Source organism: Amphiura filiformis, chromosome 10 (assembly GCF_039555335.1).
Source record: "Amphiura filiformis chromosome 10, Afil_fr2py, whole genome shotgun sequence".
Taxonomy (NCBI): Eukaryota; Metazoa; Echinodermata; class Ophiuroidea; order Amphilepidida; family Amphiuridae; genus Amphiura; species Amphiura filiformis.
In genome coordinates, this window is record NC_092637.1 from 20,726,043 (window position 1) to 20,847,938 (window position 121,896).

Consider the following 121,896-nt stretch of genomic DNA (forward strand, 5'->3'; position numbering starts at 1 on the left):
GTAGATCTAAATATAGAGCTATTAAGGAGTCGTCCTTGTGACGCTAACTGATGACTGATAAAATATTTGATCTATTTCCAAATTCAAATTAGAAGGAAAATGAATGTAAATTTGTAAATTGAACTGATTTATCGAAAAAAAAGTATATTGTAACGGCTTATAACAAACGTAAAGCAAACATAATTCACTCGATTACATGAGAAAGCGAAACTGAGAGTTTTGACTTGTCTATTCACTTCAATAATATCCACACAATCTCGCTCAATGAACTACTGTATGGACCATTTTATATGAATACTGGTTTTCTCAATGCCTTCTTGGACCATTAAACTGCCCACAAAATTATCCGAACACCGAAAACAAAAGCAATATCTTAAAGACACAAAACCTAATTTACCAAATAATGAGGAGGTTAATACATGTAGATGCACGGATAATTTCGTTCTGCGTATTTTGGTACCTCATTTGCCACGATAGGACTTTATTTTCCAAAATACCAATTTGAATAAAAACAAAAGAGACCATTTCAAAAGTGACAAAATCTATACAGAATTTTCTCTCAAACACGTGTACTATGAGAACAACGACTGAGTGTTGATCTTTCTGACTATAATGAGCCCGTTAGAATATCCGATAAAAATCACCTACAAGGAGGAATAGCCCAAATAGTCAGGTAAAACTTGATTGTGAGGTACATTTGGGTATGACCGACAGTTTTTGCTTTTATGGTGATACGTGAGGTGTAGAATAAGAATCTAGCAGCCTGCCCCAATATGGATACCCTCTACTGTAAAATATTACCGTTATTTCACGACACTTTACCGTAAAATTTGCGGTTATTTACCGTAAAATTGAATTACTATTTCACTGAAATAGGCATATTAGTACCGTTAGATTGTATTTGTTTATTATTTTGTGTGTGTTAAAGTGTTGCATCTTCTAATTAAAAAAAAAAGTAATAGCTGTATTGTCCTGAGAGATTGTGTTTAAATGTTATTTCGTATAATGCGCAGCGTTTAGTTACGACAACAACTGTAATTTTAACAGTAGAATGTTGGCAACCCAGTTGTCAGGTATTTTACCGTAAAATTTACATGCTTTCTATCGTATTTTATACAGTTTTGTATCAGCCAAGCAGACTGGGTGATTTCCGACCAATATTTATTAATATATTGCATGGTATGTGTAGGAAAAATACCAGAATGAAGCCCAAATTTGTCTCAAATATACGTGTGAGTTTGACATTTTCATAAATGGACTGTAATAGTAATGGTAGCACACAGCCTTTTGTAAATGTCAGCGCTGAACGCATGGTACCATGTATTGTCAATGGCATTGCCGGGCCTTATTTATTTTTGCATGTAATATGAAGATAACATTTGTTTAGCAAGATACGGCTTTCGAAATGAGTGGATACGTGCAGTTAGCCTAACCGATAAAGTGTCTGATTTGTACGTAGTCAATTCACCACGCACAGTGTCTCGGAGATGTCCTCGGACTTTTTGTAATGGCAAATGATTTGTTGGACTGAATAATAAGTTATTGGATAAAAATGAAACATGTTGGTAACACACTAAAATGTTGCAAAATGTGGATTGGAATCCAGCTATGCAATGCGCTAACCTTTTTCTCCCACATATTTGGATGTATCCATCTTCGTCCATGACACCTAAGTCACTGGAAAATAGATATTTAATATGAATTATAAAAAATAATTAGCCATCAGTCGGGAGAAGATGAATACGGACTTATCTTGGATCTGCTAGATAATATATAGTGAGTCCAGTTGACTTGCTATTTTAGTTGCATTGATAGTAAATGATATTAATCGTTATATTAACTCAGCATACAGAAGAATAACGTATTTACTTTTAGAATTTTATGAGGAAAATGATAATTCTTTACATGTAAGGTAGATGTAAAAGTAGATTAATTAAAAGTAATATGATTGTATTTAATGTAATTTCAGAGCTATTGCAGTGTGCGGCATTTACAGTGCCGTCTAATATATGTTCTCTAATTTAAGGGGGTACTACACCCCTGGCCAATTTTGTGCCCTTTTTGCATTTTTCTCAAAAATTATACCGCATTGGTGACAGGTAAGATAATGTCTATTATAGGGGCAAGGACTGCAACTACTGTACTGAAAATTCAGCAACTCAGGGCAAGTAGTTATTGATTTATTGATCAAATATTGGTCATTTTTGACTGTAACTCCACAACTGTTGTCTGTGCTGAAATAAAATTTCCAGTGCAGTACCCAGCAAACACAAAACGTTTCCAAAACGTTTTGAATTGGTTTTTATTTGGTTTTGGTTTTTTAAAACGTTAAATACACGTTTCCAAAACGTTTTGATAAACATCGAGTTATCTGATGGCAGAATAGTTCGACCAAAACGTTATAAAAACGTTCTAATAATGTAGACCCATTGTAGACAAAATACTCACGAAAAAAGCAAATAAAATCACAATGTTCATAGATCGTTCCATTCGACTGGATTTCCACTATATAACCAATTAGCTGGATATTAAATAATTATTTAATATTTATTATAAGGGGTGGTGCAATAATTATGTGTACCCCCGGGGTGAATTCTCAAAATGGTCTGCCAAAAATCGCTTGCCCCCCTTTGGCCGTGCCAAAAATCTTTGCCCCCCCTTTCGACGTGCCAAAAACCTTTGCCCCCCTGTTGACGTGCCAAAAATCTTTGCCCCCCCTTACACATGCATGATTTTGGGGAACCCGAATTTAAAACCTTAAATTGTCTTAACATATAATGCGAGCGCAGCGAGCAGGAAATTTTGCATATTTGAACGTGTTCGTAGCGTTTTCCTACACCTTTTTAGGGCATAATATAGAAACGGTGCCCAAAATATCTGTGCCAAAAATTGCTTGCCCCCCCCCTTTCGACCTGCCAAAAATCGCTTGACCCCCCTTTCGACCTGCCAAAAAATGCTTGCCCCCCCCCCTTTTGGCCTGCCAAAAAATCTTTGCCCCCCCCTAAAATTCACCCCCCGGGGTACACATAATTATTGCACCACCCCTATAAAGTAGGCTATCGAATCAACAAGAGACTTGCATTTTATTTTTCTGTAATTTATTTAGGCCTACTGTATGTTATTTGCATGAATGATGACAGATATGAATATAAAACGTAAGCAAATTAAAGTAAAAAGTACCGGTAAATTTACATTGCTTTATTTTATAAATCAACTTTCAAAAGATGTAACCATGGTAACGCACGGTCTCGATTTCGTAAAATAATGAACCGGCGGTTAGTGTCGGTCCCAGACGGCTTGTGCTCCTCGTTACTCAAGGAGCACAAGCCGGCTGGGACTAAGACTACCCACCGGTTAGTGCGGTTTGTGTGTTTCGAAATACTAGTAACAAATTGTAACCGTTTTGACCATGCATCAACGGATATATCTGTGAATCTCAATTGCTGACTGTTTACGGTGGAATTTAATAGGCCTAGCTAACCTTTAATCATGTTTATAGATCAAAAGATAAACGTGTATAGGCCTTTGATTTTGTAGACAAGTTGCAGCTATGTTTTGGGCGAAACATTTGCGTTTTAATGGAATTACTGACATATGATTTTAGTCTGCACTGATGGCGAGCAATGGTGACTACTACACAGTACTATAGTACTAGTATCCTTGATCTCAGTGACCTTATACTTGACTAGCCTATACGTGGTTACTGCTCAACTACTATATATTAGCTGTTCAAATTTGATTCTGGTGTGGAGAAAGCGATACAATTCTACATGTATTTTTGTTGTATTTAATGATAAGTGTTCCAGCTCCAAGAGTAAAGTATAACAGCATTAGGTCTACTCATTTAGGTAAGTTTTCATTTTCAGTTTTAATTGAGGCCCTTTTATTTCTTAATTCTGTAAATTTTAATAGCATGACATGGTATAAATGTGCCATTTGTTTCTGATTATAATAAATAATATAATTATAGATAGCGCATCTATTAAATAAATAAATTTACCCAAATATGGTTTAGTTTTAATTCACATGTTCAGTTCAGTTCAGTGAGTTGTAGAATTGATTTTTTCCAAGTGTAAGGATACTTTTATAATTTTAGCGCAGAATACATTTACATTAATGTATTTTAATATCACATTTAATATCCTAGCTAAGGTTGGCTTTCATATTTTGGTTATCCGAATCATGCTGCCAGCTGCCGGCAAGAATAATCGATGCAACAGGACTGGACTGGGACGCTGAACATGTCTTGATGTCGAAGACATTGGGGACATGGAGTTATACATTATCTCATGGTGTACATCTTTTACTTTCATGGTTAATGTATTTCTTCATGGTTTCATGTCTTATATACTACACAAGAGATCGAAGTGTTAACGTCATAACCATGATAACTTGGACTACCAAAGTGATGCGGTTTATTAGCATTTGGAAAACGGTCTGATAACGTTTTCAAAACGTGTCATGCAAACGTTATTGAAACGTATTTAGAACTACGTTTTAAAAACGCAATATTGAAACGGTTTTTAAACAAAAGTGAAACGTAATATTAACGTGAAAAAACGTAATCAAAACGTTTCATGCAAACGTTATTGAAACGTATTCAAAACTCCACACATTTACGTTTTTAAAACGCAATATTGAAACGTTTCTTAAACCAAAGTGAAACGATTTTTTAACGTTTTAAAAACGTATTTTGGCTAGCTGGGTAGTTGTAGTCCTTGCCCCTATAATATACATATCTTACTTGTCACTAATGCACTATAATTTTTGAGAAAAATGCAAAAATAGGCACAAAATTGGGCAGGGGTGTAGTACCCCTTAAAATAATTAGTTGTGGAAGGATTTTCACAGAAACACGACTAGCTATTCGTCACTATGCAAAGTTTACGACGATGAATTTAAATTTAAAACGATTAAATGGACGAGGTCACAGTTTAGTAGATTATCACTGTGTATTGTTGCTTATTATTGTGTTAAAGGTATATAGAGAAATGCTTATAATACACACTGTGATATAATGAGTACACTATAATAATGCTGCAATTGCCCCTGGAATAATTTCCAAACAATATACAATTATGTATTTTGCAATCTATTATTAGAGATTACATAAATACCAAAAAACATTATTATAAGATATGCGTATTTTACCCGGTATGAATCCAGCCATTATTGTCTTTCATTTCTCTTGTTTTCTCCTCATCGCCCATATAGTATTGAAAAGCAGAAAATGTTCGGATGTGGAGCTCCCCATTTGTGTTAACAGGTACAATACATCCACAGTCATCAACATTTTTTGCCTAACAGAAATAAAACAACATATTCAGAGACATAAATTAATATTGAACATAATAAGACTTTTTGAAACTTACCACCGCACTATAAAACTCACTAAATGGGGCCATTTTAGCTTCAAGCCAGTTTTGTTTTTCTTAAATCATATTTTACACCTATATCATAGCTGCCACTTGGTAGCGTGGAAATGATTAGGGTCAGGATTATTTGAAGACCTGAGCGCAAGAAGACCGTAAGTCTATATTTGCCATTTTGAGATATGATGGTTTAAACTTTTTAAATAAGATAATTTGGAAACAAAAAAAAGCCATAATATTGATACTTCTCAGGTACATGGGTATTCGCTACTTGCACGGTTCCGCCATTATGCACTATGTGCGGGAGAGCCTCGAACTGGCAGCATACATGAATGGGAATTGAACTAGTCATAACGTTCTGTGTAAGGTTACATAATTCTTCCTTTCATGTATGCTGCCAGTTCGAGGCTCTCCCCGCACATAGTGCATAATGGCGGAACCGTGCAAGTAGCGAATATGCAAGAGGAATCATTATATATAGTTAGGTGAAAAAGTTCAATTTGGTGACCACTCTCTGGCTAGTAAGGTTTGACGATTGATTCGACTTCTATGGACCATTTAGAAAAAAAAATAGCCACCATGTCCCTCGCGAAAATCCCGGAATAGAGGCCAAAATCCAAAATGGCCGCCGCCACCATTTTGAAAAGTTAAGTTTTGAACCAGAGCACCAATAATCATGCACAAAGACACTTTCTCGGATATGTCGAGTACAAGGATTCCGATTCTGACATTAGTTTGACATTACGGCATCATTTTCACCCAGAAATCCAAGATGGTGGCCGGCACCATCTTGAAAAATTTAGTTTTGAACAAGAGGACCTAAAATCGTGTACAAAGACACTTTTTTTTATAAGTCGACCACAAGGATTTCAAATTTATCATTACTTTGACATTACGAACTCATATTTACCCAGAAATCCAAGATCCGGCGCCATCTTGAAAAAAAAGAAGTTTTGAACCAGATTACCTAAAATCGTGTACAAATATACTTTTTCCGGTAAGTCGACCCCAAGAAATCCGAATCTGACATTAATTTGACGTTATAACATAATTTTGCCCAAAATCCAAGATGGCCCCTATTTGGTAGAGCGTAAATGTGATTTTTGAATGAGAGCAGAAGCATAAGTGTGTCATTTCCGCCTTATCTGGGGTTCATGTCCCTTATATGGGGTTTAAGACGAGCAATTTGTTTGTTGAAATTTGACCTCAGTTGACCTTTAACCTGAAGTGACCCCCATTAACCGAGCTCAAAATGTATGATAAATTATATATTTTCGTAATCGTTGTGACGAGACGAGTAATTTGACATGTCTCTTGACGACATTGGACAATTGTTCATTTTGACCCCTCTTGACCCTTCACATGACCCCTATGGGGAGGGGGCCAAATGTAAAAAAATATAACTTCAAACCCACCTGTAACTCAAATTTGTCAAAAGTGGCCTTAGTCTTCTTGCGCTCAGGTCTTCATTTGCCATAATAATTTTATCCGGTCCTTACCTCTACTCCACCTATAGGATACATCGCTACTGCGTTTTGCTTCTCCACTGGGTCGAAAGGATGACTTATGAGTGTCTCCAAAGTTTCTGTCATGCCAAATGTGAGCTAATTATAAAGAAACCGAACAAGTAAATTAATACAAATATTAAGAATTATTTAGTATCAGAGTTTTGTATTTAACGTGATAGCTGTTTTAGGCACCACGTTCAATTTGGTCCTATATAGAACCATCGTTCCCTGGAGATATAATAAGTTGTATCAAGCATAATAATTAAGAGTTGCATACTGTTATTATTTTGCATTTAAATAAAAAACAAATGCACTGTACAAATATTCAGGGTACGATCAAAAGTGTCATCGGTACCTATTCGGGTACCGATAGCGCTATAGGACCAAAAAAATGCTGTGCCGGTCGATAACGAATAACGTGATACTTACAACTACATTCTTGCAGATTTTCTTCACATTTTGCCTCATTTCGAACGGAATAACACTACCGCCGATATTCACTGAAATTAGGATGCATAACGACTGTTAAACGTAAGGGCGTGATAAAAAGTTCCAAATGAACATTAATTAAACTCACACTTCACTTAATTAGCAAATGCTGTTTTTTCAACTTACGTATGTCTAAACTGGAAAAATCATAGTCTCTTAAATTGGGCACATTCAATAGATCGTGAACATGATGGATATGAAAGACTGCCATTGTAACTCTGCAAAGATAATGATAAAAATAACCCCATAAAGTCAGTGCATTACAAAAAAAAACAGTTTTCACACAGATTTGGATGGAATATTTTTTACACTCCAAAAACCCTATCATTTTGGTAAATAGCTCAAGAAATGCGTACATAAAGCTTAAAGTACACAAGGACACAATGTTTGTCTTTGCTCTTGCTCTTGCGCTCCAAAACCAGTGAATCTATTGTGACCTCATTTTGCGTCGCCAGATCGAACGCTTGCTCCGTGCCCTTTACCAGAAATAGGCATGAGGCCAAATAATGAGACGAGATCGCGACTAAGAGTAGGGATGACCAATGAACCATCAACTTGATTAGAACACTCCCATAGACATGCAGGGAGCTCAACTGTGCACTGCTTGCACAGACATTTCTAAATTGAGCTCATTCTTTTATTTTTCATTATTTTTCTGTAAAAATAGGAGATGTTAATGCCAATTATGTTTTGTAACTATCCTGCAAATTACAGCATCATAACTTATTTGGTTTTTCTGTAAGTGTGAGTCAAAATTGGTCCATCGCCACAGTGCGCTTAATTGCCAGTGGCCCAGTGCAGCACTGCTCAGAATGGCACAAAATATTCAGATGAATAAGATCAGGTGAACACCTTGACCTACTGAGCTGTAATTTGGCAGAGTTGTTGTTATTACCTCTATCATACCCTCTATAAAAGGAAAAAAAAAACCGGACAAGTAGATCTCGAGTTAAAAATTAAATCACCAGCTTCCCTTTGGAGTTTCCAAACACCTTTCGAATCATGTTAAATAGACACCTTTCTGAACATAAATGTGAAGTTTCATGCTCATTTGTTGTATTATTCACCTGATCTCAACCCTAAACATTTTCTTATATTTATACCATCTGCACTGACTTGCTGCTATACACGCACAGGAGCTGTACTTTTAAAATACGCGCCTAATCAATAATGAGTCTTTCACTCCATTGTTAAAGTACTGTGCTCCCTGCATAGCATATGGAGTGACCGGGCCCTGGAGTGTGATGGTTTTGTAGCACATGACAGTATTCATTCAAGCCTATCAAGGTCAGTTATTAGCCACTTGCTGAATGGCTGGGCATTATCAGCTATCAATGAGATACCTTATGCTGCTGCCAATCACAATAGAGGTTAAACATTTTGTTAAAACCCCAGAAGTGATATCAGGACAAAGCTGTGCATGTTGGTACTTGATTGTTTGGATTCCTATGTTGAAAATCCCTTGTAGTACATTAGTATTTTTCTTATGTGTACATGTAGTGTATATTGTTGTGGAAAAAAGTTCACCAGGACTTTTGATTTTGTGCCACTTTGGCCATTATGGATGATTTTTGGCAAATGTTTTCTAAAAGCATGATTTCAGTGCCTCGGTTTGAAGAAATACTTCATGCTATTGACTAGTAAAGTGCCATTTCATAAGAAACCCTTTGATACTTTCACAATATGCTTGTTTCATGTTTGCATATATATATTAAAATAAAGAAATATAAGAAGGCAAATATATGCTTATACCAATTTTGCTCACATTGCTATATTTAGACTTTGTCAATTTATTTCGTTCCAATGACCGGTCAGAATGGGAAACTTTGAAAATTCATAATTCGAAAAGTTTTTGACCGATTTTGACCATTTAACCACCAAAATACTTCTGTTGATGAGTTCTTTCCAGAAAACAATCTTTTGTAGCAAAAGGGGCAACATGAAATTATGATGGTCATCCCTACTAAGAGGTCCGAATAGTGAAGAAATCTGGGCATGATATGTTAAAAATTACTTGGATTTGGTAAGTGTCTGTTAATTGTCAAAACAGGAGGATAATCCGCTTCCTGACGCTGGGTGCAGTGAAGTTTATGCGTATTTCTTGAGTGGTACCAGTATCACTGTTAATATCATCTGAATGAATTTCTGTAATGCACAGGGCAAAGAAATAATAAGATTATATCCTTTATGAGAACGACAGATTCAATTTGGCTACGCGGAATGTAAAAGAAAATATGATCTGGGGTCCATTTCACTAAAAGTTTAACCCTTCGTAACTCAGGTAACCGTTTGGAAAGTTACGAATACCCAATAACAGACTTAACTTTATGAAGGGTGACTGTACTAAATCCCTATTACTTACGATATGTTTAGTGAAATGGAACTTGCTATACATTCTGGTTAATGTTGAGAATAAAAATCCAATATTGGTTACATTTGAGACAGCCATGCTTTTCATTGAACATCAATGTTGATGGTACCCATCATTATTTGTTCAGGTCTGATAGGTATAGACCTGTGCAATGAAATACCAAGCGTGTTTTCTAATATCGTTTCTTTGGATCTCCAGTTATTTCTGTAATAATGTAAAATGATGCTGAAGTATTATCATATCTCGCATGGCGGCCAAGCAAACATCTAAAAAAAGTAACTAACCCACTTAAGGTTACACAAAGAGACGTATAAAAAACGTATAAAAGACGTATAAAGTTGTTCTCTAAAACAGCGTTTTCTCAGTAATCAAATATCGCAGCGAGTGAAATGTTGGTGCATTGGATGTAGCTTAACATTTTTGTGTGTGTTATATAGAAATTATTAGAATAAATTTGAAAATCCTTCGTTTAAAGCATTTTTATCCACCATGTTTACAAGATCAAAAACACGTTCCATGAGGTTTTTTTCAAATGTGCGCTCCGTATAAATCCACACCGAGGGATTGTTTTCTTCTTTTTCGTATTGTATTACAAATCGATCAAAGAAATAATGTTGCCATGGGGAAGAACCAAATACAGTACCGATTAAATTTTAAAAGCCCGTTTTGGGGGGAAATTTTGGAGAATTTGCTTGAGAAAAAGCTGGTTTGTAAAATTATCGATATCTTGATTACGAGACGTTAATTTAGACATCTGAATACCTACATTATTTCTCAACATTCTGCCAATTGCTATTCCATTTGATTTTCACTCCAAATTGAAGCTAGTTTTGCAAAAAACGAGGTTTTCCTCCATCAGTTCGTTCAAAATTTCGACGCCGACATGCGTGTTTATTCTAAGAGCCATAATGCGGACGCGATTGTAATCATGTAATTGCATCCAATTACAGTTAAATCATCTGCTTTGAGAACAGTGAATGTCGTAAGCTGATCTATGGCCGAGTGGATAGAGCGTTGGACTGGGAATCTAATATGAACTATTTTTGTGGGTTCGAGTCTCCGTGTGGCTGAATTTCCTTTTTTTTCTCTTTCCTCATTTTTACTTCCTTTCTTTCCTCTTTTCTTTCTCCCTTTCTTTTTCTTTTCTTTTTTTTTCATTTCTTTCTTTCTTTCTTTCTTTTTCGTTCATTTTCTTTCTCTCTCTTTCTTTCTCTTTTTCACTATTTCTTTATTCTTTCTTGCTCCTTTCTTTTTAGTTTTATTTGATTGATTGATTCGCTGAGTGCAGTGAATCGTGATTGATTGTTTTTCACTTTATATAATTCAGAAATTTGTAGGCCTGCTAAGTCTGTCTTGTTGATTTTCATCCCAAATTCGATTTACAAATAATTGCTTTTTGATATTGTTGTTGTTGCCTACCCTTACATTGTAATCAGGGAATAGCAGCATTGATTTCATCAAAGATATCAAGGCTATAAATTCAAAATGCCCCCAATCAATTTTAAAATTTATAAAATCCTTGTGAAAATTGCCGGGCACGAGCTAAGCCAAGTTTCATAGCCTTTTCATGTCTTGACCGTGGATCAATATTCTATTGTAAGTAGGCCTACGTCCCGGTACGCTTGTTCATTTTCTGCATGGCTGTTTCTGTTATGAACTTACGCCCCTCTGAAATCAAGCGCATGAAAAACTCTCGGCTAACCTTAAATAATGGCCATTATTCAAAAACAGGCTATTGTTACAAATCTGTAAAACGCGTACGATAGCCCAGAAAACAATAAAACACCGGCCAATTTAATGTAGTGAATTCCAGATTTGAAAGTTGCACTTACAACAATATAAAAACACTCAGATATCATTACACAGATTTCCTTCCATTATACTGAATACAAATCAATATAATTAACTTTTTTTTCAAATCTTGGGTTACAATGATTTAAATGTACAATGTGACGTTGACGTGAAAATTTAGTGAATTGCTACAATTAATGAGGTGTTATACAATCGCCCGTTTTTGAATAATGGCCATTATTTAAGGGGTTGGTTACTTTTTGAGATGTTTATATCAAAAGTTCCATTGTGGCATTAAACCTTTGTGAATCTTATTGTTAAGTACCTTTCATCCTGTATAGCTTTAGCCATAGTCTCTGCGTTGAATTTAGGGAAAACGACAGAAGTAAGTCCTAATGCAAGTGGTGCATACATTCCGAATGAAAACGATACAAAAGAAAATGCATCTCCGAATCTGGCTGATTTCTGTAAAATAAAATATGAATGTTATATTTTGATAGTAGGAGTCAAGTCGTGCGGGAATCATTGAATTCAACCTTGATTGACCACCTTCAACACAGGTATATAGACTTTATGAAATCACGATGTTGACCGTGAATTACCCAGGCATTTCGGATGATCATTACGATGGTTTACATATCAGAGATGCTTCCAACACCCGTATCTTCATGCAGATATGTGTACTATAGTGCCATGTTTCCCGTGCGCACGTGTACTATCAACTTTATATTTTATGTAGACAAAAGGAGCTTAATTCACCTTACTTCCAAGAAATGTTTACCAACCCCATCCCCCATGTCAAAAAGAAATCTACGCCACTTTTTCAAAGGTAAGTATTGCAGATAGTTTTACGGGCCTGAATTCCTTCCAGTAAATCTAATCGTGACTCAACAGCACTTTACACATAATCACAGACTCACGATTCATATCGTCGTGATCACAGCAATCTGATAATCTCCTACAGATTTTACCAAATTCTGTTACTCTCTACCCATAACTAAACGAAAATAAACTAAATGAAAGGATCTATACCATCACCAACACTGTGCCTCTTATCAACTCTGTCAAATCACGACAACTAAGATTCCAGGAAGATGAATCATGCAGAAGATATGCTCTATATACACCCCATAACATGGTAAAAGAAGGCCTGGAAGGTAACAACAGCCTACTTGTCTTATGTGCAAAACCTGATGGGGGACCTCGACAAATTTGTACTGCCAGATGCCATTACCACTTTGGCTTCAAACCGTAGTACATGGAGAAACTTTGTAGTTGCCTGCTTCGCAGCCGAATGAAATGAGTGAATTAACTAAACGGACGGTTTCTGTACATTTTAACCTGAAATAGCGAGGTGAGATCAAAGAAACCCCATATGCAATTTTGGCTCTTTAATTAACGTGGGCCTCTAAGGAGGCCCTAATGTCGTAAGACGACTTTATGTCCAAATTGCCCTATTGATCTATCGACAAAAAACGAATTCCATTTATGTATCTTATAAGATCGTGCATTACATGTCCTGATTCCACACATTACAATTTTAAATATACAACAAACATTATAATACAGACATTAAGTGTGGAATATTTCTGCTCGAGGTGTCAAGATCCTAATGAAAGGGGTCTGCATAAACCGCACTGGTTAATTATTTATTGGGGTGTGTCTGGAGTTGGTGTCAAATAATGTTTGATTATGGTCCTCATTATGTAGCGAATTAGCTAAAAATTATGATTTTAAAGGCCCTTTCAGTGATCCAAGTGAATGTAAAAAAAAAATTGTTAATAAATTACCTAAAAGTGAAGGATAAGTCATTAAATTGTCATTAGGTATTTTTGACATGAAACAAAATTTAGAAAAATGGCAGTATTGTTAAAGTGGAGGGCCCATTCAAATACATGTGGCTAATTTATGTACTATATATCAGTATATAAATTTCATGTAAATGCCTTATTTTGTCTTAAACACACAGCTTTCGGCTGAAGCACTAGCAGGCTATATGTTAGCACATCTATAAAAATTAAAGGTACACTAAATCTGAATTTTGATGATTGTTTACGATTGTCCGGATGAGCAAAACACTGAATGAGCATTTAAGGATTTTGAATTTAAGTTTCAAGCGGGGGGGGGGGGCTGAATTTCTGAACATTGTTATGATATCATCATATCTATTGAAGTTTGAGGTTATAATATTATGTACTTAACGTAAATACCAATAAGTGTTGATCAGAACATAAATGCTCTTGCAATGTACCAGTTTTGAATGTGGGGGGAGCTTTTAAAAAGTTGGCTCTTAAAAGTGGTATGGGGGAGAGCGGGGAGTGTTCGCCCTAGGGGTAGGTTCGCCCACCCCTTGTTTCTCAGCACTACGGCTATCGGGGAATTTGGTGATGGCAAAATTAGGTGACAAAGGTCATTATAAACTTCTCATATTAGCTACGTGATATGTAGGGACGTGTTCATCGAACTGCAGCCAAAACAAAAAAAATACACAAAAACGTAACTTTTTCTTGCATTAATAATGTTGTATTATCATTGATACATTAATACAGATGGTTTTAATGGAAATCTGTATTGGGAACATATGGGATTTGTCAAAGATTAAATGCAGTTATAAACTCCTTATTCGATTTGTATTTTGCATACCCTTAAGAAAATACAAAAATGTGCACAAGGGGCGCGTTCGCCCTTTTGAGGATGGGGCATGTTCGCCCTATATCTTCCCCGGGCGGACTTGCCCCAAACTGGAGGGCGGACCTGCCCCATCCGCGTATTATGCAAAATATTGATAATTATACCATTAAACAAGGTAAAACAACTGAAAAGCATGTTTTTTTAAAGTTATGTGGTATCAGTATTGCTCATACCACCGTTTATTTCCTAATCCATTATCTCCCCGAAGTTGTAAACATGATACGTTTAAACTCACTTTGGACCCCTACATTTTACCCTGACCCGACCCCTGCAACAAATTTAGTGACTCCCCAGAAGAGAATGAATGCCCTGTATACCCTTGCTAAATGTTTGCATTGAATATGTTATTGTTATGCAATGTTTAAACCTTGTTTGGGGATTAGGGTGAGCTTACCCCACCATATGGGCGAACCTGCCCCAATATGGGGCAAGTTCGCCACTTTGCAAAACTTTTTTGTTTGCTCTATCCTGTTGCTATTGTAAACCCTATAGTTCTGGGATTGTGGCCGAATATATCTAAGACATAGGGCTTTCACATGGGCTAATCAGGTCATCCCTAACCTTAAATTTGACATCGCTAGGCTGGTCAGAAAAAAATAGGGCGAACACTCCCCGCTCTCCCCTGCACTCGCTCGAAAAGTTTGAATCGCTTTCTTAGGGCAAGTGTTATAAACTCACTGTACACAAATAAACAGGTCAGGACAACCAGGAATCCGCGCAGTTGTTTTAGTAACGTAAGTTTAACGCCAGCGGGGACATTCAAACTCTCTGAGTACGTATAGCCATATTTTAAGCTCCGTCCTATTAAAAAAATGGTACATTGCAAGTGCATTTCAGCTTTGACGCATGCCGACTGTTTACGAAAAAAAAAGCCAAATGCACTAAATTATGAGCACCATAATGTAAACTCACGGAAAGCACATTTCCGACCCACCACAATTAATATTTAGCCCGTGTGGTGTATTCATACCCCTTCCAGACTCTTGGCACTTCATGAAGAAATATTCACAAACTTAATGTCAAGTCTGTAATAATGGGTACTATTAAAAGGTTAATTAAAAAAAGTCATCTTATAAGATCGTAGATTATTGGTTTCACAATTTAACCGGTAATCTGTATTACAGAGGGCCACCGAAGTAAAAGTGAGCACGATAAAAGTGGCAACAATGTGTACAGATATATGTATTAAAAGTACAATATACCACATTATGAGCATAGAATATACAAAACATAATTTATGTTGAGATTGCGGTTCTCGGTAATACAGAATTCTGACACCTCTGGGAAAGTGATATATGCACAACGAAAAGCCTAAAACTATACAAAATTTTAATGAGATCGATCCTTACCAAATCATAAAGCAAACTCTCATCTTCACGCCCGAAGCAAATATTCCCCACGCTGTTCAACAACGCATGTGAAGACATAACGGTCGCTTTTGGCATTCCAGTACTACCCTGAAATAATTTGTTTCAACATTGATCCAAACAATGATTAACAAAGTCACAATATTAAAAATTAGCTATTTATTCGCTCATGAATTCGCCGTAGAAGTGAAGATGCAACTAGTTTAATTTAATACCATAGCAATATGTAATGCGATCAAGCAAAATCAGTCGGAACTCGGAATTAGTAAATTTTCAGTTTCTTATAGGATAGTAACAAACATTTGCAAAGTTGCATTTTGCATAAAACTCCATTGCAATCAGTTCTAAAGATATGAGCAGTTAAAGAGTTTCCAAAACAATAGAAAACAAAAAGACATATTTTCTTTGTTTGGCTATATCTCAAAATCAATATTGCCGAGTTCCAACTGATTTTGCTTGATCGCATCACATATGTTTAAACAATATTTGAATATATCGCCCTGCACTATGAGCAGGTTGCACTTATCACCTGTGGAGTGGGGTAGTCTTCTCATACACTAGTAGAAATTTGCAATGAGAATTCTTTCAAAACGATGAGAATTGGACAAAAGTATGAGAATTTTAAATTTTCTCATTATTATATAAAATTTTCTCATTCAAATGAATGAGAAATACCAATTAACGTGTCAACCACCTGTCATATTGTTTTAAATAAGAAAATTAACCACTTGTGACAGGTTGTTGACACGGTAATTAATACTTCTCATTCATTTGGATAAGAACATTTTATATAAATGAGAAAATTTTAAATTCTCATACTTTTATACAATTCTCATCGTTTTCAATGAATTCTCATTTTAAATTTTCCACTAGTGATAGCACACCGGCTATGTTTCAGCGACATTCAAAACCTATCCCAAACACGATTAAAACAGGAACAATTCTAAAGACATACCATAAGGGAATCATACGTGCATCTATTATGCTAAAAAGGTGTTTTCATTATTATTATTTTTTACGACGAACGTCTGTCTACATGTAAGTAATTTGCCTTCATTCAGTATTATTTAACAATAAAACAATTAAAACCAAGAGAATTGCTGAATTTACATTGAGCAAGTACTGTGAGCGATGCAAATGCACTGTACACATGGTACATATTATATAACGACCCAAAATTAAAACAAAAATATTAGTACCAATTTAGACCCACAACAGAGTACTTTAATTTAACATAAAGATTCGCATAAATAGGCATATGATCCCTGGACATAACAACTGTCAGTAACAGAAGTGGATAAGTGCAATAGCTGCCCTGTGAGCATTTGGCGATTTGCACACTGTATATTGTACTCGTTTACACATTGCTGATACACATGGCAGCTATTCGCCGTAGAAGTGATGATGTAACAGTATTTTACTACCTTAGGAATAGGTGAAAACAATTTTAGAATATATCGCCCTGCACAAGTACATTCACGCGGTAGCTCTCCATTGACCCATAGATGTCAAAGAACAAGGGTAAATATACCTGGTTCGTAATTCTATAAAATATTCATATCATGCTGATCCCTCTCACCTGTAAGATTAGAATCGTTGAATAGAGCGGTTTTGTATTCAATCTATGACTGCATAAACACAAGTGATGATTTCAGCCAGCCGGTATAGCAGGACGATATATGTGAGTGGACACTACGAATGGGCCGTCAACTCGGCAAATTGTATTCTGAGTTACAGTGTAAAATATGCGTGAAGGTCGTATTCATAGGTATCTCCATTCGGTGCGACAAGTATCTCATCAAAGACTGTTTAAACCAATCAATAATCCTATTTGGTTTTGGCTGATTCGTGGTGTCCAGTCACATATTCAAAAATCGGGTTCAATTGCTATGGTAATCAATCCTGTTACATCATCACTGCTACGGCGAATTACACTTACCCAATTAGAATTTTAAGTACCAGCGGACCCTTAATTCTTGCTGGAACTTTCAGAGGGAGCTCTCTATTTGAACGTGTGTGACATTAGGCATAATCTCGTACAAATAATAGTTTTATTAAATAAAATACTTACGGATGTAAACGTTACACAGCATGGTTCATCCATATCAAGAGACATGCAGATTTTATTCACGTTGTCCATATCAGCCTCACTACCAAGCATCATGAATTCATCGTAGCTATATACACACCTAATAAAAACAGATGTAAAACTTCACTTTACAACGCTGTCATACGTTGATACTGCATGTAAATATAATTTGTGAACTTTTGCAATTTCACCTATAAAATATAGAATAGTTGTCTTACTTTCTCCGTGAAATCTGTCCTGAAACGGTACCACTGATGATGAAGAACTCAATATCTGGAAAACTATTGAAATATAGAAAAATTTGTTAATTCCTCATACATTATCATCCAATATAAAAAGACGTTACGAAATGTTAAATGAAATAAAAGATACAAGGTGGTAAAAATTATGTACGTTTTTATATGAAAAATAGGCCTGAGCATCTGAATAAGATTTGATATAGTTTCTGTGTTTGTTAGATTAGTGATAATGGTGTAAAATGTTTCAAACGTAACTCACTTAAATGTTTTTAGCTTTCATACGAAAAATCATTCTGTACCGTGCATGCACAGATCACTGACAGTGACGCAATCAATCGATCAGCATTTGGAAAATCGTTGACCCAATGACGTCATCGCTGCATTTTCATTGATAAAATTTAGAATCGTTCAAAAGCATAACTTCTCAACTGCAAATATTTAATTTGTTTATCTATGAATGGCAATGTCTATATGTATTGCCTACTCGAATGAAAGTAATATTTTGCCAGACTATTTGTCCTTCTTTCCTCGGTCTTTTAAGGTTAATTTGCATAATAGGCTCATCACACATCACTGGGGGTGCCGCAGGTACAGGACATTTGCTGGTATGAGAGCCCATATCAAAATATAATAGGTATCGGGATAGTATTAGTTATTAGGTGAAGCGGAGGTATGGTACGGGAAATTATCGTGCGCGAAGTGTCATACTGGGTGAAGCCGAAGGCTGAACCCAGTATGACACTGAGCGCACGATAATTTCCCGTACCATACCGACGCTGAACTTAATAACGAATTTATCATACCACTAAGTCATTCTAAATTTGGAAATAATTACGTTTTTAAACATTTTAATTGCTGCTAAATAGGAAAACTTTGCAAAAAATAGATGACTGTTCCGCGAATTACAGATTGCGTGCATTTTACGCGCCCGGTTTACGCGAGTCGCCTTTATACGCGTACCTCGCCGTACACGCGTATCGGGCTTGCGAAGTACGCTCTTACTGACTAGATATAAAGCGTAAAATACGCACTCACTGACTAGATACGAAAATATATCAGGTTAGCGGTGTTCTTTGATATTTCCCTTAGTGGTATGATAATATCTGATACTAATACCGGAATAGTACCCGCTACCTAGTGGGATATTAGTATCGGTATAGTATCCGGATATGTTTCACATGCAAATTTTTTGTCCATATATGGACATATAGTAGCGGGATAGTATCCGATACTGTTACTGGGAGACACTGATAAATAGTATTGGAATAGTGTCCGATACTAGTATCGGGATAGTACCTGATATAACTAGTATCGGGATAGTGTCTGATACTATTTGTTTCGCATGTAAATTGTTTTGCCCAAATATGGTCATAGAGATATGTCCAGAGATTTACATGGTATATGGACAAGGTCACTGGAAAATTTCAAATGATTATAGTTGTACATACATTAAATGTGAAATGTGTAGCAATTGATTATTGTACATACATGCAGCATTGAAATTTGTGGCAAAAAGCAATTGAAAATGTACACTATGAATGCTCAATTGCATGCTAAAACATATAATATACACATTCACATTTTAATATTGCATGCATTGAGCACCATTTTGTCTTGGGTGCAGAATTCAACATACTCCGTGGTTTGATATAGCCTACATTGTACGATGTTCTTAAGCTTATACTAAATTTAGATAAATTATAAAGTTCTGTTCAAAAACTGTCACCCAATACAACCATACCTGTATTGTGAAGCCCAGAAATAGAACACACTGTACATTCCTTGTACAACAGTATATATTATCCTTTGAATCAGAGGAACTCATTCCTTGCCTGTATAGCAATTTGGCTCCAACCGATATGGCAGTTATTCTAATTAGTCATGTGACATGGATTGGCGCCAGCTGAAAGCGGTACTATTCCGATACTATATAGTATCAGATACTAGTATCGGAATAGTATCGAATAGTACCACTATACCGATACTAGTATCCAACTAGTATCTGCTAGCAGATACTTTCGGATAGCTCCAGAATACCTACCGGATACTATCCCGTATAGTAGCCGCAACTATACCGATACCTTTTCTTTTTGCTATGGGAGTTTATCCCATAGACTCAGATGGTAGGTGGAAGATGGGGGTCAGCAAATTTTGTTCATATTTTGTGAATCAAACATGTGTCCATGAGTATTTACAGTGGAGGTATTAAAAAATTTTGAGGACCCCCCACTGGGAGATACTGGCCCCCCCCCCCTCAAATTGACCCCCATGATTGCCTTCTCAGACACAAAAACTTTGAAATAAGCACCAACTTTTGACTAGAGCCACGTAATAACGCGCATCTGCAAACATTTTATTTATACTTCACAGTAATTATACACATTTTGTCTCGACATAACAATTAAAAATTCTTTGGACAACATTTGGGTTGTTCCATTTTCAGAGAGGGGTGTAATGGCCTTTTCAGCAATTGTATAAATGTGAAAAATCCTAATTTTGAAGCCAAGTTTGCAAGATGATTATGAGAGTTCCTCAATATTTTTGTCAAAGTTATTTACTTGTTGGATAAAGTAGATATAGGTTAAACAATTGAGCAAATAAAAATCATGGAGACTTTTTCCGTTTTAAAATGAGCACATCTTACTTTATGCTCTTTTTCAGAAAAGTGCAAAATTGCAATATTTTCATGCTAAACTCAGGTTCGGTGATTTTCCAAGCTTGAAAATGAAATTCGATGAAAAGGGAGCCTATAAGAAGTAAACAACATCAACAACACTATAACATAATAAATTGGGGCCTAAATTGTGTTAAATAAATGCTTAGGGAGTGTTCAGAAATACTAAGGTGGGGGGGGGGGGGCTGGACAAATATTTTTTTCATGTCGAAATTTTTTAACCCCCCCTCTTCGCGAACCCAAAACTTTTTTGACCCCCTCTTAATGAACCTAAAACTTTTTTGACCCCCCCCCTCATATAGGTTCAAAACTATTTTCACCCCCCCATCATAATGTACCATTCTACTAATTCAATTCTACTACCATTCAAATACTAAAATTTGTATTCAAGTGCAATGAAATTGTACGCATGTCATTGATATAAAATATGTCGAATTGTGGAAATATGTGTTAGTAGTACACTAACATTTTTGCCATTTGGAAACTAAACGAATGAAATTTGATGTAAAAGTGGATTACATACGCGCGAAGCGCGCAAAAATTTGTACGTTGGGGGGCTAAAATGGCCAAATATGAGCTTAATTTGCTCAGAAACACACATATACAAGCGTCAACATTGGGGGGATGATTGAATGTGCCATCCCCCCGGATCTACGCCTATGTTTACTGGGACTTTTTGTTGCGGCGAAGCGCGCAAAAACAAAGACTTTTTTAGCCCAAAATACAGGGTCGTAGCCAGTTTTGTTCGGGGGGTGAATAAAATTTCGGGGGCACAGACGAGAAAATAAATTGCAGTTGCAAATACATATACAGGTTTTGTTTTTTAGAGAGACTGTACATGTATTTGAGCTTCAAAAAAGGCTTTATTGGGACAAACGCGTGCAAAAATTGTGTATTTCGCCCATGATGGGATGAAAATACCTTTATTGTGACAATGTGCGCACACAGCGTGCAAACATTTTGTATTTTACACTATTTTGGCCCATGATCGGGTTGAATTTATATGGAAAAGGGTCGATGTCCTTGCTCCTTTTCTTTGCCCTCAGATTTTCTCTTTCATTTTGCAATTGCCCTATTTGGGGCCAAAACATGGTGCTTTTCGATGTGCATGTCAATTATTGCTTTATTTTTTCTTCTTTAAGGATTTTTAGGGGATGTCCCCCCATGGAAAAAAGGGGGGAGGACGTGTACCCCGGTTCTCCAAGCTTCTTCCGCCTATAATTGTAATGCAACATGATTTAGTTATATATCAGTGATAATAAATGAATAATCTGTACTACATGAAACATTGTAAAAATTGTCAACACTAAAGAAGAGCCAAGATAAAGCAGCTTTTAGTGATTAAAAGAGCTGACCAGAAAGAACTGACACAAACCTCAAAAATAAGTTATAGACGACAATTTTTAAGACTGGATCAAATGTATTTTTGTTCTGGTATAATATGGGACTATTTGCACGCGCAGCGCGCGAAAATTTTTTACACCCCCCCCCCCCTCTACGTGCCGAAAAACTTTTTAACCCCCCTGTTCATACACCCAAAACTTTTTCAACCCCCCCTATTCAGAACTCCTAAATTGTTTTGACCCCCTACATATTTTCCAGCCCCCCCACCAGAGTATTTCTGAACACTCCCTTAGACCAGGACTATTCCATAATTAGTTGGGGGGGTCAGTACCAAACTTCCGATGTGTTGATTTAAAAATTATTTCCTATATCACTATGTAGTGAAAAACAAAGACAATAATATATTGGAACACTACATTGATCAAGTAGGGGTGTTATTGTGTTAAACATAAAAATGCTTATCTATGATTTACCAATCATGCTCTGATATTAATGGATTTTGGGGTTTGTATTGTTTTTTTGGGGTCATTTTGATGGTCAATAAACTAGTATACTGCTCTCTTTCATCTAAGTCACCTCTGTCTATTAAGGGGGCGCAGACCACCAAATAACCTCTCCATCATAGTGAAAAGCATGTAACAATCAACATTTTTAAGCGACAATTCTACCACACATGACAATATTTTTCATTTTTTACGTTATCTTTAGCTGTGTTAAATAAAGCCTAATTTTTCACTTAACCTTCAATTTTGTCTATCTTTACAGGTTCAGATTTTAATAACAAATGTTAGAAATTGATGGTGCTATTTCAACACCGAAACTAGCATTAAATCTGGCTCTGTTAGCAGTTATTCGGAGAGGGCCTACTTTTCTTGTGAAATCGAATTCGCCATTGCCATGGCAACTGCCTTCTCTTTGAAATCTCCTAATACATGTATCTAAAAATTAAAGAATCCATGTATTATCAATAATATGCTTATAAAGTGTAATACAAACTTTTTTAAGGTTAGCCGAGAGTTTTTCATGCGCTTGATTTCAGAGGGCGTAAGTTCATAACAGAAACAGCCATGCAGAAAATGAACAAGCGTACCGGGACGTAGGCCTACTTACAATAGAATATCGATCCACGGTCAAGACAGGAAAAGGCTATGAAACTTGGCTTAGCTCGTGCCCGGAGCTCGGATGCCGGGGGGTGGCACAAGCCATTTTCGGCAATTTTCACAAGGATTTTATAAATTTTAAAATTGATTGGGGGCACTTCGTCAAGCTACGCCCTGGAAAATGTGTTGATTTTGAATTTATAGCCTTGATATCTTTGATGAAATCAATGCTGATATTCCCCTGCTTACAATGTAAGGGTAGGCAACAACAACAATATCAAAAAGCAATTATTTGTAAATCAAATTTGGGATGAAAATCAACAAGACAGACTTAGCAGGCCTACAAAGTGAAAAACAATCAATCACGATTCACTGCACTCAGCGAATCAATCAAATAAAACTAAAAAGAAAGGAGCAAGAAAGAATAAAGAAATAGTGAAAAAGAGAAAGAAAGAGAGAGAAAGAAAATGAACGAAAAAGAAAGAAAGAAAGAAATGAAAGAAATGAAAAAAAGAAATGATAAAAGAAAGGGAGAAAGAAAAGAGGAAAGAAAGGAAGTAAAAATGAGAAAAGAGAAAAAGAAAAGAAAATTCAGCCACACGGAGACTCGAACCCACAAAAATAGTTCATATCAGATTCCCAGTCCAACGCTCTATCCACTCGGCCACAGATCAACTTACACAAATTGACTGTTCTCAAAGCGGATGATATAACTATAATTGGATGCAATTACATATGATTACAATCGCGTCCGCATTATGGCTCTTAGAATAAACACGCATGTCGGCGCTGAAATTTTGAACGAACTGATGGAGGAAAACCTCGTTTTTGCAAAACTAGCTTCAATTTGGAGTGAAAATCAAATGGAATAGCAATTGGCAGAATGTTGAGAAATAATGTAGGTATTCAGATGTCTAAATTAACGTCTCGTAATCAAGATATCGATAATTTCACAAACCAGCTTTTTTCTCAAGCAAATTCTCCAAAATTTTCCCCAAAACGGGCTTTTAAAATTTAATCGGTACTGTATTTGGTTCTTCCCCATGGCAACATTATTTCTTTGATCGATTTGTAATACAATACGAAAAAGAAGAAGAAAACAATCGCTCGGTGTGGATTTATACGGAGCGCACATTTGAAAAAAACCTCATGGAACGTGTTTTTGATCTTGTGAACATGGTGGGTAAAAATGCTTTAAACGAAGGATTTTAAAATTTATTCTAATAATTTGTATATAACACACACAAAAATGTTAAGCTACATCCAATGCACCAACATTTCACTCGCTGCGATATTTGATTACTGAGAAAACTCTGTTTTAGAGAAAAACTTTATACGTCTTTTATACGTTTTTTATACGTCTCTTTGTGTAACCTTAATGCAACAAATTGCTCAAAATGAAGTAAATGGGTCAATTTGGGGTAAAACTGCCCAAAATTCAAAGATCATAGATTATTAATGGCAACTGCCTTCCCTTTGAAATCTCCTAATACATGTAGCTTAAAATTAAAGAATCCATGTAGGCCTATATACTTATAAAGTGTAATACAAATTGCTCAAATGAAGAAAATGGGTCAATTAGGGGTCAAACTGCCCAAAATTCAAAGGTCATAGGTCACAGAAAAATGTTGTTGCTGTAATCTGGGACGAAGGAGGCAACAATTGGGTTTTACCGTGATGATAATGGGGACGAAAACGCGGGGCAAAACCTTCGAGTGGATCACCTGATGCGCATTTGTACCGATACCGGAGATGAAATTTAGCAGCGACCATTCGGCACTGATAATATCTAGGACACTATCATGCAGCAGATAGAGATTTTGCCTGTGACAGTTATCAGTTTCCGTAGCAACATAGCAACTAGCCATTTATATTTTGGCAAAACGGGTTCCTTGGGCGTGGTATCACAAGGGCCGGCGGACCGAGCGGCGATGGCGGGCGAACGTTTTTGGCCAATGGAAGACCAGTGAGATCTACAAAGTTTAGATTGGGCAAATAACCAGGGTACAACACACTGATTTACATATATTTTAACTAGGGATTTACTTTAAAGAAGAATAATTGAGACTGCACACATCTATTTAACTTTCGTGAACTCTATTCATAATAAACCAACACAAACAATGTAATGATGGAGAGAAATGGGTGGGCCTGCTAGCTGTTGGACTCTTAAAAGTGATACCAAAAATCAATAATGTAATTTAGAAAGAGGCCAGGGACACAAAAAAAATAAACAACGAAAAAATATGCACAGTCCATAAAGGGATGATACAAAAAACCTTGCGCAATCACGGTGGAAGATCATCAGGGACACATAAAAATATGCATAAAAATATATCTGTCAAAAATGTGCACCAATAATAAGGGATGATACCAAAAATCCTTGCGCAATCAGGGACACATAAAAAATATATCTGTCAAAAATGTGTACCGGCAATAAGGGATGATACCAAAAATCCTAAGCGCCAATCAAGGCGGAAGATCATCAGGGACACATAAAAAATATATCTGTCAAAAATGTGTACCGGCAATAAGGGATGATACCAAAAATCCTTGCGCAATCAGGGACACATAAAAAATATATCTGTCAAAAATGTGTACCGGCAATAAGGGATGATACCAAAAATCCTAGTGCAATCAAGGTGGAAGGTCATTAGCAGGGACACATAAAAAATATAGTAAATAAATACACAATTGTATGATGAGTCAGCACAACAACACAATATTGGCAATACCAATAGTCATTCAGATGTGTAACAATATGTATGTAAGCAATCGCGAAAGGGGCACCTATTCATGATCATGATCATTTTAATATTCATATTGTCACTACTTCACTTTGACTTGTGTATGCAAATTTAGCACTGATCAGTTTATGTCACTTTTATTTCCCATGTATGCATTCTTAGCGATCGCGATAGGCCTATTATTTATTCTTTATTGACTGAATTCAGTTTTATACTCGATGATTGATTCCGAGGATTGATTCTGCAATGCTAGCTAAGCGTTATCGACGATTTTTAAATGTCCCACACTCACTCCATAAGAAAAACTCGTATCACAAGCTGCAGACATAGAAGATTATTACGGCCGTAAGCTTTCCCTGGAATCATCCCATGCAGGCTATATTATATCATCGTCCTCCCTACCATGTAAAAGGCTAAATTAATTCTGAATTACCGCTGTTTTGGCTCCTCGATACAATCCAAATCACAGAAAAATCAGATCTTTTCATAACAATATCCAAACGTAAACACATCGTGGTTCAGAGAGGTCAGAGGTCGCCTAATTGGTGACGGCTGCGTTTAGTACTGAGTACTGAATACGGGCGCATACCATTAAATCTGTCCAAGGGCATACCTCTTAATTCAGTTTAGAGGGGTTATGGTAGAAATATGATTTTACTACACAACCCCCTCCTCTCTGAAGCGCTGTCCTCAGCGCCTAATGAAAATATATGTGGCTCATGTGTTGTCTCTAGTCTCCATCCGCATACAAGAGTACATTGTCTGCATCCGCATACAAGAGTACATTGTTCGGGACATTATCCAATAAGTGGCACAAAACAAATATTCTCCAATCGCACACAATAAGAGTAATTTCAGTAGCCATGGCAACCGCTCTCTTCCGTATAAGTTCTGAACAATGGCATAACAACTTGTTTCACTATGCATCTGTTATACATGTAAGAGTATGTCCACTGGATATCATTCAGATCCAATTAATGTTAATAGCATAGCATAGAGAACATGTAATTAATTGTTGCTGTCTATTTACAGTGTGTGTCCGATGGATATTTCACAGCATAGAGTACATGTACATTGTATCTGCTTATTTTTAAGTGTGTGTCCAATGGATATTATCCATCAACTTAATGTTCACAGCACAGAGTATGTGTACATTATAACTGCTAGTCTTTAAGTGTGTCCAATGGATATTATCAATCAGCTTAATGTTCACAGCATAGAATACATTCATGTGCATGTGCATTGTAACTGCTGTTTCTTTGATTGAGCCAACATTACATTTAAGAATAATCAATACATAAAGTGTTAAATTGAATGGATAAGAATGAATGAATGAATGAATAAATGAATGAATGAATGAGTGAATGAATGAATGAATGAATGAATGAATGAATGAATGAATGAAGCAATCAATGAATTAATGAATGAACAATAAATGCTAAGCATAGTGAGTAAATATCAACACTAGGTATATATCACACAAGAATTATCCAAAGTGGATAACTTTTTAAGTATAAACACAATGCCATGAAAAACCCAAAAGCTTGATATATTGTCAAGAGTTAAGACAAGAGTTACTCATTTTGCAGCACGAGTCATACACATCCACCTGTATGGTGCACACAAAAATATTTCACCTGCAAATGGAACAAATGGTTAGTGTTACTCATAGTCAACAACAATTTGTGATTGGTTATGCACAATAAAAATATTTCACCTGCAAATGGAACAAATGGTTAGTGTTACTCATAGTCAACAACAATTTGTGATTGGTTATGCACAATATCCTCCATACATCATGTATTTAGGGTCCAATAACATGCAGCGCTCATACATTTACTACCGGTACCTAAAAAGGACTTTAAAGGGCATAATTTTGGACTGTGATGTGTGCAGCAGAATTTATATGAATCAGACATGACCAAAATAATACAAGAGAAAAATTTAACCAACCATGGGGATAGCAAGAATAGACATGCCAAAACTGTGTGTTGTACTCCAGTTAGTTAGCCCAATGTTCACGATCGTTCAATGCTCAACTGGTATCCAGTATTCAGAGTTCTACAAAATCACATCAGGTGTATGTAGCAGTTTATACATTTAGTCACACAATATGGCTCAAAGTTCTGTTGTAAAAGTTCATGTAGTTCACATCAACAGACTTGTTCACTTCAGAATAGTTCTTCCATTGCTTCACTTTGTAGTAGATCTCAAATATCTATACATTTCCTTCAGACAGTAAATATACAGACTGTGTGCCTTGAATCAGTAATTCAGTTCCTGACAATATTTCATATCCAATACTTCTCCACACATATTGATTATCTTCTCTCTCCACTGGATCACATGTACCCTACACAACTGTACTGCTCCCAATCATGATTAGTTTCTCCAACACAAATAATAATCTTCTGAATTACTTTCACACTCCTTCTGTTCAGATATCATAATTCTGAACTATGATTAGGTCTCCATAAACTCCCACAAAACACCATATTGTCTGTCTCCCCTAGATTAACTGTTTCACTCAGGTCTCATTATTCTGAATGAACATGTAGTGGCACTTTAAATCTGCAATACTGTCACTTCTTCTTGCTGTATTTCTTACACTGGCAGTGAAAAACATTTCTTTATAATTTGAAGCACTTGTCCATTGGCTAATGTATTTCACCAGTGTTTTGTAGAACTTGAGTCGGCGATCTGGATGGAGCGAATTGGTCACAACATGACTTCTGCAGCACCGGCCCGGAAAGACACCAGCCTACAAGTGAAGCCGAAACTTCACCGATCCAACCAGTTTTAGCATGTCATGTGCAACCAATCGTTCAGGGTGCTAACGGAATCTGACAGGCTTTTGTCTATTCTGTCTACGAGGATATCGCATCGGGTTGTCCTTCTTGGTTGGATCCATTTGTCGCTGATTTTCAGTCGAATCTGCAACCGTTGGGTGCCCTGGTTGGCTGCTTATTGTGAGGATCTTCATCATCCTGATGACTTGGTTTATCTCTTGTGGGCTTCTTTACATGTATGCTGTCACTGGCTGGCTGATTTACATGCAGGTTGTCACTAGTTGGTTTCTTGTCACTGGCTGGCTTCTTTACATGTAAGTTGTCACTGGTTGGCTGATTTACATGCAAGTTGTCACTGGTTGGCTGATTTGCATGTAAGTTGTCACTGGTTGGCTGATTTACATGTAAGTTGTCACTGGTTGGCTGATTTACATGCAAGTTGTCACTGGTTGGCTGATTTGCATGTAAGTTGTCACTGGTTGGCTGATTTACATGTAAGTTGTCTCTGGTTGGCTGATTTACATGTAAGTTGTCACTGGTTGGCTGATTTACATGTAAGTTGTCACTGGTTGGCTGATTTACATTTAAGTTGTCACTGGTTGGCTGATTTACATGTAAGTTGTCACTGGTTGGCTGATTTACATGTAAGTTGTCACTGGTTGCTGATTTACATGTAAGTTGTCACTGGTTGGCTGATTTACATGTAAGTTGTCACTGGTTGCTGATTTACATGTAAGTTGTCACTGGTTGGCTGATTTACATGTAAGTTGTCACTGGTTGGCTGATTTACATGTAAGTTAATGTCTGTACTGGTTGGCTGTGATACATGGAAGTTGTCACTAGCTGGCTTCTTTGTTCTGACACTATCTGGCTTATTGGTGTCTCTATTTGGCTGGTTTGGGTTGTCTTTGGCTGGTTCTGTATTTATTTTGTCACTCTGTTCCTCAGGTATGGAATCAAGAGATACCTGTCCCTGCTGATTGCCATTGCTTTTATTCAGTACTGGTCTCTCTTCTTGAGGTTGTGTAAACTGAACTTTAGCTAACCAGGACTTTGGGGGGTTTCCATGGTATGGTTTCAGCTTATCATAATGGACAACTTTCATCTTTCCTTTGGGTCCATTTGGTTGAATTCTGAAGACTAGATCTGACAGTTTAGTTATCACTAAATATGGACCCGTCCATCTTGATTGGAGCTTCGGCGAGAGTCCTTGCTGATGAGCAGATTTCTCCATACATACGAAATCACCAACATTGATGGGGTCTCTGGAGACTTTTCTGTCATGCAGATTCTTTAGGTCTAAGGCACACTCCATAGGTGCTCCAACTTTCGGTTGTTGCCATACGCCACCCCTTTTCTTGCTGGGTAACTTGCGCATGGCACATACATGACACTGGCGAATCCAGGATCTGACATCAGCTGACACTCCATACCATGTATATTGGGACCTGAGCTTACGTAAAGTTTTATTTACTCCAAGGTGTCCATAAGCTTGCTCACCATGCACTTCTTGCAACACTGCTGTCCTCAATTCTTGGGGAACTATAACAAGCCACTTTATTAAGGTCCTGTCACTTGACTCCCAGCGCTTGCAAAGGACTCCTTCCTTGATCTCCAGCTGTTCCCACTGCTCCCAATAATACTTGGTTGCCAGAGAGTGCTCACTAATTTCTTGCCATGCAGGGCGTCTTGCTGATGTCCCTTTTGCTAATACCAGTGGAGCTAGGGTGCTATCTTTTAGCTGCATTTCTCTCAAGTTAGCTGGAGTCCAGGTTGGCACAACTTTCACATGCTTTATTTTGGCACAAGTTCCATTATCATATTTAGTAGCAGGTACATTCAGCAAAACTTTCATGTCTTGTTTCTCATCTACTATCACTGCACACCGTTGGCACTGTTTGCAAGGTACACACAATTGTGCATTAGCATTCTTGTGTTGAAAGTTGCTGGAACGGGTATATAGTTTTACAGTTTCAGTCTGCGTCACCCATCGGTACTGTGAGAGGTCAATGTAGCCACCAACAGCACATAGGAAGTCTCTTCCAAGTATGCCACCTTCTCCATCTAAATCAGCCACAATCACCCGTAGTTGAACATGTACTTTCCCCACTCTAATAGTCATTTTAGCACCACCTGAATTGGGGAGGTAGGTGCCATTTGCTTGCTTAAGGCTGGTGATGGGTGATGTTAGAGATGGGCGTTGCTCTTCTGGCAGACTATCAAATATTTCTGGTGAAATTAGTGTGTCGGAGGACCCAGTATCCAACATAAATGTTACTGGCATATCTAGAATGGTACCGGTCAGAAATAATGAAGTGTCACCTGACTCTACTGCTGGTTGGGTGGGCACTGCTGGCTGGGAGGGTGCTGCTGGGAGGCTGGGTACTGTTGGCTGGATGGGTACTGCTGGGAGGCTGGGTACTGTTGGCTGGATGAGTACTGCTGGGAGGCTGGGTACTGTTGGCTGGATGGGTACTGCTGGAAAGCTGGGTACTGTTGGCTGGATGGGTCCTGCTGGGAAGCTGGGGCACTGCTGGCTGGCCACCCCCTGCCCCTTGGGTCTGGCCCCTGGTCGTTTCCCGAACCCAAATAAGGGCACCTGGGACGAATGTGTCCAACCGTTGCAATGATAACACCGTGCCGTTGTGCGTCGTGGAGGTGGTTGCCTTTGCCAATGTGGACATGTCTTGCGCATATGCCCCGTCTCCCATAATTGAAACATAAAGGTGGAGACTGTAAATTGTTATTTGTCGGCACTCCTCTCCCTTATGCGGATTCATTCTGCCGTTGAGTCAGCAACGCAACAGTTCATCATGTTTTCTTTCCATTGACGATAAGCGAGAAGCAAGGTCGGCGTCACCTGTTATGCCAATTTGCGGACATGTCTCTTGTCTCTTTGCGATTCTATTTTGGTGAAACTTTCTGCCTCAAGTGCAATCTGCATGGCTTCATCCAATGTGGCGGTTTTCCCCTGTAAAAAGCAGCACGTGTTTCGCTGTCTTGAATTGCATCTTTGAAATGCATGATTGCCATTCGTTCTATGAGGGTTGATGATGCTTGGGGGTAGGCCTGGATGGCTAGTTCATTTACTTTTTTCACCAAGCTCTTGAAATGTCTGTTGGGGCTTCTGTCTAAGGGTCTTCAGCTGTACCAAGTACCCTCGGCCAACTCACCAGGACCATATCTTTGATCAAGGCGTCGTCTTAATTCATGAATCGTTAACATCCGTTCCCTCCCAAAAAGAGTCTTGGGGCTTGGCGTCAACACCTTACAAGCAGAGGCGCTTAGGCTTGACGCCAATACTAGCGCGGCTCTCACATCGCTCCATTGATTTAACTCCCAACAAGCTGTGAAATGGGCCCAATAATCCGTCCACGGACTGCGGCCATCAAACCTATCTGGGGTTTTCTCGCTGGCCCGGACTGCAGGTGGATGGGGAGATGCTGATGGTAACGGTAGGAAAGGATTTGACTCCCTTCTGGGGCCACGCTCATCAAATGCATAGGGAACTCTCTCTTGTGCTGGTGATGTCACAAATCCAAAAGAAGTTTGTTCCCTCTGGTCAACAAGTTCATCAAGAAAAGGATTATTCCCACTAGACTGCATGTTGTACACCGGTTGCATACTTCCCACGGGTGAAGACTGGGGAAGATAAGCAGACTCAGCACCAACCTCTGAAAGAGTTTGAAAGGATCCCACTGAGGATGCAGGGCTCAATAGAGGTATTTCCTCCATAACTTAATTTGTGTCTTTATTTCTCAATTGATCCTGTTTTTTTCTCAACTTAATCCCACCGCTGCCACCATGTTTGGCAAAAGCGGGTTCCTTAGGCGTGGTATCACAAGGGCCAGGCGGACCCGAGCGGCGATGGCGGAAATGACGTTTTGGCCAATGGAAGACCAGTGAGATCTACAAAGTTTAGATTGGGCAAATAACCAGGGTACAACACACTGATTTACATATATTTTAACTAGGGATTTACTTTAAAGAAGAATAATTGAGACTGCACACATCTATTTAACTTTCGTGAACTCTATTCATAATAAACCAACACAAACAATGTAATGATGGAGAGAAATGGGTGGGCCTGCTAGCTGTTGGACTCTTAAAAGTGATACCAAAAATCAATAATGTAATTTAGAAAGAGGCCAGGGACACATAAAAATATACCTAGCAAAAATGTGCACTGTCCATAAAGGGATGATACAAAAATCCTTGCGCCAATCACGGTGGAAGATCATCAGGGACACATAAAAATATGCAAAAAAATATATCTGTCAAAAATGTGCACCAATAATAAAAAATAAAACAAAAAATCCTTGCGCAATCAGGGACACATAAAAATATATCTGTCAAAAATGTGTACCGGCAATAAGGGATGTCCTTGCGCAACCACTGTGGAGATCATCAGGGACACATAAAAAATATGCATAAAAATATATCTGTCAAAAATGTGTACGGCAATAAGGGATGATACCAAAAATCCTTGCATAATCAGGGACACATAAAAATATATCTGTCAAAAATGTGTACCGGCAATAAGGGATGATACCAAAAATCCTAGCGCAATCAAGGTGGAAGGTCATTAGCAGGGACACATAAAAAATATAGTAAATAAATACACAATTGTATGATGAGTCAGCACAACAACACAATATTGGCAATACCAATAGTCATTCAGATGTGTAACAATATGTATGTAAGCAATCGCGAAAGGTGCACCTATTCATGATCATGATCATTTTAATATTCATATTGTCACTACTTCACTTTGACTTGTGTATGCAAATTTAGCACTGATCAGTTTATGTCACTTTTATTTCCCATGTATGCATTCTTCGCGATCGCGATAGGCCTATTATTTATTCTTTATTGACTGAATTCAGTTTTATACTCGATGATTGATTCCCGGGGATTGATTCTGCAATGCTAGCTAGCGTTATCGACGATTTTTAAATGTCCCACACTCACTCCGCAAGAAAAACTCGTATCACAAGCTGCAGACATAGAAGATTATTACGGCCGTAAGCTTTCCCTGGAATCATCCCATGCAGGCTATATTATATCATCGTCCTCCCTACCATGTAAAAGGCTAAATTAGTTACGAATTACCGCTGTTTTGGCTCCTCGATACAATCCAAATCACAGAAAAATCAGATCTTTTCATAACAATATCCAAACGTAAACACATCGTGGTTCAGAGAGGTCAGAGGTCGCCTAATTGGTGACGGCTGCGTTTAGTCGCCTAATTGGTGACGGCTGCGTTTAGTACTGAATACGGGCGCATACCATTATTATTGGTAAGCGAAGGTTCAGACATGGTGGACGTGTTTCTTTCGAGCTCGCATTTTAATTGATTTTTCACGCCTTTTACCGAGAAAATGGACATGCCAATCTTCTCTGGACTAGGCCAGAAACTCCAACGAGTGCTCCAGGCTCTTGACATCGGCAATCTTGAGACCCCAGTATGGACTTTAAAGGAAAACCGAGGTAAAATTTACCTGGATATTTGCTGGTCAAAATTTCCCGCGGCAAAGGTCATCCAGCCCACCTGTTCGACAACAACCAATGAGGTGGAACCAACCAGCTCAAAGCGTAAAAACTCGAATCAACAAGGCGTGGACAAATGTACTAACGCATGGAAATCCAACAATATCCCAGTGAATTCCCACGATCTGCCATTTCTGAACAAAAAGACAAAGAAGAAGAAATCTCCATCAACCCAGAAACGGGATAAACAGAGACTTGCCAAATGGTTAGCATCTAAACGGAGCTCGAAAATCGACACCAGTTCAGTTGCTCAGCAGGTTGGCAGTCCCAGTGTTTCAACAGAACCAGAGAAACAACAACCTGCTGTTGAACCAGCACCTGAGCTTGGAACCCAGGCTAAGAAACTGGAACTAATTGCGAACCCTGTTTCTGAGATTAATACTAGCGTGCAACAACTTCAATGCTCTTCTTCACCTCCCAGCCACTCCGAACAGCACCCCAAGCCAGAACAATCCAAGGCTAAAACAAAATGTGATGTCTGTTCAGATTTGGATTGTACAGATTTAGCATGCATTGACAATGAACAACACAGACAATTGGTCTTAAAGAAAATCACCCATTGTTTCAACCCTGACTGTAAGATTCCAGCTTCTGAAGCTCCTGGAGGTCTTAAAAAGTGCACGCGTTGTTTAATTGCAAAATACTGCAGCAGGGCATGCCAGACCAAAGACTGGAAATCGCATAAAAACAACTGTGAATTTTAAACTCGTTTGCACCTTTTTGCTGTTCTGCACCTTGTTTGTTGTGATCTTCAATGTAGTTTGCCTTCGGATTCACCAGGAACTCCTGCCCCGAGACAGCCTTAGCAGTGGTCCCGCAGTGCATTTGTTTTTTTGGTTGAAGACGTCGAGTTTTAGTTTTCGTGCAGTGTGACTCACCAAATTATTTTTGACTTTTAATGCTTCATGTATAGTACTCACTGACTGAAATTTTGTGTACTTTTGCGATTTGCTGAACTTATTGTTAGATAGCTACATATTTACTGTGTGACTGCTTTTTACCCAATTGTAGCTTTTTGTACTTTGTTCTAATTGTTGTGAACTTTATAACTTTTTGATTACCCTGTTATCAGGGGTGCGCCTACATAAAGGCGGGAGTTACGACCTACTACTACTACTACTACTACCATTAAATCTGTCCAAGGGCATACCTCTTAATTCAGTTTAGAGGGGTTATGGTAGAAATATGATTTTACTACAATATTACTTATTGTGGAGATGTCCTTAAAAATTTTACTCCCAAATAGCCAGTATCGGGAATAATAAACTTTCTTTCCCTGATCTTATTTTAACTGTCACCGTTGAAGGGCAAGGGTTAATACACATGGCTTGGTTGGAGCTCTCCGCTGTAAAAACAGTAAAATCCATTAAACTATCAGAATTGTATAAAAAGTATGCGGTGCAAAAATCTAATCTACATTTTTTACTAAATGTAATGTTGTGTGTCATACAAACTTTTGTAATGCAAGAAATTGCTAAAAATGTGAATAGGCCTACAATAAAATCCATTAAACTATCAAAATTGTATAAAAGTCTGCAGTGCAAAAATCTACATTTTTTCTGGATGTAACGTATGTTGTGTGTCTATTTCGTTTTCCAATTAATATTGTTATGTAATGTTTAACCTGTTGTCTAGCGTTTTCTATATGAGGTCTACGGGCCTGATTCGAAATTGGGTTAAAAAGGGTGCATTGGGTCAGAAACCTTATCCCGAAGCAAAACAAAACAAGACCCATTGTTATTAGTATTAAGATCCACCCAGGTTATTAGGATTTAGTACTTTGGGGTATGGGGCCCTGTTAGGCCTAGTTCCTATAGCTAAAGTACTGATGCATGTGAAATGATTAATAATCAGAATAGGAGCTTGTGATTTTCATAATAATCATAATACCACTAACATGTCATACGAGCTTGTAACATGAGGTAGGGGCTCATATTCAAGGAGCATTTATCCAATATGCTGTAAGAGAACACCTACCCTTTACATGATTTGCATTCTTAAATATGGTTCTTAACTCCTCAATGCAATAACTGACTATTGGCTCAAGAAAAGGGACTGCTACAGTGAAAATATCTTACATTTGATGTTGGTGTTGTATACAGCATCATTATACCAATGCCACATATTGGGAGAATCCATGTTTGTGTTTTATGAAAAGTAAATAAGTCTCCATGATTTTTATTGCATTATATAAATGACCTATGTACAGAGGTTCTCTCCTGTAATGAACAATTTTAAAAAGATTGAGGAACTCCTACAATGACGTCACAAAGTAGAGGGATATTTCACTTTTTTGCAAAAGTTGTAAAATGTGAAATATGGGCCCACACCCCTATTCATAAATGGAACATCCCAATATAAACATTTGTTGTTTTATATTTTTTCATAAAGACAAAGGATGAAAGATGGTGTGTAGAAAAATTTACTTTTATAGATGCTTGTCTTAGGTGCAAAAAATTTGTTCAAAAATGGTATAAAACGGCATTTTACAAGTCAGGGAAATACGTGTTAGGGGCATATTTTAGGGGGTCCCATATTTCCCAGGAGGGGGCATAGCAGATTTTTTTATACTGATTATTATGAACACTTATCCAAACCTATTAAATTGCCAAAATATGGTTGAAATTTGCTGACCCCCATCTTCCACCTTTTTCCCATGGCATCTGTATTTCTCAGAAAACAAATTAGGTTTCATGTTTTTGTTATTTGCATATCAGTTAGGACGCGGGACCGGGACGAGGGACTACCAATTCTTTAGAAATGCATAGTCGCGCTCAAAGTCGATCGATACATGTTAAAATCAGCACAATTCAGAGATACACCTTTTTGCTATGAAATTTATTTTCTCGGTCAAATATAAAGCAATATTTTTTTTTTTCTTCAGTAATGTCAGTTAAAGACATAGTGCTTGGATATACATTTTTTTTAAATCCTGGTGTTAAAATTCAAGCATCATATTTTGTCTTTTAGTGTGATATTTTTGATTTTTATAGGCCTTTTGTTCGCCCGCGAGCTTTTTACGGAATTCATTTTTTAGCGTCTCAAACTAATATAGTTTGCTAAAGAAAGATATTTCCACCTCTGTAAAGCACATCGTGTGGGTCTATATATTATAGTTTTGTCAGAATTTCCGTTTTTATTTTACCCTTTTTCCCTTCATGCTCCGAAAATGTCAAACTCAGTACTTTATCTCGAGAACAACCAGCAGAAATAATCGATATTTCAATTGTTGTCAACCAGGTCCCTTTTCCATTGAAAACCAGGATTGCCTGACCAGCGATTTGGTAGCCCAAATCCCCAATTCTGGTAAATGAGGTGAATTTTGGAAATTTGCTCCCGTGATAGCCTGCAATTTCAATTTAGAGGGGCTATATGGATTCCATGATTATGAAAACCATTTTGTCTGTTTGTTTGTTTGTTTATTTACCTAGGATGAGGTCCTTGGGAAAATCCACTGTCCAAACCTAGAAAAATTCTCGTGTTATTAGAGGGAATTTTGAATGACCACCCCCCATCGCGGGTTGGCATTTTCATTACACCCTTCAGACTTGCGTTCGGGTTTGTGTAGGCCTATTTGTCATAATTTAGCGCTATAGGACCCACTTTCTAAATGTAGGCTATAGCTATAGCCGTGCTATATAAATATTATAAGGTACCGGTATGTAATATTATGTAGGCCTATGGGGGTGGGGTGGGTACTCAACACATTTTAACCATGACTTACAATGCAAGGCTCATTGTTGCCATAAATGATTTTTCCTTTAGGTCATTATAATAGGTTGTTATAAACTTCCATGTTTAACCTTGTATTGTTTTGGCTGCTTCATTATGACTTTCGGTGGGTTTAAGCAATTTCAAACAAACACAAACAAAAGGCACTATACCCAGTCACCTTCATGACAATTGAAACACTAGGTAATTTCTTTGCTATATTGAAGTTCTGGCAACACTGTATCCAGGCCGGGCACCCAGAGATATCGATCCACAATGCTAGTATTAGCCTAAGATTCCACGCGTGGATTTGAAAATTTTTCAGCTGGTAGTAAAAAATTATGGAATCAAAACGGAAATTCTGACAAAACTATGATATATCCCTCACGGTGATGTGCGTTAGAAAGTTGGGAAAAATCCTTCTTTAGCGAACTATATTACTTTGAAAAGCTAAAAGATTGATCCAAAAAAAAAAAGGCTCGCGGGCAGAGTTGAAGCCTATCAAAATCGAAAATCTTACACTAAATAACTGAATTTCACGACTACGTTTAACACTAAGATTTGAAAAAAATACAGTATCAAGCATTACAGTTTTTCCTGACATTTACTGAAAAATGAAAATTATTGCTTTTCATTTGGCCGAGAAAAAAATTTTACACTGAAAGGTGTAACTCAAAATTTTGTTCATTTGAATACCAAATTCGATCGTTTGTATTGCCTTATTAAATGACTGAGTGAGCCTTGCAGAACAATAACAATCGGTAGTCCCGCGTCCTAACTGATATGGAGTTATGTGTAGATAATACATGTAGGCCTGTAGACCTGTTTACACTGTTCATGAAATGCGCTCCTTTAAGACCACGATGACCCTGGACTCCGGGGGGGCACTCCAACTTTGGAGGTGACGCATATGTAGGGCTGTTAAGACCCCCTTTTTCAGCATCGCTGTCACCCAAAGACCCCATATTTTTTACTAACACATGTTCTGTCACCCGAAGACCCCTTATTTTTTCATTTGATCTGTCACCCAAAGACCCTTACTTGTTCAATTTTAGCAGCAACTTTCATTTATCACTGATTTTGTCACTATTTTTGATAAAACAAAGAAATTTGAAGCCATTTAGAACTAGAAATTCGATTTTCGAGGTTTTTGTTGCGCTGTTTCGGCTCTCACCCAAAGATTCCATTTAAAAAAAAAGTCATGTTCTCACCCAATGACCCCATATTTTTTACATTTTGCTCTCACCGAATGCCAAAATCATGCTCTCACCCAATGACCCCATATTTTTTACATTTTGCTCTCACCGAATGCCCCTTAGTGCGAAAGTGCCAGCCCTACACCTATATCCATTTCAAATTGAAGTGCCCCCCCGGGCCTGGACTATGACCTCACACTCACAGTATATCGTTATTGCGCCTACGCAGCCTCACAGGTGCTATTAGACCAATCGGTTAATAGACCAATTGGCTAGTAGACTAAATGGCTTGTGAGACCAAATGGTTCGTAGACCAAATGGCTATTAGACCAAATGGCTATTAGACTTATTGGCTATAGACCAAATGGGTATTAGACTAAATGGTTGTTATACTAAATGGTTTTAGACTTATTGGTTATTAGACCAAATGGTTATCGGACCAAATGGTAATCGGACCAAAGGATTATAGGACCAAATGATTATTGGACGTACTGGATATAGACCTAATGGGTTTAGATTAAATGAATATAGACGAAATGGGTTTTAGGCGAAATGGTATTAGACCAAATGGCAAATCCCTTATAATTCTTGTATAGAGACCGAACAAAAATAGAATCTTCTATCTAAATAAGATTCACATATTCTAAGGTTGTTTATGTGCATTTGCATTTAGATCAGTGGTAAATATGCACAATGCATAAAAAATGTGTACATACAGGGTGATCAAAGTTCTTACCTGGAAGTTGTTATTCACATACATGGCATAGGCAAATAAAGAGGCCTATCCTAAGTTGTGTCTAACCTACATGAACAATCTAGATCTATTGTAAATTGGTTTCTTTAAACGAAATAGATTTTTGTTCTATTCAATATAAAATTCAATATAAAACTTTAAATTTATCCTCTATTTTAAAATTTTGTGTAGAAACTTATGGGGCTCTCCTACCTCTATTGACACATCTTACATATTGAGGTATAAAGCTCAAAGTAGATGTTTAATTGTCCAAACAGAACATAATTATCTACAAAGTTATACCAAACTTTCTACAATAGGTATTATACTTAAATGTGAAGAAAACGTTTTCATGCTCCTCCATTTGTGGATGACCTATTTGTGACATGCGACCTTATCTATTGTTTGGTTTTAAGGTACAGTAAACGCCTTTATACCATTCACAATGAAATCCGTTGTCAGATGTATCCTTTAGTTCTGGAAAAATTTGATGGACCCTTTTCAATATGTTTGACGGTGATCTCGTCAGGATGAGCCCTTTGCATTTGTGCTGTAATAATAATAATAAAAAGAAGTCGAGCGTTGCTTTTTTTTCCATTTTGATATCAAACTGGCAAAATGTAGCTCTTGAAGTTTTTATCAGGAGAAACAGCCGATAAAAAGAAAGAAAAACAGGAAATAAGAAATAAGCAAAAAGTTTTTTTACAAACAATAACAATTTGCAATGACCACTTAGTGGTCAGTTTAAATATATGTGGTGTTCAAAATCTCTGAAACGTTTATTGCATTCATCCAGCAGTGTAATCACAGTTTACTCGGTATTACGAACATTTTATCCCGCGTAGTTAGGGGTTGTGCAGCTTACTAGCCTGCCAACAATGTTTTTGTTTCCGCCCTGTCAGTCTGCCAAACATATTTCCTCCCATTTTTGTTTGATTTAAAATGGTCATTTCACTCTTTTCAACACAATGTCAATAGACTAAATCCACCACTCATCTACACTACGCATGTACTTGTGTTAAGATTCGTAGTGACGACCGGATAAACTTGAAGTTCATATCGTGTCAGATTTATTCTCTCGCGACTTTTTGTGCGCCATAGCACGACCGACTAGCAGCGCCCGTTTACCGCGCCGTTGTGACAAGATTGCGCTCGGAAGTTCTGCAAACTCGGCCAAAATGTCTATTTGGACACAACTGGGCATGTTCTATGCCACAACAATACTGTTGCAAAGTCAACCCAGATAGTTGACGAATGAAGGCAGCAGTCTAAAACTCACATGGCTCAATACAGCTTAGTAAATTGGCAGGAAATAATGAGTCAGGCAGGCGCGAATGCCCATTATTGTGATTACGTGTATGTCCAACGCAGTCAAGTGTCATTCCATAAACATGTGTAATCAAAACAAGATTTGAAGTCAAAATCGACACAAGCCGGGCACAAGACCGGCATATCAAAATATAATATAATAAGTATACATGAAGCACCTAATTAGCCGATTAATGTTTTAAAATGTTTTTCAAATAAAAAGCGGTCTTATTGTCAAGACGATCAAAATCACAACATATTAGGTAACAATAAATTGGAAACAATCTGTATTCACCTTTTTCAACAATGCTATAACCGTTGGTTCTGGAAACTGTAACCTTAGAGGCAGCTAGGAAAAAACAACAATAATTCATGTTCATTACACAATCAATTTGCGACATGCTCGCAGTTCACAGTTTTAATGTACTGTGAAATAATATTTCGTTAGGAGAAATGCTAAGCAACTGTTACCTATCGAGATAAAGCATTTTGCCTACTACTATTGAATAAAAATAATGTTGAAAGTTGGATTTGGGAAAAGTGTATAATTCTTTCACGAACATTTTCGCTTATGATGATAATTAGACACGCAAGCATACAAACTATGAGTTTCATGTTAACATGTAACATGTGTGAAATAGATGTAGATAAATGGTGCAATAAGAGAGATCAAAAGAGTGCAGGAGACGGAGGGGTAGACATAGAGGTAGAGAGCAAGGAGAGAGGAGAGAGAGAGAGAGAGAGAGCAGAGCGACAAGTGAATTTCGCGATCTACGCTAGCCATATCTGTCATTTTGCTATCTCGTTTTGTCATTTTGCGATCCCTACTAGCGAGATCGCAAAATACATTTACAAAGTAGTTGTATTTCGCGATCTGTGACTATAATCGGGAACCAATAGAACACCGCGAACCGTCAAATCAGCGAAATCGGCCTCGTACTACGTGAATGTTTTACCGATGTCAACTTGATTCACGGAGTGAATTTTGTATTTTGTGTGATGTTTCACCCTGAAATGTCATTTTTTTGTTACCGAATAAAACAAAATATGGCAAAATATTATGTCGCTGGTTCACTGGCAACGTTAGTAGTCCACAGAAAGCCGAGTTGGACCAAGACATGGACGCCGGTCGACGAAGGGGTGTGTGAGTGTGTGGCTCGGCTGTGGAATTCGGCAGTCATACCCAGCAAATTGTGGTCGCATCATTTCGATCAAATTGATTTGCTATCTAAATCACGTCGTTGTTCTGCGAATTGTCATTGACAAGGAGACCAGTATCTAGTATGCTTTATACGACCCAAGGTATGATATTGAATCAGATGTGTTTTCATATGCTTGCCAAATCAAATGGACTCAGTACACCGGTCGATCTTACCGTTTCCGATGTTGATTAAGATACTTCTTGCATCGATCCCGAGATGCGGAAAAACCAATAGTCATTTTGTCCCACATAAATGAATAAATAACAAAACCCCCGATCCCCGAGTGGACTCACCCATTCGGTGACGTCACACGATAATCACCCTTATCCTCCTTGGTTTCTAGATGAGATAGACGTGTGGATTTTTCTTTACCAACGCTAAGTATCATTACGAACCAAAGGACGAGATATACAGTTTGTTTGTTACACTGAGGTAAAAACCAACCAGTATAGTCGCTAGGGAGATAGTTTTGACGACATTTTCGGCTAGAAAAGTGACAAAAACGATCCAAAAACTTAGCTTGTATGTGTGTTTCCGTTCATATACGGGACACACGTTTTCAAAATAGCCGCCCTTAGGACGCCATTTTATTTTTATTCTCACGTAAAACAACTATAACAGACTAGTAAGTTACAATAGATGTTTGTACAGTACTGTGTATACATGTATGGTGAGTGATTATCGCTATGTTTATGGTGTGCTCTATCGTTATATCTTTCAGTACGCGTCTGATGACGCCGAGTTACTGCTAAGAGTTCGGTGGGTTTCCGAAGGGACCAGCCTGACAAATCTTCCCCAAAAGGTTTTCAGTTTTTCATCCCTTTGTATATATATTTTTATATCATACCACTACATCAGCGTCAGCCACTGTGCGTGTGGGTCTGTTTATTGGGCTTGAGCTTGTGTTCGGGGGGGTAGTGCTGTACGCTCCCCGATTACTACAATGTCTAGGCCTTGTCAATCATGCCCTTCCCTTGTACCAGAGTGGGACCCGCATCCACTCTGCTACTCCCACCGGGATTGCTCTAAATCAAATAAGTGTGCTTCCTTTTGCATAGGCTTATCGGACATCCACTTCGAGGATTTAGAAAGTAGCGCTCGTTTAGGTCTTCGACACAGACAGAAGACGAAGACTAAGAAACAGAAGCCTACAGGTAAGATTGATATGGTAGGTACTAGCGAGGCAGGCAAGGGCCACGCTAAGGTAACCTCTGGGGCTCCGGTCCCGGGCAAGCAGGCGGACCCTCCGGGGACTGCTAGCGAGCCCGAAGGCCTAGCAGCCAGCGAAAGCACTGACTTTACGTCTAAGCTAGTAGCAGGCAGCAGGGCGGTACTTGCCCTAACAGGCGAGTACCAGTCTACCAGTGAGATCTCTAGCGAGCTTCTTGCAGGTGGACACCCGTCTATTGCGCTGGCGAACGAGCGGGTCTAGCACCCGCGGAAGTAGCCGGCGACGGACAGTATGCCAAGGGTACCCCGGGCTTGCCTGGGTTGAATCCTAGCATACAGCGTGCAGCGGACTTGCCTCGGCCGGTCTGTAGCACGCAGCGTGCCAGTGGAACCCCGGGCTTGCCTGGGTTGATCCACGGCACGCAGCACGCCTTTCGTTCCCCGCAAGGGTCGAATGAAAACGTGCATGGGTTTAGCAGAGACGATACCGGGGCTAACGCTTCAGGTGTAGTCTTAGCAGAACCAACTGGGGTTGTCACACGGCAGCGTTCCATGGTGGGACCGCCGAGTGATTCCCTGGGCCTTGGAATGGCTGCCGGCTGTCCTCCGGGACTGGCTAGCGGCTATACCGGGGTTGGGCTCGCAGTCTCTCACGGGACAGCGACCCAAGTGCAAACAGTGGCAGCTACCGAGACGAGCTACGGCTTGACTTCAGTGGTAGCCACTATGCACGCGCCCATAGCTGCCGTGAGTGGTCCGCCACACACAGCGACCTTGGGCGAGGCTCAAGAGGTTAGGGTAGGTAGTTTGAACAGCCTGGCTGATCAACAACCCACTTATGTCCTCGAGAGCCAGCAGAGCGTGGGTGATCCATTACAGTCAATGGGTCAATTACCCTCTTATGATCGATCACTATCTATTCAGCGGAGCATGGCTCCATTGATTGATACTGCCTATTCAGGTAGCGAGGTGACTGATCGAGGGTATACACGCTCAGCTACCCGTGATACTAGGCAAGCTCCTTTTAGCCAAGGGACAGCCAGTATGGCGGGGTACCCATACACACGGCTTGATCCTCTGGCGGGGAACGCTGTGAGGCATGGGTACAGTGGTACGCAGCCGGGAGCCCTACCGGGCACCTACGCTACAACCACGCAGGTACCGCAGTACTCGTCCTGGTTACCACAGTCTCTGTGGCAACAGGGGGGGGGAGGCGGTACTGGTACTGCCGTTCCATGGGGTTTCCCTGGTGGCGGATCCTTTCAGGGTCAGCTACCAACAGGGTATGCCCGTGGTATCCGCCGCAGGGTGGTTTCTTCCACGGTCTTCCACCGTGGCAAGTGCCGCCTAGCGTTGGGCAAGCAGTACCACCAGTTGTTACCCAACCCGGGCGGCGAGTGGCTAACCCTGATACAGCTCAGGGTAGGCCGCACACTGCTATGGCTAGGGCGACAGCAGCGAGAGCGTGCGGATCCCGGGGTGCTATAGCTAGCATCTCGGGGTCTGGCGGGAGTACTCCCTCTTCTGCTGGTGTTCAGTTGGCTAGCCACACGGTGGCGACACCTCCCTGTCCACCTTCAGATGCCCGTCGTCAGATCTCTTCCTCATCAGAGAGTGAGTCAGAGTCTGAAGGCGAGGGAAAGGAGTCGGAAGATGAAACCAGTAGCGACTCACAGTCTGTTGAGACTGTGCAGCTAGCTTCAGGTATCCTTCCCCCGCTTCCCCGTGAGGAACTCGCTAGCAATGGTCTGCCTGCGGACACCGCTGAGGTGATGAGCCGTGTGGCCCAAGGTTTGGGCCTGGCTTTCTCTCAGGAGGAGTCCGTTCAGGAGGACCAGGGCATCTTTTCAGTAGGATGCCCAGCTAGCGCGTCCACACAAGGGTCGCCCGCACTTGCATTCCCGGCGGACCTCAAGGGTAGGTTTCGTAGGGCTGTCAGGCTCGCTGGAGCTTCGACGCCGCGTGCTTGCACGCTTCCACTGCGTGTTTCGCAGGAGGACTACGAAACCTACCTCAGGGTCCCTGACATGGATCCAGACGTTGCCAAGCGCCTGCCGCTGGCGGCCAAGGCGCACGGTCGTTCTCCCCCAGTGGGAGGAGGAGCTAAAGCTCATCGATAAGCGAGCACGCTCGCTTATCAGAGTCTCTAGCGTCGCTACCACGCTTGCCGAGCACCTCGGTAGGAAGGTAGCGAACGACCACGGGGCAACGTCGGAACTCTTCCGCGAGGTTAATCTGTTAGCGGTGCTAACAGCTAACCTCAACGAGAGTTCTATGGGCCTAGCCCATAGGATGTCATCTCGCCGCCGGGAGAATGCCTGTCTGTCCCTCCAGTCAACTTACGGCTCCGACTTTGCTGATGCAATGAAGAAGTCAGACTCGGTGGGACAGGGGCTACTCTTTGGACAGGCCTTTTGCGCTACGGTTGAGGACCGGGCAAAGAAGGCCACCAATGAGAGCACTCTGAAGAAGTCGGAGGCTGCCCTGACCAGGGGAAGGGCAGTAAGGCGAAGAAGAAGCACAAGAAGAAGAAGTCTTCTAAGCGTTCTTCAGCGCCAGCTCCGGCTTCAGCAGGACGCGCACCACAGACTACACCCGAGCCCGAGGCTACTCCAGCACCTCCCAAAAAAACTGGGAAGCGCAAGAGTAGTGCTGGACCGTATGGCAAGCCTCCTAAGAAGAGCCGTTCTTCTAAGGGTGGCAAACCAGATCGGTCCTGAGGGCACGGCGGTCGACAGTCCATGCCGGCAGGCCTTGGACTTCCACAGGATTCCCCTGTGGGCGGCCGCTGTGCATTACGCCCAGAGATGGCATGCCATCTCACCGGGCGCCTGGGTATTGTCAGTGGTCAGTGGGGGTTACAGGCTGGAATTTACCAGCCACCCTCGTGCGCCTGCACGATTCAGAGGTCCACGGTAGTGCCGCCAGACGGCCCCCAGCGTCGGGCACTACTATCAGAGATCACTCAGCTTCTCACGAAGCAAGCGATTGTCCCGGTCTACCCCCCTTTCACCAAGGGTTTTTGGAGCACGTTTTTCTGGCTCCAAAGAAGACCGGCGACTGGAGGCCCATTCTGAACCTCAAGCCGTTGAACGAGTTCATCAGGCCCAAGAGGTTCAGAATGGAGCCTCTCGCTTCGGTGCTAGCCTGCCCCATCAAGGGTATGTGGGCGGCATCGCTAGATCTCTCGGACGCATATCTGCATGTTCCGATCGCACCTCAAGATCAGAGGTTTCTACGCTTCAAGGTACAGGGTCAAACTTACCAGTTTCGATGCCTGCCATTCGGCTTGTCCACCTCCCCCAGAGTGTTTACACTCCTGGTCAGGGCAGTGGCAGCGTACCTGAAGCGCAGGGGAGTCAACATGTGTTGCTACCTGGACGATTGGTTCATTTACGGACGCACCCCACTGGAGACACAGTGTCTCGTGGAGTTGGTAGTCCGTACGGTGCGGGACCTGGGATTTCTGATCAACGTCAAGAAATCCAATTTGGTCCCGACGCAGACACCACTATTCTTAGGGGCCCAGATCAACCTCAAGGAGGGGATCGCGGCGCCCTCACCCGAGAGGGTGACGAACATGGCGAGGTGTGCCCGACTCTTGGCCGAGTCAGAGGGAGCACCCGCTGTGGCATGGATGAAGGTTTTGGGCCTTATGGCCAGTATGGTAGACCTCGTACCGTACTGCCGCTTTCACATGAGGCCTATACAACTACACCTTCTAGCCTTTTACAGGCCCAGTCGTCACCCAATATCCCTCGCGGTTCCGATGTCGGAGATCGCGCGAGAGGAACTCTGGTGGTGGACCCATCAGCCCAATTTGACTCAAGGTGTCAGGTTCCTGCACCAGCGGTGCGTCACGTAGTGACGACCGACGCGTCAAGCTGGGCTGGGGGGGCCACCGCCACGGGGACTCAGTCTCGGGCCTATGGTCGGCCACGGAGACGGAGTTCCATATCAACCTTCTCGAACTTTGGGCAGTGGAGAGAACTCTCCAGCATTTCGAGAAAGTGAGCGTGGGAACTCATATCGTTGTCCAAACGGACAACACAACCGTGGTGGCCTACCTCAACAGACAAGGGGCACAAGGTCACCACGGTTGTGCCTGCACGCACTACGCCTGATAGGGTGGTGCAAGGCCAGGCAGATTACGTTGAGAGCGATGCACATAGCGGGAGTCACCAACATCCTCGCGGACGATCTGTCACGAGGAAAGGTGTCGGGACCTACAGAATGGTCCCTTGCTCCGCAGGTCGCCCAGACGATCTTCGAGGTGATGTACCACCCTCGATAGATTTGTTCGCATCTCATCGCAATCATCAGCTGCCGGTGTACTGCTCGAGGGTCGCAGACCCACAGGCATTCGCCGTGGACGCTCTGTCCGTAGACTGGGGAGGAATGACTGCTTACGCTTTCCCCCCGATCTCGCTACTCGCAAGGGTGGTGACCAAGATCGGGAGGGGGATTGCAACGTCATTCTGATAGCACCGTTCTGGCCGAAACACCTGTGGTTTCGACCGATGGTGGATCTACTAGCGGCACAGCCGCGAGTACTCCCCGAGTTACCAAATCTACTCCGGATGCCCGGAGGAGAGGTACCAAGTCTACCACTAGAGCACCTGCAGTTAGCTGCATGGCCCTTATCAGGGAACGTGCGGCGGAGGGAGGCTTTTCATCAGAAGCTGCTTCTCTCATCGCCGGGGGTAGACGAGAGTCTACCCTCCGTACGTATAGTCAGCGTTTGGCTCCCTACTACGCATGGTGCGATGAGAGAAATACATCTCCCACTAGAGCCTCTGTGCCTCTAGTGGCAGATTTTCTGACAGAAAAGTTCAGGTCAGGACTTCAGCAGGCAACGATAGCCAACTATAAGTCAGCCATTCTCTCGATTCATCGAGGATTCGAAGACGGGTCGACTATCAATTCAGATGGGTCCCTAAGTCTTCTTCTCGACGGTATGTTCAACGAGCGCCCGCCGGAAAGGAAGGTGGTCCCCCCATGGGACCTCAACACAGTCTTGGAGTATATTAAGGGTCCCCCTTTTGAGCCCCTGTCAAAAGCGACCCTTAAATACGTCACTCTTAAGGCGGCCTTTCTTCTGGCGTTGGCTTCGGGACGGCGCTGCTCAGAGTTGCACGCAGTCTCGAAGTCAGCCTCCGTATTTACTAACAACGGGGCGACGCTGTTTCTTCGCCCGGATTTCCTTGCAAAAAATGAGCGAAGTACATTCCGACACTCGCCCCTCTTCCTCCCCAGTATTGGGCAGGGTTCGTCAATAGCCGAAGACAGGTTGTGGTGCCCGGTGAGGGCGCTACAGCACTACCTTGGCCGAACACAAACCTTAAGAGGGGCTCATGACCGCTTATTTATCACTCACGCAGAACCGCACGGTCCAGCCGCTAAACAGACTCTGGCACGGTGGCTGGTCCAGGTGTGGGTGGACTCGGGGGCGGCAAAAGACGCTCGCCCAAAGGCCCACTCAACCAGATCTATCTCATCTTCGTGGGCCTACCATAGGGGGTCCCCATAGAAGAGATTTGTCAGGCTGTGTCTTGGAAGAACCCGTCGTCCTTTTCCACGGTTTACTACAAAAACGTAAACCAACGACCAGGCGATAAGTTCTCCAGGGCTATTCTGCGGAGATAATATGGTGGTTGGGTATCAGGTGTTTTGCGGACAATCAGAATTCCAACATGGTAAGAACCAGTGTTTCTATTCTTAACCACTGAACTTTCAGTTCAGGGGTTTTTGTCTGTTCACGTAGTCTTTCTGTTTCCCGGCCGTGAGTGGGGGAAATAGTTTGACCTCGCGATTACCATGCTACCCACTCTCCCGATCCTTATCAGATGCTGGCCAATCTTGTACCTCCATCCGTCGGTTACTTGCTAGATCGATCTTTCAGATGTTGATGCAAGAAGTATCTTAATCAACATCGGAAACGGTAAGATCGACCGGTGTACTGAGTCTAGTCCCAAACAAAAATGTTTGGTAGACTCATAACCGGTGCGATCTTACCTTTCCGATGTTGATTATCCCAGACCCCGGCCGCCCCCTACAAGTTTGGCCGAGTAGGGGCTGCCCAAGTCGGATAAGGGATGATTATCGTGTGTGACGTCACCGAATGGGTGAGTCCACTCGGGGATCAGGGGTTTTGTTATTTATTCATTTATGTGGGACAAAATGACTATTGGTTTTTTCCGCATCTCGGGATCGATGCAAGAAGTATCTTAATCAACATCGGAAAGGTAAGATCGCACCGGTTATGAGTCTACCAAACATTTTTGTTTGGGACTATTATAAAATTAAAAGGCCTAATAAAATAAATAGCTGTACATGTACATGTATGTCATGGACATGGTATGACATACTTTTAATACTGCCATTATAATTACTGCCGTGTGTACTGACTAATAATCATGATTGAATATATTAAAAACCATGTGTATAGAACTGTACTCGTGGTAGACCTAAATACGTACATATCATAACATAGGTTAGGGTTTTGACCCGGGGTTTTGACGTTGAAGTTTCAAAATGTTTTCAACCTAGATAGTAGAGGTTAGTTGAAATCAGGTTGAAATTTCAACGATATACAACATACGTAGGCCTATTAAGTCCATCAGGTTGAAGTCCTTTTACAAATACAACATGATTTCAACCTGATTTCGACATCGAAATTGATTTCGATGTCGAAATTTCAATGTGATTTCATTGTGATTTTAACGTCAGGTACGTGCCCCCTGGGTATGGTAATGGTATGATAATGTATGATGTATATATTCCATGTATTTCAAGATGATTCTTCTTGGAGTTGGATGCTCGAGAAGTGGAGTTGGATGCTCGAGAAGTCTAGCCACGGATTTGCTCATCGATGAGCATTCAAAATCTAGTCGGATTCGCTGAAGCATGACACTGTAAAGCAATGGAAGTTCAGAAGTAAACACAGTCGATCACGACGGGTGATCGCATCAAAAATTTTGCAAAAATTGCATTTGAACAAAAATGTTGGACTGTTCAAAATAGACAATCTTCATTCAAAAGATACAGTTGACTCATCAATATACATGTAACTTTCAAATTTCAAGACAGAATAAAATAACATCCATTGCAAAAAATGTCACCACTGAGTACCGACCGAAAAACGATAGTATACTTTAGCATCGAATGCGTAACTGTGCAAATTTGATGCAAGAGTTCTCGAGTAATCTTGGACTTGACTCACTTGAGGAACTCTATAAGCGTACATTTGAATTAATTATACTAAAGTATTAAATGCGTATTATTGTGGATATCACTTGTGGGGAGTGAAATTGCACAAAATAAGGCACACATACCATAATACGATGTCATGATTTTTTTAATCTAATGCACAACATATGCATGATGAGGTGGGGGGGGGGTTCAAATGCAAAGCTGCACTCGATTGCTATATAATTAGAGCATAATGAGTTCAAGAACTCTAGTCTAGCTTCGAATGTGCACACACGATACATTACACATTCAATGATTGAGTGCATTTAGCACCAATGCGGCTTGACATGTGGTGCATTTTGATGAAATGTGGGGGGGCACTCACCCCCCTGTCCCCCCGGGATTGACGCCCATGCTAGAGTATATGGTCGCATGTCATGAAGTGGTCATCTTTTGTGTAACATAATGTTTTATGATAAAAATATCACCAATCTTGATTCACTTCAACAGAACTTTTAATGAATACATTTTAGACCATTAAAAGTATACATTTCTGGAAAGCTTATATTACAAGGATGCCAAATCAACAAAGTAGGCCTATAATATCATAATACAGGGTGGGTAAGAAATATACAGGGTGGAACAGCAACAAAATTAGCATCTTTTGTGTCATGGTAAACCCCATATTTTCTTTTTCTGAAAGCTATGTAGCTCAAAATAAATATGGATTCAGAAAGACATTGCATGGACCCTTCCAACAAATTAGGAAGAAAGAGTTTGGTATCCCTTGCGTTAAACATACAGGGTGGTCAAAAATTGAAAAAATAATTTTACAATTTGTATGACATTATCAATCAAAACTTTTTTCCTCCATGTCTGGCACTAAATCTAATAGCATAATTGAATTCCTCATCAAATTTCCTTAAAAATATGTGTACTTTTGAATAAGCAGGGTGACCCGGGCAAGAGATAGGCCATTTAGAAATGTCGGAGCATTTACGTACACACTTTGTACAGTAACATATAGGGAAAACTGTCTTAATTAGTATTTAATTAGGCAATTAATTAGTTACATCTTTTGTTACAGTTGATCTACTATGAGGTAGATTAACAATCCAGGATGATATATGTGCAATTTGGTGTCCATGCTAGTTGTACTTTTTAAGATACAAAGGTTTGAAGTTTGCCATATTTTCACAATTTTGTGTACAACCCTATGGGGCTCACCCGCCCCGGCTCACCCGCCCCAGCTCCTCCATTGACACATCTTACTTATTGAAGTATAAATCTCGAAGTAGTTGTCTAATTGACTTGAGGTTTTTTGCATTTGACAAAGAACATAATTATCTACAAAATGACACCAAACTTTCTAAAATAGGTATCATACTTTTAAAATAAACTAAACTTGAAGTGGGAAGAAAGCATTTTCATGTTACGGCTCCTCCATTTTTGGGTGACCTATTTGTGACATGCGACCATATGCTTATTGTTTTCGGTTGATTACCTGGTAGCGTTTTGCAACTGATGTTATTTTTATTGTGAAATGTTGAAATTTGATTGAAAGTTATTTTGATGAGTCAACTGTATCTTTTGAGTAAAGATTGCCTAGGGCCTACATTTTTAGTCTCGGAGCTAAATCTCATGCGAGTCTTGATAAAGGATTGTCACCCATGTCTTGATACCATGAGATTTTAGGATAGACTCTCTGGATCACTGAGTAAGTTGCTGTGACAATTCCCTATGTTTTAAAAACAAATGATTTTAAATCAATGGAATTATAATAAGTGTCCATGATATTTAGCAAGATGATTTAGTGTTGTGCACCTTTAGCGTTTAAGGGCCTAATTGACACAATTAATAGCAAGCCGATTTAGTGTTGTGCACCGTTATCACCAATTGCCTACATGCTGCCGATAGGAAGAAAAAACAATCATCCAGGTACATGCATCAGCCTAGCCTGCATAACATATCAGAACAGAAATGTCACTTTGCTTTCTGAGTTGGGAGTCAAGACCTGATGGTAAAGGTATACTGAAATAAGATTTTCATCCAGCTACATGTATGAAGAAAAATTAATAATCTAAGAAGAAGTCAAAGCAATAAATTGCTCTGCGCTGGGCCCGTATCATCCGTATGGCCCATGTCGTGGTGCAAAACATAACAGTCTGCCAGTGCACTGCACAAGCAGTCTACATGTACAATGTATTCATGATGATGACTATAATTCATGCATTATATCATATGCAGCTACACAACTTCGATGTCCATCATTTCTATTCGCCATGTTCATTCAAGTGATCGGTTATTGAATGGTAGAGATTTGCATATCATGATGCATGAATGTGCACCAATACTTTAGCTTGCTCGGCTTTGTGTAAAGTTTGGCAATACCCTAGCCGTATAGTATAAGTTTGTATTAACGCTTTTAAGGCCATGTGCTTTAAAAGACACTGCAGTCAAAATATGGGAACTGTTTCTTTGAATTAACCATTTGAATACAAAGGCAAGTTCCTATTCACTACTTGCACGGTTCCGCCATTATGCATTATTATGTTTTGATGGATCCAAGTTGTGATAATATTGGATCCAAAACATAATAATGATAATATGCTTTACGCCCAATATTTATTGGTCTCGCTATGAGTTGTAAAATATTGGACTCGACTCGTCTCGTCCAATATTTTAAAACTCATAGCTCGACTAATAAATATGGGCTCAACCGATCAATTTTATATCACAATGTGCGCGGATAGAGCCTCACACTGGCAGCATGCATGAATATGAGAAGCGAACCAGTCATATTTCATTGTGTGTAAAGTTATGGGATTATTCCTTTCATGTGATGTCAGATATTGTCAGTTTGAGGCTCTCCTTGTACATAAAATGTCGGAACCATGCAAGTAGTGAATATAAAATGTGTGTTAGATTACAGAACCTACAGGTGTGAAATCAAGAACACTTCTTGTTCATATCATTTTTTAAAAGTTGAAATGGAATTGCATACATGCTCTGGTGTGCAAAATCGCCAGGACTCCAAATTAGCACCTGTCCGTTGGCAAAAACCAAGTTTAAAATATGTGACCATACAGCACGAATGAGCCGTAAATGTCCTCAATTGTATTCTGAGTTACAGTGTAAAATGGGCATGAAGGTCGTATTCATAGGTACCTCAATTTGGTGCTACGTGTACCTCATTTAATGAGATACACGTAGCACCAAATTGAAATACCTATGAATATGACCTTCATTCCATTTTACACTGTAACTCAGAATACAATTGAGGACATTTACGGCTCATTCGTGCTCTACGGTCACATATTTCAAAAGCACACATTATACATACTTTTGTTCTGCCATATTCTTTGAACTTAATATTATTGACTTTATCATCAAAACCTTTTTGACATTGGGTCTTGATGATTGTCGGCAGTGAAAATTCGACTCGACACTCAGCAGCCCTGGAGAATTGTGGAAAAAATGGGTAAAAACACACAAGAGATTGTGAAACTGATTACCCCCTTTTTTCAATCCACCACCTTGCACACATATTGACCCAGATTTATGCTCCATAGCCACTCTACATTGAGATGTACATGTATATCATAACCTTCTCAGCAGAAAGATAAGAACAGCCAACAAATGCATGCATACCGTACCCTTACCTCCCGGCTTTACCTGCTTGTGTATAATTGCAGTCTATAATTGACATGATTGCAAATTCAGCAGTCACTGATATTACAATGACAATATGGTCATGAATCATGATACACTCTATTTATATTTGGTTTTGATAGATGTATTTCAGTTTGGAAACAGAAGTTGGACCGACATCCCTCCTGAAGAACAATGGCCATCGTCCAATATGTATGGTTGAAACTGTTAGGTCAGTAAATAATTTTTGTTTTTGACAAGATGAAATGTACATGTATAGCTTACAAGTTTCTTCAAACCACAAGAATTTCTATTTGATTGTCCAGCTTGCTGATATACCTCTGAGAGTCGCTCAGTTTAAGGCATGTTCAGAAAATTTTGAAATTTAATAAATTCATCTGAAATTGCTTTCATTAAAAGAGAATCATTTAACTTAAAAATGAGTGGGCCTACTATTGGCAATGCTATGAGGAAAAGTATGCTCGCCTGAATGTCCCAAATTTTGTGTCCCAGCATTATCAATATGGCTTCCTATGTCTTAACATGTGTGTATGTATTTTACTATTGTATGGCTAAATAGACAGCTATAAGCCTATTTACAGTAAAATGTGAGTCTACAATAATGCGTCAATGCGAAATATTGGGCTTAAATGCGCACACTTTGCAAATGTGTGATTCAGTGCAAATCTGCATGTATGTCCAACACAGTCAAAGTCGCATATAGATGTGATGTAAACAAAACAAAGATTGCATGGCAGTTGAAGTGCTACTCTGATTTTTTTTATTTCTCCACCATGAGGCATACTGTTTTTGCAATGTCTTAGCTTCCATCCCTCCAGATGCTGTATCTTGTGAATGGATGGGTGGATATTGACGTCCGATTTTCAGGATAGGTGCATGGGTCATAATTTCATACATGTCAAAGCGTCAAATAAAAAGTCAAAAGAGCTACATGTATACCAATGTATTGATCAGAAGTGCACAAGAACAAATCACTAAGAACCCACTACTAAATGGGTTTGGCATGCTCAAACAGCACACATGTCATTTTCTTCTCATTAGGCAGTAAGCATCATGCTGCTTCACTGAAAGAAAAACAAACAAACAACAACAAAAAAACAACAACAAACAAACATGTGTATGTCCAGCCCTTTTAGTTTCCATTTTACAAAATTTTGTGGATAACATTTAATTAACATTTTTAATTTTAATTTTACTGATGAGTAGTGTGTTTGGACATTTTATAATGAAATAAAAAAAAATAGGTTTCCGACAATTCGAATCTAAGATGAACTACAATCATAAGCGTGTTTATTTTTCTAATTTTGAGCATGTGTCACGTTTTGCTCCCAATTCATGATGCATGACCTTTACTATTATATTAAAAAATAGTTGTCAAAATACCTCTTTGAACAAAGATGGTGTTGTCAAAATAACCTCTTTTCACAGCATGATTTTGTAACATTGCACAGTACATGTAGGCCCCTTTTACAATAGGAAATAACATTTTCTATGAATACCAAAATAGGCAAGGCCAGTTTGCCAAACCTATACACACTTGAAATTTAGTCTTGCCTATATGTTATTTATGTCTTTTGATCTAGGTAGGCCATCAGTTTTGTTCTGAACAATGATTAAAACCAAAAACTAAAGGGTAAAACTATTAAAAATTACTTTTTCTCTATAGTACATTCAATTTACAATTTTGAACATATACCAATTTAAAAACATGCCTCAAAATGTCTGTCAAACAATAACACACGCAAGATGGTATTGTAATTCCTACTAAACTAGGTTGATATAACAATGCAACATTAGCCACACCTGACACCCAGCTTTGTAACAACATCACTTTGTGTGGAGAAGGCATTTTGATGGTATAATCAATGGTGAAGTGGTGTTCGTCAAACTTGCGTATGTTATACACCTATCCGACTTCGCCATTACTGCGGTGTCCCCGATGTAAAACTGCGGTGTCCCGAGGTCGGGGGTTCCATCCATTATTTATTGTGTGCTATACAGAATTGTACCGGGAATTGTACACAACAGTGATATTCAATACACAATCATGAGTATTGAATTACGAATTAAATCTCCCGCTCTGGTACATCTGTGTTGCCGTCAATAGAGGGCCAAATACAGTAAACGCTTCTCGGATTGGTGTATATTGCTTATGTTACTTTTGACAGACACATTTAAAAAAATAAAGAAATGAGTTGATGTTCGTATTTCTAATTTTTAATTTTTTTTGAAATTTGTATGTTATACATGACAGACACTTGCATATTTTACAGCTTATACATTATTTTACCCTCCCAAATTATACTGATCCTCACATTGTTTTCTCAATCAGTTGCAGTAGGTAATTAGTGCACCTAAATATTTACCCTCAGCGTGATCGGTCAAGAAGAAATTTTTGCTTTGGCTAATTTTTTTTGATGAAAGATAATTGGACACTATCACTTTGGGTGATATTGTAAATTTTTGCTTGTTGCCATGGTAACAGGCAAAAGTTTTATTTTTCATTGTCCTTCTGAGTGAGAGTGCTCTTGAAAGTACTTGCAACCGATGACACCTAAAGGTAACTAGATAGTTAAATGTTTTAACTTAATTGCAGAAAAAGGCAACATTTTGCATGTCAAAACTAACATTTATGTAAGAGTCCAAGCTATTTTATTTTTAAATGCATTCAAAACATCTTAAAAGGGCATTTCGTGATCCACAGCAACATCCCCCCACTTTTCTCAAAAAAAAGTTTAGATTTTTATATCATTGGAAACCTCTGGGTACATAATGTTTATGTACAAAATATTTCTTGCAGATTAATTCGTTTAGCAAAGATATTTTGAAATTTGAATTTCGTTCTGGTATACCAGTATACAAATATTACATGCCTTTATGAGTGTGATAGTACAAAATATATAATGAGGTCAAATTTGGGTTTTTCTATTTCACAAGGCGTAGCCGTAGCCGAGTGAAATAGAACAGTCAAAATTTGACCAATTGATATATTTTTACTATTCATGCCATGTGATAGTATACAAATATTACCTGCCTATGAGTGTGATAGTACAAAATATATCATGAGGTCAAATTTTGACTTTTACAATTTACAAATTACAACACATTGTCTATGGAGCAGTGTAATACACATAATCATGCATAACTCACAAGTTTACGCAAAATCGGAATCAACTGAAATTTTGGGAATAAGCTTTTTTCATGGATATCTACTGACAAATGTCATAATAAGAGCATGCTAGGATCACAAAATACTCCTTTAAACAATACAAAAATGTTGTAAAATATTATTTTTTTAGGAAACATGTTTGAAAAACATTTTGTCAACACTTGATAACATTGTCTTAGATTGTTTTGCCAAAAAGAATTCAAAAATATTTTCTAAATGTTATTAAATTTACATACCCTCTATAACTTGACATTTAAACGTTTTCTGTTTAAGCGTTTCGTGTTAAATACTGTATCATATGCATTGTTAAGTATATTTCTTTTCTTTCCAAGAATAAAGGGCATACATATACATGTAATTGTTGTGTTGTTTTTTTGTTATTTACAGGGGAAATGTTGAAGAGATACTAGGAAGTGTCAGAAGGGCTTGCGGAGACAAACAACCGACATCCTTTTGACCACTTATCAAGCAATCTGAAATTGGCTCAACTTGGGGAAATGGGTGTATATTAAAAACCCTGAATTCAGCAGTCAAGTAAGTTGAAATCAGAAGACTCAGTACACCGGTCGATCTTACCGTTTCCGATGTGATTAAGATACTTCTTGCATCGATCCCGAGATACGGAAAAAACCAATAGTCATTTTGTCCCACATAAATGAATAAATAACAAAAAAACCCGATCCCCGAGTGGACTCACCCATTCGGTGACGTCACCACGATAATCATCCCTTATCCTCCTTGGTTTCTAGATGAGATAGGCGTGTGGATTTTTCTTTACCAACGCTAAGTATCATTACTGAACCAAAGGGCCAGAGATATACAGTTTGTTTGTTACACTGAGGTAAAAACCAACCAGTATAATGCGCTAGGAGATAGTTTTGACGACATTTTTCGGCTAGAAAAGTGACAAAAAGCGATCCAAAAACTTAGCTTGTATGTGTGTTTCCGTTAGTATACGGGACACACGTTTTCAAATAGCCGCCCTTAGGGCGCCATTTTATTTTTGTTCTCACGTAAAACAACTATAGCAGACTAGTAAGTTACAATAGATGTTTGTACAGTACTGTGTATACATGTATGGTGAGTGATTATCGCTATGTTTATGGTGTGCTCTATCGTTATATCTTTCAGTACGCGTCTGATGACGAGTTACTGCTAAGAGTTCGTGGGTTTCGAAGGACCAGCCTGACAAATCTATACCAAAAGGTTTTCAGTTTTTCATCCCTTTGTATATATATTTTTATATCATACCACTACATCAGCGACAGCCACTGTGCGTGTAGGTCTGTTTATTGGGCTTGAGCTTGTGTTCGGGGGGGTAGTGCTGTACGCTCCCCGATTACTACAATGTCCAGGCCTTGTCAATCATGCCCTTCCCTTGTGGCAGAGTGGGACCCGCATCCACTCTGCTACACCCACAGGGATTGCTCTAAATCAAATAAGTGTGCTTCCTTTTGCATAGGCTTATCGGACATCCACTTGAGGATTTAGAAAGTAGCGCTTCGTTTGGGTCTTCGACACAGACAGAAGGCGAAGACTAAGAAACAGAAGCCTACAGGTAAGATTGATATGGTAGGTACTAGCGCGGCCGGCAAGGGCCACGCTAAGGTAACCTCTGGGGCTCCGGTCCCGGCAAGCAGGCGGACCCTCCGGGACTGCTAGCGAGCCCGAAGGCCTAACAGCCAGCGAAAGCACTGACTTAACGTCTAAGCTAGTAGCAGGCAGCAGGGCGGTACTTGCCCTAACAGGCGAGTACCAGTCTACCAGTGAGATCTCTAGCGAGTTTCTTGCAGGTGGACACCCGTCTATTGCTGGCGACGGCGGGTCTAGCACCAGCGAAGTAGCCGGCGACGGACAGTATGCCAAGGGTACCCGGGCTTGCCTGGGTTGAATCTAGCATACAGCGCGCAGCGGACTTGCCTCGGCCGGTCTGTAGCACGCGCGCGTGCCAGTGGAACCCGGGCTTGCCTGGGTTGATCCACGACACGCAGCACGCTTTTCGTTCCCGCAAGGGCCGAATGAAAACGCGTGCATGGGTTTAACAGAGAGCGATACCGGGGCTAACGCTTGGGTGTAGTCTTAGCAGAACCAACTGGGGTTGTCACACGGCAGCGTTCCATGGTGGGACCGCCGGGTGATTCCCTGGGCCTTGGAATGGCTGCCGGCTGTCCTCCGGGACTGGCTAGCGGCTATACCGGGGTTGGGCTCGCAGTCTCTGACGGGACAGCGACCCAAGTGCAAACAGGGGCAGCTACCGAGACGAGCTACGGCTTGACTTCAGTGGTAGCCACTATGCACGCGCCCATAGCTGCCGTGAGTGGTCCGCCACACACAGCGACCTTGGGCGAGGCTCAAGAGGTTAGGGTAGGTAGTTTGAACAGCCTGGCTGATCAACAACCCACTTATGTCCTCGAGAGCCAGCAGAGCGTGGGTGATCCATTACAGTCAATGGGTCAATTACCCTCTTATGATCGATCACTATCTATTCAGCGGAGCATGGCTCCATTGATTGATACTGCCTATTCAGGTAGCGAGGTGACTGATCGAGGGTATACACGCTCCGCTACCCGTGATACTAGGCAAGCTCCTTTTAGCCAAGGGACAGCCAGTATAGCGGGTACCCATACACACGCTTGATCCTCTAGCGGGGGCGCTGTGAGGCATGGGTACAGTGGTGCGCGGCCGGAGCCCTACCGGGCACCTACGCTACAACCACGCAGGTACCGCAGTACTTTTCGCGTCCTGGTTACCACAGTCTCTGTGGCAACAGGGGGAGGCGGTACTGGTACTGCTGCTCCATGGGGTTTCCCTGGTGGCGGATCCTTTCAGGGTCAGCTACCAACAGGGTATGCGCCGTGGTATCCGCCGCAGGGTGGTTTCTTCCACGGTCTAGCACCGTGGTAAGTGCCGCCTAGCGTTGGGCAAGCAGTACCACCAGCTGTTACCCAACCCGGGCGGGGAGTGGCTAACCCTGATACAGCTCAGGGTCGGCCGCACACTGCTATGGCTAGGGCGACAGCAGCGAGAGCGTGCGGGCGCCGGGGTGCTATAGCTAGCGTCTCGGGGTCGAGCGGGAGTACTCCCTCTTCTGCTGGTGTTCAGTTGGCTAGCCACACGGTGGCGACACCTCCTGTCCACCTTCAGATGCCCGTCGTCAGATCTCTTCCTCATCAGAGAGTGAGTCAGAGTCTGAAGGCGAGGGAAAGGAGTCGGAAGATGAAACCAGTAGCGACTCACAGTCTGATGAGACTGTGCAGCTAGCTTCAGGTATCCTTCCCCGCTTCCCGTGAGGAACTTCGCTAGCAATGGTCTGCCTGCGGACACCGCTGAGGTGATGAGCCGTGTGGCCCAAGGTTTGGGCCTGGCTTTCTCTCAGGAGGAGTCCGTTCAGGAGGACCAGGGCATCTTTTCAGTAGGATGCCCAGCTAGCGCGTCCACACAAGGGTCGCCCGCACTTGCATTCCCGGACCTCAAGGGTAGGTTTCGTAGGGCTTTCAGGCTCGCTGGAGCTTCGGCGCCCGCGTGCTTGCACGCTTCCACTGCGTGTTTCGCAGGAGGACTACTGAAACCTACCTCAGGGTCCCTGACATGGATCCAGACCTTGCCAAGCGCCTGCCGCTAGCGGCCAAGGCGCACGGGTCGTTCTCCCCCCAGTGGGAGGAGGAGCTAAAGCTCATCGATAAGCGAGCACGCTCGCGTGTCAGAGTCTCTAGCGGCGCTACCACGCTTGCCGAGCACCTCGGTAGGAAGGTAGCGAACGACCACGGGGCAACGTCGGAACTCTTCCGCGAGGTTAATCTGTTAGCGGTGCTAACAGCTAACCTCAACGAGAGTTCTATGGGCCTAGCCCATAGGATGTCATCTCGCCGCCGGAGAATGCCTGTCTGTCCCTCCAGTCAACTTACGGCTCCGACTTTGCTGAAGCAATGAAGAAGTCAGACTCGGTGGGACAGGGGCTACTCTTTGGACAGGCCTTTTGCGCTACGGTGGAGGACCGGGCGAAGAAGGCCACCAATGAGAGCACTCTGAAGAAGTCAGAGGCTGCCCTGACCAAGGGAAGGGCAGTAAAAGCGAAGAAGAAGCACAAGAAGAAGAAGTCTTCTAAGCGTTCTTCAGCGCCAGCTCCGGCTTCAGCAGGGCGCGCACCACAGACTACACCCGAGCCGAGGCTACTCCAGCACCTCCCAAAAATCTGGGAAGCGCAAGAGTAGTGCTGGATCGTATGGCAAGCCCCTAAGAAGAGCCGTTCTTCTAAGGGTGGCAAACCAGATCGGTCCTGAGGGCACGGCGGTCGACAGTCCATGCCGGCAGGCCTTGGACTTCCACAGGGATTCCCCTGTGGGCGGCCGCTGTGCATTACGCCCAGAGATGGCATGCCCTCTCACCGGGCGCCTGGGTATTGTCAGTGGTCAGTGGGGGTTACAGGCTGGAATTTACCAGCCACCCCTCGTGCGCCTACACGATTCAGAGGTCCACAGTAGTGCCGCCAGACGCCCCCAGCGTCGGGCACTACTGTCAGAGGTCACTCAGCTTCTCACGAAGCAAGCGATTGTCCCGGTCTACCCCCTTTCACCAAGGGGTTTTGGAGCACTTTTTCTGGCTCCAAAGAAGACCGGCGACTGAGGCCCATTCTGAACCTCAAGCCGTTGAGCGAGTTCATCAGGCCCAAGAGGTTCAGAATGGAGACTCGCGCTCGGTGCTAGCCTGCCCCATCAAGGGTATGTGGGCGGCATCGCTAGATCTCTCGGACGCATATCTGCATGTTCCGTTCGCACCTCAAGATCAGAGGTTTCTACGCTTCAAGGGACAGGGTCAAACTTACCAGTTTCGATGCCTGCCATTCGGCTTGTCCACCTCCCCCAGAGTGTTTACACTCCTGGTCAGGGCGGTGGCAGCGTACCTGAAGCGCAGGGGAGTCAACATGTGTTGCTACCTGGGCGATTGGTTCATTTACGGACGCACCCCACTGGAGACACAGTGTCTCGTGGAGTTAGTAGTCCGTGCGGTGCGGACCTGGGATTTCTGATCAACGTCAAGAAATCCAATTTGGTCCCGACATGAACACCACTATTCTTAGGGGCCCAGATCAACCTCAAGGAGGGATCGCGGCGCCCTCACCCGAGAGGGTGACGAACATGGCGAGGTGTGCCCGACTCTTGGCCGAGTCAGAGGGAGCACCAGCTGTGGCATGGATGAAGGTTTTGGGCCTTATGGCCAGTATGGTAGACCTCGTGCCGTACTGCCGCTTTCACATGAGGCCTATACAACTACACCTTCTAGCCTTTTACAGGCCCAGTCGTCACCCAATATCCCTCGCGGTTCCGATGTCGGAGATCGCGAGAGAACTCTGGTGGTGGACCCATCAGCCCAATTTGACTCAAGGTGTCAGGTTCCCTGCACCAGCGGTGCGTCACGTGGTGACGACCGACGCGTCAAAGCTGGGCTGGGGGGCCACATCCATGAGGACTCAGTCTCGGGCCTATGGTCGGCCACGGAGGCGGAGTTCCATATCAACCTTCTCGAACTTTGGGCAGTGGAGAGAACTCTCCAGCATTTCGAGAAGGTGATCGTGGATCTCATATCGTTGTCCAAGCGGACAACACAACCGTGGTGGCCTACCTCAACAGACAAGGGGCACCAGGTCACCACGGTTGTGCCTGCACGCACTCGCCTGATAGGGTGGTGCAAGGCCAGGCAGATTACGTTGAGAGCGATGCACATAGCGGAGTCACCAACATCCTCGCGGACGATCTGTCACGTGGAAAGGTGTCGGGACCTACAGAATGGTCCCTTGCTCCGCAGGTCGCCCAGGCGATCTTCGGGTGATGTACCACCCCTCGATAGATTTGTTCGCATCTCATCGCAATCATCAGCTGCCGGTGTACTGCTCGAGGGTCGCAGACCCACAGGCATTCGCCGTGGATGCGCTGTCCGTAGACTGGGGAGGAATGACTGCTTACGCTTTCCCCCCGATCTCACTGCTCGCAAGGGTGGTGACCAAGATCGGGAGGGAGGATTGCAACGTCATTCTGATAGCACCGTTCTGGCGAAACACCTGTGGTTTCGACCGATGGTGGATCTACTAGCGGCACAGCCGCGAGTCCTCCCCGAGTTACCAAATCTACTCCGGATGCCCGGAGGAGAGGTACCAAGTCTACCACTAGAGCACCTGCAGTTAGCTGCATGGCCCTTATCAGTGAACGTGCGGCGGAGGGAGGCTTTTCATCAGAAGCTGCTTCTCTCATCGCCGGGGGTAGACGAGAGTCTACCCTCCGTACGTATAGTCAGCGTTTGGCTCCCTACTACGCATGGTGCAATGAGAGAAATACATCTCCCACTAGAGCCCCTGTGCCTCTAGTGGCAGATTTTCTGACAGAAAAGTTCAGGTCAGGACTTCAGCAGGCAACGATAGCCAACTATAAGTCAGCCATTCTCTCGATTCATCGAGGATTCGAAGACGGGTCGACTATCAATTCAGATGGGTCCCTAAGTCTTCTTCTCGACGGTATGTTCAACGGCGCCCGCCCGAAAGGAAGGTGGTCCCTCCATGGGACCTCAACACAGTCTTGGAGTATATTAAGGGTCCCCTTTTGAGCCCCTGTCAAAAGCGACCCTTAAATACGTCACTATTAAGGCGGCCTTTCTTCTGGCGTTGGCTTCGGGACGGCGCTGCTCAGTGTTGCACGCAGTCTCGAAGTCAGCCTCCGTAGTTACTAACAACGGAGCGACGCTGTTTCTTCGCCCGGATTTCCTTGCAAAAAATGAGCGAAGTTCATTCCGCCTCTCGCCCCTCTTGCTCCCCAGTATTGGGCAGGGTTCGTCAATAGCCGAAGACAGGTTGTGGTGCCCGGTGAGGCGCTACAGCACTACCTTGGCGAACACAAACCTTAAGAGGGGCTCATGACCGCTTATTTATCACTCACGCAGAACCGCACGGTCCAGCCGCTAAACAGACTCTGGCACGGTGGCTGGTCCAGGTGTTAGTGGACTCGGGGCGGCAAAAGGCGCTGCGCCCCAAGGCCCACTCAACCAGATCTATCTCATCTTCGTGGGCCTACCATAGGGGGTCCCCATTGAAGAGATTTGTCAGGCTGTGTCTTGGAAGAACCCGTCGTGCCTTTCCGCGGTTTACTACAAAGACGTAAACCAACGACCAGGCGATAAGTTCTCCAGGGCTATTCTGCGGAGAGAAGATGGTGGTTGGGTATCAGGTGTTTTATGGACAATCAGAATTCCAACATGGTAAGAACCAGTGTTTCTATTCTTAACCACTGCACTTTCAGTTCAGGGTTTTGTCTGTTCACGTAGTCTTTCTGTTTCCGGCCGTGAGGGGGGAAATAGTTTGACCTCGCGATTACCATGCTACCCACTCTCCCGATCCTTATCAGATGCTGGCCAATCTTGTACCTCCATCCGTCGGTTACTTGCTAGATCGATCTTTCAGATGTTGATGCAAGAAGTATCTTAATCAACATCGGAAGCGGTAAGATCGACCGGTGTACTGAGTCTAGTCCCAAACAAAAATGTTTGGTAGACTCATAACCGTCGCGATCTTACCTTTCGATATTGATTATCCCAGACCCCCGCCCCCTACAAGTTTGGCGGTAGGGGCTGCCCAAGTCGGATAAGGGATGATTATCGTGTGTGCGTCACCGAATGGGTGAGTCCACTCGGGATCGGGGTTTTGTTATTTATTCATTTATGTGGGACAAAATGACTATTGGTTTTTTTTCCGCATCTCGGGATCGATGCAAGAAGTATCTTAATCAACATCGGAAAGGTAAGATCGCACGGTTATGAGTCTACCAAACATTTTGTTTGGGACTACTATGATGCATTACATACATAGCTGTTAATCTGTAAATTCATATGATTTATAACAACTTTGAGAGACTTGTACACCAGTCCACCTTATCCAAGACAGAGCCGAGTCCCTTTGTATCTATCTGAGCCAAGTGGGGTGCCAAGTCAAGCTCTCATTTATCACTGCTTTTGTTATGTCAAAATAAAAGCAACTTGAAAGCATTTAGAACTAGAAAAGTCATATTCTCGCCCAATGCCCACCTAATTTAGTTAGGTCCAAACAGTCGGTCTCTCTCCCAATGACCCCATTATTTAAATTTGTTCTTTACCATGTTCACTGTGAAAGTGCCATACCTACACTTATATGCCCATATCTATTTCATATTAAAGTGCTCCCCCTGAGGAAAATAACCCTCAGTAATGTTGTGTTTATGTAGCCAGACTCTTCTTCTCTCTTCTTTTACAATTCACATCACCAACAATTTAAGGGGTCCAAACCAAAGGGATAAGGTGTCCCCCTTACATGCAGACTTACAAGAATGCGATCCCTTGTCCCCGGTCATCAGATGTCCCTGTTTGGTTGGTTTTAGACCAGAACATGTCCCCATTCGTTGGTATCTAAAAGCCAACATACACCCCTACACAGTAGTACTACAAGTGTCATACAGCGGTCATGTGGGTTGTTTGTGGGGGTGTGTATGCAAAACACACTACATGGAACTCAACTCACATGTATGCAGGGACCTGGAAAGTGTCAATAGGTTTGTGCATCATACATGCAAGGGCAATGTACTCAGAGGGGGAATAAATTATAGAAAAATAACATCATTATCTATAATTATAATAAAAACAAATCACCCTTCAGAGAAACATCACAAGATAATGTGTTGAAATTTTTCCCAGTTTACCATTTTATTCTGCAAATAGGCCTACATGTATTCACTTTCAGATATTTTGAGTCAATTTTTATTTTATAAATTATGAATAATTAATTATCAAGACCTGTTTTATTTCATTTATGATGGTGACAGAGAAACCTAAATAATTTGGTGGATAGATATTTGAGAGATTTGACAGCCCTCAATCAAGTACATGAAGGAACATGGGCACATAAGTGAAATCAATCAATTTTCAATCAAAATTAGATTGAATTTGACATTTTTGGACAATTATTTCACAATTTGTATGGATTTATCTGTAGTGAACTGGGACCGGACTCGGCTTTAAGTCTGAATCCTTTTTCTGTCCGAGTCCGAGCCGAGTCGGACAAAAAGTGGCCCAGAGTCCGGACTCGACAAACGATACGTCATAAAACAATAGAAAACTCAAGAGTTACTTTAAGGGATATGTTTTTTTTGTGGGACATGAGAGCACATCAGACATATCGAATTGCAATTTGAATATGAAGAATGTCCTACTGATCATTATTCAGTTATGGAGCAGTGCTAACCGCAAGTTGACCACAGTGTAGTGTTGGGTAGTGCTTAAATTATCCTCTGGTCAGATGACATGTGATTATAGGCTGCTCAATACCTTTGGCATGATCGTCTGGGCTTATAATGAAGTATAGTCACATCAGGGTTTTAGATTACCGGTACATGTACAGAAGGGGTGTTGTTCATAGGGACAGCCATCTGATCGCGCTCAATATAAATTACCATGTTGACCAGAGCACTCCTAAACTTACACACATACACACCCACACTCATGTAAATCAGAATCACTTGTACTATACATTTTTGCTTAAATTCCTGCTTTCTTCTCAATTCTTCTGTCAGTGTGCTTCGACTATTTTCATAAATACGTATTTTTAAACCAAGCATCTGATCAGACAAAAAAAAAAAAAATGTAGACATTTATATAGCGCTTTATGCCGTAAACAGCCTCTAAGCGCTTTACATTTATTCCGCCGTCATTAGAATATGTCGGAACCACGTTTGCAGCCTACAAGTGGCGCAGGGTCCATCAGTACAACGACTGTGACTACCCCTAACAGCTTCCCATTGCACCTGGGTGGGGTGAGGCAAGCGAGGCAAAGCGCCTTGCCCAAGGGCGCAAACACGGTGGTGGGACGGGGAATCGAACCCACGCACGTCGTGCAAGCTCTCAGATTATGAGTCCAAGGCCGTAACCACTGAGCCACCGTGCCACATTTGTGCTGCCATAACAGCTTGTAGACAGGAAGTCTGGAAGTGACCTGGTCTTCCTGTACATTCTGAATGCAAAGGCGGTACATGACACCAGATTTAGCCACAAAAATTGTCTACTTTGTTCAACTTTGTGATATTATTGTAAACGTTTCCATTGTTTTTTATAACATATCAGAAATTCAAATCCCCAATGTGTAATAAATTTGCTATTTAAGTTTGACTGAACTTTGATGATATTTATCTGAAAAGTTCCTATCCTGTACAGTGGTCAATAGCATGAGGATTTGGTCACACTTGGTGGTCTTGGTATGTCACGTCCATGGGTCACGTGCATAATTTATAAATATGTATTTATAAATATAATCGAAGTTATCTGTCTGTAGGCCATTATATTTGTTCATAGTCAGCAATGCTGCTGACTATGAGCTATCTACTGTAGATAGCTCATATGTGACACAATATATAAATTATAAATTTATATTGTATATATTTATGTTCATTTATACACTATGCAACATTCTATTTTATCATTGACAAGATATTTAAATTAGTTAAGCCTATATTAAATTTACTTTCACAGGTATAGTAATCCAACCAATCTGAGTTCTACTCAGATGATTGTGTCTGATGATGATACAGTTTTCATCTTCAGTTGGTGAGGGCTGAGGGGCAGGTCATGAATGACAAAGAATGTATTGCACATTTAGTAGCCCAGATGATCGGGCTGTGTTGACAAGGTAAGAATTCTGTTCTGTATTCAATAATGCTTTTTGTGGGGTGGGGGTTGGAGGGGTGTACTCCTTGTGGAACGCCTTACTACCGGACTTAAATCTCTCTGATATGAACACCGATTTTTTCTTCAATTGCTGCTCACCAGGGATTACTTTAATGCGCAAATCATGCATATTTACACCTTAACATACTTTTCGTACCCCTTCAAGTGCAAAATTCTGACAGGGTCTATCTTATTTAGAATTTTCCAGAGAATGCAAAAATCAATTTCTTATTTGCCAAAGCACTGGCCATGGGGGTGATACACTTTTTAACAAAACCTCCATATTAAAAGAGAAATCCTCAAAATTAGTATATATTTTGATTATACAGTATTTGGCAAGCTATTGATGTCTTGTTGGTGTCAAATTAAAGCAATGCAACTGTTTATGACAATAAATCTTTTTCATATACCATATTTTGTCAAATAGTGGCCCCCTCAAATAAAGGCCCCCACACCACTTTTTTCAACCAAGATGTTTCAAAAATGCCGATATTTCCATGCTATCTTGTGTAGTATTTGATTAAATACAGTATAAAGTAATTTTGATATATGTTTTCTCAGTTAATTTAACACATTTTTCGTTATATTTAATATCCCGTTAAGTTTGAATTCGTCCATAAAATTTTGAAGTGTCTATTTGTAAACTTAAATTTCGTCTTTGGTCAAATAAATTCATATTTTGATCAAACGTATTCATACAATGTTCATTTAATTTCGTCAAAATGTATTTAAATTTCGTCCATTGTAGGGGTTATCAACTTAATGTGTAAATATATTTCGTCTTTGATCAAATCTTTTCATATTCGGGTCATTTAATTTCGTCTTTAACATAAAGCATGTAGAAGTAGGCCTGCATATTTTCTTTTTCTTTCTGTCTTTCTCTCTTTCATTCTTTCTGTTTATCTTTCCATTTTTATATATTTCATATTTCTTTATTTTGTTTTCTTTCTTTGTTATTTCTTTTTCTTTTTGTTCTTTTTTTTTAGTTTTTTGTTTCTTTCTAATTTTTATATCATTATATATTTCAAATGTGGTTGTATGGCCCTCTTTGTCTCGCTCCCATATTATATATTGTGACAACTGTTATTTGGTCAGAATAATTTTAGACACATCTGTTCGGATTTATATCAGCAAGGTGAGAACTAGTGTTATTTCAATGCATTGGAATAGGAATTGAATTTGATTTAGGCCATTTTTCAGTGCAATTCAGTGAAGTGAATCGAAATGTTTTTTTTTATTTGAATTCAATTAAATTCATTAAATTCAATGTTTTTATTCTTTCATTTCAATTCAATGCATTGAATCGAAATGTATTTTTGTTCATTTCAATTCAATTCATTGAATCGAAAATGCATACAACATGTATTTGATGCTACCATTTCACCTGTATTGTCAGCTTATCAGTTACAATGAACATTCTCCCTGAACTGCTTTTAGCCAAATGCCCGGTAAAATATATCAGTGTTGGTAATAAGAATTGAATTTGAATATGCATTGAATTCAAATGCTGTGAATTGGAATTGAATTCAAATACTGTGAATTGGAATTGAAATTGGTTAGCAGTTAATTTCAATGCATTGAATTGGAATTGACAAAAAAAAGTGATTTAAAGTAGAGAAGACTGAATTGAAATTGCATCAAAATGATTTTATATATAAGAAGGTGAATCTGAATCTGAATTGAATTGAAATTCATTTTCTGAATCGAAATAACACTAGGGAGAACTCAATACCAGTGGTTGCAATCTAAGATGTAATTAATGAAGGCCTACAATGCATTATGGAGGACGAATTGCTTTGATCAAAGCATGAAAATTAATGAACAAAGACGAATTATATTTGTGCAAGTACTGTCCATGCAGCAGGTGAGACGATTTCAATGCGCTCTAGGACGAAATCAAATGAACACTGTATGAATCTTTTTGATCAAAATATGAATTTATTTGACCAAAGACGAAATTTAAGTTTACAAATAGACACTTCCAAATTTTAAGGACGAATTCAAACTTAACGGGATATTAAATATAACAAAAAATGTGTTAAATTAACTGAGAAAACCTATATTAAAAGAAGACAAAAATCATGTTTTTTTTACCATTTTTAATTGTTGGTTTTTCAAATGTTTTGAAATCTTTAATGTGACTTAAACCACAATTTTGCATGGTTAGCCTAAGAGACCATATTCTTCAGATTCCAAATATGTCTTGCCAATAATTTAATTTAATTTAATTCAATTTTAAAATAAAAATCCTAATTGGTATTTTGACCATTTTATCAGTATTTGGTGAGCTATTGATGTCTTTTGGTGTCAAATAAAGCTACGCATCTTTTCATATAAATTCATTTTAATGTTGAAAATGACAAAATTTGGGCCAAATATTTATGTTTTTTACCATTTTATTTGTCAATTTTTGGTTTTTATCTACTAAAGATGTCATTATTATCTACTGAAAATACTGAAAATAGCTGATGGCTATGTGAAGACATTGCTATCTACTGAAGATAGGTGATGGCTATGTAAAGGCAGTGTTATCAAATGAAGATAGCTGATTGCTCTGTGAAGCCATTGCTATCTACTGAGGATAGCTGATGGCTATGATATGTCATTAATGTCTACTGAAGATAGCTGATGGCTATGTGAAGTCAGTGCTATCAAATGAAGATAGCTGATTGCTCTGCAACGTCATTACTATCTACTGAAGATAGCTGTTGGCTATGTAAAGTCAGTGGTATCTACTGAAGATAGCTGATTGCTATGTAAAGTCAGTGCCATCTACTGTTGATAGCCAGTGCTATCTACTGAAGATAGCTGATTGCTCTGTGAAGTCACTGCTATCTGCAGAGGTTAGCTGATGGCTATGTGAAGTTGTTTCTCTTTACTGAAGATAGCTGATAGCTCTGTGAAGTTATTGCTATCTGGTGAAGATAGCTGATTACTGTATTACTGAAACAATCTGCTAAAGATAGCTGGAAGGCTATGTGACGTCATTGCTATCTGCTGATGTTAGTTAATGGCCATGTGAAGTTATTGCTAACTATTCAAGATAGCTGATGGCTCTATGAAGTCATTGTTATCTGCTGATGTTAGGTGAAAATTTATATGTGAGGTCATTATTATCTACTGAAGATATAGCTGATGTCTAATATGGAGTCCTTGCCAACTACTAAAGAAAGCTGATGGCTATATGAAGTCATTGCTATCTATTTAAGATATGCTCTGTGAAGTCATTGCTATCTTCAGAGGTTAGCTGATGGCTATGTGAAGTCATTTCTATCTACTGAAGATAGCTGATGGCTATGGTAAATCACTATCTACTGAAGATAGCAGATGGTTATGTGATGCCAGTGCTACCTACTGATATTAGCGGATGACTATGTGAAGTCTTTGCTATCTGATGAAGATAGGTGATATCTATGTGAAGTCATTGCTATCTACTGAAGATAGCTAATGGCTATGTAAAGTTAATGCTATATACTGGGGTTAGCTGATGGCTCTGTGAAGTTATTGCTATCTCTACTAAAGGGAAACAGGACATTTCGCCTCCATTCCATTTCGTAAATAAAGAGTACCAAATAGAGAGTTTTAGATGCAAGCTGGTAAGAAAAACGGTCCAAGGTTTAATGGGGCTTTTACGTGCTCTCACAACTCATTCCGTAAAGACAAACACACTGTCAAAACCCAATGGCATATCGTTCAACCCTAAACTATGCCAAAACACCCTAAATCATACCGCCCAGGCCTATATCATACCTCCAAACCCAAAGGACTTTGCAAGAGGGCACAACATCATTCAACAATGATAGATTTGAAAAAAAGGACATTTTATTATTCAGAATAGAGATCACAGTGACTCATTTCGAATAAAGAACCTTTTTTAGATTTCGAATGGAGAACATTTTTTCATATTCGAATAGAGAACCCTTTGTCGATTTGGAATAGAGAGCACAGTGATTTGATTTGGAATAAAGAACCTTTTTTCAATTTCGGAATAGAGAATACAATTTTTTCATATTCGGAATAAAGAACTTTTTCCATATTCGGAATAGAGAACCTTTTCTGTTTTCAGAATAGAAAACCTTCACAATAGAGAACTTTTTATTTTCGAATAGTGAACCTTCGAATAGCGAACATTCAGAATAGCAAACCTTTGGAATAGCAAACTTACCCAAATACCATTAGTCACTTCAGATATATTATTATTAGAACACATTTATAGAGCACATAAACGTAAAAAACATCTCAATATGCTGACAAGCAAATTAACAAAAGCAACAATTATGAACATCAAATGCAACCCTGGCCCCTGGGTACCCAAGGATGGCCGGGGATTTGGGGTTTAAAAGTTCAAGTCCAGGGTAAACACCTGGCCAGTCCCGGACCCTCCCGGGCAAAATCATGAGCCACTCCCTGGCCCACCAAGGGCAAATATCCAATACAAACTGATGCAAACCCGGGTATTCCACGGCCCAAGTTCCCGGCCCCGACGGAGCATGAGATATAGGCCTAGATCTTTTTGTCAATATAGTGGGGATCTTGTCATGCGGGTTCAAATATGGAATATTTGGAGTTTCGTTGCCAAAAGCATAACCTAGGGCAGATCTCGTAGCTATTATACTGGAGATCACCCGGTTAAACAATATGATGATTTGGGGCCTGAGCAGTGATAAAGACCTCAGTATCGCTGGATTTCATGTTTTTGCTGACTTGGAACTTCTGCCATGTTCAAAGGCCTTTGTCTGACACAGCATTTATTTCATAGGCCTAATGGTTTTAACCCTATTCTATTACCCACATCAATTCCATGCCATATGGCACGGAATGGCTTCATGCATGTAAAAATAATATTTACACAAAATTAATAAGGTCTTATCTTTTGAATAGTTTTGATAATTTATCCCTTCTCTATCAAGAAAAAACCTTTTTTCGTAACATAACTACCATTTACACATCATAATATATTTTAAAATGTCAGAAACTTGCATATTTTAACCATTTTTAGGCCAAATATTGCCCTAAAAATAGCCCCAAAAAGGTCCTTTAATTATAATATAGTCCAAATCAACTCGGCTTTCTTTCAATTATATGTAGTAACACAGCAGTGTATTTTTTTTAAAACAGCATGAAAATGCCACATTGATGTACTCATATACTTCAAAAATGCAAATCAAAATATTTTTTTCATTATATTTGGCTAAGAGCTCATTAATTATTCATGAGCTAATTTGCTGATAATATTTATCAGGAAAAGAGTAGATGCTTTTGAGATGTGGTGTTACAGTCCTGAGGCTTCTACAAGTGACATGGAAAGAGAGGAGAACAAATTCCTGGATCCTCGACAAGATTGGTACAAGTCTAACCATCAGAAGCAACTGTAATGGAGAGAAAGCTGAAGTACTTTGGCCATATTGTCAGGAAACACGGAGGTGTAGAAAAGCAGATTTTGCAAGGGGCTCCCACAGTATTAGACATCAACAAGCTTCAGAGAATCCAAAACATGAGCGCTCGCCTAATCTCTCTTACCAAAAAGCGGGATCACATAACTCCCCCATTCTACGCGATCAACTTCACTGGCTCCCAATTGAGGAAAGAATCTGCATGCTTACCAATCTTGCTCAATGTAGTGCCGCAGCACAGGATTTTGACATGCTGTCCATCCTAAGATGTTGATCAAAATCAGCACCAAGATTCCTGATTTGTGGTGTAGGATTGACAACAGGGAAAAAAACAGTGGCATGATCGACGGGAATTATATAAGTAAACATTATTTTTCATCAGGTTTGCCGTTGCAAATAATAAAACCTTTTTTCGTAACATAACTACCATTTACACATCATAATATATTTTAAAATGTCAGAAACTTGCATATTTTAACCATTTTTAGGCCAAATATTGCCCTAAAATAGCCCCAAAAAGGTCCTTTAATTATAATATAGTCCAAATCAACTCGGCTTTCTTTCAATTATATGTAGTAACACAGCAGTGTATTTTTTTAAAAACAGCATGAAAATGCCACATTGATGTACTCATATACTTCAAAAATGCAAATCAAAATATATTTTTCATTATATTTGGCTAAGAGCTCATTAATTATTCATGAGCTAATTTGCTGATAATATTTATCAGGAAAAGAGTAGATGCTTTTGAGATGTGGTGTTACAGTCCTGAGGCTTCTACAAGTGACATGGAAAGAGAGAGAACAAATTCCTGGATCCTCGACAAGATTGGTACAAGTCTAACCATCAGAAGCAACTGTAATGGAGAGAAAGCTGAAGTACTTTGGCCATATTGTCAGGAAACACGGAGGTGTAGAAAAGCAGATTTTGCAAGGGGCTCCCACAGTATTAGACATCAACAAGCTTCAGAGAATCCAAAACATGAGCGCGCCTAATCTCTCTTACCAAAAAGCGGGATCACATAACTCCCCCATTCTACGCGATCAACTTCACTGGCTCCCAATTGAGGAAAGAATCTGCGCAGCTTACCAATCTTGCTCAATGTAGTGCCGCAGCACAGGATTTTGACATGCTGTCCATCCTAAGATGTTGATCAAAATCAGCACCAAGATTCCTGATTTGTGGTGTAGGATTGACAACAGGGAAAAACAGTGGCATGATCGACGGGAATTATATAAGTAAACATTATTTTTCATCAGGTTTGCCGTTGCAAATAATAAAGGAGACAAGTAGAAAAAGTGATCCCGCCTGGGAATCGAACCCAGGACCTCAGGTTTACGAGACCTACGCCTTAACCACTTGGCCACGGGAGCTTCATGATTAGGCTGGTTGAAATTTGCACGGAAAAACAGTGGCATGATCGACGGGAATTATATAAGTAAACATTATTTTTCTTCAGGTTCGCCTTCGCAAATAATAAAGGAGACAAGTAGAAAAAAGTGATCCCGCCTGGGAATTGAACCCAGGACCTCAGGTTTACGAGACCTACGCCTTAACCACTTGGCCACGGGAGCTTCATGATTAGGCTGGTTGAAATTCAAACACATAAGTGGTCACTTAAACTTATCTCCTCCCCGCAAATAGCCCATAGTAGCTAGGGCCGTTTAAATAACCGCTTATGGGTTCGAATTTCAACCAGCCTAATCATGAAGCTCCCGTGGCCAAGTGGTTAAGGCGTAGGTCTCGTATACCTGAGGTCCTGGGTTCGATTCCCAGGCGGGATCACTTTTTCTATGTGTCTCCTTTATTATTTATGAAGGCGAACCTGATGAAAAATAATGTTTACTGATTGACAGCAGCTTTACCCACACTGACAGAAGGTAATTGGCGAGGCGTCGCAAAACAAGAAGTAAAATGAATGATTTCTGTTTTGCTGTCATTCAAAACAAGAAAATTAGAGGACATCCATGTTTTAATGTCCTTAACACAATTATCACTTTCTCTATAGCACTGTCCTAATTTTGACATTGAAACTGATATAAGGTTGAGAATCATCTGCAAACTTCATACAGGAGAGTCCATGTTCAATAATGCTCTCTTGGTGGGCACTATAGAGAGTAAAACAAATGGACCACACACTCTCACCTGTGGCATACCATAATCAGTCTCTACAGGATGAGACAACACACCATCAGCAAGGACACTTAGACTCCTCCAACATCATAGCATGATTTCAGACGATTAATGAATACCTTATGGTCTATGGTGCCGAGGGCTGCAGTTAAGTCTAAGAGGACCAGACTGGTCTCACCACCTTGCTTGTCAAGATCCATGAGGATGTCATTATACACACGAGTTAAAGCAGTCTCAATACTATGATACTGCCTGTATGACTGAGAAGGACCAAATAGATTGCTAGAGTTTAAATGCTCAACATACTGCTTCATAGTGCAGCGCTCTTATGACCTCACTTAGAAACGCCAAGTTGGAAATAAGCCTGTAATTTTTCATTGTTTCTGGGTTACTAGACTTCTTCAGGATGGCGTAACAAGGGCAGATTTCAGAGCATTGGGGAACACAACCGTTTCAAGGGACACATATTGGTAATTGCAGTGATATGTGGCAAAAGCAAGTCTAGATTGTCTGCTAACAACCAAGCAGGAAGTGGGGTCAATGGGATATAAGGAAAAATATTTAAAAAATATGTGAAATGACAAAAAAATGTTTCTTCACTCCAACAAATCTGTTAAGATTAGAACAGACAAGAACTGTAGTCAAATTTAATGTTTTCTTAAATCTCGAACCGGACGCGAGACCAGGAGAGCCATGACCAAGACCATCAGGTCTGATACTCTCGAGGCCTACAATACTGTTGTATGTTGTTGATCAAGATTGAACACAATCAAACAATGCTTTCTCTTCCCCAATTCATGAACGCACTTCCTTGTGCATTCAAATGCGTAACCTTTGGGTTGTCAGATTATTTATATAGTCCATTCAACAAGTCAACAAGTCAATTGTGGTTTTAGGATTCCTAGTCATTCGCAATACTTTGAGACTGAGATCTGGTTTATTCAGGGCTGAATTTACCTTTTGGGTGGCTCTGGGCCACTAATCGGCAAAAAAAAAAAACCCATAAAGAATGAGAAAAAAAATCTAGCACCTGTGTAGCCTTTTTTCGATTTAAAAAAACGCTGTAGGGATATAGGGTTGTTCACTACTCTCTTAAATAATTGGTTGTTTGAAATATTTCAATCTTTTAACAATTGATGGTAGGAATCAATTTAAATAGATTGAAATGGGTTTTTTTTGTTTGACTCTAACTCTTTTTGTTGACTGATTTCACTATCCAATCATGTGTTACTCCTTATGTATGCCAAATGGTATGTGTTGCATAATTATGTTCAATTGAAAAAGATTTGCTCCTAACTTGAATCGCTACTGAAATTACAGTTGTAAACAATTTGAAACCTAATTAGGGACGGCAGAAGATTAAATTTCAATCGTTTTGATTGAATATTCAATTGAGCAATTACATGTACCCATATCTTTGTACGACCTATTCAGGACTGTCGGCCCTATTTTTGTTTGTTCTATTTTGTTTAGTTAAATGTTTGCACTCACTATTAACCTTTCATAATTTTATTTTTATTTTTCCCCTTACAGGTGAAAAGGACACATTGACACATGGACTTGTTGAGAGAGTTCAACCCACAAACATATCATGCAAGATTGAAGGACTTGAGTTATCCAAACTGGAAAAAAAAATGTTTAAGAAGATCAACAAAGTTGTTTATGAAACTTCATGGTATGATAATGCAGAAAACCAATACTCCTATCACAGATTATGGACAAATTTATGTGCAAGAAGGTTTTGAAGCATGTTTGAACTTTCCTCTTCTAAATGGTAGAAATTGTGAATCTTGCTCTCTTTGCAAAGGGGTACTGAAGACCTCCAACACTTTCATTGCACTTGTAGCACTCTGAAAACTATTTGTTCTGAGGTGTACTGTATTTGAAGCTGGAGCATGATCTGATGATTGAAAACAATTTTAAATCTGGATATCAAAATATGTTAGTATACCTATAAATTGGGAAGGTATTGATAATAGTTTTTATAAACTTTTCTTAAAAATCAATTAAATTTTGATGGATTGTTCCATTTCTTCGCCTGTCTCATAAAGGGGAGCAATCCATCTTTTGTCCATGAACCATCACATTCATAAATTTGTTTAATGAAGTTTGTTTGGCTTATATGAGACGGAAATTATTCGGCTTTTGTTACTGCACGTGTCAATAAAGTTCCAACACACGCTCACGAAAATTCACATAAGCATGCGCCGGTTACGCATTACGCAACGCAAAACTAGCATAAGCATTGTGCCCAACTGCGTGCATGCCATTCTATATCAATACACGGTGTTTAGAGTCTTATATAAACCAACAAACTTTAGTATTATGTATCATGATGATATTCACCTTTTGAAGCTTTATGATTAGGTCTTGTGGGTTTTAATACATTTTGAAAATTGAGTAGTGACAGTTAAATGAAGGGATATGAAAAAAGTTACGCCCTACACTTAAGGTCCTTACTTTTCATTTTTTAATACTGTAGAAAGCTATGATGAATGTAATGGTTTAGTTTATTCACTTTCTCCCTACGCCAACTTATCGAAATATTTTCATCAATTTTATAATTTGCTAGTAAATAAACACAGGGATGTAAAGTTTCAAGATTAATTATATCATATTTACAGGATTTTTTATGTTCCATTCCCTATACAATTCTGTAGGAACAATAAGGACCACTACACATTTTCGATAAGGCCAAAAACAAACAGTTTATGTCCGCTTCCTTTGACCAAAAACCATAAATGCTGTACATTTTTTAAATTTTTTTTTTCTCAAAAAAGGAGAGAATGTGCTAAATGGTGAATTTTAAAACCTATGTGTACAGGAAGCTGATGCAAATCTTTTCATACGCGTAATCTATCTGTGACATGATAAAGAGGAATGAGTCTAATGTCGCCAATATTGATTTTGAGTTGATAAAAACAGGTGATGCATTTGTGTGTTTTTGAAGTAAGAGAATCACTTATCTATGGTTATGATAATACTTTAAATAACATTAATGTGAATAAATAATGAACAGAAATTGAATATTGATGACATCATTCCTCTTGATTATGTTAACATTTGTAGTCTTTAAACATGATTTTACTGCACTATGTATGGACATCAACAGTTATAATAGATTCCATATCACATTGGAGTGATGGGGAAATGTTAAATTAGACCTCGACTATTGTCCCAAATAAGGGACGGCTGGTCATTAAGATTATTATTGATTTCTGATTCGTGTCTCAAAGAAACTTGCCATCAAAGAAAAAAGTGCTAGATAAAATGTATGTTGTTTGTACAATTAACTATAAATAATTTTGGAGTTGCTATAAATTCAAACATGTCGAAATATAGACCTACATCATGTTTTTCACCATATTATTTGAATGTTAAACAAAATGATTGATACCTATCAGATTTCTTTAAAAATGGATGAGTCTGACACATCAAAATTCAACATAAGATCCTAATAATCTGTAGATTAATTGTATAACAAGTCATAAACTACACATTCTGGACATTTCAAGAGTATCTGAGTATCCATTGTATTTGGAAGAGGCAGGCTTTCCAATAAATATCAAAATTGTTACAAAAAATGCTACATTGCAAGATATAGGTTAAGAATGTATTGTAGGTCCTGTACGAACAACATACTAGAATATCGAGAAGGCCTTCACTACTCTTTGAACACAGATATAATGCAATTCGGTATAATGCCAAGTTTGGATCTTTTTTTTTTTTTAAATCCACTATTTAAAAGGGCATTTCATGATCCACAACCTCATCCCCCACTTTTGTCAAAAAAGATGAGATTTGTATATTACTGGAAACCCCTGGCTACATAATGTTTATGTACAAAATATATCTTGCAGATAAATTCGTTTAGCAAAGATATTAGAATGTGAATTTCGTTCTGTATACCAGAACGAAATTACAACACATTGTCTATGGAGCAGTTAAATACACATCATACATAACTCGCAAACGAGAGGATGCTAGGATCACGAAATCCTCCTTTAAAACATAATGTGTCATGTGTAATGTGACTCATTTTAAACGTTCATTGCATGATGATGCACACTGTAAAAAGCCTTCTCTATTCTGAGAATCTTTAATACATATACAGTGGAAACTCATTAACACGAAGTTGTGCGGAATTCAAATTTTACTTCTTGTTATCAGGAGTTCGTGTTATCCAGTTCTAATAACATGTGAAATGTATGCTTGGGAATGTAAAACATACTTCTTGTTATCAGGAACTTCATGTTAAGAGGGTTCATGTTAATGAGTTGCCACTGTAGTACAAACTTCTACCGCATAGAAAAATGTCTTTGAAAATATGGTTCCATGATTATACTATAAGGAGCGACTTACCTTTTCATACTGTGATAATGGATAGTACTGCGTACTCGTAAAAATACTATAACTAATTTCTAAATTAGCTTACATGCATGCTTGCATCATATAAAGCTACCATACTTTTTAGTGTGTATACTGATTACAATTTTTACATTGTTAACCCCCTCCATTACACAAGTACCAACTACCCAAAAGTAAGCATGGTAAGGTTTGCTCCAAATAGGTATGGAACATAATAATAATTAGAGGGTTTCTTTGAATTTACAGCATTAAAGCTGTGATTACTTTCTAGAAAAGTAAACAAGTTCAATTTCAAGTAATTTCACTCTAAAAGTGAAAAGTGATTAATCCAATTCCAAAGTGAATTGCAATTTTTAAATCTGGGAACAAGTTAATTAGCTTAGGAATGTTAATTACAACTGTGGATTTTGTTCATGTTAACAACTTCATTTATTAAATGCGTTAAATGAACAAAACCCACTGTTGATTTGAAATTTGCTCTTTATTATAATTTTTAGAGCAAATTTAAAAAGGGATTTCACTCTTAAGACAAGTTGGAGGGGACTATGACCTAGTGGTGTTTACACTCAATAGACAAATAAAGCTGTGACACAAGGGGAATAGGTTCTATAAAGAGAGATCCCAAAGCATGATATAAGGGGTGTCATTTCCGTCCCATGGCTTTGCTCAGGAATGAGAAAACACCTAAAAGTTATGTTTTGATACATGATACAAGAAAAGCAAGATAATGTGTAAATGATTATTGGCTTCCTTGACACTAGTTCTTAAAAGATCAATGTGTTAATATTAAAAAGAACACTACAATTACTTAGTTAAATGGCTAAAACCATGGTTCCAGCCAACCCACTCGCCTTAAAAAGGGAGTGCTTTAAGGGGAGTGAAATTTCATTCTTTTGGATGGATCACAGTTGACATTCTACTAACGAGTGAATTTTCAGAGTCAGCTATGCATGCTGGGGTGGTTGCAATCAGTATTTTTCAACATCAGATCGATTGATGAGCTAGCTATACCGTACTAAGTTGAGAGTGCTGTAAGCGCGTTTATGTGGTTTATGTTGAGTTCATCTGTGCTTGTATATATATATATATATCCTGCGCGTTAAAGCACATGATTTGAAAATACAAAATCATGCAGGGTTACTCCACTTGAGATGAGACCCATAATGGTTAAATATGGGACCATCATTTGTCTCATTTATCTTTTTTTTTATCAAGCTTTCTAATTTTTTTGCATGTATTGTTGCAGATATGTATATTAAACTTTGCTAATTTCATATTGCAATATCTTGTTGGTTTATTGAAGTGTTTTATATAGCAGATTACAGAATGGTTCCAGCCAATTATTTGCCATTATTTAAAAAAAAGGATAAGTATGAAAATGGGACATGTGATAGATTTAAGAGATGGCGTAGGAATTATATGCCCCAGGAAGGGTAACATTTATAATGACATGCCTCTCCAGCACTGTGTGCCAAAAATACCACCTCTCCATTTAATATTTGTATCATTCCGAACCTTCTAGATCGGGGGTTCTCAACTACTTAATTAGTGCTAAAGTGCCACTAAGCGGAGGGGATTGGCTAACCTATAACGGAAGCCTCTGGATTTAACCTTTTGTTATGACTTATAGGATGGCTCACCTTGGACATGATTCTTGATTAATCAAGGCATAAAAACTCTGTGCACGTGCGCTGTAATACAAATGGTGTGCCGCCAGTTGAAGATCCTGGCCTGTTCTAGATCACGGATGTGAGCTATGAAAGGTGTCCCGTAAAATGGTGTACATAAGCAATTTCTGCCCCACTTAAATTTTACCTAAAAAGTTAAAGCTACCAACAACACAAACAATTACAAACATGACATCTATAAAAACAATGAAAAACACATAAAACCACACGTACACGTGCACACTCAGAACTTCAGAAGACATACATGGTCATGACATAACAAAAAACTATAAAACAAGGGAAACGCCCAGATTAATCTCCACTCGGATCAAAAGTAAACTTTTAAAATGTCTGCCTAATTTCTGATTTTTTTCAGCAATGTTATAGGCCTACTCAGTCTTAAATTTCATTCTGATTAATTAGAGTAAAAAAGGGAAATTTGGTTTGGTTTCTTGAAATGTGCACATGTAATTAATGCAACAATTCAAGCACAAGATAAGTTTCAGTCGCATCTATCCCAAACATCTGTTCCAATTTATAAAGATTGAGTTGTTCGCCAGTTATTATGTCAAGTTCAAACAATTGTCAGGAGCCCTGTTACAAATATACATTAAAATTGAGTGATTAAGTTCTACCAATCGTGTGAAGAAATTTATTAGTACGTGTAATAGGACCTTGTACAACTAACGCTTTTGTTATGGATTCATCGAAACTTCATAACCAATGATTTCAGTCCCCGGGTTTCAGTCAGTCCCAAATAAATATCTTGCAACTATCTTAATACTATTTACAGAGTGTCCGTCCATCCGTCCGCGCGCTATCGCGTTTGCGTCCGCGCGGTTCGCGTTCACGCAGTGCACTATCGCGTGCTCGCGGTGTGCTATCGCGGAGTATCAATGTGCGCGGAGTACAGTGCGCGCATCGGAAAGCATAACAGTGTGACTAACACTAACAGGTGCATCTCATCGGACCACTTGATAGGCCTATTTCTCCCGATTGATTTCATTACTTTAGTAACGGCCTATATCCACGTCCAGATACTAATTTCGGGTCCTCCAATGTGGTAGCAGGACAGGGCTTGGAAGAAGCGAATGATGGGTTTCAAGATTATGGGTAGGCCTACCTAACTACCGAAGTAGGCCTAAGCATCACAGCTACAAAACAAAGTATAATATTAAGCTTGAGAATCAGCCTTAAGCAAACTAAGAACAATTGACTAGATATTCTTAATATTGGAGTTATAAAACCACGGAGAGAGGAGGGGCACATATATTTTTGGTGGGTATGCTCCCCCTGAATTTTGAAGTGATGGATCTTAGAGAGCTGACGGCGTACCGGTGAAGGGGACTTTTGGAGTGCGATCATGTAAACGTCAAAATTAAGGGCAGGCTTTCTGGTTGCCAATTGCCTGAAAAAATAACCCAGAATGTGAGGAATGAGCAATTTAGGGGTATTTGACAGCTGAAAATATCAAAATGAATGGTGTTTCACTTCTCCAGAGTCTGTTTTGGTCAAAATTCAGCGGTCTTTGGGTAGCCGCGTGGTCCGAAAAATGTTGAGTGCGGCCCCCGGTATAAAAACGGAAGATGCCATTCGTGAGGCACTTGTGTTTATGTTTAAAAGGGATGTCATTCAACTCAAAAATGAATGTTTTCACAAAATTAAATCCCTTATCAAGATCAGAAAGATAGAAGGGTCATTCATCGGTAAGGTGCTTAATTGCAGTCCCACCACTTTGAGGAGTGATAACTAAAATACGAAACATGATTTCGAATGTTATTTTTTGCAGTTGTTTAGTATTGACCATGTTGACGTTCCTTTTATATATTAAAACATCAAAATATTAAAAGAAGTTCTTGTTTTCGAGAAAATTGCTTATATAGGGTGTCACAACCCCCAAAACCCCATGTCCCGATCATCATCAAAACGTTTGATGCTGATATCTTTTAGTGGATAACTTCAGCATCGTAAAAACACCGGGAATGACAAGTTATTGATTGTATATTGTAGGAAAAGGTATTGTTCCACATCTTTCATAGCCAGGAGTAAAAATAAGTTCACCCTTTATGTCTAAAAGTTTCTGTCCCGATGTCTGCGTCATCTACCGTCACGAAAATTTAGAAGCGCCTGGAGAAAAAGACTAATTTTGTAAGGTCATATATTTGACCCAGAGAGCACTTAGTCAATATGCAGTAAATTCATTTAGACATTTTCCCTCATGTTGGCGCAATTCATCAAAACTATAACCATTTCTTCATTCATACGGGTGGGTACCTTTATTAATCATCATCTCCGAACGCTTCTGATCACTAAAATGTTCGCATTATTTATTTAACTTTTGTCAAAATTACAACAGTTGTACGTTTATTTCTATTCACCTCCTTTATTGACCATGTGTAGGCCCATGTTATAGTTTTACCACTAGGGTCGTAAGTTTGTTCATTTCATAATATACCATGGCATATCCGTCAAAATTTGGGGACGGATATGACGTTCTGAGATGATTTTACTATGAGAGAATCATTTCCGTCACGTGACGGAGACGATACAGACATCATCTCCGTCACTCTCCAGATAATGCCCTGCTTTGACCAGTTTTGACCTTAAAACTGGTCAAATGGAAATGTAATGATATGTTGCATAATCTAGAAAACATTGAGAAAACGTTTTAAATGAAAAACAAAAAAATTTGAATGATCTATTAACAAGTCTTCCACGCTCTCTATTTCGATACCATTTCAAGTAATCAATTCATTCTCAAGTAGGCCCTATAATAATAGGCCTATTCATCCGTCCAAGAGTGCTTGACAAGTGCGGGCCGGCCGCCCTTTATATCCTCAAAACCAATGTTGCACAATTATAATTTACATAATTATACCATCATTTTCCATCATGAATGATCTGCAAATTTGTGGAATAGGCATGTCTGCCCTAATAATATATTCCATTTAATCAATTATGATTGATTTTCCGTGAACAATCATTTGTTAAAAGATAAACAAATACATTAGGCCTGATGACCCCCCCCCCCGCTTCCTTCATGAATATTTACATTCGTAAAACATCAATGCATGTAGGCTAAACAAACTTCAACGTTGTTTTAATACATTCAATCATGGAGGTATCAATATTATTATTAATTTAAGATGATAATAATATAAATGAATTAACCCTCGTAGGCCTATGATACAAATACACAGGCATGTCTTTTTTAAATACGGTTCTTGTTTATGCATGATGATAAATGATGGTGAATAGGACTAAATAAAGAAACAATAACATAGATATCTCTTAAAACATGTGAATACGCGTTAATTATTAGAATTATAATGATTATGAACAGGGTTATTTGAAAACGGGGAAACAAACAAGCAGGGCAAAATATTTAAGATCGTAATTTGTTATGGCAAATGATGGTGGACGAGCCTAATGACTGATTTGGTAGCCATGGTAGCGGAAAGCTATTTTTGTCATTTAACTATCTAGAACTGTTTTCTAAAAGCGCCCTCTCAATTTTGTCTGGCTAGCAAGGTTTGACAGCAATTAGGAAAATAATACATAAAAACAATTTTTAAAAGCCAGAAACCTATATTATGGAATTTTGTAACCATACATTCAATATTTGCTGGTTTGCACACCGATATGAAGATATAAAACTATGTAACACGCTTCTGAAGATGAGTACTTGCGAGCCATAGACCGCGAAATGACATTAAAAAATTTTAAAAAAAATTCTCAAGCGTTTCCTTTTGAAAATAATGATATATAACTAATTATAATTCTTCTTGATTTTACAAACCACACACGCTAATAATGATTTTGGGGTAAAATATGTTCAATTATGGATGTTACGGGGATTTGACTGCAAGTACGGATCGCGAAATGACACGATTTCACCCTATATTCGGGTTCCAAAATTCGATGTAAAAAAGCCTCATAAAATTTAAATTTATCAATTAATTCTGCTGAAACTTTCTTGAAATTGCCCCCAACGGTCATTTAAAGGTACCAAACTAAAAAAAACTGCATAAAATTAGCTGTAAAGAAAAATGCAACATTATTTTTGAACGTGCACAAATTGGGTCAAAATGTCGGGTCGACCTATATAGTCCCCAAGAGCGTCTATTTTGGAAGCTCGTAAAACGAAAAATATAGTCGGAAATTGGTGAAAGAATATTTGGGGGTACCGAAATAAGTGCCCGATAGACGTGTGAATGTTTTTTTTCTGTTAAATATAACCAAAACATGTTTTTCATATTTTTTGAAAATGGGATCGCGAAATGACAAATGGACATATAAACAGGCTCATTGCTTTTCACATAGCGTGTGGATCGCGAAATGGCAAGTTTTGCGGCTCTGCTAACCCACTCACCTGAGATCGCGAAATGACAATCAGGATAGAGAGAGAGAGAGAGAGAGAGAGAGAGGAGAGAGAGAGAGAGAGAGAGAGAGAGAGAGAGAGAGAGAGAGAGAGAGAGAGAGAGAGAGAGAGAGAGAGAGAGAGAGAGAGAGAGAGGAGGGGAGGGAGGGAGGAGAGAGATTGAGAAAGAAGAAATATTTACCAACATTATTCCGACTTGCATAGTTGCAAAGAGCGTCACCAGCCATTCCGAGTGACTCGCACCCCATATTGCTATAGTATCTCCCTTCTTGTAGCCCTTTGCAATGAGGGAGGAAGCAAACTGCTGACTCTGAAATGGTATCAAAATACAATACAATACAATACAATACAATACAAAACAATACATTTCAATATAATACAATACAATGCAATACACGTATGCACTATGAAGCACTCTTTAACATGTCGTTATGAATTTAACGTAACAAATTGAGAATTTTGAGCAAATTGGGTTCATGTTTGTTTCTGATTTAATATATTTGAGCTAATCGCAAATTAATGGTAAATCTTACTCGCTGGCGTCGATATCAATATTTCGAGTTGGAAAAATAGCACCAAACTTCGATTAATGAATTTTACAAAGAGACGAATCATTGCAGTACAAAACAGGTAGATCAAGTGTATAGTGCAGCGTCAACTCCCGGTTTTCCTATTAATATCTTGTTCTGATATATATATTTAACACCAATGTATACTCAGTAAACACAAAACGTTTTTAAAATGTTTTAAAGAAGTTATATCTTGGGTTTTGGTTTAGATAAAAACGTTGTAATAATATTAAATATCGGGTTATATAAAGGTCATGACAACGTTACAAAAATATTTTTAAAATGTTTTCAAAACGTTATTGTAAACTATTTCTTGCAAACATTTTTTGCCAAATTTTTAGTCAACATTTAAATAACATTATGTTAAAATATTTACAGTAGTAATCAATAATGTTTTTTAATGTTATGAAAATGTCTTATACCCTTTATATACCCTTTATACAATGTTTTCAAAACGTTATTGTAAACTATTTCTTGCAAACATTTTTTGCCAAATATTTTGCTTGTAAATTTAAAGATAAAAATCGTTATGTTATAGGACTCAAATGTTTCAAGTGCTTTTCGCAAAGAAATGTACATTTCTCATAGCTCCATTTTAAATATCCAGCGCCCTCTGTCTCAAAAAAGTGCACGGGCAAAGTTCTTTTAAATTGCAAGCGTTATTTTAACACTGTATATAATTATGTTAATCCTCTACCTCAAAAATGCTCGGGCAAAGTTCTTGTAAATTTCAAATACTATTCAACACTCCGTGCTAGTACATGTCAAGCTATGACTCAATTTCTTGCTTTTTGTAGAGAAATGAAAATTTCTCAATTATTTCAGCTCAATTTTAAATATTCAGCGCCCTCTACCTCAAAAAGTGCTCGGACCAAGTTATCGTAAATTTCAAATGTTATTCAATACTTCATCCTTGTACATATAAAGCTAAAAAATCGTTCTGTTACAGGACTCATTTTTTTGCTTTTTGGAAAGAAATGAAATTATCTCATATTTGTTCCATTTTGAATATTCAGCGCCCTCGACCTCAAAAAGTGCACGGGCAAGGTGCTTGTAATTTCAATCGTTATTCAATACTCCGTCCTTGATAAAATGAGTAATCTCATTTATTAGTATCTAATCCATCTGGTATAATATATCAAGCATAATATATCCGATATCCGATATCTAATATCCGTACAACATTAATGTGCTCGCCAGTCACGTAAACATTGCGCCCACTGCGTGCATGTCATAGCTAAACATCTCAAAAAAGTAATTAACCCCCCCATTAAATAATAGCCATTATTCAAAAATGGGCTATTGTATTACAAATCTGTAACATGTGTTGGAAGCAGAATTTATTTCTGCGCATTTTGACACTTTATTTGATACGATAGCTCAGAAAACAATAAAACACCGGTCAATATAATGTATTGAGGTCCAGACGTGACAGTTGCACTTACAACAATACAAAAACACTCAGATATCATTACATACATTGTCATTTTCAGTTTTAAACTCATGTAATTTAATGGTTTTTACAAATGTCTCTTGTAACTATTGTTGTAATGTTCATTTTCATATCAGTTAATATTGGGTGTGGCTTCCTTCTGCCTGAATAACTGCCAAGCACCTCCGCCTCATACTGTTTACAAGACGTCTGATGCGTCTGATGGTCTATTGCTGCCCATTCCCGTCTCAGAATTTGTTACAGTCCAATCAAAGTTGTTGTTGGCTTGATCCTCTTGTCTACCTGACACTTTAAATGTCCCAACAAATGCTCCAACATGTTCAGGTCTGGAGATTTGGCAGGCCGTAATATACGATTGATGCCTTCATGTTCCAGAAACTGGTTGGTTATCCTAGTCCTATGTGGAGTTGCATTAATATTGTCCATCAACATGAAGTCTCTTGGAATCTTGACATGTTCGAAAGGTGAGATGTTACGAAGATGACCAGCCTAACCTGATCTGACTTAACCGTTGAAATGACAACTTGGCGGGGCATTTAAAAATGTGTTAACTCTTCATGTTTCAACTAGGGATTAAGTGAATATTGACCAATGATAAGAATAATGACAATTGATATTGATTTTCCCGGCATTTTGACCCCCAAATGCATGAAACAAAACGAACATATTCATGAGAGCCGAGCAGATTTTCCTTCATTAAACTGAATACGTATCAATAGAATTTACTGCAACTTTCAAATCTTGGGTTACATTGATTTAAATGTACACTGCGGCGTCAATACTTAGACAATTGCTTCAAATGAGGTGTTAAAATGAGCAGAAATAAATTTTGCTTCCAAAGCATTTAACAGATTTGTAATACAATTGCCCGTTTTTGAGAAATGATCATTATTTAAGTGGTGTCAGTTACTTTTTTGAGATCTTCATATCATTACATTATGAGTACTTTTTCAGCTTCAGCTTTAGGGAGTGTTCATAAATACTTTGGTGAGGGGGGGTGGCTGGAAAATATTTAGGGGTCATAATATTTAAGGAGTTCTGAATAGGGGGTTAAAAAGCTTTGGGTGTATGAACAGGGGGTGGGGGGGGGTGTTAAAACTTTAGCAACATTAGTCCTGAAGCAAAACATATAAAATAGCCTGAAATTTTCCAGTATTAAAAACCAGAATAAAAGTTCATTCCAGATAAGGGTAATTGAACAGGTCCTTTATGTAAAGTCTGCACAAAAAGTAACGCAGCTGTTATAAATACGCTTAGAGCTTCAAAACTAATGATTATTTTCACAATATTTTTGCATAGATAGAAGGATTATTTATTTACGCGCATTTTAATACCCAGTTTGTCAAATGTCGTTCAATATTAACAGCACAGTAGTGCTTTTAAAGAAAAATACTCGCATTTCAAAGTTGCCGTTTACAGCGATCAATGGTTATTATGCAAGCACTGTAGCACGCAAAGCCCGCCATTATCTTCGCGCTTATGCTGCAACTTTGAAATTCGGGTATTTTTCAAAACACTGCTGTGTTGATAATATTGAACGAAACTGGACAAATGGGGTATCGAAATGCGCGTAAATTAATCATCATTCGTTTTATGTTGAAATATTGGGAAAACATTTTTTTAGTTCTGAAGCTATGGGCGTATTTATAACAGCTGCGTTACTTTTTGTGCAGACTTTATTTTGATAAGTCATTCAATAGTCAAAGATATATAGTATGAAGTGTTAAAAATTATCTTGTTGTCTATAACTTAATTTTGAGGTTTGTGTCAGTTCCTTCTGGTCTGCTCTTTTAATCAGTAAAAAAGTGCAATATCTTTGTTCTTCTTTAGTGTTGACAATTTTTACAATAATGTTTCATGCAGTACAGATTATTAATTTATTATCACTGATACATACAACTAAATCATGTTGCATTAAAATCATAGGCAGAGGAAGCTTGGAGAACTGGTGGGTACACATTTCCACCTTTTTTTTCCATGGGGGACATCCCCCTAAAAATCCTAGTAGGAGAAAATAAACAATAATTGTCCTAAGATGCAATTTTTTTAGCACATCAAAAAGCATCGTGTTTTGGGCCCAAATAGGGTAAAATCACGCGAACTGTCCCACCAAATTGCAAAACACATCATTTCGGCAGTAAAGTATAGCCAGGGGCAGAGGGGTGGAAGTGCCCCCCATGACAAAGATGAAAGAAAAAGTCCTCCTGACAAAAAATGAAAGATAACATGTGGAGGGTAAAGGAAAAGAAAAGGGACAAGGAGCCCCGGCAAGGAGCCCTTTTCCACCCAAATTCACCCCGATCATGGAACAAAATAGTTTAAGTACAAAACGTTTGCGCGCTGTGAGCGCACATTATCACAATAAAGGCATTTTCATCCCCATCATGGGCGAAAAATTTTTGCACGCTACTCGCACATATCATCCCAATAAAGCCTTTTCTGGAAGCGCAAATACATGAAATGCTCAAATAGAGTCTCTCTAAAAACAAAACCAGTATATGTATTTGCAACTGCAATTTTTTTTTGTCAACTGTGCCCCTGAAATTGTATTTGCCCCCCCAAGTTCCAGTAAAACCAAAAAAATATACTCGTCCCCGCCCCCCTAAATTTCAATGCTTTCGTCGCCACTGATTCCAGTCATAAATGAATGGTTTTTTTAAATACCGGGTTGCATAAAACATACTTTACAAAATGATAAAACAATTCCACAATTTCATATATTTTATATCAATGACATGGACATACAATTCCATTGCACATCAATACAAATGTTAGTATCATTAATTTGTTTCCCCCTGTCCTTTGATTGGTAGGCTACATTAAAATGAGGGGGGGGGGGGTCAAAATAGTTTTTAACCTAATATGAGGAGGTCAAAAAGTTTAGGTTCATTAAGAGGGGGTCAAAAAAGTTTGGGGTTTACGAAGAGGGGGGTTAAAATAATTTCGACATGAAAATAAAAATCCAGCGGCCCCCAACAAAGTATTTATAAACACTCCCTTAAGAGTCAATTTGCACGTATCCTGATGAAAAAAGGGGAAAAATTGCATAACGCACCTCACAACTAATGACATCTGACTAGACTTATTCAAAGCAGGATCACAGGAAGACTACCAGACTCTAAATATCAGCAAGATTTTTTATTCAGTTATATTTTGTTTCTCCACAAGTCATTGGTTTCAATGTCTTTGTTACATTAGGATACCTTTAAGTCGTTTGAGCCGTCGAATCAGTCTTCTGATTCTTATAACGCTCTTTCAAAATACTACTGGTGCCAGACGCTTGCGCTGATCTCGATCAAACTTGGTTAAAAGAAACATTGACGAAAGCTCTTTTTGAATCGTATAAATATATGGGTCAAAGGTCGTGTAGTGGTTATTCTTTCAAAACCTTTCATTATTATTTCAAAATCATGATTCCTATAAACCTTGTACACATTTTAAACGACCATAATATTATTATTCTACGGAATATTTTAGAAATATATTAAAAAATATGGCGGAAGAATAAAAACTTAAGAAACAAAAACAAAACAAAAACATATTCTATCAATAATAATGTATCTTTTTCCCCAAATTATTTATCTACGGTGACGTGACGTGGCAAATAATCTTCTAAATAATAATAAGTCCAAGCAGTAAATTGATTTTAACAATTTGTTAATTCGCAATATCTCAAGTATTTTATCGTGATCGGCATACCCGGTATTGTTTGCAACAGGACGTTAAAAATTTGACACGAATTAAACATGGAAGTATATACATGTACACAATTCTACATACATTACATACCTGTTCTTTCATTTGTTTGAAAGTAATCCTCTCTTTGTCGACATAAAACACATACATTTCTTTATCTGCATACGATTCCGCCATTTTGTATAACTGTTGTCCGACGGACATCCCACTAAAAGGCTGCTTACGAGGAACATTAAGGTAACTTTTCGACAATTTTTCTGTCTCCATTGTTGTCATTTCTGCTGCTTCAAAATGTAGACCAGCCTATACTCTGTAGCATCTACTTGCTGCCAGTGCAGAAGCGCATTATTAAACCTCATTACATATCAAAATGTTTTAGCTGTGAAAGCCCCTTTACAAACTGCGACTTATTACTTATTTCACTGTTTATGATCACAAGATCAAATCGAAATCGAGGTCACTCTCACACAAAAGTGCTACCCACCCGCGTCCGACCAACTCTGAAATGCATCCTTTATTGGGAATTTTCACATAACCAAATTACACCCCTTAATGGCGAAACACATGAAGACCTGAGCGCAAGAATACCGTAAGTCCACTTGGCCCCTCAACATGTATGCACTAAAGTGACGTGAACCTAGACCAATGACTTTGACTCGCGTAGTGAAGCCGACACTGCTTAGCAACGAATTTGACAAGGACGCACACCCGGACGCAAACAACCAGACATGTTCGCGTCTATGGAACATGTTGCATTTGATGCGGCGATAACGGCTCATACAAATTTCCACCTCAGGTGATATCACCTCAGGTGATTTGGCATATTACTTAGCCAAAATAACAACTAACTCTGCTGTGTTAATAATGTGCAGGCGGCTATGACGTACCTTCTGCTTAAGTTTTTGAAGAGTCATATTTTCTGTTTTATTAGGGGTGGTGCAATAATTATGTGTAGGGGGGTGAATTATAGGGGAAAAGATTTTTGGCAGGCCAGAAGGGGGCAAGCATTTTTGGCAGGTCAAAGGGGGGTCAGGCGATTTTTGGCAGGTCGAAAGGGGGCAAGCAATTTTTGGCACAAATATTTTGAGTACCGTTTCTACATTACGCCCTAAAAAGGCATAGGAAAACGTTAGGAACACATTCAAATATGCAAAATTTCCTGCTCGCTGCAATCGCATTATATGATAAGACAATTTAAGGTTTTAAATTCGGGTTCCCAAAAATCTTGCATGTGTAAGGGGGGGAGATTTTTGGCACGTCAAAAGGGGGGCAGGGGCAAAGGTTTTTGGCACGTCGAAAGGGGGGCAAAGAAGTTTTGGCATAGCCAAAGGGGGGGGGGGGACAAGCGTTTTTTGAGAGACCATTTTGAGAATTCACCCCAGGGGTACACATAATTATTGCACCACCCCTTATTATGTCCCCGGAATTTTAACCGTTTATGGTATCATGCTTGACACACCTTGAGTGAAGCACAAAGCATAATTTATCGAAGATAATAATGATATCAACATTATGGTCTGTTCTATATCTTTAAGATATATTATTAAGAATAATTACCACCCCACTAGCTAGGTCAATGGTGAAATATTATATAGATGGTCCATGGTCTCATAAACAACAATCACAGCATTGATCACGCTGAGCGAACTATGTATGTTCTTGACCTCGAGAGCGAACTATGTATGTTCTTGACCTCGAGAAATTTACTTAGAGGCTAATCAGCGCCACTACATAGTATCCTGCTGTTTGCATTGAAAGGGCATCAACGGTCGAGAGCAGGACATTCAACTCCATCAGTTCATCATTGTAGCCCTCCTGATGAGGATGCGTGTTGAGGTAACTATGTCAATATATGTTTGTGTTGAACGACAGTTTAAATCTACTTTGCTTGGTTAATAATGTTATTAGTTGGTCTATGGTATCATTCTATTTAGGCTCATGTTACCAGTCTTTCCTTTTTGAATCTTCAGTATAGACGAATCCAATTTCACGCATTCCTACACCTCAATGGCAACCATAGCCGGGTCCCCGTGGGCTCCATCTCCCCTAAAATGTGAAATGATTCGGCCTTGGACGGCATTTTACATGTGCTGCACGATATAGGGACAGGAAAATTTGCTCCGTTTACAAACAAAGCACTCAAACACAGCAAATGTCGCCCTCATCGGTTCGAGTGTCTGACGACCATCACTTCGAACCATTACATCCGCGTAACGTTGTTGATGTACGATGCCTGGACATGGACTCGACTGTGCCTCCACCATTCCAAATATTTTCACCTGCTACGATACGTTTCAGAACTTCATATTTTGGATTAGGCCTTCAATACGTTTCAGATTTACAACATTTGGATAGTGCTCTACTTATTAGGCCTACATTGTACTGATGTAGTACTACTGAACTAGAAGAAGCAGGCCTACATATTTACAAGTATATAGCGAGGTATGTGCATGTATCACCCTTGTATGTTTTATTTATATGAGTGTGTGTTTACGTGCCTCATTAAGTTAGTCCGGCTCATGCTCGTGGTCATAGAACTCCAAAACCTTTGTTTTTCATTTGACTTAAAGAATAGGGCACTTTATTTGTTACTGATTTAGAGGTAAGTAATAATGTTCTTAATTTTAGGTAATTTGTGAATAAGATAATATTTCAAAACACTGAAAGTCGGGGAACTTTTTCAGGTAGGGCTGTGCAGAAATGAAACAGTTTGAACTTCACTTGAACCACACATATTGGTAACACAGTTGCTACTCTGTGATATAAAGATGATAACTTTTAACTAGAAAGTGTTACCATGGTTACCAAGCATTGGTTGCCAACAATGTTTATAGGAGAAGGTTCAGAGATCACATCTTTTTCAACTACACCAAGTATACCAGTACTACCACTACCAGGACAATATATTATTTGTATTTTTGCTCATGTCATGTTCTCTGAAAAACATAAGGTGCGAAATAAATAAAAGCAAGACCGTATCTTGTCAAGCATGATACGGGGAACATGAAAACAAATATAAGGGAGCATGTCTCCCACTACAAAATTAATTAATTATTTAATTAAAATTAGGAAAATTTGCTCCGTTTACAAACAAAGCACTCAAACACAGCAAATGTCGCCCTCATCGGTTCGAGTGTCTGACGACCATCACTTCGAACCATTACATCCGCGTAACGTTGTTGATGTACGATGCCTGGACATGGACTCGACTGTGCCTCCACCATTCCAAATATTTTCACCTGCTACGATACGTTTCAGAACTTCATATTTTGGATTAGGCCTTCAATACGTTTCAGATTTACAAAATTTGGATAGTGCTCTACTTATTAGGCCTACATTGTACTGATGTAGTACTACTGAACTAGAAGAAGCAGGCCTACATATTTACAAGTATATAGCGAGGTATGTGAATGTATCACCCTTGTATGTTTTATTTATATGAGTGTGTGTTTACGTGCCTCATTAAGTTAGTCCGGCTCATGCTCGTAGTCATAGAACTCCAAAACCTTTGTTTTTCATTTGACTTAAAGAATAGGGCACTTTATTTGTTACTGATTTAGAGGTAAGTAATAATGTTCTTAATTTTAGGTAATTTGTGAATAAAATAATATTTCAAAACACTGAAAGTCGGGGAACTTTTTCAGGTAGGGCTGTGCAGAAATGAAACAGTTTGAACTTCACTTGAACCACACATATTGGTAACACAGTTGCTACTCTGTGATATAAAGATGATAACTTTTAACTAGAAAGTGTTACCATGGTTACCAAGCATTGGTTGCCAACAATGTTTATAGGAGAAGGTTCAGAGATCAAATCTTTTTCAACTACACCAAGTATACCAGTACTACCACTACCAGGACAATATATTATTTGTATTTTTGCTCATGTCATGTTCTCTGAAAAACATAAGGTGCGAAATAAATAAAAAGCAAGACCGTATCTTGTCAAGCATGATACGGGGAACATGAAAACAAATATAAGGGAGCATGTCTCCCACTACAAAATTAATTAATTATTTAATTAAAATTAAAATAAAGAAAAACACAAGGGGCGAAATAAATAAAAGCTAGACCATATCTTGTCAAGCATGATACGAGGAATATGGAAAAAATATAAGAGAGCATACCCCCACTACAACATTAATTAATTATTGAACTAAAAATAAAATAAAGAAAAACATAAGAAGCGAAATAAATAAAAAGTAAGACCTCATCTTGTCAAGCATGATACGAGGAACATGAAAACAAATATAAGGGAGCATGTCCCCACTACAAAATTAATTATTTAATTGTTTAATTAAAAATAAAATAAAGAACAACATAAGGGCCGAAATAAATGAAAAGGCAAGACCTTATCTTGTCAAGCATGATACGAGGAACATGAAAAAACATAATGGAGCATAACTCCACAACAAAATTAATCAATAAATCATTTAAAATTGATTAATTAATCATTTAATTAAAAAATGAAATAAAGAAAAACACAAGGGCCGAAATAAATAAAAAGCAAGACCTTATCTTGACAAGCATGATACGAGGAACATGAACAAAAATATAACATGAGGGCCGAAATATTTTTTTAAAGCAAAACTTGATCTTGTGAAGCATGATACGATTACGAGGAACATGAAAACAAATATAAGGAAGCATATCCCCACCACAAAATCAATTAATAATTTAATAAAAAAATAAAAAATAAGGGCGCAATAAATAAAAAGCAAGACCTTATCTTGTCAAGCATGACACGAGGAACATAAAAAAACAACAACAATGGAGCATACCCCACTACAAAATTAATTAATCATTTTAATAATTAAAAAATAAAATAAAGAAAAAACACAAAGGGCGAAATGAATAAAAAGCAAGCTCTTATCTTGTCAAGCATGATACGAGGAACATGATAAAAATATAATGGAGCATACCCCACTACAAAATTAATTAATCAATTAATCATTTAATTAAAAAAATAAAGAAAGAAAAACACAAGGGCGAAATAAATAAAAAGCAAGACCTTATCTTGTCAAGCATGATACGAGTAACATGAAAAAATATAATGGCGCATACCCCACTACAAAATTAATTACTTATTTAATAAAGAAAAACATAAGGGGCGAAATAAATGAAAAGCAAGACATTATCTTGTCAAGCATGATACGAGGAACATGAAAAAACAATATAAGGGAGCATCCCCCAATAATTTTCTTCCCCTCAGTTTCCCCCCCACACTTTTGATGCAAAAAACCCCCAAAATTACGGGGTTTTATTTTGCGCAAAATGTGTCGATTTTGCCCCCCCCCCCCTTGAAATTCACCTTTCTCCCCAATGCCCACTCCGAAAAAAAAATTCCTGGCCACTGCATTAGTTACTAAATTACTAAGGCAAATACGCCGTTGAACTATTGTTATTTTCTGGGCAACATTGTTGTCATGCATACACTGTGGTTGTCATATTTTGAGGAGTAAGTTGGCAAGTAAGCAAAGCGATTCAAAGATAGAGGAGAAAGTCGTTGATATTGCTGCGATTTTGGAAGTAAATAATAAGATATTTCGCTATATAGAGCGTATTCTAATGTGGAGCACCTCGCCGCAACCCTTTTATGTAGACGTTTATGTGGTTTTAACCCTAGAACTATAAAAATCTTTGATCATCCTGGTAAATAAATAGATAAATAAATAAATTAATTAATTAAATAATTAAGTCATTAAAGGAGTATTTCGTGATCCTAGCATCCTATTTTTATGACATTTTTCAGTAGATATCCACAAAAAAGGCTTTTTTCCCAAAATTTCAGTTGATTCCGATTTTGCGTTTGCGAGTTATGCACGATTATGTGTATTACACTGCCCCATAGACAAATGTGTTGTAATTTCTTTCTGGCACACCAGAACGAAATTCAAATTTCACGATATCTTTGCTAAACGACCCAGCAAACACAAAAACGTTTTTAAAACGTTTTAAGTAAGTTATATTTTGGCTTTTGGTTTAGGTAAAAACGTTTTAATAACATTAAAATGTCGGGTTATATAAAGGTCATGATAACGTTTTAAAACGTTTTGTATGAAAACACATTACAAAAAATATTTTTAAATGTAAACTATTTTTACAAACATTTTTGCCAAATATTGTGTCAATACTTAAATAACATTATGTTAAAATGTTTGAACCCAGCAAAACTTTTTAATAACATTTAAATGTCGGGTTATATAAAGGTTATGAAAACGTTTTTAAAACGTTATTGAAAATATTTTTTGTAAACATTTTTCGCAAAATATTTTTTCAACTCCCAAAATAACATTCTGTTTAGAATGTTTTGTATCAAGTTTTCATGAATGTTTTTGGACTGTTATTAAAACGTTTTTATACCCTTTATATAACCCGACATTTAAACGTTTTCTGTAAAACATTTTGGTTTGCTGAGCAGTAGATTATCAAAAATGTTTTTTAAGGTTATGAAAACGTTTTATACTCTTAATATACCCTTTATATAACCCGACATTTAAACGTTTTCTGACAACCTTTTATAACCTTTTGCGAATGATGTCGAAAACGTTTTGTGTTTGCTGGGGAATTAATCTGCAAGAATTTTGTTGGTACATAAACATCATGTAGCCAGAGGTTTCCAGTGATATAAAAATCTCAACTTTTTAAAGAAAAGTGGGGGATGATGCTGTGGATCACGAAATGCCCTTTAAATACATTAATTAATTAATTAATTAATTAAATAATTAATATTTATCAATCAATTTTCATTCACTATTTTGGATACCATCAGGATAGCAGAAGTATAGCAAACCTACCATAATTAGATTTCACAATAGAATCAAAGGTATTTAATTTCTTTTATTAGTGGTGGGTTAGGGGTGGTGCAATAATTATGTGTACCCCTGGGGGGGTGAATTCTCAAAATGGTCTGCCAAAAATCGCTTGCCCCCCCTTTGGCCGTGCCAAAAAACCTTTGCCCCCCCTTTCGACGTGCCAAAAAACCTTTGCCCCCCCTTTGACGTGCCAAAAAATCTTTGCCCCCCCTTACACATGCAAGATTTTGGGGAACCCGAATTTAAAACCTTAAATTGTCTTAACATAAAATGCGAGCGCAGCGAGCAGGAAATTTTGCATATTTGAATGTGTTCGTAACGTTTTCCTACGCCTTTTTAGGGCGTAATATAGAAACGGTGCCCAAAATATCTGTGCCAAAAATTGCTTGCCCCCCCTTTCGACCTGCCAAAAATCGCTTGACCCCCCTTTCGACCTGCCAAAAATGCTTGCCCCCTTTTGGCCTGCCAAAAATCTTTGCCCCCCTAAGATTCAACCCCGGGGTACACATAATTATTGCACCACCCTTAAAGAATGATGATGCTTCAAATTTCTCAGGGAACCAGCTTAGTTGATGCAGTATGATCTCCTGAGCATTTTGACATCTTTTTCATCCAAATCGGCCAAAAAAGAAGGTGCCGGCCAAAACAAGTATTTGGACAGGGGGTTTGAAAATCAATATTTTCATCAACAATCATTATTATATGCCTGATTCTTTTTGGTATTGATTTGTATGTAATTGATGTTTAGAATTCCATTTCTGAAAGTTGCATAAAAATTGGAGTTGTCGTTTTCTTAAAATGGCCATTTTACGTCCAAATAAGGATATGAGGGCGCTTCGCATTTAACTTGCAAACGATCTTTAAAACCAAAATTTGAATGGCGTATGTATGAAGATAATAGAGACCTTGCGAAATGAAGTTACTTTAACTTTAACTTTAACGTCTAGAGGATTATAGAGGATTATGTATTCAAAACCACCTTCTCTAATCATAGGTAGTACCTGCTCAAGAAATTTGTGCGATTTACATTGTACATGTACCGTTTGATTTTGGCAGACATTTGAATATTTCATAGAACGCTGCTATTCAACTGTGCAGGGGTCAATGCACTTTAAACTGTGTACGTTTCAATGGAAGGCTGCCTGAGAATACAAAAAATGGTGCCACGGTCAAACGAAAAGATATATAATGCCCAAATTTCTTGAGGATGTACCACATGTGATTATCTTCATACTGACATCAATAAAATTTCATGTGAAAAGAATGCAAAGCGCCCTCACATCCTTATTTGGACGTAAAACGGCCATTTTAAGAAAACGACAACTCCAATTTTTATGCAACTTTCAAAAATGGAATTCTAGACATCAATTACCTGCAAAACAACACCAACTTTAACAGAATTAGGCATAAAATAATGATTATTGATAAAAATATTGATTTTCAGACCCCCTCTGTCCAAATACTTGTTTTGGCCGGCACCTTCTCATTTTTTGGCCGATTCGGATGAAAAAGGTGTCAAATTGCTCAGGAGATCATGCCGCATCAAATAAGCTGGTTCCCTAAGAAATTTGAAACATCACCCTTTTTAAACTTAAGGCTGTTTAACCTACCCCTACTTTTATGCCTTATACTTGTGACAATTGCATTCTAGTACACTAAGTAATAATTTGAATCTACAAAGAATTTCATGTATGGGGACACATGTTTTTAAAACTCAATATCTTATACTGCCCTCCCATGACAAAAGGAAGTATGGGACAAATTGATGTTATTGAGATATGGGGCAAAAAACCAGATTTTCCTTGATTTATTAAATATTTTACGTAATATTCATACTATATGGTGTGCTGGTATGTTAAATCAGTGTACCTTATCAACTAGTATCAATTTCCTTAAAACAATGATTAATTATTTACATAAAATTATCACAAATTTCCAATTGTATGTCCCATACTTCCTTTTGTGGTGGTTTTTCGCCAAATGCCCTATACTTTGTGTGTACAAATCTAAGGAAGCAAGTATTATTTTTTCGATTTACCTACTTTTTGAAGATATAACTTAGCCAAACTTTTATTAAACAAAAAGATAGGGGTATAAACAGTTAATTTAAGCCAAAAAAGGCATTTTGAAAAAAATGTCCCATACTTCCTTTTGTCATGGGAGGGCAGTATATCTCTAAACACACACACTTTTTTATTTAAATTATCGTATTCAGGATCTTCCTACGATTCAAGAATTAACAATATGGAAGTTGTGTGCCAAATAAATATTCCCTGTACATAACTGGATACCAGCACATAAATACGTTATTCTTACCCGATAACGGCAGATCTATGCTGTCCTAATACGAGATGACCTGGATGGGGATTTTATTTTTTAAGTATATTTCCCGAATCCTGGGAAATTATATGCTTAACATACATGTACATGCTGTTGATTGCATTGCCAACTCACTTGGTTTATGCAAGTTCAGGAAATTGAATACATGAATCCAAAACCCACCCAAGTCCATGGGAAGTGATTTTGAGAAAAAACTGTATCATTTTAATGCCTTCAGTTAGATTTACCTGGTCAATATGGTAAGTTGTACGTGCAAATGGGTGAGTTAAACTGTATTAGGTATGACGATTAGCATTTCAGGGACTTCGTGGGGTTCATTTTAAATTCTGGACTTCTGGGTGTTTTTTTTAATCATATACAAAGACAATAATGTTGGAATGAGATTACCACTAGTAAGATAATACAAAATAAAGCACACAGTTATGTATAATGTTGATAAGCATTCTGCCATGTAATATAAACCACACACTTTCCTTGATTAACCCCATTTTTTTTCAAAAGTCACTCTCCAGCAATGAATGTGTTACAAGTGGACTTTTATACATACTGGATTTCAATCAGTGTGTTACAAGACTCAAATCATGGACTTGGGCTGATTCTTTCATACATGCTATTTTTCACATGCTCAATAGACACAGAGGATGAATTTGAGTTGTTCTTTCATACATACAGGCCTATGTATAGCAACACTTTCCCATGCTCAACTCAATTTGGCCAAAGTATGGACTTGGGTGGCTTTTGTATTCATATATTCAATTACATAATGTCACAAAATGCTACACACACCAATCGTACCCCTTTTGCACAGCAAACGGTTAATGCATCACAGAAGGCTGGACAGAAAAGTAATTGCACATGGTATTATGCCCGCAAAACTATAATATTTTTGCCAAACATAAATCAATTTTGGGACATTGTCACAAAATATCATTTCAAAAATAACTGCTCTCCGTTTAGGTGAAATTTGTAGAAATTTGTAACATTTTCTAAAAATACACATATGTATTTAAAAAGGGGGCATAGTCGCCATTAATATACAAGTGGCCGCGACAGAGACTCATGAGAAATGGTCATTTGGAATTAGTAGGCCTATATGTGGTCTTTGCAGGGGGTTGCGTGGTTGATCCTCTTTAAATGAGTTGGGTTAACTTACCCCCCCAAGAAAATTTCAATTTAACCCCGTATAGTAACCTCCAATAATGTAAACCACTGCACCACCGCATAGTATAAAGTTAACAATTAGCCCGGTAAACACATAATGTTACCTTTATTTTCCGCGCAATTATCAGAGAAACACATGACCAAAATAATGATCACGGATTTTGTCTGCGCCCCCTCAAACAAATGACCCTGATACACGACTGAACATGTAAAATACTTGTACCGCATAAAGGATTTTTATCAGGGGCGTAGCAAGAGCATCGGGGGGCCAATGGACAAGGAGCAGTTCGGGGTCCTTTTAACATATCTTCTATCAGCCCTAAGTCCTATCGATGGCCCATCTTAATAGCCCAAGTCCAGCTCAAAGAATAAGGGCTGTATCACGATACAGATATTTTTCAAAATAAATAATACCATCACACAAGAGTCAAGACTTATTCTTCTGACATGTCTAACACAATTATAAAACAAGATTTTCATGTATTTGTATTTTTATTATTTCCGGTTTGGTGCTTTGTTTGGAAATACAGCATGAAATGTCAAATTCTTATGTTTCCTATTATAGTGCTCCATTTCGGTGCTTTGTTTGCAAAAACGACATGGAATTTTGAATTCTTATGTTATGTATTATAGTGCTCCGTTTTGGTGCTTTGTTTGGAAATACAGCAGGCCACGCGTTTTGAACTCGCCAACTTACGCTTTTCCAAATCGAGACTCGTTCAAAGTGTTATATCTCTGCTTAAACAAAAGGTATTGTAGTGTGTTTGATGTCATTTTGTAGCTAAATGAATGACCTAACAGACCTCCAAAGGAGAATTGTTTATCAGCTAAGATAGTGGAGTTATAATTTTTTGAGTTCAGAATGGCCGAGGTGGTTGTTGTGGCGGTGGCGGTTGTGGTGGTGGCGGTATGTACAAAGTCTATGAGAAATATAGATTTTGTGTGTGCACGTTGAATCAACTGGTCATATCTTTGCATCCATATGGGCTACAGGCATGGTTAAGAGCTCTTGTGAAAGGTTATTAATTATGCTAATTGTTTTTAATCATTTTGAACTCTTTATGATTGGTTTAGTCTATAAAATACACTTTTACGTACAAAACTACCCGTTTTCATATTAAACACTGTAGTAAGCAATGCGAAAGTCTTCAAAATCTAAAAGTTGCTGTAAATATTTAATTACTTGTCCTATCATAGTCAAAGTATACATTTTCTGAGAGGAAATTTGACGAGGAATCTAAATATGGACTTACTTTTTCTGTATGGGTTAGGGTAAAATGTTTCAGTTCAAAATATGTTGAATTGTAAAAAAAATTGAATATATTTTGGGACACCCTGTATTCTGAGATTACAAAACAGCTGTGATTTTTTTCCCCAGTCAATAGGATCCCCCTAACCTTTAACCAAATCAATGTTGTTTACTTTCAGTTTATAACTGCAAGTTAGGCAATGCATTAAGTGACCCATTCTTTATTTGGAATTTTTTTTATTCCACCCTGTATAACTTCAAGGTCACCCTGTACAATGAGTTGAAATGTGTATATTTGAATTGCTTAAATATATACTTTTGCTAGTTTAGGGTTGATAGTTGTGTAGATATTCTAATTTGAAACTTGATTGGTGTAAAAATTCATAATATTTGTGATGTAACGCTAAGGGTGGCGAGTTCAAAACACACGGCCAGCATGACATTTCTAATTCTATGTTTCCTATTATAGTGCTCCGTTTTGATGCTTTGTTTGCAAATACGGCATGGGATTTTTTAAATTCTTATGTTATCTATTATATTGCTCCGTTTTGGTGCTTTGTTTGGTAATACAGCATGAAATTTCTAATTCTTATGTTTCCTATTATAGTGCTCCGTTCTGGTGCTTTGTTTGCAAATACGGCACGGGATTTTTTTAATTCTTATGTTATCTATTATATTGCTCCGTTTTGGTGCTTTGTTTGGAAATACAGCATGAAATTTCTAATTCTTTTGTTTCCTATTATAGTGCTCCGTTTTGGTGCTTTGTTTGCAAATACGGCATGGAATTTTTAATTTTATGTTATCTATTATAGTGCTCCGTTTTGGTGCTTTGTTTGGAAATACAGCATGAAATTTTTAATTCTTATGTTTCCTATTATAGTGCTCCGTTTTGGTGCTTTGTTTGCAAATACGGCATGGGATTTTTTTAATTCTTATGTTATCTATTATATTGCTCCGTTTTGGTCCGCTGTGATAGTGAACAATTAGTGCTTTGTTTGGAAATACAGCATGAAATTTCTAATTCTTGTGTTTCCTATTATAGTGCTCCGTTTTGGTGCTTTGTTTGCAAATACGGCATGGAATTTTTAAATCTTATGTTATCTATTATAGTGCTCCGTTTTGGTGCTTTGTTTGGAAATACAGCGTGAAATTTCTAATTTTATGTTTCCTATTATAGTGCTCCGTTTTGGTGCTTTGTTTGCAAATACGGCATGGAATTTTTAATTTTATGTTATCTATTATAGTGCTCCGTTTTGGTGCTTTGTTTGGAAATACAGCAAGAAATTTCTAATTCTTATGATTCCTATTATAGTGCTCCGTTTTGGTGCTTTGTTTGCAAATACGGCATGGGATTTTTAATATTTATGTTATCTATTGTAGTGCTCCGTTTTGGTGCTTTGTTTGGAAATACAGCATGAAATTTCTAATTTTATGTTTCCTATTATAGTGCTCCGTTTTGGTGCTTTGTTTGCAAATACGGCATGGGATTTTTTTAAATTTTTATGTTATCTATTATATTGCTCCGTTTTGGTGCTTTGTTTGGAAATACAGCATGAAATTTCTTATTCTTATGTTTCCTATTATAGTGCTCCGTTCTGGTGCTTTGTTTGCAAATACGGCACGGGAGTTTTTTTTATTTTTATGTTATCTATTATATTGCTCCGTTTTGGTACTTTGTTTGGAAATACAGCATGAAATTTCTAATTCTTATGTTTCCTATTATAGTGCTCCGTTTTGGTGCTTTGTTTGCAAATATGGCACGGGATTTTTTTAATTCTTATGTTATCTATTATATTGCTCCGTTTTGGTGCTTTGTTTGGAAATACAGCAAGAAATTTCTAATTCTTATGTTTCCTATTATAGTGCTCCGTTTTGGTGCTTTGTTTGCAAATACGGCATGGAATTTTTAATTTTATGTTATCTATTATAGTGCTCCGTTTTGGTGCTTTGTTTGAAAATACAGCATGAAATTTCTAATTCTTATGTTTCCTATTATAGTGCTCCGTTTTGGTGCTTTGTTTGCAAATACGGCATGGGATTTTTTTAAATTCTTATGTTATCTATTATATTGCTCCGTTTTGGTGCTTTGTTTGGAAATACAGCATGAAATTTCTAATTTTTATGTTTCCTATTATAGTGCTCCGTTTTGGTGCTTTGTTTGCAAATACGGCATGGGATTTTTTTTAAATTCTTATGTTATCTATTATATTGCTCCGTTTTGGTGCTTTGTTTGGAAATACAGCATGAAATTTCTAATTTTATGTTTCCTATTATAGTGCTCCGTTTTGGTGCTTTGTTTGCAAATACGGCATGGAATTTTTAATTTTATGTTATCTATTATAGTGCTCCGTTTTGGTGCTTTGTTTGGAAATACAGCATGAAATTTCTAATTCTTATGTTTCCTATTATAGTGCTCCGTTTTGGTGCTTTGTTTGCAAATACGGCATGGAATTTTTTATTCTTATGTTATCTATTATAGTGCTCCGTTTTGGTGCTTTGTTTGGAAATACAGCATGAAATTTCTAATTCTTATGTTTCCTATTATAGTGCTCCGTTTTGGTGCTTTGTTTGCAAATACAGCATGAAATTTCTAATTCTTATGTTTCCTATTATAGTGCTCCGTTTTGGTGCTTTGTTTCCAAATACGGCATGGAATTTTTAATTCTTATGTTATCTATTATATTGTTCCGTTTTGGTGCTTTGTTTGGAAATACAGCATGAAATTTCTAATTCTTATGTTTCCTATTATAGTGCTCCGTTTTGGTGCTTTGTTTGCAAATACGGCACGGGATTTTTAAATTCTTATGTTATCTATTATATTGCTCCGTTTTGGTGCTTTGTTTGGAAATACAGCAAGAAATTTCTAATTCTTATGTTTCCTATTATAGTGCTCCGTTTTGGTGCTTTGTTTGCAAATACGGCATGGAATTTTTAATTCTTATGTTATCTATTATAGTGCTCCGTTTTGGTGCTTTGTTTGAAAATACAGCATGAAATTTCTAATTTTATGTTTCCTATTATAGTGCTCCGTTTTGGTGCTTTGTTTGCAAATACGGCATGGGATTTTTTTAAAATTCTTATGTTATCTATTATAGTGCTCCGTTTTGGTGCTTTGTTTGGAAATACAGCATGAAATTTCTAATTTTATGTTTCCTATTATAGTGCTCCGTTTTGGTGCTTTGTTTGCAAATACGGCATGGAATTTTTAATTCTTATGTTATCTATTAGTGCTCCGTTTTGGTGCTTTGTTTGGAAATACAGCATGAAATTTCTAATTCTTATGTTTCCTATTATAGTGCTCCGTTTTGGTGCTTTGTTTGCAAATACAGCATGGAATTTTAACTCTTGTGTTTCCTATTATAGTGCTCCGTTTTGGTGCTTTGTTTGCAAATACGGCATGGAATTTTTAATTTTATGTTATCTATTATAGTGCTCCGTTTTGGTGCTTTGTTTGAAAATACAGCATGAAATTTCTAATTCTTATGGTATCTGTTATAGTGCTCCGTTTTGGAACTTTGTTTGGCAATTCAACATACATTTTTGATTCTTATGTTTAATATATAGTGCTCCGTTTTGGTGCTTTGTTTCAAAACACAGCACTTTTTCCTCTCCCTAAATCGTGCGGTGTATCAAATAAAGTCAAACATAAGAATGACTTTTTTCTAGATACTTATTTTCAATTCTCATAATTTCCTCATAATACAATAAAAAACAAAAGAAATGGATTTACAGATCCTAATAAAACAAAGTCAAACATAAGAATGACTTTTTCTAGATGCTTATTTTCAATTCTCATAATTTTCCTCATAATATAATGAAAAAAAAGAAATATATTTACAGATCCTAATAAAACAAAGTCAAACATAAGAATGACTTTTTTAGATGCTTATTTTCAATTCTAATCATTTTTCTCATAATACGATGTAAAACAAAAGAAATAGATTTTCAAACCCTAATAAAACAAAGTCAAACATAAGAATAACTTTTTCTAGATGCTCATTTTCAATTCTCATAATTTTCCTCATAATACAATGAAAAACAAAAGAAATATATTTATATATCCTAATAAAACAAAGTCAAACATAAGAATGATTTTTTTTGATGCTTATTTTCAATTCTAATAATTTTCTTCGTAATATAATTAAAAACAAAAGAAATATATTTTTATTCTTTTTTAATTATTCTTATGTTTGACTTTGTTTTATTAGGATTTGTAATGCTATTGCTTTTGTTTTTCATTGTAGTATGAGGAAAAATATTAGAAATGAAAACCTCATACTAAATTCCCCCTAAATCGTGACATAGCTGTGCGTACATGGTCAGCATGGTCAGGAGACATTCATGCAAGCTGAAAATAAGGGTGGCTCTGTTCAAGTCCCCGTAACTTAGGGGTGGTGCAATAATTATGTGTACCCCAGGGGGTGAATTATAGGGGGGCAAAGATTTTTGGCAGGCCGGAAGGGGGGGCAAGCATATTTTGGCAGGTCAAAAGGGGGGGTCAAGCGATTTTTGGCAGGTCGAAAGGGGGGGGCAAGCAATTTTTTTTTTTTTTTTTTTGGGTACCGTTTCTATATTACGCCCAAAAAAGGCGTAGGAAAGCGTTAGGAACACATTCAAATATGCATAATTTCCTGCTCGCTGTGCTCGCATTATATGATAAGACAAGTTAAGGTTTTAAATTCGGGTTCCCCAAAATCTTTCATGTGTAAGGGGGGGGCAAAGATTTTTTGGCACGTCAAAAGGGGGGGCAAAGGTTTTTCTGGCTCGTAGAAGGGGGGCAACGATTTTTTGGCATGGCCAAAGGGGGGCAAGCGTTTTTGGCAGACCATTTTGAGAATTCACCCCAGGGGTACACATAATTATTGCACCACCCCTTAAAAGTTAATCTCAACTTGTTTCCAAAAAAAACAAATTTAAATAAAATGTTCATTTTCATTTAAGACATTGGTGCCAACAAAATGAAAAATGAAAACCTATTTTCATATATATTTACGTGTATTTCAATGGGACTTAATTTAGTACTGTGCGCCCACGAAGAATAATAAATTATAGCCAGCAGGGCTAGGTCAAGGGTTATCGTCTAGATTTTGCAGTGTGCATATTAAATATGCGACCGGCTGGTAAGCTGCTAGAGTGTACATTCCCTACAGACTGATTCGGAGAAAATATGGTGCGTCATCTATTGATTTTAAATGTCATCATTTCGCAATGTTATCACTCATGTTGTCATCTTCATCCACGTTTGTATTGCTGAAGAGGAATACCTGATGAGAACAAACCGTAAAATATAGTAAGCTTTAGTAAGTTGGAAATTGCAAATTGGGATAATCAACATAATAATATTTTTGATTGTACATCAAGCAGACCATAAAAGTTACAGCACATTGAAATGTTAGCAAAATTTTCTGCATTGCTATTGCTATATATTGTTGAGGATAATTCTTCGTTTAAAAATTGTTCATGTTTTTTTAAAATTATTATTATTATTATTATTATTATTATTATTATTATTATTATTATTATTATTATTATTATTATTATTATTATTATTATTATTATTATTATTATTATTATTATTATTATTATTATTATTATTATTATTATTATCCAAATTCTAATATTTACACGTAATGTGTACTGGAACAGCCCTTGAGTGGTTTGGCTCATATCTTAAAGGATGGTCATCACGTGTGAACATAAATGGCACCATGTCAGACCCAGTTACTACTGATTTCGGACTGCCACAAGGATCAGTCCTCGGACCCCTTTTGTTCACCAAATATTACAAGCCCATCGGTGAAATTGTGGGGAAACACGGCATCGATTACCATCAGTATGCAGATGACTCGCAATTGTATGTTGCTTTTAACCCGCGTAATCCTGACGACATCATCAAGACATTAAACAAGATATCATGCTGCATTGCTGACATAAAATATTGCCTCACCGCCAATTATCTGAAACTCAACGACTCCAAGACTGAGTTTTTCATTGCAGCATCAAATCATAATCTCAAGCTCCTGGACACACAGAACATTCAACTCACCATCGGCGACTCCACTATCAATCTGTCTTCTGTCATTCGCAACCTGGGTTGTCACTTTGATTCCAACATGTCTCTTACTGCTCATGTTAACATTCTCCGCAGAAATACGCTCTTCCAGATAAAGAACTTGTGGCGTATTCGGTGTTACATCAATCAAGAGACCTGCCATCATGCAGTAAGAGCACTGATACTCTCCAGGCTCGACTATTGTAACGCACTCTTCCTTCAGCTCTCTGCAAAAGACATAAGCCGTCTCCAAAGACTTCAGAACTCCGCCGCGCGTGTCATCTTTGCCGTTGGTCGTCGAGTCGAAGCTCACCCATTAGTCTCATCTCTCCACTGGCTCAGCATTGATAAACGTATCAGTTTCAAAATTCTTCTGTATATCTACAAGTCTTTCAACAACCTTGCTCCGAAGTACATCTCCAACAAACTGACTCCTTATACTCCTCAAAGGACTCGCAGATCACGTAATGACACCACGCGTCTCCTGGCTGATAGATCCATCAGTGTCGCCTGTGATCGGCGTTTCCCTGTAGCTGGTGTTAAGCGCTGGAACTCATTACCAACAGAAATCAGACTTTCGCCATCGGTCACTCTTTTCAAACAGAGACTCAAAACTTCTTTATTCTGAACTGTTTTATTCTGAACTGGTTTTCTTATGTATTTGTTTTTTATTGTATGCGCAACGATGCTTTCTTTGCGAATTGCGCCCTAAGAACTTTGTAGTAGTAGTAGTAGTAGTAGCAGTAGTAGTAGTAGTAGTAGTAGTAGTAGTAGTAGTAGTAGTAGTAGTAGTAGTAGTAGTAGTAGTAGTAGTAGTAGCAGTAGTAGTAGTAATGGTCCTTATTGTGAATTGTCCGCTAATGCTCAATAGATGTCTTATATGTCAACATATGTCCTCTGATAGGCAATGCATTGACGTAAGTGGACCTTTTGCATTGCCTATTAGCGGACATATGTTGACGTAAAGGGACATATATTGGCTATAAGCGGACATTTTCATAGAAACGTCAGTGATCAGAGGACATCTATTGCGCATAAGGGGCCAAAAGTTATGCGTCCTAAAAACACCATGCATTTCAATCACAGCGCCCTCTGTTGTCACAACGTGACAAATTGCAAAACACGGGTTATATTGAGGGGGTGTAGTGTGTGGTTACAGGGGGTGCGTATACGTGTGTATTCGTTGCTTTGGTTGATAGGCGTAGGCTTATTCGTGTGTAGACTGGCCCCCAGTCTCGGTTCGGTTCCATCTCTGGATAATGTAACAATAAATAATTACGTAATGCTTTATGAAAAAAAATGCCAACTCCCCCCCTTATTTTCTTCAATGCCAAAACCCATTCCTCTTCATCCACAAATCGACGCCACTAATTACACCCACCACAGTCAACCATGCAGCAATATAGAAATATACTCGTATTATAAGTGAACGCGAAAGTCCATTGAGCGCTGATTCCGAGACTGGTCCAATCTGTTAGAGATCTCACTTCCAAATATTCGTTCAACGAAGCACGGTGATTCCGATGTCAATTACGAAAGCCCCGCCCCAGTTTCAATTCAAATATGGTAGCACAAAGCTATGCCGCGGGATGTGACGCAAGATCGGATGGGACACTTGTCAACAACTGAGAGGTATTGAGCTCAAGTGGCACGCGTCTGATAGACCCATGGTACGCGCAATAATAAAAGGCAACCACTCGACTCGGACTTAGGCCTATTGTCCATATTGCGTACATTATCGCGTGCGGTTTGCAAATGTTTGCACATTATTTAGCTAGGGAAGCCTTTTCAAATATCCCCGCGCTGCCAAGCTGCGTTGATTGGTCGGATACAATATCGTTGTTTAGTCGCTTACACAAACGTTAATGTAGTGAAAACATGGACGTGGTATATAGAAAGATTGCGTGACTCAAATCCGTAAAAGTGAACTTCCAGCAGTTTGTGGGAGCTGGAAGTCAAATTGCCTACAGACTGGGAGGGTCCGTGTATTGGGTTGATTTTTAATGCTATGTAATCTACATTACCAGTCGTTCTCCACGGACCCGAGGGAGGGTCTAATTCGTGTGTCGGGGTGTGGGTGAAGTAATAAGGTGGGGATGGGTATGATGTGGGTGTGGATGAGTGTAAATATTCTGATGTGTTGGTGAGGTCAGTGGTAGAGTGCGCTCTTTTGTAAAATTGTTAAATTTTTACGTTTCATAAATAAAAATGAGAGTATTTTGACCCAATTGGTATGATATTTTTAATATGTATTGTACAATTCCAATACGTAATACACGTTTAAAAGCAGGCTGGTGAAGAATTGGGGCGTTGTTATTTTATTCTTTCCTTTATTTATTTAATATCTATTTATATATTTATATATTTATATATATTTATTTATTTATTTATTTATTTATTTATTAAAAGAATGATACATCCTATAAAGATGGGACATTTATTTATTTACTTATTTATATATTTATTAATATTAAAACAACGATACATGCTATGAAGATGAGATATCTAAATGCAAAATAACAACGCCATAATCGTTTAGTGCTCATCACGGGCAATGATAAAAATGCAAGATGAAACATACAATAATAACAAAAGCACATTACACAGCTATTTTTATTTATTTATTTATTTATTTATTTATTTATTTATTTATTTATTTATTTATTTATTTATTTATTTATTTATTTATACTAAAAGAACGATACATTCTATAAAGATGAGAAATTTATCTATTTACTTATTTATTCATTAATATTTAAAGAACGATACATCCTATAAAGATGAGACAACTAAATGTAAAATAACAACGCCATGATCCTTGGTGTTGGTATATTTAATGCTCATCACATGCAATGATAAAATTCAAGATGTAACATAAAATTATCAAATTAAAAAAAACCCACATTACACGGATATTTATTTATTTATTTATTTATTTATTTATTTATTTATTTTTATTTATTTATTTATATTTCATAGTTTATATAATGATATATTTAATAAGGGTTTTAACGGTGGGTACCTTTGTCTGTATAAAGAAAAATGCACATGTATCAGAAGTAAAAAACAAACACACACTTTAAACTTTATAAACTTGGCTACTTAGAAATTAATGTTCTTGAAGAGATTTTTAGAGCCAAAAAGAGGGGAGGAGTTAAACATCAATAACATTTGTAAATAAAACAGCTCTGTAAATATGGTAAAAGGTAATTTTCTTAGGACTTCATATATGACTTTTGGGTGCTTCCCTTAAAATAATTACAGTAAAAGGAAATAACTTCAGCTCATAGGAGTAACTTTGGTAGCTCTTTGTATGTTCAGGTCTTATAAATTCGACTCTAAATCTATTTAATTACTTTTAAAGAAAGAATTATGCTTCTTTAATTCTTAATTTCAGGGCTAAAAGTGACCTGCAAAAAGTGCCAAAGGGACCTCTTCTTGCCACCAAAGTTTGGCTACCGATAAAAAGTTATAAATAGCCTCTTATTTGAATCTGCTCCATATTAAAACACTTCGCATGATTCAACCTTTCTCACGAACAGGCTTGATTCTACAGTTTCACTAATCACTATTGTGAAATAAAGCAAATGGAATCTTCCCCACCCTATAATTACACTTTTGGTTAGGATGTTATACCTATAACCATGACCTATGGCTTTTTTGCTAATCAACTCATTTTACAAAATCAAGAATGTGTATAAAGTTTGCAATTAAAACAACTATTAAATAAGATTTGTCCTAGGTAAGGCCGAAGTTATGGATTCTTAATCTGAACATACGCCCTTCATTATAATGCTATAAGTGCCCCTCCAACAGTAGACTGCCTTTACATGATAATGAAAATCATATTTTATTCTAACTTAAACTTTAATTTTAGTTATGCACATTTGTATTCATGTTTTCATAAGCACGATTTTCCTTTTCCAAAAATTTGCTCCAAACTATATAAAAGTGTGAGAAATATTCACGCGGATACGAAGTAAAAAAGAAAATTGTGTACCTTTTTTTCTATCTTGCGTTTTGTGAGTTCTCGCCCTTCTGTGCATGTATAGGCCTACAAACACATACCTTCAATACACTTTGATCATGTCATCGCCCCGGGTCATCGCATCATTTTAGTGCACAGTCCTCACTGCTATTGTGATATTATTTAGGCCTATACAGTATAATACTGTACTGTATTATACCCTTTATACTAGACGACAGTCTCATTAGGCATAATACGTAACAATTTTAAATTGAGGTATATTTCAAGAAGAAAAAAACAAAAATCAGACTTTGTTTTTACTACATTCACGAATCGCTTCTACACATATTGCCCTTTTACCCTCTTATTTTTTTAAAATTAAACATAAACTCTTCGTGCGCGTACATTAACAGTCATCATTTTAAAGTCCTCGCCAAATGAAAGTTACAAGCTATTTCATAACCTCTATTACAGATTGGACCTATAGAATTTAGCCTTTAAAAATAAATCTCTGCACGCACTTGTTTTGCCATTTATGTTACCCACAATTTGCTTGACGTATCTTACTATTTTTTTTGTACACAGCTTCAGTAATAATAAAACAGGAATTATTATTGCTTTGTCTCTAAATGTACACTATGAAATAATCATAATTATGCCTATTATGTACCAGTATAGGCTACAGTATAGTAACTGAACATTCTGTTCTTCAAAACATGTGTAAGGCACTTTAACATGTTTAATAGGGAACATACCCCGGCTGGAGTGAATGAGTAGAGCGCCATCATGTGATGATCCCAAAATGCATATGCATTTAGGAAAAATGTCTGGGATACTAGATTAGCTAGCGTATTAGATTTCGGTCATGAGAAATTCTACAAACGCGTTTCTAAAAAATTAATACTAATGCGATTAGGCCTATATTACATACCTTAGGCCTATATAAAAGCAGGCCTAAAGTGGCTTTACCGTAACAGTTACAAAATCAAAATGCAAACCAATAAAAAAAAAAGTACAATGTAGGCCTTAAAGAAACCCACTATAGTATAATAGTGACAGCAATGTATCCCAAAATAATTTCAAGGTTTTATATTTTTAAAGTATAGGCGTTTTTATAGTCATAATTCATTTAGTTATCTTAAAGGGGATTTATGTTAGTTAAATAGATTATGGATTTTACTCGAGCTTATGTGAAATATCGCCCCTTTATGAATCCAGGTAAAAAACAATAACATTTTTAGTGTAAATGGGATTAATTAACATAGGCCTAATTATAGCAAGGTTTACATGCGCTGCCCGTCCTCCTAATCCACTTGGCACCAATAACGTATAGACCTATACAGTAATGATTAATTACAGAAGTACTGCTTTCTATAGTATAGATAGTAATAATGAATTGAATGATTACTGTCAGTATAATAACAATAATAACATACATACTTCTTCTTCAGTAGATTCAGTATAATTATTCTATTATGACTGTCTTCAGGAGAATTAATTAAATAGGGCCTAATTGCCGTCTCCAGTAGATTGCCATATAAATTACCTAATAACTGTCTTCAGTAGATAGCAATAATAAATTGCATAATTTCCGTGACACCAAATGACCCTGCTCCGCAAAGTTACCATACTCCGATAAAAGTTGCATAATTACTGTTTTAAACATTAATGAATAATTTCATAATTGCTGTCAGCAGTAATAACATTAACACACTTGCATAATTTGCAAGCTAATACGTACTAAAATTCACGAATGGTTTACATGCTGAACCTGTCCTCCTACTTTACATGGGACCAATGGCGTCGTGGGGAAGGTGTGGGTGAAGCTGCTCCTGTGGGATATATAGCCCTTCCCCCACGTGCTCGACCCCGGGGGTCCGCCGTGATATTTTAGACATTTAGGACTTGTACTTTTAGCCTATATAGGTACATTTTAGTCACATTTCCCTTAACCCCCCCCACGCCCCTCCCTCCCAACAATTCTGGTAACGCTAGTGATCGTAGCTACTTCCAAGAGCTAATGTTTAATTAAGCATGCAATGATGAAAGAGGGTGATACTTAATAGGGATTCATTTTATTGCACAAAATCGCAGTATGGTGGTGCAAGATGCACATTTTGCATACATTGACATATCTTTATTGACCCTATACAAGTGGTCACATTTAATGAAAAAAAATAATCATTTTACTTAATGAAGTGTTTTAGCGCCCTCAACGGCGTTTTTACTTTTTCATTCACTGACGCTTTAGTTCTTTATATTTGATTTTTAAATTACGTGTAATTTGCTTTCATAATGATTTTTTAATAAATCATTAGAGTGTTGATCAATTGTATAGTTTATTTAAAAGAATATTCGACTTTCCCAAAATGGTCTATGTGCATTGACGTAAGCGGGCGTGAACATTGCACATCAGAGGACATGATACGTGAAAAACGCAAAATCGATTAAAAGCTCTTTATTTGAATAGTATTTGACCCATCATCTGATATGTGTATTAGGGCGTGTCTGACCTCCTTCCCTGAAAATTTGAGCCTAATTGTGATGGAAATAAAGAAACTATGGTCTATTGGTGTTTTGCAAAATTTCATCAAAATAAACATTTCATGCATGTTAGGTCTTAATATAAGACAACTTCATTTTTCGTCAGGTGGTTGCATAGGGTCATTTTATAATTAGTAGTAGAGTTATGATGCTAAAATATCAAAATAACAATTAAACTATGTATTTCTGTCTAATTTGTACCTGAACATCATCTATAAAGATCAATTAACAGGCCATCACTTTTGGTCCCTAACAGTGTCCACTAATGGCCAATACTTAATAAAAAATAAAAAATTTTGCTTATACGATTATCGAAGATCAAATTTAATGTGTTTATAAGAATGGCAATTGTTTATTGTGTATAATTACCTTTTTATTTGATTAAAATCGGTTAATAAATAAAGAAAATAGCACAAATTTAAATTTAAGGACCATAGTAGTAGTAGTAGTAGTAGTAGCAGTAGTAGTAGTAGTAGTAGTAGTAGTAGTAGTAGTAGTAGTAGTAGTAGCAGCAGCAGCAGCAGCAGCAGCAGCAGCAGCAGCAGCAGCAGCAGTAGTATACTTGAGTAATCTACTAGTAACATACCCCGGTAACATACCTCGTAAAAATCATCGGGCTCTGGTGTGGTGTAGTTGTGTCAAACCCATCGCCATGCACAGTATTAGCTGATCTGTATCCGGTGGTAATGAATGGAATTAGATAAAAGTAACGGTCCGGTGTAATCTTACTCAGAACATGCCTGTGTTACAAACGAGATGTAACGTTACACTGTCACGCAGTGCCGCCGTTAAGGATGTGCGTTACCCCGGGCCCGGGCCCGGGGGGCACTCATGTAAAAGTTGTAAGCATCCGTGTGAATTGAAGTTAGGATGTCGAAAATGTTTCAAACCCTAAACGAGGATTTTACTCAAATAATAACACCCTAAGCGAGGAATTTGTCCCTTAACAAGGACATACATTATAAAAACACCCTATGTGCCCCTAACCAAGGATAGATATTGTATGTGCCAGTATGAGTGTCATTCATCGGCAAGCTTAAAATTAAAATGACTGTGCACATGTAAACCAGGCCACACACTCGGAAACCACTCTTTTATCCAGAATAACTTCATGAATATGTCCCCACTAATGGCCGATAACTGGGTAATTAAAAAACTACCCCAAGCGAAGATCGTCCTTATAAAACACACATTCTTCCAGTAAAATGAGTGTTTTGAGACCCTATTCGAGGATCCGCGCGGATCCTCGTTTTACTTTTCAAAACCACCCTAATTCCGCATTTTCTTTCACTCGGATGCTTACAAGTATTATTCTGGGGGCCCGTAACAATAAATAAAACAAACCTAAATGGGCCCATAAAACATAGAAAAGAGAAATCGAGGGGGGGGGACTTGGGGCACGTTAAAAATGGGGCCCTGACGTTAATTTTACCCCTGGCCCGTAATGGCTCTCGCGGCACTGCTGGCGCGTCAGACTGTGTGAGTGTAACAGTAACTATTGTTTATTTCATTTGTTTTACTATAGGGATGGATGCGATATTATTGGAAAACGAACCATCGCCAGATGAGGGAGCTATCCATATGCTCGATATCGATACATTGTTGGTTATTTTCAACTGCCTGTCTCTATACTACAAGTTAACAGCAATGAGGTAAGCGTGATATCGAGGTAAAACGTACACGCTCGGCTAATGGCGCTAATATTGATTTTGAGTTGTTGGCACCTGTTGCTTAAAATCTTATTTTTGTCATTTTGTTTTCAGTAACTGAGAAATTGCCTACAATGAACATAAGAAACATATCCTATGGGACATTGCACAGATTTCCATTTCAGTGGTTTAGAGAAAGAGTTCTATGTATTTTTACATAGAATTTTCCTACAATGAACATAAGAAACATATCCTATGGGACATTGCACAGATTTCCAGTTCAGTGGTTTAGAGAAAGTAGTCAAATACTAGTAGCTACTCAGACTCATGAGAGTACTAGTATTGCTCACTATGCAGCCTTTCCGCCCAAGTCAGATCGAACTGCCGAAAACAGAAAAAAAAAAAAGCATAAAGTCGCAAACTGGTAGATTCGATACCTGCTGCGTTGATCATTATTGTTTGGTGCACACATGCCTGTATAAGCCAATAGCATGTCCCTTATCAATGCCCTATTGTGCATAATGCGCCCCAATTTATAAATGGAGCAATAGGCGTCAATCGGGGGGGGGGAGCAGGGGGACACGTCCCTCACATTGGGGAGGGGGATATACACAATATCAAATGCCCCCCCCCCACGTTTCGGCAAATACTTCCCTGGTCTAAGTAGATTTACTGTAAAATCTACAGGCAGTATTTGGTATAAAATAGTATAAAATTGAAAATATTCTCGCGCTCCGCGCGCACTTAATCAAATTCAAATTCTAATTCACCTTCAAATTCACCGCGATTTGGGGCTAAAATAGTAAATATAACAAGTTTTGTGTGAACAATAGGCGCATGTCGCCGTAAACTTGACCAGTAAAAAGCATTTGTCTATGTCTTAACCTTGGTATCTGGTACGGCCAGCGACAGATAGGAAAACGAGGGCTATCAGGAGACTGAGGAAAAAGACATTGAAGGATTGAAGAAAGTAAACAAGACGCAGACACACATGACAAAGCCGACTAAATATTAAATCAGCAGGGATTAAATATTTTTTCTTTTACCCGACACTCAAGGAAAAAAGTAAAATAAATATTACCTGTTCTTAGTTCTGTTTAAATACGCACACTGTCTGTAAACATCTTCATGCATCATTTGGTAAATGGTGTATAAGTTCTGCGCGCTTCGCGCTTCGCGGGAAAGGAACCCAACTTTCACATCAAATAGTAATGTAACTGAACATTTTTCCGCGTTACTCGCGCATATATACCCCAACAAAATCGGGCCGGAATAAAGCTCCTTTGCCAAATGGCTTTCTGGTTGTGAACCCTTGATATAAAGGATGGTCTGCCTTATAATGGGGCAACAAATGTGGTAACTTCTATAAGCTTATAAACTTAAGAATTCAATTGCTTATATAAAAAAAAAAGACATTTTAATAGTGCTAAATGATTCTAATAGATACTATACTTTTGAATATAATCCAAGCAAATAATTTGAATACATTATTAATTACCTGTAATATTGCTTCATTTGTGATTATGATTTACAGGGTAAGCAAGAAATGGCATCATATAATCAAAAACCACGCCTGGTCTGTCATCGACTTCAGAGAGAAAGGTCCGACCAAAAAGCTACCAGTGGGCAGTAGGGGACGCTACAGGCGACTTGTATCAAAAACTGGCCCAAACATTTTTAAGTACGAAGAGTGTTGCAATGAATGGATTTTTCCGATAAACGATACTGATCAGTTAAAGTTCCTGGGCCTTTATGCTAGCGTAGGTTTGCAAGAGGTTCATCTAACTGCATTGAGTGATGATATCATGAGCTATTTGCGCGGGAACTGTCCTAATATACACACACTTTCAATTAGATTGGATTTCGACGACGAATTTGATTTCGATGACGAAATACTTAATTTTCCGCCAAAACTGCAACGACTGGAGATGAAGAACACCCAGGGGTATTGGCAATCGGATGAATTAAAACGTTTTGAACGATTTATACCATGGATAGACAGATGTCCTCATTTGCGAAAAATAGCCCTTCATGAGTTCAACCTATCATTGCCATGGATGAAGAAGTTGTCAGAAATTACAGGTTTACGTGAGATAGATGTTTTTGGTGAGTTTTATGAGCACGAGACAGCTGATGAGGATTTGTCTTCAACAATTGGGTCTCTGACAACGTTGACATGCTTAAAATTAAGCATTCGGTGTCTAAAAGAACCTCCTGTCTATATTGATAATTTATTACGATCCATCGCTTACTGGACAAATCTAAAAGCATTGACATTGCGAGGCGTGTTATTCACAGATGAGGCATTCGATGGTGCGCTACCAGGAATACTCAATCTAGAAACACTTGAATTGGCAGGAAAATCCGTGACGTCATTAGTAGTTAATCATATTGGAATTCATCTTAGGAAACTAAAATCATTGACACTGACATCACACATCACATGCTATTACTGGGTCAAACCGGACGACCCACTGCCACGGTATTCATGTGAAAGCTTACAAGCATTATCATACCATCCCAATCTTGAATACTTTGAGGTACATCAACCAAACAATACAGAAGAGAAAGTTGAGAGAGAACGTTGGGTTAGGCAAGTATATGACGTGTTAGTTACACTTCCTTGGATAAGAAAGGTAAAAATGCTGGGATTCGAGATACTTTTTTGTTTTAGGCAAGAAACATATCCAGTCATTAATGATGCGGAAATTGAAGTTGACGATCAGAAGAAATACTGCAATAAAATCGACATCGACATTGAATCGAAATGGAGAGTAGGAAGAAATATATTTTCGAAGATTTTTAACAGATTCTTCAAAACGGATCCATAGTTCTAAAACGTTTAATGTCCGGTTATTAGAATATTAAGAACTAGACACACTCCCTCATTTCAAATATTTAGTTTTCTCTCCTCGTGAATATTGCACTGCGAAATTTAAACATTTCTTTTGTATACTTAGAGTAGGTAACTTCAAATCAAATAATTTTACGATTCACACCACTTATAAGAAACTGAAACCAAAACCGAAACTGACTGACACAAATGTTCGGTTTTAAACAAAAGGTAGAAACAATGAGTTCGATATCTTATGATTCAAGTGGTTAGGCAGGACAATAGGAAACCACGTGACCAAAACCAAAACCAAAACTAAAACTAAATATTTGAAATGAGGCACTGTTAATGAACCAAACAGCTATAGTATTTAAAGTTAACTTCGACTGCAGACGACATGTTTGAAATGTTCTTGATATTTTGAGCACTATGGATAGATGATGATGATGATAATGTCAGATGATTATTATGATCGTGGTGGTGATTATGAGTATGATGTGTTTGTTGAGTATGATGTGTTTATACGCAATACGTTCAGAGCAGAGGTAAATTTATGAGTAAACAAACATAAAGTCAACCAACTATGTCTTTAGAATTCGAACAGCATGTTAAATATTTTTCTCAAGGCCAAACCAGGACAAACCGACTTTTACAATAAAGAGATACAATGTATGCATAATCTGCAAGAAGACAAGAGGTCAAATGTTTTCATGTTCAAAATATTATTATATGCTAGACATCGTCATCTTACCATCATCATCATCATCATCATCATCATCATCATCATCAATATCATCATCATCATCATCATCATCATCATCATCATCATTATCATTATCATTGTCATTGTCATTGTCATTGTCATCGTCATCGTCATCGTCATTCGTCATTCGTCATTCGTCAATCGTCAATCGTCAATCGTCATCATCATCACCTGATTACTTGCCACACCACCACACCAACAAAAATATATCAAATCAACCATGCAGTCCTCAAAGAAAATTAATATTTTAAAATTACATTTCAATGTATCCAATTGCAATTACAAACACATCTGCTAACTAAAGCCGAAATAGAAAAAAATACTATTAAAGTCTATCTGGAAAATAAATATTGTTAATAATAGTTTTATAAATTCGTTACTCGTTACAAATATTTAATTAGATGTTATGATTACTATTAATTTTGATCCGTGCATACTCGTAATCATCTGAAAAGTTGTTCAAAGTATGAATAAACTCATTCTAGTCAAAATTAATGTTAAGGGGAGGCGGTCTTTTGTGCGTAATTATAGAGGGCCATGGGATTCACTCTATCATTATAAAAAAATATTTAAAGAAATCAAAGAGCCCTAGGAATAAAAATTGTAGTGTAATTCACGCCAGATACAATTTCTTTTAATGACAAAAATGAATTTTGAATTTAG

At 38.4% G+C, this 121,896-nt stretch overlaps 2 protein-coding genes, 1 long non-coding RNA gene and 2 other non-coding genes across 7 annotated transcripts; 3 read left to right on the forward strand and 2 right to left on the reverse strand.

Annotated features, from left to right (window-relative positions):
- The first annotated feature begins 41,852 nt into the window (after window positions 1-41,852).
- On the forward strand, window positions 41,853-77,687 carry LOC140162635 (uncharacterized). Of its 2 annotated transcripts, none has more exons than XR_011860311.1 (5): window positions 41,853-42,371; window positions 54,427-54,515; window positions 57,861-58,007; window positions 68,007-68,163; window positions 77,261-77,687. It is a non-coding gene; the product is annotated as an uncharacterized lncRNA (long non-coding RNA). The 2 variants fall into 2 exon arrangements; XR_011860312.1 differs by lacking the exon at window positions 41,853-42,371 and adding an exon at window positions 52,186-52,349.
- Trnat-cgu (transfer RNA threonine (anticodon CGU)) lies at window positions 74,894-74,967 on the reverse strand. The gene has a single exon. It is a non-coding gene; the product is annotated as a tRNA-Thr (tRNA).
- Trnat-cgu (transfer RNA threonine (anticodon CGU)) lies at window positions 75,095-75,168 on the reverse strand. The gene has a single exon. It is a non-coding gene; the product is annotated as a tRNA-Thr (tRNA).
- A 30,817-nt stretch (window positions 77,688-108,504) lies between the features above and the next one.
- LOC140162153 (uncharacterized) lies at window positions 108,505-120,513 on the forward strand. Of its 2 annotated transcripts, none has more exons than XM_072185427.1 (3): window positions 108,505-108,725; window positions 117,514-117,640; window positions 119,172-120,513. In XM_072185427.1, exons 2-3 carry the CDS (start codon window positions 117,516-117,518, stop codon window positions 120,466-120,468), a joined length of 1,422 nt encoding a protein of 473 aa, XP_072041528.1. In that variant the 5' UTR covers window positions 108,505-108,725; window positions 117,514-117,515; the 3' UTR covers window positions 120,469-120,513. The 2 variants fall into 2 exon arrangements, with proteins under 2 accessions (XP_072041528.1, XP_072041529.1); XM_072185428.1 differs by having other exon boundaries at window positions 108,505-108,715.
- On the forward strand, window positions 109,056-110,105 carry LOC140161726 (uncharacterized). The gene has a single exon (XM_072185025.1). It carries the CDS (start codon window positions 109,056-109,058, stop codon window positions 110,103-110,105), a length of 1,050 nt encoding a protein of 349 aa, XP_072041126.1.
- Window positions 120,514-121,896: the final 1,383 nt, after the last annotated feature.

Excerpts from the sequence above, each read along its gene's own strand:
- LOC140161726 (XM_072185025.1), top strand. The coding sequence starts at position 109,056 with ATGTGTACTGGAACAGCCCTTGAGTGGTTTGGCTCATATCTTAAAGGA.
- LOC140162153 (XM_072185427.1), top strand. The coding sequence starts at position 117,516 with ATGGATGCGATATTATTGGAAAACGAACCATCGCCAGATGAGGGAGCT. Across the intron at positions 117,641-119,171 it reads TACAAGTTAACAGCAATGAG|GGTAAGCAAGAAATGGCATC; the intron begins GTAAGCGTGATA and ends TATGATTTACAG.